Here is a 140,654-nt window from a genome sequence, read left to right as displayed (position 1 = left end):
GGATGTACTTTATAGTACCTTCTTCCCCCAACATTGTGTGCTTAAACTGTGTGTGCTTAGGAGCAGCTGCATTTTTTGTGAGGAAAGGATTCATAGCTTTCATTATATCCTTAAAGGAACCTATGGTCAAAAAGTTTACTTTCATTTTATCTTATGTATCTATTTTTTAACTTCTATTTTTAAAACTGTTTTTAGATGAGTAGAAGGAAGAAAAATGACAGGAGGGGTGGGAAAGAATTGTAGAGATAAAATATAACAGATGCCAATTGTTTCCCGTTGCTATTCATTCATTCAACAAATTTGTGTAGAGCACCTGTTACTTGCCAGGTACGATTCCAGAGTCTGGGGATGCTGCAGTGGCAAAATCTTTTGACTCCCCTGATAGAACATAAACTCTGTGATGCCGACAAAATATTGTAATGATGATGATGACAATTATTATGCCCTGGTGCCATGAAAAAAATAGCGTAGAGTCAAAGGATAGGGAGGAGGGGAAATGGCATTTTAGACAGAGTGGTTTGTCCTCGGAACCTCCTGTTGCTGTGTACGGACTTCAACGAAGGGAGCGACCCCGGATGCCAGGGTGTCCTCCACAAACCTTTCTTTTGCGCTTAACCTCACCAGGGTGCTGACCTTAGGGAGCAGGGAGTGCACGCAGGAGTGCAGAGCGCATGCTCCCTCTAGCTCTGCGGCCCCGAGGTATCAGGCTAGGATTCTGCGCGCCGGGAGGACAGTGCGCAGGCTCCTCGGGTTGAAAGGCGCCGCCCAATAGGAACTTCCTTTTGAGGTTCTGGCCCCGCCCCCACAGCCAACTTTTCTGTTTCCGCTTCCGGCGCTGCGGCCGTTCTAGTCGAAGATGGCGACGGCAGCTGTACCCAGGGTTTCTGGGCTGCTAGGTCGTTCCCGGCTGCTGAGCCGGCCTATGTCGAGTGGCGCCCACGGCGAGGAGGGCTCAGGTACTGAGACTGGGTGCGCAGGGCGGGCCTCGGCCCCACTGGAGAGAAGAGCGGCGGGACTGTGACCTTGGCTTGAGGCCTTGGGGGAGGGAGAGGAGACCCGGGCGTATTACCGCCAGGCCTGAGCGTCGTGCCCCCTCTGCAGCTCGCATGTGGAAGTCCCTCACCTACTTAGTGGCGCTTCCCGGGGTGGGAGTGAGCATGCTGAACGTGTTCCTGAAGTCGCGCCACGGAGAGGAGGAGAGACCCGAGTTCGTCGCCTACCCCCATCTCCGCATCAGGTCCAAGGTACCCCTTGTAGTCTGTTCGAGTGTCTCTTCGCTTTTCATTCCAAATGCCAAGTTCTTCATTCTCTAAAAGCGTGGGTGCCGTGCGTGTAGTTTCTCATTTAATTTTCTCACTTTATTTTCTCCGGTCATATGTCACTTTCTTCTTCAAGGTCGTACAATAAGTGGCCTTCAGTTTTCCTTTCTCTGAGTCATCCCACCTTTTGCCTTCTGATACTGTTCTGAAACAGTTGTCGGTGGTACAAAACCTGGAGATTTGGGAAACTCAGACTGGCGAAGTCGGAAGGCGGTTCACCTTTCTAAAACCTGGGCATCTGGAAGCTACTAGCTGCATAATGAAGTGATTGACAGCTTCTGTTCACCTTTGTGCTAGTTATCATCCCAACTATGTCATCCTTTGGCTATTGATGCAGATATATTATAAAATTATTACCTCACTTAGCCCAGGTAGGACTGGAAAATTAAGCAGGATCCTTAGATCCAGAAAGAATTTTTGAGTCTGAGTGCCACTCCCACCCTTGTACAATAGAATTAGAAGCCGTGCAGTAAGGTTTCTTAACCTCAGTACTATTGACATTGGGGGCTGGATAATTAATTCTCTTTGGGGTGAGGAGGGGCTGTCCTGTGAGTTATAGGATGTTTAGCAGCATCTTTGACCTCTAACCACTAGGTGCTAGTAGTATACGCTTCTCTCCCCAAGATGTCTCCATATACTGGCTTACATCCCCACAGGGGCAGAATCATCCTGGGCTGGAAATCACTGCCCTAGAGCAATGCTTTTCGAAAGTAGCATGCAAAATAACTGAGGGTATGTTGCAGTTTCCAATCCAGAGATTTGTTTCAGGTTCAGAAATCTGCATTTAAGTAAGCATCTCTGCCCCCATACCCACCTCTACCACTTTGATGCACGTGGTGGGAGGATTGCACTTTCAGAAACACAGCACTGATGTACAGTTACCAGCGAGAGGCTTTTGAGTAACGAACTTGAGCTTGCTTTTCATACTGTCTACTTTACGGGCTCCCCTGGAATTTATAAGAGCTCCCTTAAATTATGGGAGGGCTGAAACATGCCAGTAGTTAAAGGACTAATTTCCATTTCGTTTTTATGTATTATCTGTTACTCACCTTACTTTAGGCAGTTCATGGTAGTGTTGTTTCTGAACTATTTTCTGGAATTGCTTAATTGACATCTTCACTCCACAGCCCTTTCCCTGGGGAGATGGTAATCATACCCTATTCCATAACCCTCACGTGAATCCGCTTCCAACTGGCTATGAAGACGAATAAAGAGAACCTGGGCCATTACCCAGTGGGGACCACAGCACTGGATTGGACCATTACTCTGCACACATGGACCAGAAAAGTGTTCGAGACCTTAAGCTCACCTTCTTGTATCCAGTGATGACCATTATACTTGATGACCATTATACTGATCTTCCGTCCCTTTGCTTATGGCAGGAGATGGCTTAAATAAATAATTTAGTCATGAGCTGAGAGTTGCATTCTTTGGTGGTGTTTTTCCCTCATAAATTAACATTGATGTTATTTCTATTTCTGCAGTGAAGGTCTGCGGCTGCTGTTTACGGAGTTTCAGGTCCAATTCAGGCCTCCAAATAACAATGTTTGTAACAGACCTGGCATTGGTTTCTTGTGCCTGGGGTGGGTAAAGCAGATACCACAAGTCAAGCTAATTAAGGGTCAAAACTGGGTCCTGGCAGACTTCAGGTGGCAAAGACACCAGCATTTGCTGAAGAATTCTCCCTATAGTCAGATAATTTTCTCCAAAGATGTCAAGTTCTCATCTTGGGTCATCTCTCAGCTCCCTTAAGGCTGGAAGGGTCAGAAACTTTTGGAGAAATAAAGGCAGTGTGACACATTTCTGCATATAGAACTGGCTTTATTTGTTTCTGGAATTAAAACCTTCCTGTAGCCATAGGAATTAGGAGAGATCACCATTAAAGAGCAATTAAGATTTCCTCTTCAAAATTTAAAACCTTTTAAGTAGTTGAGATAGTGGGAGCCATTTTATGGGCAGGATAAAGTCAAAATAGCATGAGGAACAATCAGGAAAAAATTATTCCCTCAGTAGCAATTATAATAACATTTGTTTTATTCTCAAGGCTCAACCAGACAGTTCTGTGGTAAGATTCAAGAGCCTATAAGGTTTTACTGGCTTGTGGGCAGGCTTATTTCAGGACAGTTATACTTAACTGCAGCTTGCTGCCTGGACTCCCTCAACTGGGTTCCAGATATCTTTTGTATAATGGACCTTAACCTGTCAAAATATAAATGCAGAATGTATTGTAATGACATGAAGGACTGGTCACATTAAATATGAAGTTATTAATTGGTAAAGTGGAGAAGAGATAATAGGATCTAGGACTTCTGTAAATCAAGTTTCATACTATATGGGCACATAAAAAAAATTGAACCACATTACTCAAGATATGCAATTGTGGAGACTATATGACATTCTGAAGTGTGTAAGTGCTCACCTGATCCTTTTTTGGGGTGCCATTATATAAACATTTTAAGATATCCGTGTAGCTTACTGTGGAAATTTTAGAAATCAGTGGTTTCCATTTGCTATACGATACTACCTAGCTTAGATAAATCTTCATTTTAAAATGATAAAAAACTCCCCCCCCAGTGTATATATGGGATGTGTGGGGTTACAGGGTGGTAGTTCCATAAAGTGCACTGAGTTCCAGGGGCAAATAATGATAGAAACTAAATGTTACAATTTGTTCCATCTTCATGATTACAGGCATTACAGGGCAGGGTGGGTAAAGCAGGCAAATAAAGTGAACTCTTTCTCCCCCCATTTAACCAGATGCAGCATTTTGGCACTTTTATGATACACAGGTTGACTTAATTCATTTACTTAAGTTGAAAGCTGGCAACAGCAAATCTTTGCAATTTAGGATCCTCCTGCATAGCCACTCCAAGGATCTTAATTGCTGAACTACACCATGAACTCTGAAATGGTGTTCACAGTGTTCTTGAAGCTTTCACCTCTTAACATGAGATCTGACACCTCTTCTTAAGGTAGGGAACTCTTAAAAGCTGTCTCCCAAGCATTGATCGAAACTGTTGTGCTGGGAACCCTTTCCAAAGCATTATCTCCGTGAGAGAAAAGAGAGATCCTAACCAGTTGCTTCCATGAACAGTAACCCCAGTACAGTGTACAAGTAATGCCCTTCGAAGCATAACTCAGGCAACCTTGATCATCCTGACAAGCTTATCAGCATTTACATACTAGATACATTTAAAACCGATCCCAGACCAAGTATTGCAACCATAATCCCATTATTTAGCACATTGAGTTCCTGCTGATGCCAAAGCCTGAAATTTCAAAGCAAAGAGTGATTTTTTCATCATCTTTTACAAATGAGAGAAAAATATCAAGGAGGACAGGAAACTCCTCTCTCCTAAATTCATCAAATCGATGCTATCTTCACAGCTTTAACTGACACGATCCAGAGTCCTCAATTTCCTGATCTGAGGAGTCCATTTTTCAAGGTGACTGTCAAGGTCAAGAAGAGCTTTCAGGCTTTTCTTTGCCGTGGCCCATGAACTCCAGTCCTTCAATAGGAATCTCCTTCTCCTTTATTGCTTTCTGATGGAAGAAAACACATGATAAAGGTCCACATGGAGCCTGAGGACCAAACTTTATAAATATGATGGTACAAAAGTAAATCCGACTGGACCATAAGGACTACCAAACATGATTCAAACCCCATGCTTTTTAACATAAGATTACAAAGAAATTAACTGTAAAACCAGAGAGATTGGAAAGAGTTAACATCAAAATTCAGAAGTGGAATTTAAACAGTATCACCACTCTTGTGACAGACACAAGTTCAAATCAGTCCCAGGACTTACTGGTTATATAACTTTGATCAAGCCTAACTTCCCTATCTATATTGGGTAAAGACAGCAGCTCCACCTGGAATTACTGAGGATGTTTTTTAAGTTAACTAATTGGGAGTGCCTTGCCCAGGGCTGTTATTACGATTCAGATCAGTTTCACATTCACTGGGCTGGACTGAAGATGTTCTGGCTAGTCAAGAGAGAATAAAATAGGCCAATGAAGGGAATATAACAAAAGGAGATCCTCCATAATGTCTAACAGGCCAGAGAGGCTAACACCCCTCCTTGTCCCTCAGCAATATTGGAAAAGTGCACCACCGCAAAATCCAAGGAAACTTGATTCTAGTGAACTTCGACTAATCACTTCCTATTTCTGGGCGTGAGTGTTCCATGCATAAAATACGAATAACTATACCCACTTTGCAAGTTCAGGTTGAGCACCAAATGAACCAAAGAATGTTACTGGGCTCCGTAAAAAGTAAAGTGCTGCAAAAATATTTAACTTTGTCATTCGGAGAGATACCAGGCAGCCTTGGTGACGGTAGGGGAGAGAACTACTCTCACTGGTCTCATCGAGGCTTTTCTTCACCCTGCCAGTCCCAACGCCCTCAAGATACGATGCGTGAGGCCAGGAACACCGTAGAGAGAAGCCGGTGCCTGGGGTAGAGGCGAGAGGACCCGGGCCTCAGCTCACCTGAACACACTGCTGGTAGCGCTTGAAGAGGTCGGTGCACGGGTCCCCGGAGCAGTCCCCCTTGAGGAATTTCTCGGCAAACCAGCGATTGAAGCACTGGTCGTACTCACGCTTCATGTCGGTGCAAGCCTCCCCCACACTGTTCATGGCGTCGGCGGTGGCGGCGCTCTCGGATGTCATCACTTTTAAGCGCGTCGCTAGGCTTTACGAGAGGACGCACTACGGAGGCCGAGAAGGAGAGAAATGTGGACGCGGAGAGTGTGGCTGTGCCTTCGAGCGTCGGCGGGCGGGCGCCGGGGCTTCCCCTCCAAGGCCGATCCTCAGGTAGAGGCCGGGGCGTCTAGGCGGGTGCCGAAGCGGGGCGGGAGGCGGAGCAGGCCCCACCTGTGACCCAAGCCCTCCGCCTCATCCTCCCCCAGGGAAGCCGCCGGGTCACGGCCGAGCTGATCGAGCACCTGGAGCGGCTAGCGCTTGTGGACTTCGGCAGCCAAGAGGCCGTGGCACGGCTGGAGAAAGCCATCGCCTTCGCCGACCGGCTTCGCGCCGTGGACACGGACGGGGTGGAGCCCATGGAGTCAGTTCTGGAGGACAGGTAAGCTCGCGACTACGGCCTCGAAGCCTTGCCTGCGGCGCCTTCGCTCCCAGTTAAGATGAAGATTAGTGTCTCATTTCGCAGAAGCGAGATGCGAGAACTTGCCCACGGTCACCCCGCGGGTGCTTACACTCTTTCCCTTGTTCATTATGGATCCTGCCCCTCCCTTGTAGAATCCTCGATGGCTCCCAGTGTAACTAGGAACAAAATCCGAACTGCTAAGCTTCACTTTCGAGGCCCAAATTCCTAGAGTCCCTCCCTACCGCACCGAAGTACTGCTTTTATCATTCCAACCACATTGGCTTCTTTACCGTTTTTCCAACACGCCAGATTCGTTGCTCCTCTAGGATCTTTGCATTAACTCCTTAATCCTGTCTGGTTTTCTTTTTTTGGCCGTGCGGCATGCGGGATTGTAGTTCCCGGACGAGGGATCGAACCCTCGATCCCTTCAGTGGAAGCGCGGAGTCTTAACCACTGGACCACCAGGGGAGTCCCAGGGTTTTCTTCTAATATTTTTATTGATAATCTTATTTTTGTTGATTTGTAATGTTTCTTGTTAATAGAATGTGAGCTCATGTCTGATTTCCTAGCTGCTGAATTCCTGTCTCAAAAATTTTAAATGTACGTATTTTCTGACCTAGTGGTTCCCTATGGAAATATCTGTGAAAGTGCATCAAGATGTGTTCACAAGCGCCCAGGGTATGCAAATCTGTTTATAATACAAAACAACAGAAAAGAAACAAACCCCAGAAACATTCTAAGTGTCCTTCATGGCTAAATACATCATCATAGTACACTGGAATATTTGGCAGTTAAAAATAATGAAATAACTATATGCTGATATGGAAAGGTCTCCAAGATATACTTAATAAAAAAGGCAAAGTTCATGACATCGTGTATGGTATTATCGATACTTTATGTGTAATCTATTTTATATACTCTGGTGTATGCATTAAGTTTTGTTTTGTTCCCTGAAAGGGCATGCAAGAAACTATTAACGATGGTTAGTGTTAAAGAAGATGGGAATGCAGAGGGAAGTTTTTTTGTTTGTTTGTTTTTTGGCTGTGTTGGGTCTTCGTTGCTGAGTGCCGGCTTTCTCTAGTTGTGGCAAGCGGGGTCTACTCTTCGTTGCACTGCGTGGCTTATTGTCGTGGCTTCTCTTGTTGCGGAGCACGGGCTGTAGGCGCGTGGGCTTCAGTAGTTGTGGCACGCGGGCTCAGTAGTTGTGGCACATGGGCTTAGTTGCTCCGTGGCATGTGGGACCTTCCTGGGCCAGGGCTCAAACCTGTGTCCCCTGCATTGGCAGGCGGATTCTTAACCACTGCGCCACCAGGGAAGCCTAGAGGGAAGTTTTAACTTTTCATTTTATACCTAGGGCCCAAAACACAAATGCCTAAGGGGGCAGAGTAATAACCCAAGTAGTGAAGTAGTGTAATGAAACAGGGAGGGGTGGGTCTTTGACAAAGCAGCTTATGAATACTAAAAGGGTGCAGCCTCTACCCACCTCTACCAATTTTTGCCAAATCTTAATACATTTTTTTTTTTGCCAAATCTTAATACATTTTAAAAGAAAATGATCTTTTTTGAAAAGCAGACTTGTTTGCTGTTTGGGACTGCAGCTTCTTAGAAAGGATGGGTATGTAGCCTATAAAGATATGGGTAGTCTACAACTCTGTCCTAGCCTTTTTCTGATGGAATTTTTAAAAATAAACTCCTGGTACAGGTGGGAGAAAGAAAGCTGCCATTAGTCAATGCCGGTAGGGAGAGCCACACTTATCTGCAACCATAACCTTCATGTAAAGTGCTTGCTAGCCTCATGGTCTCACTCCAGTCTTTTTTTTTTTTTTTTTTGTGATACACGGGCCTCTCACCGTTGTGGCCTCTCCCGTTGCAGAGCACAGGCTCCTGACACACAGGCTCAGCAGCCATGGCTCACGGGCCCAGCCGCACCACAGCATGTGGGATCTTCCCAGACTGGGGCACGAACCCCTGTCCCCTGCATCGGCAGGCGGACTCTCAACCACTGTGCCACCAGGGAAGCCCTCACTCCAGTCTTTGATTCCTTCAAATCCTCTATTTTGTAATCTTGATGCTTAGGTCTAGGGAGGTTAACCAATTTGCCCAAAGTTACAGTGTTTCAAAACAGAAATCTGATGTCATTCTCCTACCCAAGCCCTTCAGGTGGCTTCCTAGTGCTCTTTAGGATAAAAAGGAAAGCTTCACCATAGCCTGTGGGGCATCATTTAACCAAGCTTCTGCCCACTTCTTCAAGACATTGCTTTCCCAGAGCTCTCCATTCTTTCCCCTTGTTAGAATTCTGGGCTCTTGCCTTTACCCCCATCTCAGCCCATGCATTCCTTTTTTTTTTGGCCTCACTGTGTGGCATGCAGGATCTTAGTTTCCTGACTAGGGATCAAACTCGTATTCCCTGCAGTGGACTGCCAGGGAAGTCCCCACATTGCTTTTTTTTTTGCCTACTTAATTTCCTTTCTTCAGATTTCAACTGCCACTTCCTCAAGGAAGTTTTCATTCTTCTGTATTGAGTCAGATTCTCTTTCAGAACCTGTGGCTCTCATGGTATTCAAAAGAGCTGTAATTTTACATGTATTCATACATGTATTTAATTGATATTTGATTCTCTGCCCCTCTCCTACTGCTCGTCCACCTCACAGGAAGCATGTCTGTTATTGCTCATCTTCATCTAGCACTGAGCAGACACTCAGTAAATGTTTGTTGAATGTTCTTTATTATCTATGGGAAAGGTGGGAATAGAGTGCAAAGAGCAGTCAGAATTTCCCAAGGCATCTAGAGGGTAACTATAAAGAAATGCAACTATTACTCAGGGAAGAGTTTGTGGAAAAGATGAAGAGGGATTTGGTTCTGGTAACTGGAATAGTGACTTAGTATTCAGTGATTTGCAATCTTGCCATAAATTAGGAAACCAGTTTGGGGTAATGATTCCATTTTAGATGTGACATTTGTAGGATTTTCATGTTTTGAATGTACTGCCTTCACTGACATTTGAAATGGAACCCAGTTAAGTGAAGACAAGTGTTAAATGGTTTTAGGTGATAGCCACACTAGCTGTAAGGGTCCTGACTGGCTAACAGAAATCTCTTGGCCCATTAATAACCTATCATTTGTTTTGAGCTAAAAAGCATTAGCATGCTTATGTACCAGGCACTAAGATTTTATATGCGTTATATCTCAGTAATCACATATAATCCCGAAAGGCAAATATTAGTATCTCTTTCATAGATGAAGAAACCAAGGCTCAGAAAGATTATGTAACCTGTGCCAAAGTTTCACAGGTATTACGAGGAGAATCCAGGACTTGGAACTCAGAGCTTCTCTCAAATACTGCTCTAGATATGCCCTCTAAAGTCAGCCCCAGGAATTCCCCGGCAGTCCAGTGGTTAGGACTCGGTGCTTTCACTGCTGGGGCCCGGGTTCAATCCCTGGTCGGGGAACTAAGATCCCACCAGCCTCGTGGCGCAGCCAAAAAAATCAATCAATCAATCAATAATAAAATCAGCCCCTGGAAACTTTATCCTTTTTCATCTCAGATCCAGAGACTGACTCAGGTGACATCTCTGACTGTAGCCAAATAACTTCAATGCTTAGGATGTCCCTCAGAGCCTTATTTGCCAAATCGATTAGCTCTCATTTCAGTCCGCGTGAAACTAGAAATAAATTAAAAGGCTTGTAGATGGAAGTAGAATGGTGCCCAGAGAAACAACTCCTGGCAGCCTGATAGCAGGGAAGAGGCAGAAAGAAACTAATACAACAGCAGAACTGTTCCATTGGTCAGCCCAAGGGCCAACAGAGGCACTTCTTCTGCCATGCTGCCATAGTGTTTTCCATGAAATTAAATGCATTTCCCTCAGTTACTGGTTTAAGTGCCTTGTCTGTGAGCTTTAGAGGGCAGGGATTTCTAATTCACAGTCAAAAGTTTTCGCAACCGGGGTCTTTCATCTGATTGAGGACACAGAAAGATCAATGGACTCTTTTTTCAAGTCTCCCAAGGATGGTACATAACTAACACTGTAGCCCAGATGCATAGAAGTTGTCCTACGTATCTGGACTAAATGCTCTTATAATAGAACCCAGACTGAGAAAGATGAGGTGAGGTAGACATTCAGTCAGTCATAATTGATAGGCACTTAAAGAGCTCATCTGGTCTTGTTTGGTGTTTTATGCATGATTCCAAGGTCAAGAAAAGTTAAGCGACTTGCCAAGTGAGGGGTCTGCTTGGTGTGCCACCCTCAGAGACCCTGTGTTCAGTAGCCTATGTTTAAGAAAATAGGGAGGTGTGGATTTATTCTACAAACAGCTCCACCTTAAATAGTAATTAGGTGGAAATGTGTGATATTTAAAGAGGTGAGTTTTGTCTTTCTGGAAATGTCACTTAAGAGGAAACCCAATTACCAAATGAGTGAACAAATTAATTGCTACCTACTGTTGGGAAGCAGTAGCTTTTAACCACCTCTTGGCAGTAGTATAGTCTTTTTTGTCAAAATCTCCAAGCGCCCAGGAACAATTAGCAGCCTCCAGTCCCTATGGACTGGGAGGGTTGTGAGTGATTATAGCAGGTTAAGTGCATAGGTATTCTCTGAATGAGTAGTGGGGACTGAGGTGTACCCGGGGTGTACAAACTCTTTTTGAAAAAAGAGCAGGTGCTATTCAGCGCCCACCTCCTGTTGCCCTAAGAATGCAAGCCCAGCATTACCAGACCTTCTTTTTAAACATCATTTCATTTAATTGTCCCAGCAATTCTCTGAAGCATTTTACAAACAAGGAAACTGATACATGGAAAGGATAAGTAACTTGCATACAGGCCACGTGCAGCTCTGGGGTTTGAATTCTGCAGTGATTCAGGAGCCCAGTCTCTTAGCCGTTTTGGTATATTGCTCAACAGAAATATAAACCCCAGAAAGTCCAATGGTCACCTTTGCAGATTACTTTTATTTTTGTTCTCCAAGTTTCCTTGAATGAGTATGAGTGCATAATCCTTGTATGGTAAAAAAAAAAAAATTCTAGTGCAACCTTCACTTTTTTTGGCAAGAAGCTTAAGGTCTTAGAAAGATCATACTTGTTCAAGGTGACGCATTAAGACAGTGCCAGTCCTGGAATAGAGTCCAGCTTTCCACTCTTTGTACCATGAATAAGTGTTTATCGTGTCTTGCCCAGGGCTGGGTGCCCCAAAGAAATAGAAGAACCAATCCTTTCCTAAAAGAATCTTATCATTACAACTTGGCCTTCTATGCAGCCTTTACCCAGATGTTCATGTCACACCCTTGTGCCATTGTCCCATTAGGTTTAGCCTGCAGTCTGTGTCTGGCTCAGAGCAGAAAGAGCTTGGCTGCTACCCTCTTAGTGATTGAGCAGACTGCTTATTTTTCAGCCCAGGTATCTGGAAGCCAACTCAAACCTCTTGTCATGCACTTTTAAACCTTAAAACAGTAGTGAAGGGCTTCCCTGGTGGCGCAGTGTCCACCTGCCGATGCAGGGGACATGGGTTCGTGCCCCAGTCCGGGAAGATCCCACATGCCGCGGAGCGGCTGGGCCCGTGAGCCATGGCCCCTGAGCTGTGCGTCCGGAGCCTGTGCTCTGCAACGGGAGAGGCCACAACAGTGAGAGGCCCACATACCAAAAAAAAAAAAAAAACAGTAGTGAAGCCCCACAGATGTGTTCAACTCCTGTTTGGTTTCACTAGTTTGCCATCTGGATAGTTTAATGAAACCACTAAGCCTCAAAAACAGTGTGAGATTCTTGAGCTATGTTCGTGGTACATCTTGGAGGGCAGGTACTTTTACATCCACAAAGGTGGTTGCGATGAAAAAAGCACTCATCTTAGGGGTACCAGAACCGGGCTCGGATCCCAGTCCTGTCACTTAGCAGCTTAAGTTATTTATAACCAACCTTGAGCAAGTTTCTGCACCTTGCTCATTTCCCATCACCCCCCCAATCCAGCTGTTTCTTTTTTTTTAAGTGTATACATATTTTTAAAATATTTTTTAAAAAATTATTATTTATTTATTTTTGGCTGTGTTGGGTCTTCGTTTCTGTGCGAGGGCTTTCTCTAGTTGCGGCAAGCGGGGGCCACTCTTCATCGCGGTGCACGGGCCTCTCACTATCGCGGCCTCTCTTGTTGCAGAGCACAGGCTCCAGACGCACAGGCTCAGTAGTTGTGGCTCACGGGCCTAGTTGCTCTGCGGCATGTGGGATCTTCCCAGACCGGGGCTCGAACCTGTGTCCCCTGCATTCGCAGGCAGATTCCCAACCACTGTGCCAGCAGGGAAGCCCTAAAGTGTATACATATTTTTAAAATATTTATTTATTTGGCTATGCCGGGTCTTACATGGGATCTTCATTGCTGTGTGCAGGATCTTTAGTTGTGGCATGGGGGCTCTTTTTTTTTTTTTAATTAACTTATTTATTTTTTCTGCGTTGGTCTTTGTTGCTGCGCGTGGGCTTCCTCTAGTTGCACTGAGGAGCTACTCTTCCTTGTGGTGCGTGAGCTTCTCATTGCAGTGGCTTGTCTTGTTGCGGAGCACAGGCTCAGTATTATGGTACACAGCTTAGTTGCTATGCAGCACGTGGGATCTTCCCCGACCAGGGCTCGAACCCGTGTCCCCTGCATTGGCAGGCAGATTTTTAACCACTGTGCCACCAGGGAAGCCCGGCATGGGAGCTCTTAGTTGCAGCATGTGGGAGCTAGTTCCCTGACCAGGAATTGAACCTGGGCCCCCTGCATTGGCAGCACGGAGCCTTAACCACTGGACCAGCGGGGAAGTCCCAACCCAGCTGTTCCTTGACCATGGTTAAGGAGTGACATCACCTGTTCTGAGGACCTGTCCCTCACCCAGGCTGGGTTAGGTCCCCCTATCTAGTCCCTTGGCAAGCATTGCTCACCTCTGTTAGATTTAATATATTATACTGTAATTGCCTTCTTACCTATCTCCGCCAAAAGCAACTTACCCATAGTAATCATAAAATATATTAAACATATCAATCCTGAGGAATAATTACCACTTACCTCACAGGGTTCTTGGGAGAATCTATAAATGGTAGGCTGTTATTTGGTCTACTGTTGACTACAACTCCTCCATCTTTGAGCACTGACTATAACTCAAGAATATGCTGCTCCCTTGTTCTCCCGTACTTGACCCTCTCTACCCATGCCCTAGAAGCCATGTTCTGAGAAGGTAACCTTAAACTTCTGGTTTTGTAGATGTCTGTACTTGAGATCCGACAATGTGGTAGAAGGCAACTGTGCTGAAGAACTACTACAAAACTCCCATCACGTTGTGGAGGAGTATTTTGTGGCTCCCCCAGGTATGTGTTGCCCAAAATGGCTTAACAGACTGTCCCACAGTAAACTAAGAATGCAGTAGGAACTGTGAGGCCCAGATTTGCTATGTGAAAGCACTTTGACAAGTATAAAGTGGCAAAAGGGTGAAGGAAGTCAAAAGGTAAAAACTTCCAGTTATAAGTTAAATAAGTCCTGGGGATATAATGTACAGCATGGTGACTCTAGGATGTTAACTAATCTTATCATGGTAATCATTTTGCAATATATACATGTATCAAATCATTGTGTTACACACCTTAAACTTATACAATGTATGTCAATTATCTCAGTAAAACTGGAAATAAGAAAAACACATGGAGATTACTCCTTTCTGCTTGTGGACGCCGCCGAGTAAGCATCATTGACGTCTCCCCCCCGACTCTCCACTGCCGTCACGTCTAAGTCAGAGTCACCCAAAGAGCCCGAACAGCTGCGGAAGCTCTTCATCGGAGGTTTGAGCTTTGAAACAACCGATGGAGTCTGAGGAGCCATTTTGAGCAGTGGGGAACGCTCACAGATTGTGTGGTAATGAGGGATCCAAACACCAAACGCTCCAGAGGCTTCAGGTTTGTCACATACGCCACTGTGGAGGAGGTGGATGTGGCCATGAATGCAAGGCCACACAAGGTGGATGGAAGAGTTGTGGAACCAAAGAGGGCCGTCTCAAGAGAAGATTCTCAAAGACCTGGTGCCCACTTAACTGTGAAAAAGATTTTTGTTGGTGGCATTAAAGAAGACAGTGAAGAACATCATCTAAGAGATTATTTTGAACAGTATGGGAAAATTGAAGTGATTGAAATCATGACTGATTGAGGCAGTGGCAAAAGAGCAGCTTTGCTTTCGTAACCTTTGATGACCATGACTCCGTAGACAAGACTGTCATTCAGAAATACCACACTGAATGGCCACAACTGTGAAGTAAGGAAAGCCCTATCTCAGCAAGAGATGGCTAGTGCCTCATCCAGCCAAAGAGGTCGAAGTGGTTCTGGAAGCTTTGGTGGTGGTCATGGAGGTGGTTTTGGTGGGAATGACAACTTTGGTCGTGGAGGAAACTTCAGTGGTCAAGGTGGCTTTGGTGGCAGCCACGGTGTTGGTGGATATGGTGGCAGTGGGGATGGCTATGATGGATTTGGTAATGATGGAAGCAATTTTGGAGGTGGTGGAAGCTACAATGATTTTGGCAGTTACAACAATTAGTCTTCAAATTTTGGACCCATGAAAGGAGGAAACTTTGGAGGCAGAAGTTCTGGCCCCTATGGTGGTGGAGGCCAATACTTTGCCAAACCCCGAAACCAAGGTGGCTATGGTGGTTCCAGCAGCAGCAGTAGCTATGGCAGTGGCAGAAGGTTTTGATTACTGCCAGGAAACAAAGCTTAGCAGGATAGGAGAGCCAGAGAAGTGACAGGGAAGCTACAGGTTACAACAGATTTGTGAACTCAGCCAAGCACAGTGGTGGCAGGGCCTAGCTGCTACAAAGAAGACATGTTTTAGACAATACTCATGTGTATGGGCGAAAAACCCTCAAGGACTGTATTTGTGACTAATTGTATAACAGGTTATTTTAGTTTCTGCTCTGTGGAAAGTGTAAACCATTCCAACAAAGGGTTTTAATGTAGATTTTTTTTTTTTTTGCACCCATGCTGTTGATTGCTAAATGTAATAGTCTGATCATGACGCTGAATAAACGTGTCTTTTTTTAAAATGTGCTGTATAAAGTTAGTCTACCCTGAAGCCATTTTGGTAAACTACCCCAACAGTGTGAAGTTAGTATTCCTTCAGGGTGATGCCAGGTTCCATTCAAAATTTATTTACAACCTGCTTTGGTGGAGAAGCTACTGTCTTCTGAAACCTTGGTGTAGTTGAACTGACAGTTACTGTGTTGTGACCTGGAGTTCACCATGAAAAGGGTCACCCAAGCCAAGTCATGGAGTTTTTTGATTATTAATATGATTGTTGGCACATCCTATGCAATGTATCTAAATTGGACTATGGTACCAGATATAGATGGGAATGAAGCTTGTGTGTCATCCATTATCATGTGTAATAAATAAACAATTTAATACCCTCTTGAAAAAAAATAATACATGTATTAATAACAACAAAAAACAAAGTATATACAGGTGGTGACACTAAGGTGGCAGTAGATTCCAGGGGTCACATTCACCTCTAGGGGCCAGGTGTTAACAGGAATGAGCAAAACAAAAACAGGACCGAGGCAGGGAGAGATGTGTAGAGTGGCAAATCTGGAGCTCAAGCTATGCCTAAAGGGGCAGCTGGCATGCGCTGCTTCTCATTTAGCGCCAGGCAGGAATGGGAGCCCATTTTCCCAGAGAACCTGGACATCTGGCATTTTGTGTGCTATTTCCCAAATTTTAAGTGTTAATTCAAGATTTTAAAAAATACCATGAAAATAAAACATACCTGCTGCAAGCCAGGTGCATCCTGTGACCAATCTGCAACCCCTAGTGTGGAGATTTGCATCTTTAAACCTCACTGTAACTATTTTAAAACTCTGGGCCAATAATAAAACCCAGAACCTTGGGTAGCTGAACTGCAGATAGGTGAGCCCTCAGAGCTGCTGCACCCCTCTGGACATTGGGGAATGGGACTAGCCTAAGCACTCCAGGTAGATGGCTTTCCAAGTGCCAGCTTCAAGTTCAGGAGATGTCCCTCAGTGGAGAACCATCGTGAGCAGCCTCCAGAGACAAACATCAGTCCTCTGGCTCAGGGAATACCTCTTTGATCGAGACCAACCAATTAAAGAAAAGCTCTGGTTGAAGGAAGGATGGGAAGGAAAGCTAAAAAAATTTTGAGCTCGGGCTTCCCTGGTGGCGCAGTGGTTGAGAGTCCACCTGCTGATGCAGGGGACACGGGTTCGTGCCCTAGTCCGGGAAGATCCCACATGCCGCGGAGCGGCTGGGCCCGTGAGCCATGGCCGCTGAGCCTGCGCGTCCGGAGCCTGTGCTCCGCAACGGGAGAGGCCGCAACAGTGAGAGACCCGCGTACCGCAAAAAAAAAAAAAATTTTTTTGAGCTCATGCCTCTGATTAACTGAACCACCTCAGTTAACTGTGGAGAGAAGTAAGATTTTATAATCTCTCAATCTCAGCATCTGATAGTTGTTGCTGTTTCAGCAGACACATCCATTGATCACATATGCTGTTTCTCAAATAGAACCTTGTGTCAGACTTTGCTTCTTGGGAAAAACTGAGTTCACAGTCATAGTCTCTCCTTCCTCTCCCATATGCATATAAATGTCTAATTAACCTGTCTCTGCTACTTACTTAAAAGTGTGCATTGATTAGGCTTCACTTATAACTGGTTCTTTCAGATACTCATAGTTAGAAAAACTGTAATAGCTACACTTATTTCCACTGCTTATTTTTCATGACAAACCAGTTAGCTCAGTGTAGAGCCAGTTGGAAAGCAGGCTCAACTATAACATTCCTTTTTGTTATTGTTTTCAAACAGGTAATATCTCTTGGCCAAAGCTGGATGAAAAAGAGCCCTTCTCACACTGCTGAGTAGCTATTCTGGGAAGGGGTGCCCTCTAAAAACGTGGAAGTGCAACGACTATTTTGTTACGAACACTAATGTTCCCACTTCCTTCAGTCACCTGAAAAAAGTGATGGTTAAGTATCTCTTAGTAACTAACTCTTTTGAAGACAGAACTGGGAAAGATCTAGCCAAAATAAGGCAAATAGTCCCTGATGCCAACGGAAGTAGAAGGTATGGCCAGTTTCCAAGGAAATGGATCAAGTGTACTCACAGGCTGTTCTGTATGGATGATTTTATCCCCTCCCCAAAAGACTGTCTACCAAACTGCATTTAAGTGAATTTTTCTATTTATGTAACTGTTAGACATTGCATCTGATCACTATGTGACAACCTGAGTTGTCCTTTTCAGTTGCTGCTTCCATTGACTTGAGCAGCCTTTTATCTTTACTGAGCACACTTAAATTTGTTCTTGGGTACCCACTTTGTTCCAAGCAGAGGGCTGACTTTCTGCTAAGGTTAGGAGGCAGCTTTGGGAGGTGATGGATATGTTTATGGCCTTCATGGTTGTGATTTCATGTGTGTGTACTTAACCCCAAACTCACTGAGTTGTATACATTAAATGTACAGCTTTTTACAGGTCAACTGTATTTCAATAAAGTGGTCTAAAAAAAAAAAAAATAGTCCTGGGCCTGTGACAAAGTAGGCCCCCTGCCCCGTGATTACTGAACTGAACAGAATCCCAAGACAGTGGGGTTTTTTGTTTGGGGGTTTGTTTTGTTTTTTAAAGCTCAGATACCAGGGACAAATGAGACAAATTTAGGAGTGAAAGTGATAGAACCAAAACTTTTTTGGTTTTTTTTTTTTCCCTAACCAACTGCCAAAGTTGGTTTTGGCTAAGAATTTCCCAATGATCTTTATGCTGGTGCCCACTTTTAAAAGTCTGTTTTTAGCCTTCCCATTCCCTTCCCCTATCTGCAATGTGCCCTCTTTTCTTTAAAGCAGCTTAATTTATACAGTTGGCCTTGAATTATAAGAGAACCCTGAACCTGCCCTTGGGATTGAAGTTCTCAGACCACCATCAGAGCAACATCTTTATCCCCAAATAAAGTAAATCCACTCCTGCTCCTTACCAACTGGGTACAAGCTGCCACTACAAGTCAATGATATATTTTTTTTTTTTTTTACTATTATCAGTGTGCCTGTTTGGTAAAATCTATGAACGTAATTAAGGACAATCACACATGTCAATTACTAAACGTTTAAAATATATTTCTAAACAGAATGGGCCGACTTAAGTCACAGTAACAGCTGATCTCCGTAGAAGAGCAACCCACAAAGATACAGCACTGTTTTTTTTCCCATCATCAGGGGTGAAAAATATACAACTTGTTTCTGAACCAAAACCATAATTTCCGCAGTTAAAAATGTTTCACTGCTAATATGGCCCTGGTAGAAATTATGTAGTTTTATTTCCTTAAAAAAAAAAAAAAATTAAAAAAATGTCCTAAGACACTAAATCATCAATCTGGAATGTAGATTCTGAGCACAAAGCAGCTCAGTTCACCTAAAAAATAAAGAAAAAATTCCCATCACCTGTCTCAGTAGGGTCTGAAAGGAGAGAAGTAGTGTGGGGAACCCCTGCTTTGGTATGGAGAGTCACGGCCCCTTGACCCAGACCGAGACCGTGAGTAGCCATAGCTGGTGCTTCTCTCTGGATAAACGCGTATGTAGGAAGTTTCACCCTGAAATTCAAACAAAAGGTAAAGGAAAAAATAAGACCCAGAATAATAAAGCACAGCAACACCTAACATGGCTGCCTAACAATAATAGTTAAGTACTGAGCATTTACTGTTTGCTTGGCACAATGCTATCTCATTAAACCCTCGCAATAGTGCAGGAGGTAGGTATTCTTGTCCAAGGTGACACAACTAAATGGCAACTCGATTATGTGGTAAATAACTCAGCTACTAGCTACTACTGTTAACATATCTGAATTCCTGCCACTACCCCCAGAATCTGACCTGGGCTAGATGCTTAGTTATCTTCATAAGTTAGCTTCCTGGCAAGTCTTTTTTTTTTTGCGGTACGCGGGCCTCTCACTGTTGTGGCCTCTCCCGTAGCGGAGCACAGGCTCCGGACGCACAGGCTCAGCGGCCATGGCTCACGGGCCCAGCCGCTCCGCGGCATGTGGGATCTTCCCAGACCGGGGCACGAACCCGCGTCCCCTGCATCGGCAGGCAGACTCTCAACCACTGTGCCACGAGGGAAGCCCCCAGCAAGTCTTTTAAGATAATGCTATTATTGTGACTATTTTGCATATAAAGGAACCAGGGTTCGGAGTAGGTCAGCTAAGATTTTAATAAGCAGCAGAGAAGTCATGTCCAGGCAGGCCTACCTCCAGGCCCTTTGCCCTCAGCCAGCATTCTCAGATCTGAAGACCCTAAGATGAAAGAAGCCAGATGCTTTTTCCCTCAGTGAAGTCAGTAATTTGATTACCCTTACTGAGACCCTGCTTTGTAGTATAACTGACAACCAGGTGCTGTTTTGTTTCTGCTGCAAATTCAAGTCTTAGAGGACAGTCTGAGCAAAAGCACTGTTAACCCAGGCAGTCTCCAAGCCATAAAGTTAGGGAATTATATGAATCCTTAGAAAAAGAAATGGGCCCAGAAATTCATGTCCCCAGACATCCCTAAACCCCACAGCAAGTCAGGACAGGATAACCAGAAAAAAATGTCCAATTGGTGGTCTGGTATCTGGTCTCAATGGTATCAAAGGAATAGTCACCATTTGAATCAGACTGAGATCCAAAGCAGCAGCCACCTACTTGAAAGGAAGGACATCAAGAACTAAGTCCCCAGGGTGAGATGATGAACAACAAGAAAATGCCAAGGGCTCAGGTTTCAAAGAGGCTCCTGCATCACTTTGGGAAAGGCACAGTGAAGTGACAACTCAGCCCCAGTAGCAGTACCTAGAAGCGCTGAGATGATGAGGTTGGCTTGCATAGCCCAGACTAGACCCTAAGGAGGGAGAGCCATAATAATTAGGTTCATGGAGGGACACTGCAGATTAAGCCAGTTGTGAAAGGGTGTTATCATGGAATAGCTCACCACATTATGACAGACTGCACCAGTATTCTTTCCAGGTTAAAAATACTATGACTGCAGACTTCTCTCTGTTATGACCCTGCAGGGCTTAGGCATGATGAATTCCTTGGCTTTGTCCACGTAAGATAGATCTTTAATGGTATTGTGAGGTCCTCAAATGGCAAACGCATGGCCTGTTGCTACTTCTGCTAGGTCAGCTTCAGGTGGAGTGGTCTAGGTACAAGCTCCTCAACAGAAGGTGGGGACCCACCTCATGAGAGCGGAATTTGGTGTCATCCAGTTTACGCAGGGCATATTCCATGTCTTCTTTTCTGAGATATTCAACCATCCCCATTCCATCTTTCTGCACATCTGCGTAACAGACATCCCCAGCTTCTCGCATATGATCTTTCAGGTCCTGCCAGCTGCCTGATGGAGGAAGTCCTAGGCACAGAGAACATAAGAAAAGAGGCCATATCCTTCATCTATGTTAAGAGCCATCAAGACCTAGGGTCCCTTCTCCATCAATCACTACTTTTAAATCCTGAGGGTCCCCAAATCACAAATTTTAATAAGGGACACAAAACCAGAGAAGAACACTAAAGTATGTGTGGTAAACCACCATAAGAAGCTGGTCCTAGGATAATCTTCCAGAGACCAAGCCTTTCCGACAGACCAAGAAGTTCATCCCGTTATAGGTTTAGTACCTCTAAGAATTCAGAGCCTCTCTTTCTTTGTCCTTCATAATTAATAACAAACTCCCAAGACTTTGAGTTCTAATTTTTTCCATTATGAAATTTATCGGTACCAATTATTTCTTGCCTGACTGGGTTCCCAGGACATGGGAATTTTGAAACCATCCAATAAAATAACCAAAGTGTAGCTGAAGTAACACAACAAAAATCTAAAGTTTGTTTTCTTGTAGGTGTGAATGACTGACAAACTAGACAAAGTACCTCTTAAGAGATCACCAACACTCTTCAATACAGTAGGGGAAAAGGTAAGACTCAGACGCTAAAACTAGTCGGGAGTCATACAACCCTACCTGATGTCATGAAAGGGAAATGTGCTCCTGCTCTCAAAGGCTGTGTTTACCGCTCACAGCTCAGGACTGCAGCCATTTCCTAATAGTTTTCTAAGCAGGATTTCAGAGCAGCATGGAGAGAAAAAAAGATATGTATGACATCCTGAAGGAGGGAATAGAGTTCTGGGGTTAAAAAATTACAAAGGGACACAGATAGGCAGATACCGACAGTATCACTCTCAAGCACCATGGGAGTCTGATGTGACTGTGTGACATTCACATCTAAGACAGTGCCAGGCTCCTCAATACACTTCACTCCACCAGGGCCCTAAAACACCCCTGCAATGTGCAAAAGGCCCCAGGTTGTTACCAGTGTGTTAATATTTCAAAAAGATGCATAAACCTCTGAGCTTAGCATTTCATCACTTGTCAACACTAGACGTTTCGTTCTATACTTTGCAATACAATCACTAAGATTCCCAAGTTGTAGTTTTGGTTTCTTTTTTACATAATTCCAAAACCACCACAAAATATGGCCTATTTTAGGATCCAAGGCTAGGTAATTTGTTCACATCTGGCTTCTGCAATGTCTTTCTAGCAAGTCCGACACCAGGGTACATTCCAAAAGAAAATGTCTTTAGAATTCCAGCTCAAGGGGTTTTGCCATCAGAAAACTCCATTATAAGAAGAAAGTTTATGTTCTATCAAGGCTGCACGATCAGTGCAATTTCATTGGCAAGGTACCTGCCTCACTGGCAGGGCTTCAGACTGTCACTGTGCATGGGCTGTTGAAAAGAAAACCCCACACATCCCACGCACTGAAGAATAACAGCTAACATTTCTTGGAGGCCAGACTCTGTGCTAAGTATTTTACATGCATCATCTTACTTAGTTTGAAAGGAACATACCTGAAACAAGAACTCGGAAATCAGATCTTCTTGTAGGAGGCCCATTCCTCCCACCACGGGGCCACCCACCCCGACCTCCGTAAGTCCTGGGGAACTCCACACGAAGCCGGCACTGGCCATAATCATAACCGTTCCTTCCATAAATTGCATCCTCAGCATCTCTGCAAAGAAAAGTTTGGAGTTAGTGCTACTCAGGAGGGCCGACTGACTTCCCAGTGAGGAACATGAGTAACAAGAATAAAAAGAAAACCTCAAGTGAGAAAACAAACAAAAGAACGAAAACCTGGAACTTGATGCACTACTGCTTTGGTTTGAAGACCTTTCATGATATTGGAATTAAACTTTACAGCTGTCACACACAGGGTTCTCTAGGTATGAATTGATAATGAATAGATAAACAGATAAGAGAACTAATTCAGAAAAAAATAAACTGTTGACAGATGACTGATTTTGCCAATAAAAGTGTTTCTCTAACCTTGGTGAGCTGTTTCTCAAAACGCACACCACACACTAGTCCTTTAATATTCTTCCTCAAGGCCTAGTACATTCAAGTCTATAGAAGGAGAAACCCATTTAAAAAGAGGTAAGGCTCAAAAGACAAATGCAAATTAGTGTTTTGTGAGGAATATGGAATTCCTTCAAGTGTACCTTTTCAGCATGGTTTGGAGGACTAAGTTGTCAAAACCACTCTGGGTACAGTTTCATCAAAAGAGGTAAATATCCAATAAAGTAATACTTTAAAGTCTTTCCTAGGGCTCTAGGAGAGTTAGGAACACCAAGCTGGTTCTCCAATATTGATAGGAGAGAGAATATCCTCAGAGGGTGAGAGGACAAACAGCTGAAGACATACTAATGAAGGCAGCATTCAGTTGTCACAGGCACATAAACGCTAATCAAGATTCCAGTCCCAGGATTAAGAGCAAGGAGGACCACATCCAGTACAACCCTAGCTATACTCATAATACAGTGAGAGAGAGGCAGAACTGCCAGGGTTTAAGACTGAATAAAAACTGTCCTCAGTTCAAATCATCCTCCTGCTACTTACTAGTAGTTGTCTCTGGGTAAGTATGTGATCAAGATTTTACATGTGAATGTAATACGCCTGTCTCACAGCGTTTTTGTAAGGATTAAATAAGATACTATGTGTGCAGTGCTTTGCTTGAAACTTGGCATCTAGTGATAGCAAAAGATAGCTTTTCAATATGAAAGGAATGAGGGAAAAGATGACATACCATACAGTAAGTTTGTATTCGACAGGGCAGTAGATTCAAATCCTACCTTCCCTAGTACCCTTCCCTTTCATCAACTCTAAATCCTGTTACCTCATCTGAAAATGTGATTAGTAGCACCTAGTTTATAGGCTGTTGAAAATGCTAAATAATACATAGTATGGCACATGACACATAGCAACTTAAGAAACACGGGAACTGTTACTAATTTATAGAACAACCTTTTCCAGTTTAGGTGTGTGTGAAAATGCCTAGTTCCATTTTTTGAGGCAAATGGCAAGACACTAGAAATGAGCTCCGTCAGAGTCTTCAGCCATCAAAGCCTCAGGGTACGTCCAGCCTCCTCATCCTCAGACGCTGCCCCTTGCCTCGTATCACCCCCCAAGATGGGCAGGACACCCCACGGGCAGTCCTCCTAGTGAAGCCCGCAGGGCGCAGACTAGGCAAAGCGCTCCCTCTGCCAGTGCTGGAAACCAGCGAGCGGGCTCCGATTTACCCCGAGTGTAGTAACCAACACAGTGCGAACCAACAAGCGCAGTGTTGAAAGTTACCAGGCCTTTTCTGGGGCAAGGGCCGACACTCTTTGCAAAGTCACAAAGACCCCCTTCGAGCCGGTTTCGGGATCTAGAGCTTCCACATCCTCGGGGCCCTTAGCATCTAGCGGTGCCTCCCTTATTAGAGAAGGAATAGTGAAATCAGAGACCCCCATCAGACTGTTTTACAAGTTTTCCCAAATCCCTGACGCTTTTATCAGAACGAGGCCCTGGCCGTGTGGGGCGGGGCGCGCGTGGATGGAGATCCGTTCCATCAAGGAGCCCCCTATACGCCCTCCAAAGGCATCCACACCCCGGCACTGTGCGCCCCACAACGGCGAGTCCCAGCTGGGGGGAGGAGTGGGCAGGGAGGGCGACCCTTCCCTCCTCACCCAGTCCTCTCCGGGCCGGCTCAGGGGCCAAGCTCCCCAAGCCCTGGGCCGCTTTCTCCGAAGGGTGCCTGTCCTGCCGCGAGGGGGAGAACGGGCATCTGTACTATCCCTGAGGTCGGTCTGGGTGGGCTTGGGCCCTCCCAAGACCCGGCTTTTGTGTTTCTAAGTAAAAAAAAAATAATAATAATAGAGGAAGTGACGGAGCAAAGAGCAAAGGACTGCCCAGAGCCCCGCGGCGAGAGGAGGCCTCAGCCTCCACCCGGGGGCGCCGTGAGGGGTCTGCGGCGAGGGGGGAGGGGAAGCCCTGGAAAGGAGCGGGGAAAGGAGAGAAGGCGGGGGCCCGGGGCGTCGGGCCGGCCGGCGGGCGGCGCGGGGCCCTCACCGCGGGTCCTCGAAGCGCACGAAGGCGAAGGGCACGAGGCCGTGCCGGTTCTTTAGCTCGATGTCGCGGATGCGGCCGTACTTGTAGAAGAGGTCCTCCAAGTCCTTCTCGCGCACGTCGGTCGGAAGGTTCCCCACGTAGATTCGTCCGTCGCCCTCGCCGCCGCGCTCGTCCGCCCAGCCCGACATCCGCACCGCGCGACGCCGCGGGCCTGCCGCAGCCCACGTCCCCGCCGCAGCCTCAGCCGGGGTACCCCCCGCAGCGTCCCCGCGGGCTCGGAGGCGCTCAGCCGCACAGCATTGTGGGAACAGGAACGGAAGCGAAAGGGTCGGAGGAAGCAAAAGGAATCCTCTTAAAGGGGACGCGGCTGCGACGACTGCGCGTGCGCTTGCGCCCCCTGTAGGTGCACAGGGGGTCGGGGGGCGACAACCGGGAGAGAGCTTGGAGTCAGGCGATTTGGAGTCAGTTCCCCAAGGCAAGTCACTCGCCAGCTGCGTCGACTTGGGCAAGTGACTCAGGCTCCCTGGGCCTCAGTTTTCTCCCTCTGTAGCGCTGCCTACCTCACAGGTTTTTGTGAACATTTGCTGAGGTGAAACGGGTGTAGCGCTCAGGGTGGGCCCCGCGGGCCGTCACTCCGCGTGCAGGGCGCCGCAGGGAGTCGGCCAGGGCCTCAGGCTGACGCCGCAGCGGACTGAAGGAGTCCTCGACTGCCTCAGGTCTGTAGCCCTCTGGGCCACCCTGTCCCTGTTTTGCAGTTGCTTAGAACTGAGGGTGTTAGGTGGATTAAAATGGGTGTAAGAGACCTGAGATGGGCTCCATAGCTGGACTTGAAATTTATCGGAGACAAGGAGGGAGTAAAAGAATCATTACTGGGAATTCCCTGGCGCGCGCTTCCACTGTAGGGGCACGGGTTCAATCCCTGGTCGGGGAACTAAGATCCTGCAAGCCGCGCGGCGTGGGCAAAAAAAAAAAAAAAAAAAAAAGGATCATAACTGTGGCGACTGTCACTATAGAGTGCTTCCCGCGAACTGTGCTTTTAATCCTCACGCAGTATGGAGAGATTCCAATATTACAGGTGAGAAAACGGAGGTATCATAATTGGGTCAGAATTAGAACCCAGAGCCATTATTCCAGCCTATGCGCTGGGTCCTTCAGAAGCTCGGGAGCTCAGGTAGACTCCCACCTTGGAACGTTTCCACATTTACATTCCATTGGATGCATTTACATTCAGGGCAGAGCATTGAACCTGGGGACGTTACAAGAATGAGATCTTGCATCTAGAGTCTTGATCTAAAAAGATTTTTCATGTTAAACATGAAACCCCTGGGGCTTCCCTGGTGGCGCAGTGGTTAAGAATCCGCCTGCCAGTTCAGGGGACATGGGTTCGAGCCCTGGTCCGGGAAGATCCCACATGCCATGGAGCAACTAAGCCCGTGCGCCTGCGCTCTAGAGCCCGCAAGCACATCTACTGAAGCCCACGTGCACCTCAACGAAGAGTAGCCCCCGCTCTCCGCAACTAGAGAAAGCCCACACGCGCAGCAATGAAGACCCAACGCAGCCAAAAATAAATAAATAAAATTAATAAATTTATTTAAAAAAAAAGAAACCTCTCTGGATTGATGGATGGGTAGATGCATGAGAAAGCAAATACAGTAGAACATTAACTAGATGGTGGGTTAACTAGTAGAATCTAGATGGTGGGTGTATTCAGTGTGTTCACTGTACCATTCTTTCAACCTTCCTGTATATTTGAAAACTTTCATAATAAAATGTTGGGGGGAGTTATGAAACAAAAACAAACTCTGTTAGTGCTAGCAATAGCAAGAGAATAAAACCAAATATTTAATTTGTAAATTTATTTATTTATTTATTGGCTGTGTTAGGTCTTCGTTGCTGCTTGCTGGCTTTTCTAGTGGCGAGCAGGGGCAACTCTTCATTGCAGTGCGCCGGCTTCACATCGTGGTGACTCCTCTTGTTTCAGAGTGCGGGCTTCACTAGTTATGGCACACAAGGCTCAGTATTTGTGGCTCAGGTGCTCTGGAGTGCAGTCTCAGTAGTTGTGCACGGGCTTAGTTGCTCCGCGGCATGTGGGATCTTCCCAGACCAGGGATCCAACCTGTGTCCCCTGCATTGGCAGGCAGATTCCTAAACACTGTGCCACCAGGGAAGTTCCCTGATTTCTGTATTTTTATTTGTGCTTTTCTGTGTTTATGAAATTATCTGTAATTAGCATGTACTACTTTCATAATTGGAATAAAAAATAAATTATTTCTAAAATAAAGCAATCAGAACCATCTGTTGTATTCTGGATTATGTAAAACTTCTAGTTGTTCTTTCCTAGCCTTCAGAAAGCAAGCAGGAAAGAGCCCTGGCCAGAGTATATAGGAGCTTATGTATCCTAGAGGCATCCTAAAGTCCAGATGCCTCCTCATTTGGGGGGGTGCTTAGGTGTACTAACACCACCCTCTGAGTCCTACCACTCCTACGTGATTGTTGCCTGGAATGTGCTGATGGAGGCAGTTGGGTAGTCTCCTAGGGAGAGAGAGGTGGAGTCAGCTAAGTGACCTAACAGAACTCTAGGTGTAAATAGTAATGATTCAACTCGTCTGGTGCAAACTCTTGCAGCTTGTGATCACCAAAGAAGTTCATATGTAGCCTAGAAAATGGGCCCAGATCTGGGGATGTGACAAGTACAGCCTTTCTGGATTAGGAGGAAGACAGCTAAATTGCTAGGAGGCATCATCCAGGGAACCCCAAAGGTGGATTTTGTTTCTGTGAGCCCAGGTACTAACCTTTGCAAGTTAGAACCCAGATGAAGCCCAAATTATGACGTAATGCTAAAGAGGCCCATGGACTCCATTCTCTACTAAGGCCACAGATGCTAAGGAGGGACACCCTTTTGAGCTTTTGCCCATCTGGTTATTCAACATCATCAAGTGCATGCTATAATTTAGGCCCTGGTTGCATGCAGTTATACCATTCTGTCCTCAAGGTGTTATATTCAAGTTGTTATTCAAACAGTCAATTTAGAGCACATTTGTGATAAGGGTAAACTGCTGTGAGGCCACCTAATACAGTTTTAGAGATTATAAGGGAGGCTTCCAGGAGGAGATATTTAGGTTGAGCCCTGAGGGACCAGTAGGAGTTAACCGTAGGGAAGGAGAAGTCTTTTCAGACAAAAAGGACAGCATGAGCAATTGCTCAGATCATGAGATTATGGCAGACCAGGGGCGAACCCCACCTCCCTACAATATGGCTGGGGCAAAGAGTTCAAGTAGGAAAATGGAGGGCAAAGGAGCTAGGGCCGGGGCCTCCAAGGCCTAGTAGACTGTATTATGGAGTTTGGACTCTACTGAGGGCAGTGAGTAGCCATTTAAGGGTTTTAGGGAGTTATGTTGGGATGAGACCTTCTCAGAAGGAAGTGGCAGCTGACTGGACGGGAGATAACGAGCAGGGGAGGAGACTGAGAGCTAATTTGAATGGAGGGTAGCTGCAGGATAGTAGGGAAAGGAAAGGGAGTCAGGGAGAATTGTGGCAGCAGCTGCCATTATAGGGAAACTTGGGGAAAGAGGAGAGATAATTAAAGGGTCAGTGTAGGAAGTATTGCTGTGTAATCGCAGTGTAAGCCCCCTCCTGTGACTTCATTAAAAAATCTGCATTATCGGGCTTCCCTGGTGGAGCAGTAGTTGAGAGTCTGCCTGCCGATGCAGGGGATGCGGGTTCGTGCCCCGGTCTGGGAAGACCCCACATGCCGCGGAGCGGCTGGGCCCGTGAGCCATGGCCGCTGAGCCTGCGTGTCCGGAGCCTGTGCTCCGCAACGGGAGAGGCCACAGCAGTGAGAGGCCCGCGTACCGCAAAAAAAAAAAAACCTGCATTATACATTCATGATTTTAGAGTTGGATTCATATTGTTCCGGGAAGATACGACAGTGTGCTCAGATTAGCCCAAAGGTGAGTATAGGTAAGAACAGGGATAGCCTTGGGTGGCCTATTGACTAGCAGGTTACATGGGGAAGTAACATGGGATTGGGTGCAGGGAGACACCAATGGGGAGACCACTGCCGTCATCCAAGCAAGAGATGCCAGTGGTCTGATGTAAGGTGATAGAGATAGATGCTAAGGAAATGAGATATTCCAAGGACAAAAATCATAGGACTTGGAGATAGATTGGTGGTGGGAGCTGAGGAAGGAGGAGGAGTCCAGGTTGATTGCCAGGTTTCTGGCTTGGGGTACTAGCTAGGCAGTGGTATCGTTCTGAGACAGGGAATAAAGCAGAAGGAACTGATCTGCAAGAGGATGAACAACGATGAGTTCAGATACGTGTGGAGGAGGTAAGAAGGAAGGATAAGAAGTGTGATGGCTCTAGGCTCTGTGTGCCCTCTCTGAGAACAGAATTCCAGGTGCATGACCAGGTGATGGTGGATGGGCATTGGAGTCCTCTGATACATGGGATAGGCCTGCCCTTCCCACAGGGTGGGGCTTTCACTTAAGCTGTATGGGAGCTCAATAAAGTTCATCATTCCTAATATGATGATAAGAATGGCACCAGTGGGATTGTCTTCAGATTGAAAAGAAGCCTTTGGCCTTGGCAGACTGTGAAGAGTTAATGCATTTCCCACAGCAAGCCAGCCGTTTACTCCCTACTAGGGAGTAGGGTAGTGCCCAGTAAAAAATAATAATAAAGCAACACTGGGGATGAAACATTCTACGAACCTGCCCATCTGGTTTCCTCCCTTTCCCTATGACATCAGTCCCCTCTGGCATCCAAGCAAAATGTTTTCTTCTCTGCCAGCCTCAGTCATGAGCTTCTCCCAGACCTTGGCCCTTGGGAGCAGTGGGCAGAAGAGGAAGTGATGGGGGAGTAAACCATCGGTGGGAAAATGAGTCATCTCAGAGAAACTGGTCCAGGCTAGCAGAGAAGGCTTGGGCTGGGTCGCTGTGGAATGTGTTTCTGGCCACTGTACCCTAGGAGCTTTCTGTCATTTTTTGCCACTTTATTTGTGCTATGGGGTAAAATGAAACATTCTGGAGAGCTACATAATTAAGAACTGAGCTGTGCAGGAGAGGAAGGGGACAAAGCAGCAGCAGAACTAGGAGATCTGGAGAGAGTATGGAAGGGGGTGCAGAGAGCTTTAGGGAAGCAAGTGCCATGTGTAGGTGGATGAGAAGAGGAGAAAGATGGGAAAGATAATTCAAGAAGAGTTGCAGTACATTGTGACTATTTGGTGTTTTCTTAAGAGACTGCAGAAAATCGGTAACATTTTCAATTATTTTGGGGTAATGAACTGATGTTTCTTTGGGTTTTTTTTTTTTTTTTTTTTTTGCGGTACGTGGGCCTCTCACTGCTATGGCCTCTCCCGTTGCGGAGCACAGGCTCCGGACGCGCAGGCTCAGTGGCCATGGCTCACGGGCCCAGCCGCTCCGCGGCATGTGGGATCTTCCCGGACCGGGGCACGAACCTGTGTCCCCTGCATCGGCAGGCGGACTCTCAACCACTGCGCCACCAGGGAAGCCCTGATGTTTCTTTGAATGTGGCCAGACAAGTAGGAACACGAGGGTCTGGTTTCATATGAGGTACATCTAAAGCAGTAAGCGTGCTGAATCTGTAGCAGCCTCATTGCTTCAGTTTTGCCAACTTGCTGTATTCTGAGATGGAGGCCTCAAATAGCTTGTCATGTCAGGGCTGCTTTTTCTCGGATCCATGGGCTGCAGGGGTCAGTGAAGCACACTGCCTCCCCTCCCAACCCCCCCACGACCCCGCCGAGTTGTGAAAGTTGTAAAGTTGGATGCAAAATATTGCACGTGAGAAGGATAGTCTTGATTCTGGAAGAATATTCATGCAGTGCTATCCAAGAGAATTTGCATGATGATAGAAATGTTCTCTATCTGAGTGCAATATGGTAACCCCATGTGGCTACATGTAGCTCTTAAGCACTTGAAACGTGGCTGCTACAGCTGAGAAACCGAACTTTTAATTGTATTTAACTGTAATTAATTTTGATTTTAATAGCCAAATGTGGCTAGTGGCTACCATACAGGACAGTGCAGTTTATCATTTTCAAAGGTCTGTAAACCTATACCCCCCAAACTCCCCCCCAGAAAAGTTAAGAACCACTAGGGCCAATCCCTTTATAGCTCTGTTGTGTTGGCACATAGTAAGTGTTTAATAAACACCTGTTAGTTTTTTAACTAGTACTTAAAGAAGAGTTGCTCTAGCTCCAGAAAAAGGGAGCTGAAGTACAAAATGACAAATGGTCTTCTCAGTTTCACCAAGTTTTATTTTCTAAGCCCTAAGTTCCTTACCCTCTACCCAAAACTTTTCCCTAAACATCTTCTACTCTGTCACATACTTTGGAAACTTATTTTATGGCACAGCGAACCAGAAGCACAAGCAAAGGGTGGAAGGGGTGTGAAAAGATTAACAACAGTGCTGATAATGTTTCTTGATGCAGCAAGGTGATGCACTGATTTAATGGAATCCTAAAGCTTTGTACTCAATCTTGTACTAAGCAGATTTTTAATGAACTGCATCGATATAATTAGGTAACAGCACCTCAAAAGTAAACACATTCATTAAAGGTAAAAACAAATATGGGAAGTACATGCAGATTTTATAAAAGTAAAAAACAAAACAAAAACAAAAAAAAACCCCCAACCTTCCAAGCTGTACCTCCCCCTGTGCTAACATGTGCACAGTAGCTAAATTTCCTTCTGTCTGGCTGAGGCTGGCTCTCCCCCTCAGCCAGCACATGTGCAGGGCTTCTGTGAATGTCACATTGACAAACGTTCCCTGGAGCTAGGCAGCTGGGGACCAGTTTCTTTTGTTATTCCCTCCTTCTCGTGGGCTGCCAGTTTTTCTTGTCATGGCACACTCCTTGACAGTGCCTGCAGGAGACTAGGGTTTTTTCCCTCATGGAACACTCTGACCCCAGCTCTAAAAGCCCAGGCTTGTGTATGTGGCATCTGGGACTTTGGTGGTTTTCCCCACTCCTTGCCCACTTGACATTTGTTCATTCATTCCACCGGGTATTTACTGAGCTGCAGAATAGCCTGGCTCTGTGCTGGGCGCCAGGGACACAAGAGTTATCAAGACCCCCACTGTTAAAAAAAAAAAAAAGACCCCCACTGTTCACGGACAAAGGGACAATGGCAATGGGTGCTCCTGCAGCTCTTAACCCAGAGCTGAATGGGGTGTTCAGGGAAGACTTCCTGGAGGGAGTGGCTTCTGAGCTGAGTGAGACCTGATGTACCAGTTGGTGTTAACCAGGTACATGAGGAGAGAAGAAAAGCATTCCAGGCAGAAGGAAAAGCGTGTGCAAAGAAAGCTGGGACGACTTCTGTCGTTTTGGGGAAGCTACCCAGCTCAGCACAGTTAGGTGGGGCTGAGGAGTGTTCTTTCTTTCTCACTCTACAGCCGCCAGTGATTTAGGGTGAGAAGCCCTAATGTAAATCAGAGCCTGGCTGGGTTAGATTATACATGTAAATCCTAAGTATTTCAGCTGCTCATACAAATGTTTATTGTATATCCCTGACTAGGATGATTGTAAAGGGGATGAGATAGGCTGGAGGGAGGGGAGAGCCTGAGGGGAATATAGTCTCACAGTCTCCTAGGGGAGCTGTGCAAAGCGAAAGGGTACTTGTTTGGAAGCCAGAGGGAAAGCAGAAGAGAACCAAGCAGAAATCCAGCGATCCCTCCTGGGCCTGAGGAAGAAGGGCCGCAGGGGGTGCTGTATTCAAAATGCTAGGATGTTTATTAATAACTATAATTCCCTAAGGAACTGGAAGCACCCTCAAGGTCCACCCAGAGGGGACTTGCTACATGGGAAACGTGCAGTTCTGAATAGCATGCAGATGTGAAAAAGAGCAAGTCCCTATACGTAGTTATGAAAAGATGTGTGAGTTATTTATGGAATACCTACTGTTGGCACTGTGCTAGATGCTAGGGTGCCAGAGGTGGAGGGAACAGTGTCTGCCTCCCAGAGAGAACCCCATCTGCATCCCTTTATCTTGGCCTTTGTGATTTGCCTCCACCAGTCTCTCCCTCATTTCCCATTACTCCCAGATTGCCAACTTCTCCAGGATCTGCTGTGTCTGAAAGCCTGTACCAAGTGTTGCAGGGGCTAGTTCTTCTCCTTGGAACACTGATTTCTCCACCGCTGCCTCCCGAGTCTTTAGCCTGACCAAACCCTCCTTGGCCTTCTTACTTGACTTAGTAAGTTGGTGTTCAGTGATGCCAAGACCTGTGTGACCCCAGCCTAGAGCTTTCCTCCCACTTTGTACCTTGGAAAGGCCTAGGTGTCCCCTACTGCTCCTTTCATTCCCTCAGTATTTTTGCCAGTTGATTTGTCTAAGCACATTCTAGAATCTTTTTATCAAGTTCTATATGGCATCTTCTAGTTGTTTTCATTGGAATGGTGTTATATCTATAAATTTACATGGGGAAAATTTTTCCATTCTTGCTGTATTTGGCCCTCCCACCCAGAAGTTTGGTATCACTTTCTATTTATTCACATCTTTTTTCTTCTTTTCTCCTATTTGTGGCTTATAATTTTTATATTTCTTGAAATCTAAATCTGTAGCACTGTGCTGATACCCAGGGAATACCTGCAGTATCTTTTTTTGACACCACCTCTGACACCAAATGTGTCATTTTTCCACACCAGTTCTCCAATTTTCCAACGCCAACTCTGTGTCCAACAATTCACAACTACCCAGAGTTAGTGCAGACCCCCACAGGTTAAGGGCTTAGTCCCATAAGACTTACCCTCAGTTCAGATGCCAGCTGAAAATGGGGTTACCAGTCTACCCACACTTCTTCCAGGCTGACTATAAATTTGGGGTTCCTATAGACTGTTTATCCCCCAAAATTCATATGTTGGAACCTAACCACCAATGTGATCGTATTAAGAGGTGAGGCTTTGGGGAGATAATTAGGTCATGAATAGGATTAGGGTCCTTATAGAAGAGGCCTCAGAGAGCTCCCTCACCCCCTCTACCATGTGAGGACACAGAGAGAAGGTGGCCATCTATGAACCAGGAAGTGGGCCCTCACCTGAACCTGTCCATGCTGGCACTCTGATCTTGGACTTCCAGTCTCCAGAACTGTGAGAACTAAATGTCTATTGTTTATAAGCCACCCAGTCTATATAATATTCTGTAACAGCATCCTGAACAGACTAAGACAGGAGTCATGAGCATGGAGGTGTTATTCAAAGCCTTGAAAATGGAAACTATGAGAAGTGGTCCAAAGACTGAGGCCCGGAACACTTCTTCCTTTAGAGGCCAGGGAGAAGAGGTGGAGCAAGTAGATGAAGCTGAGGAGGAGCAGCCAGTGAGCCGGGAGAAGAGGGAGAGCCCTGGGGATACTGGAAGCCAAGCGAAGAATGAGCTTCAGAGAGGAGGAGAGCAACTGTGACAAGTACATCAATGAAGGATGCTGAGAACTGGCCACTGGATTTAGCAGCGTGGTGGTCACTGGTAACCTTGATAAGCTATTTTGGTGGAATGGACTGGAGAGTGAATGGGAAGTGTCTTAGTCTGTTCAGGCTCCTACAACAAAATACCATGTGCATCTCATTCAGTGTCCACTTCCTCTACACACAAAATGTAAACTCAATGAGGACAGGAGCCAGGTCTGAGTTTCTCCCTTTCATGTCCCTAATGCCTAGATGGGGGCCTTGTACCAAGTAGGTGCTCAATAAGTATCTCTTGAAATAATGAACAAGTGACTAAGACACAGGGCAGGAACTCTCAGTGTTTATCCTCTAATTGACCAAAGCATTTAGGCAAGAAAAAATTAAATAAGTAATGGAGCTTCTTTTGGCAGGTGCTGAGGGAGGTACATCTCTGTACCCAGCACCTAGCTCGGGGCCTGGCGCACAGTGAAAGCTCAGAGAATGTTGCTAGCTGAATAAGCATTACCTCTTATATCTGCACGTACTCCTCACATTGGTGGTGATCTCATCAAGTCCCATGGCTTTAAGTGTCATCTGTAATCTGATGACTCCCCAAATTATAGGTCTAACCTGGACCTCTTCCCAGAACTCATATATCCAACTGCATATTTGACATTTCCACTTGGAATGTCTAATAGGCATCTCAAACTAACATAGCCAAAACAACTTTTTGTTTCTCTTTTGGCCAGCCTTCCCTATCTCAATCCATTCTTCTCATTGTTCAGGCCACAAGTCTTGGAGTCATACTTAACTCCTCTCTTTCCCCCACACCCTGCATTCAATTAATCAGCAAATCTGTCAGCTCCACCTCCAGAATATATCCAGAATCCAACCGCCTCTCATCCTACCTTTGCTGTTACTGTCCTGGTCCAAGCCACCATCACCTCTCACCTGGACTGTTGCAGTAGCCTCTTCCTGGCCTCTCTGCTCCCACTGGCTTCCCCACACTCTATCCTCCACCCAATAGCCAGGTCATCAAGTCTTGGCTCAAATGGCACCTTCTCAGAGAGACCTGCCTGGAAACCTCTATTTAAGACAAGATCTCTCACTCTGTCCCCTTTGGTTCCCTTAGTCTATTTTTATCCATTGAACTTAGCAGGGTCAGACATATTTTTGCTTACCTATTATCTTTATTCTCTTGTTAGAATGTAAGTCCCATGAAGAAGGGATTTTGCCAGTTTTGTTCTCTTGTGGATCCTTAATAGGGTTCTGATCACCAATTACAATGGAGTTTCCCTCACACCAACAAGCAATTCTCTGGACACCAGCTGGGTGTCCTACAATTCAACTCAGTTCTGATACCATCTACCTGGAGATGACATCAGATTCCACTGTCAAGGGTTCAGTCCTACAAGACTGCCCCCTCCCCCAACTTCAGAAGCCAGTTGCAAGCCCAGGTTGTTACCTGTACTTTTGACCAACTGACTATAAGTCAGAGGTGCCCACGACCCCCTCCTTAAGTTCAATTAATTTGCTAGAGCAGCTCACAGAACTCAGAGAAATATTTTACTTACTAAATCACTGTTTGTTTGTTTGCTTGTTTGTTTTAAACATCTTTATTGGAGTATAATTGCTTTAAATCACTGGTTTATTATGAAAGGCTGTAACTCAGGAACAGCCAGATGGTAGAGACACAAGGTATGGGGAAAGAGTGGGGGGCTTTCATGTCTTCTGCAGCGCACCGCCCTTCCTGAACCTCCATGTGTTTACCAACCTGGAAGCTCTCTGAACACCGTCCTTTTGGGTTTTTATGGAGGCTTTATTACATAGGCATGATTGATTAAATCATTGGTCATTGGTAATTGAACTCACTCTCCAGCCCCTCTTCCCACCTCAGGGGCCAGAGGTGGGACTGAAAGTTCTAAGCCTTTAATCTCATGGTTGGCTCCACTGACAACCAGCCCCACCTTAGGTGCTTTCCAAAAGTCAGCTCATCAGCAGAAACCCAGTTGTGGTGGGAAGGGGCTTGTTATGAATAACAAAACACTCATTTCACCTTTATAGCTCTGAAGTGATTTCAGGAACTGAGGACAAGAGACCAAATGTTATAACAAAAGATGATCCCATTGCTCCTGTTACATTTATATATAACAAGATATATAAAATATGTTTATAATAATATATATTTCTTATCATAAATTGTAATGTCACAATCCCCAGCACGCAGAACAGTGACTGACATCTGGTTCTCTCTCAGCAATCATGAATGAAGGTCTGAATGAACTCTTGAGTTCTGGAGAGTCAGGTTTTCTTCTAGTCAGTGCCTAAGAATGGAGATGCTGGAAATTAGATACCAACTGCTTGTTCCTTTGTCTGGGGCCCTAGAATAATTGAGATTTAACTTGGGGCCACTTTGCATATAATTAAAGAGTGACAGCAAGGTCACCTAGTGAGTCAGAGGGGGCTCCTAGAGCAGACTCCAGTCCTGCCTCCTAGTCTATGCAGGAGGGAACTTGTTCTGTAATTGTTGGACATCCCATCCCTTTGTCTGTAAGTAAGCCCGCCTGCCCTGTGGTCCTTACACAGGGCTGTGAATCTGGGATCTGTGGCATTCAGACTCATCCTAGATTATTTATTTATTTATTTTTTGGCCACACCGCTTGGTTTGTAGGATCTTAATCCCTCGACTAGGGATTGAACCTGCGTCCTCAGCAGTGAGACCTCTGAGTCCTAACCACTGGACTGCCAGGGAAGTCCCATCCTAGATTTATTTAGGGCACTGGTTCTCAACTAGGGGGCAATTTCACCCTCCAGCAGACATTTGACACTGTCTGCAGACTTATTTATTTATTTATCTTTGGCTGTGGGCTCTAAGTTCCCTGACCAGTGATTGAGCCCAGGCCCTCCGCAGTGAAAGTACAGAGTCCTAACCACTCGACTGCTAGGGAATTCCCTGTCTGGAGACATTTTTGGTTAATAACTGGGTGTGCGGTGCAATTGGCATCCAGTGGGTAGAGGCTAGGGATGCTGTTAAACATCGTTCAATGCACAGAACAGTCCCCCAGCAGAAAACTTTCTGGTCCAAAACGTTGGTTCTGAGGTTGAAGAATCCTGGTTTAGGGTACCATTAATGATAATTGGTAGCCAGCATCATTGACCTTTGCCATGTGCCAAGTCCTATACCACCTACTTTATATGCACCACCTCAATCTCCAAATTGTCCTTGAGAAACAAGGACTATTACAATCCCCATTCTACAGGTGAGGAAACTGAGGTTCAGAGAGGTAGAGTCACTTACCTAAGGTCAGATACCTTAGTAGGGGCAGGGTAAGGCTGCACACCCAGGTCCGCCTGGCTTCAAAGTCTGTGCTTTTAGGCTCTTCTCTGGATTTTCTGCTTACTGATTGGGAGCTGAGGGGGCCCACTAGGCCTCTCTGGACGTGCCTGAATTTATCTGCTGCACCCCCGGACAGGGGGCTGAGCAATCAGGCTTCGGAGGTATCTGTCCATTCAGGCGAAGCTTGGCTATGGACCAGAGGGAAGCTTTTTCTTCCCTGAGTTGTCCCAGTCTGTCTGGCCTCACTCTCCCTGCACTGCAGTACAGTACTTGGCTCCACAACTCAGTTCCCCTGCCAGCCCCAGGCTAGTGCCAGCCCTTCTCCATGGGAAGAAAGCTTCTAGATTCAGACCTAGGCCTTGCACACTCTCCCACTGAGCCTCTCCTTTCTGTACAGGAGTTCTTGAATCAACCCTGGGGACTGCAAGGTCACATTCCTCACACTTCCTTTCAGGTAAGGGAGGGCTGGAGCTGCTAGGTTGGTGACAGAACTCATGGTCCAAGAAAGTGCTTGAGGTCCCAGAAAATCTTGGAAAGTGATTGCTGGACAGGGCTGGGAACAGTGCAGTCCTGGGCCAGTGGCAGGGTGCAGGCTGTGGCTTTTTCTATCTTGTTTTGGGACCTCCAGTTCCTGCAAGAAATCCCTCAGTGTGCTTGTGAACAAACCCAAAGGGCTTTCTGAGGGCCCTGGGAAAGTATGATGGCTAAAGTACAAAGAATTTGTTCAGGGAAGATCAAGACAGTCAAGGACAAATCTGGGGTCAAATTTGAGAGGAAACAACCTGAATTAGTTTGAAAAATCCATTCTTTCTTCAGTCCATCTATCCATCCATTCATCTATCCATCCATTCATCCATCCATCCAACATATATTTAGGGAGCTCCCACCAGGAGCCACGGTTGCTGAGAGTCTCCGGGGACACACATCATCTCCCTTTGTCTGGGGAGGTGAGGCAGCTCAGAGGTTTCATCGACCACGTAAGTCTGTACAGTCAGACAGAGCAGGGTTCAAATTCCAGCCTTGTCATTCCTAGCAATGTGACTTTAGGCAAGGGACCTCACCTCTCCGCACCTCATTTTTCCTCATCTATGTAATGGAGAGATCAACAGCTCTTAACATCCACCTTATAGAGTTGTGAGAAGTCAAGGAGATAATGTGTCCCACATGCTTAGTACATAGTAAGTTCTCAGTACATAACAGCAGTAGCTACCTTCTTTTGGACCTTGGCTAGGTCTTTTTTTTTTGGGCTGCACCACGCAGCATGCAGGATCTTAGTTCCCCGACCAGGGATCGAACCCGTACCCCCTGCAGTGGAAGCATGGAGTCTTAACCACTGGACCACCAGGGAAGTCCCTGGCTAGGTCTTTAGATGCATTAATTAATATAAACCTTGCCACCACCCTACAATGAAGGTATTATCTCCATTTAAAAATCGGGAACCTATACCTCTGAGAGGCTAACTCGTAGGAGGGCACACAACTTAGGTTTTTCCCAAGTCTGTCTCATTCCAAAGCCTATGATTTCAGAAGCTTTGCCTCCCTCTCATGATGATTTCCAGTAATAAGAATAGAAAATATATGTTTTCAGGCTCAGAAGGGTTCTCAAGAAAACTTAGCAGCTAGGAGTGGAATATAGTGAGTTGCCCAGACATGTGATGCTACAGAACCCAATTGATGGGCCAATTCAGTGGGACCTGGTGAGGGAATCTTGCATTCATTCCAAGAGTATAGGTTATTCTAGAGCAATTGTTCTTTATCCTCCTTGGGTTCTGAATCCCTCTGTGCCTCTGATGAAAGGTATAGATCCTCTCCCTGGAAAAATGCCTGTGAGCACAGCACACATCTTGTGCATAACTCCTGGGGACTTGTAAAACCTTCGCAATCCATCCACCGGACCCCCTTTAAGAGCCCTCCGCTAGGGCAGCGTTTCCCAAGTGTGGGACACATATCACTGGCGGGGTCCCAGATCAGTTTAGCAATATGAGGGCAAAACGTTTTATATTATAATATTTGTTTATATTTTATGGTTACCTTCTATTTATGATAAATGAGACTAGTTTTCTGTTTATGGTAATAATATAAATTTGCCTTTTAAAAATGCTTATTAAAAATAGGGAGTTTAATTAAAGAAAAATATTGGAGAAATAATAGTAGAGGTAGGGTGCAGGTATGGCAAAAACCATGAGGACGATTTGGGAAATGTCTCTGGGGTTTCTCCTTGGTGGAGTCATGGTGGGTTTACTTTAGCGTCATCTGAATTTCCAGAGGACCCTGGAAATTACTTATTTTGGGCTCTCTACGTTGATTGCATGGTTCCGATCCACCAAAAATGCTGTTGAGTCTCCACTTTCTTACCTTCCCATGGAATTCCCCTAGTGCCTATGATGAGCTGAACCCTCCCTGCTGCCAATCAAAACTACACCAGATACTGTCCTCATGCAGATCTAAGTGCAAGCATTTTGGTGCCATACCCATTCATTTATTCAGCAAACACCATGTGCCAAGTAGCAAGCATAGGCCATGATCCATTCACGCCCAGAAAGTGTGAAATCCCCAGCACCCAAGGGTAAAGCCAACTTGTCTGAGGTGATGGAAAGAGCACTAGATTTGGAGTCAAACAGACCAGGATCTTAGAAATCTGGTTCCATAGCCGCACGGCTTGCAGAATCTTAGTTCCCCAACTAGGGATTGAACCCATGCCCTCGGCAGTGAGAGCTCGGAATCCTAACCACTAGACCACCAGGGAATTCCATGACATCACTTCTGATACTGTGTTTGTTTGTTTTTCTAACACCAAATACTTATTTTTCCACATCAATTCTCCAACATCCACTGGGTGTCCAACAATTCAGCTCTGACGCTGACTCCCAGAGTTAGCACAGACCCACAGGCTAAAGGCACAGACCCACAAGACTGCAAATGGGGTGCCCACGTTACCCTCACCATGCCCAGCTGACTATAAATTTGGGTTCCCACAACCACTTCCTCAGGCTTGATAATTCTCTAGAATGACTCACAGAACTTAGAAAAGTACTCTACTTACTATTACAGATTTATTATAAAGGATGCAACTCAGGAACAGCCAAATAGAGGAGATGCATAAGGCAAAAGGTATTGGGGGGTGGGGGGATGCAGAGTTTCAATGTCCTCTCAGGGTGCACCACCTGCACAGCACTTTATAGTTTTGGAGTTGTTATGGAGAATTTGTTACATGGGCATGGCCACTGGGGATTGAACTCAATCTCCAGCCCCTTTCCCCTCCCAGGAGGTCAGGAGATGGGGAAGGTAGGGGAAGGGGACATGGGTAGGAATAGGGGGCTGAAAGTTTCAACCCTCTAATCATATGGTTGTTTCCTCTGATGACCAGCTATCTAGATATCTGAAACTATCTGTATATCTGAAGGCATCTTGCCTCCCTCCTCACAAAGAGTCACCTCGTTACCTAAACTCCAGCGTAGTTGATAGAGACTCATTATGATAACAAAAGATTCTCTTATAACTCAAATAATTTCAAGGGTTTAAGAGCTCTGTGCCTGGATCTTTGGACAAAGACCAAATACATACATATATATATATATATATATATATATATATATATATATGTTCTATTATACTTCTTTGAGTCTGTCTTCTGGTTACAAAAAGAGAGTATTCAGCTGAATAAAAGATTGCCAACTGGAGGCCCATAGGCCATATCTAGACTGCACTGTGTTTTAAGAAATGAATTGGTGACCAACATTAAAATGATGATATTTCCCGTAAAAATAATTCAGATTTCTGGTCTCTCTAGAAAATCAGATGATTTTAGCAACACTGGGTCAACAATCCCAAATGGCAACATCTGCCTGGGCACCTTTTAAAGGGCTTTTCTAGGGACTTCCCTGGTGGTGCAGTGGTTAAGAATCCACCTGCCAATGCACGGGACACGGGTTCAAGCCCTGGTCCGGGAAGATCCCACACGCCATGGAGCAACTAAGCCTGTACGACACAACTACTGAGCCTGCACTCTAGAGCCCGTGAGCCACAACTACTGAGCCCACATGCCACAACTACTGACGCCCGCACCTATAGCCCGTGCTCTGCAACAGAGAAGCCACCGCAAAGGGAAGCCCGCACACCGCAACGAAGAGTAGCCCCCACTCGCCACAACTAGAGGAAGGCTACGTGCAGCAACAAAGACCCAACGCAGCCCAAAATAAATAAATACTTTTTTTAAAAAAAGGGCTTTTCTATTTGTCACAGTCCCCTCCACTCCCTATTGTACCACCTACCTCACCTCACTCATTAATGTTACCTGCTGGGCTCCTGTACTTCTAAAGCCCTTTCAAACCCCCAAACCCATGATATTGGAAAGATTAGGTTACTCTTGACTAGAAACTCCTTGAGGATGGGGCTGTAACTGACTCTGGGTATATATTTCAAGCATCCAAATCCTGAACAGACATTTCATTTACAACTAGCGGATATTTATTACCTGCCTCACTGTGCAATAAGCAGATAGGAAGTGAGAAATGATTCTGCAAAAATAAGTGGTAACAGAATGAAAAAGACCGTTGGTTCCTAGAAATAATATCCCCAAAATGTCTCTTGGGGTTAAACACAGGCCAGAAAATCATAAGTTTCTTTTTTTTTTTTAATATTTATTATTTATTTGGCTGCATCAGGTCTTAGTTGCTGCGTGCAGGATCTTTGTTGGGGCATGCATGATCTTTAGTTGCAGCACACGGGATCTTTTAGTTGCGGCATGTGGGCTCTCGTTCCCCGACCAGGGATCGAACCCAGGCCCCCTGCACTAGGAACACGAAGTCTTTATTATTTTTATTTATTTATTTATTTATTTATGGCTGTGTTAGGTCTTCCTTGCTGCACGCGGGCTTTCTTTAGTTGCGGCGAGCAGGGGCTGCTCTTTGTTGTGGTGCACGGGCTTCTCATTGCAGTGGCTTCTCTTGTCGCGGAGCACGGGCTCTAGGCGTGTGGGCTTCAGTAGTTGTGGCACGTGGGCTCAGTACTTATGGTTCACAGGCTCTAGAGCGCAGGCTCAGTAGTTGTGTCGCACGGGCTTAGTTGCTCTGCGGCATGTGGGATCTTCCTGGACCAGGGCTCGAACCTGTGTTCCCTGCATTGGCAGGTGGATTCTTAACCACTGCGCCACCGGGGAAGCCTGGGAACACAAAGTCTTAACCACTGGACCACTAGGGAAGTCCCAGCATGAGTTTTTGATAGTGCTCTTACTTCACTTTTTAAATATTTATTTATTTACTTATGGCTGCGTTGTGTCTTCGTTGCTGCGCGCAGGCTTTCTCTAGTTGCGACCAGTGGGGGCTACCCTTCGCTGCGGTGTGTGGGCTTCTCACTGTGGTGGCTTCTCTTTGTTGCGGAGCATGGGCTCTAGGCTCGCGGGCTCAGTAGTTGTGGCGCAGGGGCTTAGTTGTTCCATGGCATGTGGGATCTTCCCAGACCAGGGATCGAACCCATGTCCCCTGCATTGATAGATGGATTCTTAACCACTGCGCCACCAGGGAAGTCCCACTTTTTTAAAAAAAAAATTATTTATTTATTTATGCTGTGCCTGGTCTTAGTTTCTGTGTGTGGGATCTTCGTTGTGGCATGTGGACTTCTTGGTTGCCGCATGCATGCGGGACCTAGTTCCCCGATCAGGTATAAAACCTAGGCGCCCTGCATTGGGAGCATGGAGTCTTACCCACTGGACCACCAGGGAGGTCCCTCTTCCTTCACTTTTAAAGAAAATAATTAGGTCAAGAGCTGGTTGAGATGAGCAGCAAACACAGAAGATGCTCGGGAAGGCAGGTGCTACAAATGGAGAAAAACCTACAGGCATTTATCGAGCAAAATCCTCTTATTTGTTAGAAAACCTTAACATCATCCTGTCCCAAACTCCTTTTCTTCAAAGTTATTAATAAGAAAAAGGCACACTGTCTCCTCAGCTAAATGTATTAAAGTAATATTGAAGTTAAGAGAATGGACTTTAGGGTCATCCAGACCTGGAATTTTTTCCTTTATTAACAGCTTGACCTTGTGAAAGTCAATTTCCTAATCTGTAAACTGGGGACATAAGACCTGGAATTCTTAATTCAATGCATATCTAAGTCAGTGCATGCTATGTGGCAGATGCTGGATTCGATGATGAAGATGCAGCAGTGATGAAGACAGGCAGGGACAAGTAGACAATAACTGAGCAAATAAATACATGAGATAATTCATGTGAATTTATTCTGAAAGAGTAAATGAGGCAAGTACAATGGAGGAAATAAAAAAGTTACTTCAGTAGAGAGTAACTGAAGTGTGGTGGTAGGGGGTAAGTAGAGATGATTCTTTAGGGAAGGAGGCATCTGAGCTCAAATCTAAATGAGCAGAAGTTATGCCAGGAGGGAGATGGGAGGAAAGGGGTCCCAGGCACAGCTGTTGTGAGGAGCAACTGAGTAAGTGCCAAGCACTTGGTGATAGGCAACCACTCAATACACAGCTGCTGTTCATATGACCTCATCCCCTTTAACGACTCTCAGCTCCTTCTGTTCAAACAAGGAGAAGCTGGCCAAGCCATAGATCAGAGGGTTTAAAACTATATACACTACCAAATGTAAGGTAGATAGCTAGTGGGAAGCAGCCGCATAGCACAGGGATATCAGCTCGGTGCTTTATGACCGCCTGGAGGGGTGGGATAGGGAGGGTGGGAGAGAGGGAGATGCAAGAGGGAAGAGATATGGGAACATATGTATATGTATAACTAATTTACTTGGTTATAAAGCAGAAACTAACACACCATTGTAAAGCAATTATACCCCAATAAAGATGTTAAAAAAAAACTATATACATGAAAAGTAAAGGCCCCCAAGAGAGATTCAGGTTCTGGCATCATCGTTAGATTCCACAGTTCTGAATCCAAGTCAGCAAGTCAGGTAGAAGCACTAACCCAGACTCACTCCTGTTGCCAATACAACTTCTTCCCCAACAGCAACTCTGTGTAGAACTACTTTAACTCCTCCAACCCATAATCCCACCACTGGAAACCTGAAACTGGGAAAAGTCTCTTAATTTGATTTAATTGATATGCATATGTTGTACCGGAGTTTCTCATTATTCCCAGCTGGTTTCTCTTTGGCATTGTGTGCCTCTGATCAAATTGTAAGGGGCTCTGGATTAATGAGAGTGGGTGGTCAAGTAGAAACAGGCAGAAATGTAAACAGAAAGCTTCTGGTTACATGATTAAACTGATAACTTGTTTATGCAAGTTCAAAAACACATTTTAGGTATTTAAGGGTTGGTTGTTCAAAACCTTGCCATGACTCTTGGGACAGTTCCATAAATTGACAGCCATCGGTAAGATTCTTCCAACCCTTACTATGTGCCACAAGTTGTGCTGAGAACTTCAAATGCACTAGTTTATTTAATACGCCCAGCATGCCTATGAAGTGGTTTCCTTTTATATTTAATCCCTTTACAGATTAGAAAACTGAGGTTCAAACAGCTAGTAAAATGACAGGGCTAGGATTTAAATATTTAAATCCACATCTGATCCTGCTCCCCAACCCCACCCCAAGTCCTTGCTTTTTTATCCACTTAGTGGTTAGTCTCCCTAAACCAGAGGAAATACCTCTAAGGGATGCCATTCTATTCATTAGGGCACCTCCGCCCTAGAGGTAAATCCCCACCAAGAAACTCCCACACAGGAAAGACTGCCTCATCTGAGCAAGAAGCCCCACCCTGGACACACACTACCGGATCAGCACTCCCAAATCCACCCGGAGGGCTCCCCACCCCCTTAAATGAGGTCTGCATTGCCCAGCAGGGAGACCTCACTCTTGGGGATAATCTCTTAATTCATAAGGAAACCCTCTCCCATTTCTGAGGACCTCTGACACCCGCACTCCCATATTTCAGAGGAGGTCCGGCTGCATAATTTGCATGGCCCAATGCAATATGAAAATGTGGCGTCCCTTGTATTAAAAAAAAATACGAATTTCAACAATGAGACAGCAGAGCATTAAACCAAATCCTGGGTCTCCTCTTCTGCGACTGCACGGATCACTTGCCCACGAAGCCAGCCCTGCTTAAGAGATACCCTTCTAGTGAAGCGATTGGCTACCTCAGTCAGAAAGGGTAAATCCTTCCGACCTGGGATGGGAGGAAGGGACGTGGGATACCCAACTTCCAAAGACAATACTTATTCGAGAACACACTCTGGGACAATCTCCGTAAATTTGGAATCACTTCTCTTGACCTGGGCGGAAGCTTCCTTCGCACCTCTCTAGCCGCTGGGCGGTCCTCGCGACCCCACCCCAGCACCGCCTTCGGGGTGTTTGGGCTCATCTCGTGCGGCCCATTGCCGGGGCAACCGACGCCGAGAGCGGTGCATTGTGGTCTGCAACAAAATGCAGGAGAAAGATCCTGAGGGAACCATTGAGTCCATGGGCCAATGGGAGAGTTCTGGGAGCTGTGTCAAGCCAATAGGGACGTTCGGTGGGGGGCGGGGCCGGCGGGAGCAGGGCGGGGCTTAGGTACTAGGCGGCGGCGGGTGGCGTGGGGCTCCATAGATGCGCCACGGCTTTAGTAGGGACCGTTCGTCTCGACCGGTCTGAGCCTCGCCAGCCCCTCCCCCAGGAGACCATTGCAGTCGGCCAGCCCTTGCTCTTTGGTGAGAGACTCGGGGGGGTTCCACTATCTGGCTTCGTCCCCTGCCGGACTTATCCCGCCGTTCGGTCCGCGCGGCCCGCGCTTCCTGATAAGTGGGGTGGGGGGTCGTCCCGGGGTGGCGTGGGGCGGGCGGAGCGGGCCGGGGAAGCTGGCGCCTCGCAGGCGCAGCCCATACCCCAACTCCTCACCATTTGCCCGGGCCTCGCCCCCCCAGGTAACCATGTGTGACCGAAAGGCCGTGATCAAAAATGCCGATATGTCGGAGGAGATGCAACAGGACTCGGTGGAGTGTGCTACTCAGGCATTGGAGAAGTATAATATAGAGAAGGACATTGCGGCCCATATCAAGAAGGTGAGGACAGGGCGCGGGCGTGGGGTTTCGGGCAGTTTGCGCTCAGCTGGGGCGAGTCACAACTTAGTTCCTTCTCGATCCTGCGTCCCCCGAGCAATGGCAGAGATACTTGGGGGGCACGCAAAGTAGCGCGGGTGTAGAGGTTTCCAGAAAAGGACGCAAATGAATTTTGCGCTTCTCTTGAAGATCGGCCCCTCAGCGTTCGAAGTTTTTTTTTTTTTTTAATTACCCAGCTCCACGGGGAAAGCGCCACCTAGTAACGGTTTCTAGGATCAGGCAGCAGCGGTTCCCCCCCTTCTGCATGATTGCTGCGCCCAGGATCCATCTGGGTGCTCGAGAGGGGGTAGCTGCGTGGGTGTTTCCAGCAGGGCCGAAGGGAGATCTTGCCAGCCTTCAGTGGGGAGTCAGTCGGCAGTTGAGGGAAAGTGGGTGGTAGTGAGGGCTGGGTACTAGGTTGGGGGATTGGTAAATGGCAGTCTGTAGAAAGCTGGCAGGCCTGCCAACTTTTCGAGCTATGTTTTCTAGAAGGGAAGGAAGCTGGCAGCCTAAGCCGTGGGAGGGTTCTAGTCGAGAATGAGAAGATGAAAGACTTCGGATGGAGCAGAAATAAATACCTTTTTGACAGAGGCAGCAGCAGTGCGTTGGTCTAGTTTGTAAGAATTTTATTCCCCTTAATCTAAAAGACGTTCTTGCTGTGTACAATACAATAGTAGCCAAATTTTGCCAAACTCACCAGAGACTTGTAGTACTTTCATAGAGAAGGACTAGCTTTGGCCCCTGCCTAGAGCTACCCAGTGAAACCTAGAGCCTCTGGGGGTGGGGAAAATAGGGAAAAGTTGTTACTGCAGTTTGCTCTCCTTGAGGACCAGGTGGTAGATTAGCACTGTTAGGATAGATGTGGGAAGAAGGGCTATTGACAGAAAGATAAAATTTGCCCAGGTAGCTGTCAGGTTCTGCTTCCAGCATTCTTTTTATAGGGACAGTGGAGTGCCAAGTGTCTTGTCCGTTTAAATTTTGATCCACAGCGGTTTAGAAGCTCATTGAGGCTTTGTTCTTTTGGAAGTCTTTTGTTTCAATAATACTGAAATGAGTTATAGTGGGGGTATTTTGGGCTAAATATTTACTATTTTCTTGGCTTTTGTAGGTGCATGTCGTACAATAGGAGGATAGTTTAGTTCTGTTTAAAAACTAGAGGATAAACTAGAACTGATGTCACCTGCTGTTAATGAATAAGAATATTCTAGAAGTTATGAAGGTGTAATTGCCATGATAACAAAGCGCTCTGTCTCTGAGGTTGCCCTTTCTGACTTTTACCTCCCCAGCCCCCATTCCCAGCTTAGCTCAGATTGCAAGTATGTTTGCATTAATGCACCATGTAGGCGATTTGGAGCTGAGGAACATTCTTTCATTCTAAGAATTTGCAGATGCTGACGTTCCTTCTTTCTGCTCTGCTTATCTAGGAGGCAAACTCTGACCTCTGGTTTAGCACTAAAATTCTGTGTTCTTTTTCTCCTCCCCTTCCCCCAGGAGTTTGACAAGAAATACAACCCCACCTGGCACTGCATCGTGGGGAGGAACTTCGGTAGTTATGTGACACATGAAACCAAACACTTCATCTACTTCTACCTGGGCCAAGTGGCCATTCTCCTGTTCAAATCTGGTTAAAAGCATGGACTGTGCCACACCCAGTGATCCATCCAAAAACAAGGACTGCAGCCTAAATTCCAAACACCAGAGACTGAAATCTTCAGCCTTGCCTAAGGGAACACCTCGATCTTTATTGTGTTGTTTTGTACAGGGCATTCTCTGTACTAGGTTGTTGTGGTTATAAAGCAATTAGCAAAACAGCTTACATTTGTATTTATTTTCTATTCCATACCTCTCTGTCCCATGTTTTTTCTCTTCAAAATCCATTCCTTTAAAGAAATAAATGTGTTGGAGAAGTGTGCGTTAATAACGATTTGTTCAAATAATCTAGGGTTGAAGATGGCCTATTGTTTGATCTTGGGTAGTTTGGTGGGGGTGATTCCTTCAAGTTTCTGTGGGATATAATAGACTAGCCTATTCAACGCTCTTGAGTTTCATTCTTGCCCATCCTGCTACTGTTATGCATGGAAGAATACTACTCAGAAGTGCATGTTAAGAAATGCATGGCAGAGAAACTACTGAATTAACTCTTATTCCTAATCTGATGCTTTCCTTAAGTGCTCATTTTGTTAAAAGATACTGCTATAGAGTGTTCTGGGCCTTAGGCCTCAAGTGGTGATGAATGTATAGTAGTTCCATGGTTGTAAAATGGAAATAAGCTAATAAGAAAGTTGGGCTCTAGACTAATTTCCCCTCCCCTGCCTTGGCCAAAGTATATTCTGAAGATTAAAGGTGGTCTTAAAAGGGAAATCTTTTGAGGCAGCCCTCCATGTGATTCTAATAAAGTCTGCAGGAATTTAAACTTATAAGCCTGCTGTGCTGTGCTTTAACTAGCTGTGTTCACATGTGAATTGAAGCTTTCACTAAAAGACCCAATTAAAACTGGATAAGTAAACTTCATTAAAGGTTTCCTGCTATCAGTTTTAGGAAGACAAATCTTTTCTATGAATAAAAGCGAATACGGCAGACTTGGCTTTTGTAGATAGGAAATATTACAGAGGCTGAGACAACCCACGCCCATCCTGGGAAGCTGCAAGGAAGGTCCTGGCTTTTAAGTTCCCCTTTGTTTTCAGTGTTCACATGAGGTAAGCCTTTTTGTTTTAGACCTTGGATCTATTAGATACAATTAGGGTGTCTGAGCAGCCAGGCTAATGCTACACAGAGCGGGTGATAGATCTGAATTGACTGATGATTCCATCTTGAGAGCAATATTAGGTCTGTAACATCTTTGGGAGGTTGTTTTTCTTTACCAGAACTTGGGGTCTTAAAAGTTCTAGTGAAGTTGATCAATGTTAGGACTGAGAAAGTTTCAGCGTAGAGGGGCAAACAATTGTTTTACTATTACGGCAATTCAAGTGGGAGAAGTTTTTCCCCTGCTTTCTGCAGGAAAGGAGGAGGAGGTACTGTGGAACGGGACTGCAATTGTTTAGGTTTGTATTTATATGAACAGACTGAGAATGTTCCTGTAATACATCTTTTTTCTACCTCCTTTTCCTCTTTTGTGACCTGGCTATATTTGAAGCCCAACAGGTGTTTGGCTTTCAAAGCTGCATCAATCTTGTCGATTTTAGCTCTACTTCCAGTCTCCAGCTGCCTTCAGGCCACAAACAGCTGGACAATGGGAGTTCTAATTTCATCAGGCCCATATCTATTGCCAGGAAGTGACAGCTTTTAACTTTTCTTTCTTGATTCAGATATGAGAATCACATTGCCACTGAGAGAGGACTGGGTTGATGACCTATGAAGGTTTTTTTAGTGCCTGCTCCTTGTTAATTTCAGAGGCGCCAGCTGGCTGAAAACAAAACTTAAAAGTTTTTCTAAGGTTTAGCATTTTATCAATCGTTCTTAGGTGCTGTTCTTTGAGACAGGTGTATATAGAGTGCTGTATCTGGAAGCTTTTCAGGGACAAGGGCACAATCTTGTGAGTGAAGGTCGTGACTCACGTGAAGGGGTAAATGACCCCTTCCGTGCTGGGGCGAGAGGCAGCATATCTGAAGACTTTTCAAATAGCCTTGAACTAAGGTCTCTGCAATTCAACTGCCAGCCAACTCACAGGTTGATTTCTGCAATTTCTTATCAACCCTCCCCCACCCCCCAAAAAAACCCTTAAGTTTCATCTGCACTGAAAATATTTATGGTCTCATTTTTTTTTTTTATGGTCTCATTTTAACATCAAAGAGTGGACTGTATTAAGGAGACAAGAGCTCTGTCCAGCTCTTCTGAGTACTGGAGGGGGTTTGGCTAGACAAATAGTTATCAAACTTTTTTTTTTGGCTATAAGATCCTGACTTCAAACGTATCCTGACAAAGCAGCTCTCTTTGTAAGACGTGAAATCAGGTACATTTATTCTTCAACAAGGATTTGTCAAGTTTCCTTCATGACAGGCACTGAGGACACAATAGTGGCTTTTGGTAGAAGAGGACTGAATGAATAACGATGAAAGTGTATTTCTTTCACCTCCCTCAAGAAAAAAATGACAAAACCCATGAAAATTGTAAACTCTTTTAGTGTTTCAGGGCACAATTCTAGTTGTGATCCTTAGCCCTCTAATTTGGGCCTTGGCTTTTGGCCCCAGACTTAGTCCTAGGCTGAAAGATGGACTTGGGTACAGCTAGGAGGTTTTCTGGTTCAAATCATCATTGGGCTCTAATGATTCATTATCCCTCTGGAAGGCAGCACTGGCAGAGAAGCCACAGATACACTTCAAAACTGAGTTTCAGTGCTGGTTTTCCTTAACCACATACTACAGAGCCAAGAAAAATTAGTAGGAGTTAAGCAAAAAGTACAGACCAAATACCTCTGGGAGAAGGCCTGAAGCAGCCCCAAAGGAAAGCTGCAATAAAGTGACAGAAGCTTGTTTCTTTCACTCTGAGACTGGTCACATCGTAACATGAGTCCAAGGCGCACAGCCTTAAGAGGAGATGTTGTGCTGGTCTCACTAACCACATTATCCTTCGGCTCCAGCCTTTTGACAGGATGTGACTGGTTCATACTCCAGGATCTTAAAGGAGTTACAGTTTGAAGCCAGAATGAATGGCTACAATGCCTGATGTTAGATTTTCATAAGTCACCTTCTGAAAACCTGCATCTTCTATCATCTCCTTGAACTCCTCCTAAAACACAAAGAAGGATACAGCAAAAATCGCCTGGATTTCAACTGTAGGGCCTTTGTTGTAAGCTATAGAAGTTTTTTACCTGAGATGGGAACTGTCGGATACTTTCTACAAGGTATTGATAGGACTTCCAATCTCCTGCAATGACCTCTCCCAGGACAGGAATGACCTGGAAGCTATATACATCATAGAGCCTTAACAAAAAGGCAAAAGATTAAGATTAGAACATGACCATTAATAAGCAAGAAGGTCTAAGCCTGGGATTATAAACTCAAATGCCTATAAGGGTCAAGCAAGTACCTGAAATAAGTAAAGTGGGCCAGGTGTAGAAGCCTAGGGAGTAGTGAGGGTGTGGTGACAGGCACAGTTAAGAAGTACCAGAAAAGTGGAGAAAGGGCAGTTACTACTCAGCTCTGACTATTGCTATGTGGGAATATGGGCTTAACCAGGGTTGCCATATATCTGATTTCTCAAGTGAAGCTGGAAATCTAGATTTTTATGTAAAATTTCCTGATTTTAAAATATGGACATCTAAGTCAATTTTTAAAATACCATGAGTCAAACAAAATACATACGTGGGCCCACTTGAGTCTCTGGTTACTGGTTTGAGACCCTTCTGGCCTAGGTGTTGTCATTCAGACCTCAGAGGTGGCACTGTCCCTCAGGGACTCTGGGACACTGAACTATGAGGTTCATGCTTGTAGCTTACTGGCTATTTTCTTTCCACTTTGGGATGGGAAACCCTTGGCTAGATGATGAAAATCAAGCCCTGTTAACAATACCAACCTGGATACTAGCGGATTGTTTACTTGGCTGAACTCCAGACAGAGAAACCGTCCTCCTGGCTTCAGGACCCGATGGGCTTCCTGGAGCGCCTGAGCAAGACAGGACCAACAGAACACACTCTTCAGCAGCCCTCATTCAGCTCTGGGAGGCTGAGCCGGCGTCAGCTTCTAAGGGCATCATAAAAGTGATTTCCCACAGATCCCGTGTTCACTCTCAGCTGGGAAGCTGTAACAGCAGAAATAGGCATTCTGCTGCCCGTGACTAGAGAAGGTTACTTGGAGTAATCTAAACGGACTCAGATTGGTACAACCCCCCACAGGCGGCAATTTTTGAATTACTTCTCAAAATCACAATGGATATTCCTTTTTGATCCAGCAATTTTACTTCAAATAATCTATCTTACAGAAATGTTTCTATTGTGGAAACGACATGGGTTATTCATTATGGCACAATTTGAACAGCACCAAGATTAGAAGCATCTTAAGCATTAATGAGAGACTGGCTAAATTATGGAATATATACACAAAGGGAATCTATGCAGCTATTAAAAAAAGGAAGAGCCAGTGTTCTTTATGTGCTGACATGCAAAAGTCTGCAGGTATATATATATATATATATATATATATATATGTCTCTCTCTATATATACACATATATATATATGTCTCTATATATATGTATATATATATATATTTTTTGCAGTACATGGACCTCTCACTGCTGTGGCCTCTTCCGCCGCGGAGCACAGGCTCCGGACGCGCAGGCTCAGCGGCCATGGCTCACGGGCCCAGCCGCTCCGCGGCATGTGGGATCCTCCCAGACCGGGGCACGACCCCATGTCCCCTGCACTGGCAGGCGGACTCTCAACCACTGCGCCACCAGGGAAGCCCTGCAGGTATATTTTTAAGGGAAAAAAAAGCAATGGGCAAAATGTTTCATATGCTAATATTTGTATAAAAAAAGAAAGAAAATAAATATACTTAATATGCACAAGACATCATTGCAAAGCTACATTAAGAAATTGGTGACTGCAGGGGGAGGAGGCACTGAATGGCTGGGACACAAGGTGAAGACTTTTACTGATATATCCGTTTGTGCCTTTTGAACTTTGAATCTACTAAAATTTATTATTATTTTTTTAATTTAAAAGGAATAATAAACTGGCTACAGACATAGGACAGGTCATAAAAATGAAGCTAAAGTACACCATAAAGGATGTCCCACCCAAAGCAGGCAACTAGGCAACTGGAGTCCACATTACAGAAATGAAATGGGGTGCCTTGCTTACCATCTTCAAATGTTTGGACAGAATGTTCAAGCAGAAATAAAGAAGAGCTGCATCAGATTAAGAGTGAACATTCCCTTCTTCCTACAGAGGAACCATGAATCTAGCTACCTTCTGCCAAAATAGGGTTTGAGTGCCTTTTTCTCTGTCAGCCTTGGAAATCCCTCTGATCTGCAGTGTCAGAGTCAGGTGGCTTCACAAGCAAGAGGAAGCAGATGAAATGAGAGAGCAAGACTGACAGTCTCAAAAATGTAAATACCGGGATTTCTCTGGTGGTCCAGTGGTTAAGAATCTGCCTTCCAATGCAGGGGACGCGGGTTTGATCCCTGGTTGGGGAACTAAGATCCCATATGCCACAGGGCAACTAAGACCACGCACTCTAGAGCCCGCGTGCCACAACTAGAGAGAAGCCCGTCGCCGCAACTAAGACCTGATGCGGCCAAATAAATAAATTTTATTTTAAAAGATGTAAATACCAACCCAAGCAATAAAGCCTTCTGTGGGGATCTGCTCTGTGTTTTTTTTTTCAATTTTGTGGGCAGGAAAATTGGCAATTTAAAGGATTAAGATCTCTAAGCCTGAAACATTCAACTCAGGAGCTGAGCCCAGAGAAGAATCTCTCCCTTTCCTCATTCACCGTGGAGCCACTCCAGGAGAACTAATATCCTGAGTCATACAAGCGGATGCAGCCATTCATTACCCGATCAATGTGTGTGACATTCCGGATCCCAAAGGCAATGGTGTAAACATCAAATTTGTCATCATCAAAGGGCAGTTCTTCAGCGTCTCCCAATACCCAAGCAAGTCCTGAAAGAGAAAAGCAGTTGTGGCCTCAGTCTGGACAACTGTCTGCTCTGCACCCAGTGAACTGTCAAACCTGAGGAGGGGGTCGTGGGAAACCCTGAATTTTCAGTAGGCCGGACAGAACTGTGGGTACCGTGGATACCCTGTTTGTGGCTGGCTTGTGAAGTGGGGGCAGTCTTGTGGCAATTAGCCCTTAAACCTGTGGAATCTGACGCTAACTCTGGGTAATTAGTGTCAGAACTGAACTGAATTGTTGGACATATGGTTGACATTGGAGAACTGGAGAGCTGTTTGGTGCTGGGCAAACATCACACGTGTGGTATCTGAAGTGGTGTCAGAAAATACACACCTGCCTTCTCCAGTGGATTCCTGGCCACCGTCTTCACGGTGTCCTCCAGTCCTGAGAATGTGAAGCCGGCGCCCTTGAAGTTTAGCAGGAAGTCCCCCCAAGGTTCTCAGAGTAGACATTGGTTACTTAGTTATTCCTTACCCTTAAGCAATTTTTATCCAACTAGGTGTTTTGTGTAAAGCACTGTGGTTGAGAGCCCAGGTCCTGGGGTTGCCTGTGTTCTAATTTCAGCTTCCCCATTTACTAGCCATATAATCTTTAATAAACTACTTTGTTTCCTCATCTGTAAAATGGAGTCAATAATAGTACCTACTTCAGACAGTCATTGGAAGTATTCTAAGTACGTAATTTAGTATAATTATATTGGTTCTACTGGAGTCATAGAGAAGCAAAGTGTCTTGACTGCAAGTCTGGTCATGAATTCAGAAAACACCCAAGGGAGCTCCCCATCAGGGTAGCTATGTCCTCTGAGGATCCTGATTTGGCTTTAATATTAATCAACTTGCAGTGAATCAGACATAAAGTATGATATAGGGACTTCCCTGGTGGTGTAGTGGTTAAGAATCTGCCTGCCAATGCAGGGGACAAGGTTCGAGCCCTGGTCTGGGAAGATCCCACATGCCACGGAGCCACTAAGCCTGTGCACCACAACTACTGAGCCTGTGCTCTAAAGCCCGTGAACCACAACTACTGAAGCCTGCGTGCCACAACTACTGAAGCCCGTGCGCCTAGAGCCCGTGTTCCACAACAAGAGAAACAACCGCAATGAGAAGCCCGTGCACTGCAATGAAGAGTAGCTGACGGTCGCCGCAAATAGAGAAAGCCCGCGCACAGCAACAAAGACCCAATGCAGCCATAAATAAATAAATAAATAAATACACTTAAAATAAAACAAAACACTTGGCTTCCTTAAGTAAATAAAATAAAAGCACTGTCACATTCGGTGTCTCAATGGAACTTAAAAAAAAAAAGTATGATATAGAAGGAAGGTACTATAGGGGAAGGTAAATGGAAATAACCCTCCTGGAAAACATGCGAGCAGTATTTAACAAGAGCCTTAGTGATAAGTATATCCTTTGACCCAGCTATTTGAATTTTAGGAGAAGGACATTAATGACATCATCATCAGAGCTACTGCTTGCTAAGCCCATGATGGCAGGGTCTGTGTTATCACTTTACATACATTATCTTCTCACATCCTCATACCGACTCTGAGACAGCCGTGCTATCATCTTCATGTTTCAGGTGAACAAAATTGAGTATCAGAAAGATTGAAGTAGCTTGCCTAAGGTCACACAGACAGATTAGAACTCAGTAAGTTTTATTCCAGAGCCTGTGTTTTTAACCGTTATGGGATAGTATCTCCTACTGTGAGAAGGGTTATTATTTTCTACATTTTATAGATAAGGTAATTGAGATCTAGAGAGCCTAAACACTTGTCCAAATATATAGTCAGTAAAAAGAAAATAATGATGCATGCAAAAATTTACAAATAAGGATGTCACAACACTGTGCTACGTGTAAAAACATCAGAAAAAAATGAAAGATCAACTAGTTACGTAAATTGGTTATGCAAATCATAAAACATCCATATGATGGAATATCATAAAAAATGATTTTAAGGAAATTTTTTTTGGGGCTGCACCATGTGGCTTGTGGGATATTAGTTCCTTGACCATGGATCGAACCTGAGCCCTCAGCAGTTAGAGTGTGGAGTCCTAATCACTGGACCGCCAGGGAATTCCCAGGAGTTTTTAATAACATGGGAAAATCTCATGATACAATGCTGAATTAAATAAAGCAGGATACTAAATTATATACATAAGATGTTCTCAATTTTATACAAAGAAAATGATTAGGAAAAAGCTAGGAAGGAAATATATTGAGGGTCATCTCTGGATGCTGAAACTCTGGTTAATATTTACTTCTTAATACCTTTTCAAATTTTTGATTTCTAATATCCAAAATTTTCCCAAATATATCACTTTTATAAACCATCAAATAATCTTTTTAAGGTTCCTGCCCTCCAAGCTTCCATTTTGGGAGGAAGTGCTACATGTAAGTAAAACACATAATAGTACTACACACAAAAATGCCTTTACACATTAATTTTTTAAACTATTAAATCATTTCTAGGATCTTCCTACTTAGTTTCAAATTTTTTTGCATGATATTTTTTGCAAAGGCATTATTATTGGAGATTGATAAAGCAAGGAGGAAAGATAAAACCATGCTACGCAGCATGTAATGATTCCTACGCAGGTGGATTTCTTGGCTGTTAGGAGAGCCTGAAGGGCACGCTGTGCTGTGGAAGGGATGATTCAAGAGGTGGAACGTTACCCATCATTTCCATCTTTGTTCTCCAGTTTTCGTGGCTAAGCACCAGAGAGAAGGGAAACACGTTTCTCAGTAGGAGTAAGAACACGGTGCCTTTGTCTAGAAACACTAGTGACTGTTAGCCTTCTGATCAGTGTTGATGGTTAACAAAAGAGCCCTTCATTTGGGGGGCCAAGTGGGCTGCAGTTCGTCTAGGCAGCTCATTCTGCGGGTGGGAGAAGGAGGAGGAAGCAGAATTGAGCTAAAATAACCATAGACACTCATGGTGGGGGTGGGGGAGGGGAGAAGTGCTGACAGGGACCCAAGGGACTTGGCTTCCTTTGCTGTGCACCGCTGCCTCTCACGGGGGCTGCCTGCAGTGCTCGGCCAGCGTGGAAGAGGGCAGTGCAGCGGCTCTGAAGAGCTGGGTAAACATGCTGCAGCTGCCAGATCAGTACTTCTACTGGGGCATAAAACTGGGGGCAAAAGTATTTCAAAATATGAAAACAAACAGAAAGCCAAATGCAAAATGTATATCTTTAAGCTAGAGCAGAAACTGTCTATTTGGAGGCTGCAACAGGTTCCTGGAGATACCCAGGCATTCTCCCATTGGCCGTTGAGAGTACCGTGCTGGGGAAATTTGAGGAGTACCATTTACGGGTGATTCTTCAACTGCATCAGTTGGGCCCTCTGAGAAACCCACGATGAAATAGAGGTAGGAGGGTAAAAGGGTTTTTTTCTTTTTTGGGGGCAGGGGGTGAGAGGAGACACCTGGGAAAAATAAAAAGGAGAGGAAGCAAGGCTGTGTGGGAAAAGCCGTTAGACCTACAATGGAATATTACTCAGCCATAAAAAGAAACGAAATTGAGTTATTTGCAGTGAGGTGGATGGACCTAGAGTCTGTCACACAGAGTGAAGTAAGTCAGAAAGAGAAAAACAAATGCCGTATGCTAACGCATGTATTTGGAATCAAAAAAAAAAAAAAAAGGTACTGATGAACCTAGTGGCAGGGCAGGAATAAAGACACAAGACGTAGAGAATGGACTTGAGGACACAGGGGGTGAGGGGCGAAGTGAGAGTAGCATTGACATACATATACACAACCAAATGTAAGAGAGATAGCTAGTGGGAAGCAGCAGCATAGCACAGGGAGGTCAGCTCGGTGCCTTGCGATGACCTAGAGGGGTGGGATAAGGAGGGTGGGAGGGAGCCTCAAGAGGGAATATGTGGATGTATATGTGTATATGGCTGATTCACTTTGTTGTAGAATAGAAATTAACATAATATTGTGAAGCAATTATATTCCAATAAAGATGTATTAAAAAAATAAATAAATCAATCACAACCCCGCCCGCCCCCACCCCCGCTCCCCCAAAAAACAAAGCCATTAGACCTGGATGAAGATCTGAGAAAGTCTCAGCCCACCCAGTGGCAGGGGTGGGGTGGAGGTGCTCTGGAGCAAAGACTGCCTGTAAAAAGAGCCCCACGTGGGAAATGTCCAGGCCCCAGGAGCCCTGGTTTGAAAGCTGAAGCAGAGCTTAGTTTTGGGAGGGGGATGAAATGGCTCAAGAACAGGGCATGGGGGTCACTGGGGAGCTGCTGGGAATTAAAAGCCAAACTTGTCTCAGTGTCCAAGAGCTGAGATCCAAAGAGTCAGCCCCCATTCCGGATCTGCCATTTAAATTGTGTTAGCTGAAGCAGATACTTAACCTCTTTGGGTTTGGGTTATCTCCCCTGTCACATGTGGCTGATAATCTAACTCCCTGCGTTGCTGAAATAATGTACATAACAGCACACATGCTGGACGCAGCCACACAAATTATCTTCCACTCCTACCTATCGGTAAGTTTTGTGAAACCTGGAAAGAAAGCACTTCAGCACTGTACATATTCCATCTTATTTTATAAACATATAAACATCTCCTCTGGGTCCACTTTCTGCAGGACTTACCAGCTTTGTATCCTTGAGCACGGGCTTTCTGTTTTCCAATCTTTAGCATCTCCTTGTTGATATCGCAGACCATGACATGAGAACCGCCCAAAGAATCCTCTTCATTCTGGTACTTTTTGGCAATTTCTTCCCAGGATAAATTTTGTTGGGCCCTTAATTGCCTCTTCTCCTTTCTCTGATGCTGTGCCTGAACATAATTAAGGAACCGGAATGCAATGTCACCTGTGGGAAGCCAACAGGAGGAAAGATCAAGCAAAGACAAACACCCAGCATTTCTTAAACCCAAAAGGAGCAACAAAGGTACAGGGATTGAGGAGTGTATGAAAATTGAAGTTTGTACTCATCTCAACAGTAACTATTTTTAAAATTTTATTTATTTTATGTATTTATTTTTGGCTGCGTTGGGCCTTCCTGGCTGTGCGCCGGCTTTCTCTAGTTGTGGCGAACGGGAGCTACTCTTCACTGTGGTGCACAGGCTTCTCATTGTGGTGGCTTCTCTTGTTGCGGAGCACGGGCTCTAGGTGTGCGGGCTTCAGTAGTTGTGGCTCGTGGGCTCTAGAACGCAGGCTCAGTAGCTGTGGCGCACGGGCTTAGTTGTTCCATGGCACGTGGGATCTTCGGGGACCAGGGCTTGAACCCGTGTCCCCTGCATTGGCAGGCGGATTCTTAACCACTGCGCCACCAGGGAAGCCCAGTAACTTTTCTTTTAACAGTAAATTTCTAATGTCTAAGATTCTTTAAAAAACCTGGACTTCCCTGGTGGCTCAGTGGTTAAGAATCCGCCTGCCAATGCAGGGGACACGGGTTCAAGCCCTGGTCCCCGAAGATCCCACGTGCCATGGAACAACTAAGCCCGTGCGCCACAGCTACTGAGGCCATGTGCCACAACTACTGAAGCCCGTGCGCCATGGCTGCTGAGCCTGCGCGTCCGGAGCCTGTGCTCCGCAACGGGAGAGGCCACAGCAGTGAGAGGGCTGCGTACCACAAAAAAAAAAAACCTTTAAAAAATTGCATATGTAATGCATGGACACATTTTTACTATAAGACTCAATACCTAAACATGTAGAATAAAACATGAAAGTTGCATTCTCTGTCCACACTCTCCAGACATAACAAGTGTTAAGAGCTTAGTGTGCAGCCTTCTAGTCTTTTTCTAATAATTTTTATGACAGTAACATAAAGGTACAGTCACAAGCAACAGTTCCCTGCCACACCACTTCCTACTGTGGGTTCAGTTCCCCACAGACCATCCTTCCCAACTCCTTTAACTGTTTATTCTGTTGGTTACAGCTACTTCTTTACTTACCAGCTACTTCTTTACTCACCCCCATCTCTGCTTGCTTTTATCCTCCCAATATATTTTATCACTTTTCATAATTCCTCACAGATACCTTTGTAGCCTAGAGTAATAAACTAATCAATATTTTATTTTTTTAATTTAATTTTTTCATTGAAGTATAGTTGATTTACAATGTTTCAGGTGTACAGCAAAGTGGTTCAGTTTTACATATATATACATTTTTTTTTCTTTTTCAGATTCTTTTCCATTATAGGTTATTACAAGATATTGAATACAGTTCCCTGTGCTATACAGTAGGTCCTTGTTGTTTATTTTATATATAGTAGTATACATCTGTTAATCCCAATTCCAAATTTATCCCTCCACCCCAGTATTTTATTTCTTATTCCACCAACTACAGACAGTATCTCTTGACTCTCTTCAGTGTTCCATCATATATATATATATTTTTTTATTCTGTCAAGCCTGATAACATTTTATTTGTTCTATAGCTATGTCTTCTGTGCTTTGTTGATCGTTTGAGTCTAAAAGCTGAAAATCAAGTGTGTACATTATTGTGACCAGGTAAATATTGTTCGGGCAAAGCCAGTGCTTTCCGGGATCACATTTCCCTTTTTATAATGCGGTTTCCTTGTCTTTGTTTTTTTCTTACACTGTAAGAAATATATCCTTAAGTTTTTCCATTTTCTCCATCCAATTCGGTATTCTCTAGTCACTTTCCTATATATTTAAATATAATTATATGTACTCATATAAAACAACTTAAAAACATAAATGGGGATCATATTATATGCATTGTATACAACTTTTCTTTTTCTTCCCACTTAATATGTCCTTGAGGCCATTCCATTGGTATTTATAGGCTTTCCTCGTTCTTTTAAATAGCTACCTAATATTTTATAGTATTGATATATCTTAATTTAAAGCCATTTCTTTTTTTTTTTTCTATACACGGGCCTCTCACTGTTGTGGCCTCTCCCGTTGCGGAGCACAGGCTCTGGACGCCCAGGCTCAGTGGCCATGGCTCACGGGCCCAGCCGCTCTGTGGCATGTGGGATCTTCCCGGACCGGGGCATGAACCCGTGTCCCCTGCATCGGCAGGCGGACTCTCAACCACTGCGCCACCAGGGAAGCCCAAAGCCATTTCTTTTAAAAAAAAACATATTTATTTATTTATTTTTTGACTGTGTTGGGTCTTCGTTGCTGTGTGTGGGCTTTTCTCTTTAGTTGTGGCGAACGGGGTCTACTCTTCATTGCGGTGCACAGGCTTCTCATTGTGGTGGCTTCTCTTGTTGCGGAGCATGGGCTCTAGGCTTGCGGGCTTCACTAGTTGTGGCACATGGGCTCAGTAGTTGTGGCACGCAGGCTCAGTAGTTGTGGCTTGCGGGTTCTAGAGCGCAGGCTTAGTAGTTGTGGCGCACAGGCTTAGTTGCTCCACGGCATGTGGGATCTTCCCAGACCAGGGATCGAACCTGTGCCCCCTGCATTGGCAGGCAGATTCTTAATCACTGCGCCACCAGGGAAGTCCCTAAAGCCATTTCTTTATTGAGGTAGAAATAGGTTATTTCCAATTTTTCACTATGATTAAAAATTATGCAGTGAGCATATTTGTAGCTCTACTTTTTCAATGTCTATTAAATATATGGGATTACTTTTCAATTGCATTTTCTAAATGGGCAGTTGCCAGCATGTGGTAATGTTACTGGCTGGGGTACAATGGAGATGGAAGCAGCTCTGACTGACTCCCTTCTGTAGCTATCTCTCTGTGCAAGTTTTTGGTTTTGTTTTTGTTTTCAGACTAGATGTCTAGAATTGGAACTGTGGGATCCTAGACTGTAAGCATTTTAGATTTTGATAGATTCTGCTAAATTGTCCTCCACCTTACTGCCCTCTGTGCTTCCTTTTGGGTAGAGGGCCACACCAACAAAGCCACATATAAACATGTTTCAAACACGGACATTATTCTACTGTAATTTATTATTATACATTATCCTATTAGTATAGATTATGACATTATTACATTATATTACACATTATGACATTTTTCTCTCCAAATGCCTAGTGTGCACCAAATAACAAAGGGCCATGCACAAATAAATGAGCTTTTGGTATCTGGTATCATAGTAGATTAGGCAGAAAAGTCTGCCTAGAAAGCTTACATAACATGATAAAAGCTCTCCCCCTTCCCCACACCAAAGAAAGAGGGAAAGTGGGATAAAGGTTAAATAGAAGGTAAAACGGTTGTTTAGATGGGGAAATGCCACTGGAGTTAAAAATTGGTCGTTTTACTTTGTAATCCTCTGAATTTTAGAAAAGTGACAGGCACAAAGCTGATATTCTGTGCTTTTGACTGACATTCAGTTAAAAAGGAAAGAATAAATCTTTCTGAGAAGTGTACTGATTTTCAATTACTATTTTCAGGCTAATGGTAGGTGAGCTAGCTCATTCCAACAAGAGACACTAATTTTTTTAAACTATTTTATTTTTATTTTTTACTTATTTATTTATTTTGGCCACACTGCAAGGCTGCGGGGTCTCAGTTCCCCGACCAGGGATCTAACCTGTGCCCCCTGCAGCGGAAGTGCAGAGTCTTAACCACTGGACCGCCAGGGAAGTCCCAAGAGACACTAATTTTTATAAAAGGAGCTTAGTGGTACCCCAGGATACAGAACTGTATGTTACCTGTGCCTCCAGCAACATCCAGCAGCTGGGTCCCCGGAAACGGGCGCATCTTCCAGAGCAGCAAATCCTTCCAAATACGGTGGATACCAAGACTCATCATATCATTCATCATATCATACTTCTTGGCCACACTTTCAAACACCTGATAGACTTGAGAGAAATACAACATGATTGGACTATTCATAAGATTAATCTGGAAAAGTCCTAAATGAAAGAGGAGAAAGCTTTCCCCCCCATGAAATTAACTGTCTGCAAGGTGGAGCCAAGTCATAATGCTTGATGCCCAAATCTTCACCTTAACATTACCACTTCTAAAAAAGGCTTAAATTACATCATGTAAGAAAGAAGTCAACCTCTTTTCTGTTATCTTAGTTTTACCTAGGGCCATTACCTTGTAATAATGTCATGCACATACTTAAGTACTAAATAGGATTCTGTTTTTCTTTTTTTTTTTGCCACGCGTCTTGGCTTGCAGGATCTTAGTTCCCTGACCAGGGATAGAACCTGCGCCCTCAGCAGTGAAAGCGCTGTGTCCTAACCACTGGACCGTCAAGGAATTCCCCAGTTTCTGTTTCTTAGAGGAAGGGGCAGGGAGGGGGTTGGAATGTTTCTAATATTATTATAATAAAAGACAACAAAATCCATTAGAAAGACACGACAAATGGATGGGAAGACCTCAGCTCATCTCTGCCAGCATCACTGAGAAAAACCTCATGTACAATTTGGTGAGCAGATGGATGGCAGGATGTGAATCAGGGCCAAGTCACACTGTAGAGGGTCCTCATGACCCAACATAGGATTAAGGCAGAATGTGGAATCTGGGCTAGCTGAAGAGTTAAGGAATTTATTATCCAATACACTTTAAAGTACAGGCTACATTTAACTTCTTTGCACCTCAATTTCTGCCCATGAGATGAGAGTATCCGCGCCAGCCCCCTACCTGCCTGCCGTAAGTCTGAATTAGGTAATGAAGGGGAGACACGTTAAGTTCCTCAGATAAAATGTGCTGCTTAGACCCAAAACATTACTGTCCTCTGCTGAATCAGCAGACTATAGAGCCCCTCCTTTAACTCAATCTTGAATGTCTATTCTCAACCTTGGGCTCCTATAAGCTTGCTCTTTGCTTTTGAACATCTTTTGGGGTGCTTAGAGGGACACTAAGGCTCAACCCACTAAGTATAAGCCCTTCTTGCTTTATATGGTTCTAATACACAAGAATTTCAGTTACTGTGGTTTAGTTCAATAATGCCAGTCCTCTAGCAACATCATTCAAATCCAGTGGTATATTACCTGTGACTAATTCCATAAAGTACACATTTTGCTAGTAGTTCTTCAGTCCACAAATCATACATAAATAACAGATATGCATCATGACCAGAAGCCAATAATGTCACTTCTCTCACAGTTTGTAGCTGGTTGGTCACTATACATCAGTTATTCAGTTCACATGCAGACAGCAAAGCATGTAGTTGTGTTATCTTCTTATCTCAGCTGTAAATCTCTGGGGCATTTTACAGAACTAGATAACTGAAAGAGGAAACTGGCCAATGGAAATGAAAGTGCAACAAAATAATGAAAAGTGATAACCCTGGAAGTGAAATTTGAATACATCAGTGGAATTACAGGAGAAACTTGACCATGGGAATGTTGATACTGCTGCCCCTCGAGAGGTTTTAGATATGCAGCCAGAGGAACTTTGGGAAAATGAACTTATGGATGTAAATGAGAATGTGGTTGTGATGAAAAGGTTGAAGATGTCCCAGAGGAAATGATGCCAGCAAAAAATTTCACATTAAAGGAATTCTTGGAGATATTTCATGACATTGAAAGTGAAAGGATAAAATGTTAGAAGCTGACTGAACCTTCGAAACAAGTTTGGCCGTTTGCTGAGGCATGGAGAAGGTGCTCACTCCCTACTGTAAATTATATGACAAAAAGGATGCAAACACTGTTTAAACTACTCGTGGTAAATTTTTTACAAAGGACTAAAACAACTTAATTCTCAATCTTTCTAATTTTTTATTAGATTTTAATTTAATTTAAAATTTTAAATTTAAACAATTAAAAATTCTAATTGTATTAATTAAATCTAATTTTAAATGACAGTGTGCTAAATAAATATCAACTTTACCATTTTTTCATTTCCTTATACATTTATAACTGACATTGAGAGAGCTTTTGATGTTTGATAATTTTTAAAGGTTCTGGAACAATCGCAATTTTCCCCATTGATCTTTAAGATCATTGTCATGATTTCAGCTTGCATGGACATTTTTACTGTCCTGCATCATTGTGCAAAGATTGCCTGTACTTCAATCTTGGGTCCCAATCTGGAAGTCGTATTTAGCTTAGTGGGTAACTCTTCCCCCCGTCATTGTGTGAAATGTTGTTTGTACATTGTAAAGCACAATACAGAGGTTAAGCATTATTATTATTTTGGAAGCAACCCATGTGTATTCAAATTCCAGCTATGCCACTTATTAGCAGTTTATTCATCTATACAAACAGGATAAGAGTTCCTACCTCATACGCTTGTATTTATAAGAATTAATGTAAAAAAAAAAAGAATTAATGTAAAATATTTTTAAAAGGTTTCAGGGCCTCAATAAAAGTTTGCTATCGTTTTACTTGGCTCCATTTATTTCACTCCACAATCAGTTATCAAGCTCCCAATGTGCATCAGGTGCTGAGGATACAGACGTGAATGAGCCACCATCCTAGCTTTCTGGGGATTCACAGTGAAATAAATGTTAATTTAAATTCAGTATTCAAAGAGTTACAAGGGCTTCCCTGGTGGCGCAGTGGTTGAGAGCCCGCCTGCCGAAGAAGGGGACACGGGTTCATGTCCCGGTCCGGGAAGGTCCCACATGCCGCGGAGCGGCTGGGCCCGTGAGCCATGGCCGCTGAGCCTGCGCGTCCAGAGCCTGTGCTCTGCAACGGGAGAGGCCACAACAGTGAGAGGCCCGCGTAGCGCAAAAAAACAAAACAAAACAATCAAAGAATTACAGTAGAGCTATGTATATTATTTAGTTAAGATTCAGGTGAGAGGTAATACAACGTGCTAGTCTATAAGAGGATGGAAATTCAGTTGTAGGCTCTTTCTCTTATTTCCTGGGTGAACATAGGCCAAGTTAAGGAACCTCTCAGAGTCTCACCTTATCCATCTGTAATATGGGCATAATACCTTCCCCATTACAAATGGTACAGTTGGAGTTTTAAAAAAGTTCTTTCCCTTTCCCATGCTTATGGTGAACACAAAAAACTGCTCAACAATATCTAACATTTACTGAACAATTATGAAGTGCCTGGCATTACTCAAAATTCTTCAGTGTATGAAGTAATCTAATGTTCACAAGAACTCTATGAAAAACGTTACTATTATTCCTATCGGGCAAATTTGGAAGCTGAGGCACACAGAAAATAGTTTCCTTCTTTCTTTGTATAAAAGATGGCCTATCCCTTTAGCAAGAGATTAAGAACGTGGGCTCTGTAGTCGGACCAAACTGGGGTGGAATACTAGTTCCACCACTCACTAGCTATGTTAAACTGGGCACGTTTTTGCTTAACCTTTAAGCCTCAATTTCCTCTCACGTAACATGGGATAGCAATATTCATCATCGGGAAGTTGAAATGAGAATGTAAACACGGTCTGCACACCGCCTGGCACATCATAAACGCTCAACTGATGGGGTTTTGTGATAATTACTTAAAAAGAGGTAGCGTCTCAGTTTGGCAGGGTCAGGCTGGGGCTACTCCTTGGAGATCAGGACTGCAGAAGATAAAGAAGATAATGCATCAGAGCCGACAGGACGTTAAATCAACCCTTAATATGGGCGGAAGAAACTAGATCGCAGACGGTCAGATTCCGCCCCCTCCACCCTCTCACCCTTTTCACCTTTGCCCCCCTTCTCCTCTTCCGACACAGTCTCAAACCCGAAGTGCGTTTCGGTTGCCCGCTTCTCTTGGGACAAGGGCCGCGCACCCAGCGGGCCCCTGGGCCAGGAGCTACGAAGCCCGGGAAGCCTGCAGCCCGGCAACACCCGCGACCACCCACGGCAGCAGAAGCTCCATAAACCCCAGCTGCTGGGGGCCGCCATCTTGACAGTCGCGTGACCGCCGCCAGACAGGATGTCGCGTTGCCTCACTAGATGGCTGACGGCGGCCGGCCAGAGACATTATTAGCTGAAGGCGTCCTGAAACCTGATGTTAAGGAGTTCTGCAGGATCCCTGGGATTCTGAGGCTATTTAGTCTTTGAGTACCCGAAATCCCTTTCTCTTTCTCTCTCCAAATTGAATATAGAATTCACCAGGAATGAGCGGACCCTAGGGAGAACCCCCAATCACCTCTCAGAGGCCACATCTCTGCATCTTGCCAGCCTGTAGTACTAACTTCCAAGATATTGAGTAACTCTTGTTTTCTGGTGCAGAAGAGGGCAAACGGAGGTACAGTGTGGTAAAAGGCTAATATTACGGGTTCAATTCTCGCAATCCTTGGCGTGCATAAATAATCACTTGGCATGATCTTAAAGTGCACATTTCCGGGCCCCAAATACCAGAGATTTGGGATCAGTAAATCTGATATCTATTTGACCAAACTTCTCTGGTGATTTCTATGAGAGGGATTGGCAGACCAGTCTTGAGAAACATATGCTAGACTACTCTGAATAATAAACATAGGAAAGATTGTTCGTTGGTCTTTCCATTTTATGGACCTAGGAAGTTCATAGATGGGAAGGAAAGCTCTGGCATCCATTTAGTAAGTCGCCAGAAAACACCACTCAGCCTCCCTCTCCTGCTATCACAAAACTACATTTCTAGCTCCAACTGGTATAGAATGAGTGCTTTCCTTCAACCCCAGATTTTCCCATTCTTTTCTATGGTAAGGGTAACGTAGAGCATCTTGCGCAAAAGAGGATGGAGGTGGTGAGTTTTATTTGGATTTCTGTATGTTTCTGCTTTAATTTTCTTTAAAGTATGTTTCCTGTAAATGTTTCACAAGGAGAAAGTGCCAAGGACCCTAAGAAACTACTTTGAAAAGGAAAAATCTCTTCTTGGCTTAATGTAGCCTGACAGATGGACACCTACTGCTTTATTTTGGAAGAACTACACTGGGATTTCTCTTTCCCTCTCTTTTAAGAGAGATAGAAGAAAAGAATGATTCACCCATGTAATCAGAGTTCTCACATCTTTGTTAAAGGAAATAAAAAATCATCCAGGAATCTTAGTGTATCTTCCACGTCTATTCATACATAAGAATGGACTTTAGGATTTTCTAGACTTAATTTGATGCATGATGTAGCCATTCTCTCATTTCAATATGATTTGTGGGGGGGAAAAAGCTGGAAAAGGGAAAGCAAGATAAGGACTGGTGGAGGGCATTTAAGGAAATTAAAAAAATGAGATTAGGGCTTCCCTGTGGCGCAGTGGTTGAGTCCGCCTGCCAATGCAGGGGACGTGGGTTTGAGCCCTGATCCGGGAAGATCCCACATGCCACGGAGCAACTCAGCCCGCGTGCCACAACTACTGAGCCTGCGCTCTAGAGCCCACGAGCCACAACTACTGAAGCCTGCATGCCTAGAGCCCATGCTCCGCAACGAGAAGCCACCACAATGAGAAGCCTGCGCACTGCAATGAAGAGTAGCCCCCCACTCGCCGCAACTAGAGAAAGCCTGCGTGCAGCAACGAAGACCCAACACAGCCAATAAATAAATAAATAATAAATTAATTAATTAAAAAATGAGATTAGTATCTAATTTCCTTTATCCCAGTTAAAACTGTTAACTGCAAGATGGATTGACTTGTATATACTTATTAATGTTTTGTATAACATGTGATGATTAATAAGGAACCCAAAAGGGCCTAATTAGGGGAAGTCTAGGATTTTGTCTATTTGTTTATTTGTTCATCTATGACTGCTGATATTCTGCTCATCCTTCTATGCTCAGCTCAAGTAACACCACCTCTGGGGAAGCCCTCCTCTACCCCTCCTAAATTTTTGTATGTCTCTCCTTGAGGCCTCTGCTCTGGTCAGCATTTTGTGTTAACTTTATTATAGTCCTTATCATATTCTTGCATTAATGTATTTTGGAATTCTTTGGGCTGAGCACAGTGCCTGGCATATAATAGGTTTCTAACTAGATACGGTTAGCCTTATTTATTGTTATATTTATAGGAATTATTTATCTTTTTCACAGTGTTTTTCTGTGATCCTTTGAATCTTGAACTGCTACGGTTGGAACGAATCATTTATAATTTTCCAAAGTACAGATGGGTGTCATTTATAATTTTCCAAAGTACGATTTCTAAAATACATATGTGATTTTCTAAGTCTCAGTGTCCATATCTGTAAAATGGAGAGCTGCATATTTTACAGGTAGTTGAGAATGTCACTTATTAGCTGTGTGATCATGGCAAATGATCTAAGCTTTTTGAGCCCGTTTCCTTGTCTTTAAATTTAAATTATTGTGAGGATAGATGTGATACTCCATAAAAACTGCACAGAGCAGTGTCTGCTAATGATAAGCACTCAATGATAACTATTATTATTAACACTGAAATGAAATATTAACAATGATTTATATTAATAAATGACAATGAAATGAAGTAATTGCATGAGGAAGTGCTGTAGAGTGATACTAAATGTAAAGTATTGTCATTATTATCATTATTAGGAGATTGAATAAGAGCCATAAATAAATTGATATTAATACTAGAATAAGAACTATAACTTACAATGAGTCAATAAAGGAATTCCACAGGTATTCCAACGTTTGGATGCATTATGAGTGGTATATATTATTATTAGTGTACTAAGACCAAAACCTGTACTGCAAGTCCCATCATCCTGTAAGATCTGTCACACATTGAGGAGGAAAACAAAGGAAAAAAACCAAAAAACAAACAAAAACCTATTGGACCCGGATGTAGGCAGAAAACTACATTTCCCAGCGTGCTTCACACTCACATCTCCTCTATATATAGTTCATCCGGGATCTTTGAGATGCTGTTTGGCGACTCGTCGCCATTCCCGGAGCAGCTCGGCCTCGGCCCAGAGGCGAGTGTCGGTCTCTGTGTCGGAGACACTTGTCCCCGACACCAAGACAGCAAGCCCTCTCCCTTGCCCCGCGGCGGGAGAGCGTGTCCGGCCGGCCGGCGGGGCTCGCGCACCCTCCCTCGCCTGCCCTTTCCCCGCAGCCTCGGCCCCGCCAGGCCCGGCCCGGACCTCCGAGCCCCGGCCTCCTCCTCCTTCTCGGTCACCGCCGCCGCTGGGCTCAAGAGCCCCGCCCGCCGCTTCTCCTTCCAGTTTGAGAAGCCGAGGAAGGAAACAGGGAAAAATGTCGCCATGAAGGCCGAGAACCGCTGCCGCCGCCGACCCCCGCCGGCCCCGAACGCCATGAGCCTGGGTCTCCGCCGCGCCCGCTCCGCTCCGACTGCCGCCGCCGCCGCCAAGGCCCCCTTTGATGCTGCAGAGCTCCCCCAGCGCCGCCGCCACCGCTTCCGACATGGACAAGAACAGCGGCTCCAGCAGCTCCTCCGCCTCTTCGGGCAGCAGCAAAGGGCAACAGCCCACCCGCTCCGCCTCTGCAGGGCCGGCCGGCGAGTCTAAACCCAAGAGCGGTAAGAGCGGGCTCCTGTGGCGGGGGGCGACTGCTCCTAATGCTGGGGAGGATCCTCTCTCGTGTGCTAGCTGGGTCACCCAGGGACAAGCTCCGCTTTCTACTATTCATATCTTTCTCTTTTCCATGGCTTCCATTACTTCTAGTTAACACTTAATGAGAACTGTACTGCGTGGTTTTAGTACATCTTTGCATTAAAGCTCGAAATTGCTCGGTGAAGTAGATGCTATTCTTATCCCCATTTTGCGGATGAGGAAATTGAGACTCAGAAAAGGTGAGGTCACCAGCTAGTATATGTAGTAGGCCTGAAGACCTGGTTTGTCTGATGCACCAGCGTATGCTCCTAAAACCACTAAGTTCATTTACTCTTAATGTTGAATTAGAATTGGGTAGTGTTCAAGTTTAAACGGGAGGGTGGGGCCCAGAGATTTGTTAAACTCAAATCTCATGTTGAATAACCTGGTTCCAGAAGTCCCCAGATGAAGAGGACTCATCTTTGAATGGCTTTGTTTAGTGTGGAGTAGTGGTTAAGAGAACAGTCTCTGGATTCAGTCTTTTTAGGTTTGCCAGACCTTGAGCGAGTGTTTCAGTTTCCTTATCTGTAAAGGTGGAGAAAATAAATTAACTTAGGAAACAAATGAACTAATGCTTAGGAGAGTACCTGACACCTGTAATGCACCAAATGCACAACATGTCTGTTTCCTTGTTAGACTAGGATGGTGTCATCTTATGGGGAAGATTTTGTCATTTCTGTAGTCATGCCTCTCAATATTAAATATGACCATCATGATGATAATAGCTACCATTTATTGAGGCCTTACTATGTGCCAGGTACTGGGCTAGGCTTTTACCTCTTTTTTCAATACTCCAGTCACCTGTCCAGCAGGGTGGAATTGTTCACATCTAAAGAAGGAAAAAGGTGAGAAGCCCGGAGGTCTGGAGTTGAATGTCTTCATCTTACTTCAAAGCTCTGCTCTTTTGTATTTTGATTAAATTAGCAGTAAGAGGAAATGTTTTCAGTGGGAATAGTGGGGATGTGTGGCAGAGAGGGGAACATTTGGAGTCCCCAGATGTGGAGTTCCAGTTGTTTAAAACTTTCAAGATTAAGAAAACTGCAAGGCTGACTTAAAAACCAGAAAAACAACTGTAAGGCTGAGTTGAGTTCAGAGTTTTTCTGCTCGATATAGCAAACTTGTTTACCTGGTACGTCAGGGTCTTCTAGAGCTTGCTTTTCGAACTCAGGTGGAGACCAGTTGTCTTGATAAGAATGAATGCTTTAAATATCTAAGCAGGGATAAGTGTAGACTCTCAGGCCACGTCAGGCAGTATTATGTAGACTAATTTTGGGGTTTTGCACATGTGTAGGTTTATCGGAGATCTCCCCTAGAGATAGAGGTTTGTCAGTCCTCTTGGCCAGTGTTGGAACTAGTTTAGAACAGTCTGCATATTTTTCAGTACAGCTGATAAATAACTTCTGCAGTCTATTCCTAGATGTTAAAGATTCTGGTCCTCCAGCTATCTTAATTCTCAACTAATTTTTCTGGGGCTCCTGTTTAAGCCTCTAACTTAGAGTCATGAATCAGTTGCAGTAAATGCCTTAAGTTGATTTATTATTTAGTGAAGCAGTAGGTGAAAGTTTGCCCCAACTCAAACAAAATAATACAGCAACAAAACTGAGGTATGTAAGGCATTTTACTTGTATTGTCCTGACTTTGAATATGTTGATTAGTGGAACTAACTCTCATTACCCAACAGGATGATACAGAATTCTATTGTGGTTTGACCAAAGCAAATATTTGTCAGTGTTAACATTTCAGTCAGACTTGTATAGAGTAAGTATTAATTGCTGGGTTCATTCTGACCGAAGTGAATTTTTTTTTTTTTTTAAGCAGCTACATAAAGGGACTTCCCTGATGGTCCAGTGGTTAAGACTCCACGCTTCCACTGCAGGGGGCACGGGTTCCATCCCTGGTTGGGGAACTAAGATCCTGCATGCCATGCGGCATGGCAGAAAAAAGAAAGAAAAAAAGAAACCCATAAAATACTCTTTTTTTTTTGGCCGCTGCTGCCATGGGGCGTGTGGGTTCCTTAGTTCCCCAACCAGGGATGGAACCCGTGCCCTCTGCAGTGGAAGCATGGAGTCTTAACCACTGGACTGCCAGGGAAGTTCCCCTCCCCCCCAAAAAAAAACCCCATAAAATACTTCTAAAACACTATTCACCTTATCAATTGCAAGCTTCTGAGGAAGGAAGTAAAAACTCATGGAAAGGACTTTTTTGCTGGGCTTTATGAAATACACAGGTGTGCCCTCTGGTAGCATTAGTTTTTGTTTAATGTGTAAGAGAGCTTGAATATATTTGCCATTGCTATTGCCTACTTTTCTGGCTACTGCTATGTATATTCCCTTAGCAAAAAGGAAGGATAGCCCTGTAGCTAAAGAGTTCGTCATCAACCATAATCACCTGTTTGCATTTAGGAACAAATTCAGAGACAGTAAATAGAGATTAAAAATGGCTTAGGAAACTAGATATTGGCTAAGGTTGAGCTGAAAGGTAGCATATACTGCCTTAAGAACATTACAACTAAGACTAATGCTACCATAGCAGATATTGTTCAGGACCTCTTACACAGTGACCTCTACTTCTAGATGGCTGCTCTAACAAAAGAGTAGATTGAAATTTTGCATAATTCCGTAAAAAGATTTCAGTAGGATTTCAGAAGCTGACTCAACACTTGATGTACTTGATTCACCTGGAAATTGTTGAAGGGACCTCTTGAGTTTCATGGTACTGAGTTGAAGGAAGAACAGGAAAGGTGAGGTGAAAAGACATGACTTACAACTTGTCTTTCTTTTGTTAAAGTAACAAGAACAAGAGTTTTTCAGTTTTTAAATATTTAATTCCCTTTTCCACTCTCCTTTTCCTACCTCACATGAGAAAAAAACCTTTGGTTTCTAATTCTGTAAACCATGTGTGTAATAAATGGTCATTTGCTTCCTAGTTACATGATAAATATACTTGAGTCTTTGTTCCTGCGACTGGCTTAAGTTTGCCCTTCATGCACACAGGAAATAAGTACATTTGGCTAACAGGATTTACTTGATCTTTCTGGCCAGATTGGCATACCACAGTTTCTTTGCCTTGGCTAATTGCTTCAAACATTTGCATAATATTCCTTTTCTTGGATCTATTCCTACAGTTTTGTTCCAGTAGGGCTAAGATGTAGTTCTAAGAACGTTCAACAGTAAATATCCCAGGAATGTAGCCCAGAGGAGAGAGGTGGTTTAGAGTTTGGGGAAAGTTGTTTAGAAAGAGCAAAGAGGGACTTCCGTGGTGGCACAGTGGTTAAGAATCCTCCTGCCAGTGCAGGGGACATGGGTTCCATCCCTGGTCCGGGAAGATCCCACATGCCGCGGAGCAGCTAAGCCCATGTGCAACAGCTCCTGAGCCTGCGTTCTAGAGCCTGCGAGCTACAACTACTGAGCCCACATGCTGCAACTGCTGAAGCCCACACGCCTAGAGCCCATGCTCCACAACAAGAGAAGCCACTGCAACTAGAGAAAGCCTGCGCACAGCAACAAAGACGCAACACAGCCAATAAATAAATAAAAATAAATATGTAAAAAAACAAACAGTAAACTAATTTTAAAAAAAAAGAGCAAAGAAAGTAAAAAGAGGCAAGAGAGAGACCTGGCTGTTTTGGGGCAAACAATGGACCCTGGCCCAGAACCAGTCTCTTGCCCCATCCTTCTGGGTGGGGGATGGTACTGCCATGGAGGTTAAAGGAAGGTCAGGTATTCTGAAGCAGTTATTTTGAGGTTGGTGGTATGAAGCACTGTCCTGACACTCTTCCTCTTATATTCCGGTACCAGAAGCCAGGTTACTAGGGGTAATCTGCTCTGAAGAAAGCCTCTGAGCTGTAAATGGACCTGGAGGTTTTGATGGCTTTGAAAATTAAGGTGACTTAAAGCCTTCAATAAACACCATTTAGGGAAGTTAAAAGAATTTCCAGGCTGGTTGGCTTGAGTCCTTGGTTTCTATGGCTTTTTGAAAGTCTAATAGGTGCTCTTGATAGGAATTTTAGATTTATTAATAATAGGCTTTCAAATAACAGCAACTATGTGCCAGCCACCAGGGTAGGCATTTCTCTTAGTCCTCATGACTCTATGAGGAGGGAGGGGAGAGGATTAGCCCTATTTTACAGACAAGAAAACCAGGAGTTAGAGTAATTGTCCGAGTAAATTCCTAAGAAGTCCCAGGCAATATTACTAAGTACACTTTATATAAATTCACTTAACAAGCAAGTAACTTATTGGCACATGTGTCATTCCTGATACCCCCTCTCTCTTCCTTTCATTCAGAATTAATAATTTCAGCTGGACTCAGTTATCAGTTGATTCTGTAGTAAGGCCATATGTTGCCCCTCCAGAGGTGCTTGTCAACCGCTTTGGACGATGGGTAAGCAACTTGCTTGTGACATGGCATGAATCAGCAGCAGAAACTTCCTGGCTGGTATTCTGATCTCTAGACTGTCCCACCTGTTACAACTACAGCTAGAAATGTTGATGATGCCAAATTTTTTAACTGAAAAATTTATGGCCTGTTATTTGGTAATTGGGAGAAGAGACTGAAATATGTTTACTGTTACTTGGTGGAGACCTTTCTCTTAGGGAAATGTGGGACAGCTGAGACACAGTGGATTAAGTTTTCAAGTCTCCTGTGTTCTGGATTTGAGCCATTTAACTAATGGTCCATTTTGGAATGTGTCTTGATAGTTTTTGGCAGTTCTCAGCTCTGGGTGTGCATTAGAATCTCCTAAGGACCTTTTTTTTTTTTTTTTTTTAAATAAGGATGTGTGGGGCTCTTCCCTAGCAATTCTTTCTGATTCTTCAGGTCTGGTTTGGGCCCTGACATACATAGTTTTAAAAGTCTCTGCAAATGATTCTCTTGTGCAGCCAGGATTGTGAACAACCACTTTGAAATTTAAAACTTTCAACAGAGAATATGTGTGTCCTAGGAACTTAGTTTGACTTTTTTGTCTGTTTTCCAAAATCTAAAGCAGATCACCTCATTGCTATTTCCTATTAGAGAAAGGAGGACAGATTCATCCCCCAACTTATTCACATGTATATTCTGGCAAGTTGCCTCAGAAATAGCACTCCTGAGTTTTATCTCTGGGTCCCAGGCCTAACTACCTTCAATCTTTAGCTGCCTGGGTCTAGAGATAAGAGCCAGCCTCTCACTTTAGATGTCTGACTTCATGCCTGTAGGTAAGTGAAAGACAAGATGAGGGAGTGGATTTTAGCAACTAAAATCTTGAATCCTTATGTGGTCAGTTGTAATGTTTTAGAAGTGAGCAGTTCACTGTCAGCAGTTCTGTAAGCCTTATGAAACCGTTTCCTTGCCAGTGTGGTAATAAGTGAAGAAATGAAAACAGCCCTCCTCCTGAGTGCCAGGTTACCTTTTTTTTTGAGCCCTTGAAGTGTAGAATCTGGCTTTACCTAAATCTGTGCAGTCTAAATCTATTAGGTCTTGAAAACAACAGGATCAAATGCAGGATCATCTGAAATAGTCTTGGATAATAAGGTTTGGGGAACATATGTTTTCTGCATATGCCTATCCTCTTAAAACCTCATTTCTTTTCATGGTAAAGTTAGCTGGGGTTCTGTATCCCTCTGAATTTTCTGTTAATTTGAAATCTTACTATAAACTAATTCCATGGGTTGAGAGCAAGGCAGAATTTGAGATCTGAAGCTTCATTTTCTAATTGTTACCACTGATGCCATGTTTGACAGTAACTGTTGCGAACTGAAGTAGTAGGTAAAAGTCTAGTTCTTAAATTCTAACTTTTAAGCTCTGGTCACTTTCCCTAACTGGGATTGAAAGGTGACTGGTAGGAGTGAACCCTAGCCTGGCAGTGTTTCTTTGACCATCTGTTCTGTTGACAGTGCTGCCATCTCACATGACTGGTCAGGTTTGGAGAGGATGGCATACCTCTCATTTATCCCATGTTGCTGGCAAACTGAGTGTGAAGTGGTTGCTTCGAAAATTTGGACTCTGGTTCATCAGCTGATGTTTCCTTTTCCCTGAGGATATGCTTCACCTTGAATTTATTTTTGTCTGCTGTAAAAGAAGCTGGTCACCTTGTCTAGAAATAATTTCTTGTAGGTACTTACAGTTTTTTAATTATCCAGATTATTAGTATACAGAACAGTAATTCTGTTTACTTAGGTCAGAATTTTAGAGGGTGAGGCCTGAGCACAAGAATCCCTTAAAAGCTCATCTGGGTGATTCCTACAAACTGTAGGATTGAGAACCACTGTTTTAGGCCAATGTGAATAGCTTCATTTCCCAAAGGTCAATGTCATTAACAGCCTGCTCTGTTGCCTTTCCAGACATGTTTTTATTAATTATATATTTTTAACATAAATAGGATTAAGCTATATTTTGGCAGGTGTGGGGGGGGTTGTAGTTTCTGAGGCTCATGCTGGAGTCTTCTTTTTTTGCGGTACGCGGGCCTCTCACGGTTGGGGCCTCTCCCATTGCAGAGCACAGGCTCCGGACGCGCAGGGTCAGAGGCCATGGCTCATGGGCCCAGCCGCTCTGCAGCATGTGGGATCTTCCCGGACTGGGGCACGAACCCATGCCCCCTGCATCGGCAGGCGGACTCCCAACCACTGCGCCACCAGGGAAGCCCTGGAGTCTTCTTGACTTTATAAACTACCACCCCTTTAAAGTTTGAGGGTAAGCCTAATGGATTTCATTAAAAGTCCCCCAACTTCTGTTTTCTCTGTTTTTGCTTTTAAAGCCATTAAAGTAGGGTACAGACTTGATTTGGTCAGATTTCTGTGTTGAAATAAGGCAAGGTGGAGTGAGTGAAGGGACAAGAAAGATTAGTCTTTTTTGTCTGAAGACTAATTTGGGGACCTTTCACCGTTATTTACTTGGTATGGGTCTCAGGTTCTCAGATAGGTTTTATTTTGCCTCCTCTCCCCTGCTTTTTTCTAAAGCTGGTAAACTTTGGCACATATTAAATGTGTCTGGGGGCTTCCCTGGTGGCACAGTGGTTGAGAGTCTGCCTGCTGATGCAGGGGACACGGGCTTGTGCCCCGGTCCGGGAAGATCCCACATGCCATGGAGCGGCTGGGCCCGTGAGCCATGGACGCTGAGCCTGCGCGTCTGGAGCCTGTGCTCCGCAATGGGAGAGGCCACAGCAGTGAGAGGCCCACATACCGCAAAAAAAAAAATGTGTCTGGTCAGGGTTCTTCGTTCAATTTGGACAAAATAATCTATGCAGTTCAGCTCTGCAGTAGAAAAAGTGGGGCAAAGAATACAAACGAGCTCTTTACACAAAATACAAATGGTTAACAGACTGAAAAAATGTTTGTTGCTAGTCATCAGAGAAATTCAAATTTGAAACAAATTATTTTGACCCTTCAATTTAACAAAGTTTATTCGACTCAGTATTATAAAGAATGTAGTAAACTAGATGTTCTGTCTTATACTGTTGTTAGAATATAAATAAATTGGTATGGTTCTGGAAAGCAACTTGAGGATGTGTAAAAGACTTTATGATCATACTTAATCTGCTAATTCTACTTTGAGAACTTGACATAATTATACACACAGGCCTCTGTATAAAGAGGCTCCCAATACTATTATATTAAATAAACAAAAAGTCAGAAGCCACCTAAATGTACAACAAATTGGTTATGTTACACCGTAAGCATATGGTAGACAACAGTGTGGCCATTAATCATGTTTTTGAAGACTAGGGGTGCATGCAAATGCTCATGGAGTAATAGGTGGAAGACAGTATATCTTATATGCCTGTCATTCTGTGGAAGATGTGTGATGAGTGTATAAAATGGAGAATAAAAGGAAATTAAACACTTCATAGGTTGGGCACTGGCGAATTTATTCTTCTGGTTTCCAAAATTGAACTTATGTTCTTGTAATTGGAGAAAAAAAGCAAGAAACAGTTTTTAAAAGGGTATAACTTCACGCTGATATACTCTTAGAGTCCAACTTCTTTTGTTTTGTCAATTTAATAGCTTCTCAGTTTGACCTCTAAAACGAATGTAAATATTGTTTTGCTTTTGTGCCTTCTGTATATCTGCTAAGACCTAGGCCACACCATTGCGGTATAGGGTCTAGCTGTGTTGTAGTAATTTAAGAAGAATGCCTTCTGTCCTGCCTCCAGATAAAGTACTTTTCCTTAATATAGATAGACTGTTCTTTTTCTGTCACTCTGTCTGAATGGACTTGTATCAATACAAGAGCAGTGATTAAGCTCTGTTATAAAGAAAGACATTGTGAACTGAGAGTCTGTGTGGTTTGATCTATATTGTGTCTCTCCTGAGGGAGGGACCCTTTAGGCTTCATTCCAAAAAAAAATTTTTTTTTTCACCTTACTGTGTAATGTCTTGTCGAAAGCACTGATGCTCTGGCCCAACCCAGATTTCTTGGAGGTCATGGAAGGGCCCACTTACTTTTGTTTAAACACAATTTTGTTGGGAGGTGGAGAGCAATTCATCAAGTATATGTATCATTTCTTAACTAATTTTTTCACATTTCTTGCTTTCAGATGGAAAGAACTCAAGTGGATCCAAGCGTTATAATCGCAAACGTGAACCTTCCTACCCCAAAAATGAAAATTTTATCAACCAGTCCCGTCGCTCCAATTCACAGAAAAGCAAAACTTTTAATAAGATGCCTCCTCAAAGGGGCGGCGGCAGCAGCAACAAACTCTTTAGCTCTTCTTTCAATGGTGGAAGACGAGATGAGGTATGGAATTTTAGAAAGTCCTTTCCAGAACATAAGCATGAGGTCTGATCCCCCCATCCCCAGTTTATTAGTGGTTGGGAAGGGGTGGGAGCAAGAGGTCCCCCCCTTTCTGAATTACTTGAGTAGTTGAGGATTAACTAGGTTTGGAACTTCTCCTTTCTTCCCTTGAAGGTTATGAACATTTTCTTGGAAGACATTGTAATTATGGATTGTGAGAAATTATAGCAAATTTTGGGTACCGTAATTTGTATCATCCTTTAAAAAAATTTTGTGTCATCCTTTTATTATCACTCTTGATTTATAGGTACACTTTGGAATATTTAGGTAATAAAATGGCATTAATTAATGACATTAATTTGCCCAATAGTATCTAGAAAAATGTAAAATGCTATATATTCTTAGTCCCAGGTACTCTGATTTTAGGAGTTTCTTAGTAAGTGCATAAAGACTCATGTACAAGGCAGGTCATTGCAACATTGTTTGTAGTTGCACAATTTAGGAAACAAACTAAATGCTATCAGAGTTAAATACATTATTGGTTAAATATATTATCCTGCTGTTTGAATGTTGCCTACTATGTAACTAGTATACAACAAGATTTAATGGATGCACTAATGGAAGAATGCATTCACTCACCAGAAATTTATTCCTCACCTACTATGCACTAAATATCATTTAGAGTTTGGAACACAACATTGGGTAGAGCTTATAATCTAGTTTGGGGAGACAATAAATCGTTATGTAATAAATACAGTTATTAAATTTAAAAAAAAGTAGACTTAAAGCGGTAAAGGGATAGAGAGTAACAAAGAGTAGTTTTAGGAGGTGGCTAAGGAAAACTTCTCTGAGGACTCTCTGAGTCCTGAATGAAGCAAGGGAGCACACAGTAGAATTTGAGGAAGGGTGTGTTAGCAAGAGTGAATTTACAAGTACAAGGGACCAGAGATGGTAATGTTTTTCGTGTGTTTGAGGTAAAGCAAATAGGCTACCATGCGTGGAGAAGCAGGAAATGAAGCCAAAGAGTAAGACAGAGGGATCAGATCACATGGGCCCTTGAAGGACTTTGGCTTTTGTTCAGAGAGATGGGAAGCTCTTGGGGGGCTTAAGAAGAGAAGTAAGGTAATCTGACTTGGAATTGTAAAGGGGAGAGTGGAAGCATGGGGACTAGTTAGGAGCTTATTAAGGTATTCCTGGTGAGAGTGATTGAAACGGGATCATATTTGGGGAGATAGTTGCAGGAAGAGCCAGCAGGATTTTTAAATAGATTAGATGTGGGGTTTGAGCAGAGAAATAAATGACTAGTGTTTTTGGTAGGGGCCCAATTCAGGTACTGTTTGCTGAAATGGGGGCAAGTTCAAGAGGAGTACAGGGTTTTGGGATGGGGAGGGAAGGGGGATGTTTAGATTAGATAAAGAATGTCATTTGGAAGTGTTATATTTGCGTTGAGATGCCTGTTGGATCTCTGAGTATAGATAGGCTGTTAACTGAGTCGAGTTCAAGGAGGAGACCCTGGCTAGAGAGCTGTCCATGTACACTTGGTGTTTGCAACTATGGAAGTAAGTGGGATCATTAAGGAGTGAGTGTTGCGAAAAGGGAATAGATTCAAGGACTGAGCCTGGAGTCAGGATGATAAGGAACCAGCAAAAAGGGAGGAAGAGAACTGAAAGCCATTTGGAGAAATGGCTTGTTTTGTCCTGTGCTCCTGCTAGGCTGGGTAAGAAGATTCGGATGGAAAGTTGACCATTAGATTTGGAAATGGGAAGGTAGTTTAGGTTTTTGGCCTTGTGCTGCTTTGGTGGAGTGGTGAGGACAAAAACCTGATTGGCATAGCTTTAGAGAGGATATGAAGAAGAAACAGCAAGTTTAGATAGTTATTTTCTAGTGGTTTTGCTCTTACAGGGGACCAGAGAGGTGAGGCAGTAGCTTGAGGGGAATGTGAGGTCAAGAGAGATTTTAAGCTTAGAGAAATGCAGCATATTTCTGCTAATGGGATTGTTCTGGTAAGAGGGAAAATGTGATGCAGAGGAGAGAGAGAATTACTAGAAGTGTCCTTGAGTTCCTGAGGAGTTGGGGTCTAGCGCACAGGTGGAGGAGTTGGCTTAGGAGCTTTGCCAGTTCATCCACAGTAACAAGAGGAAGGCAGACTAGGAGCACGTTGGAGTTCTTTTCTGATTGTTCTTACTGTCTCAGTGAAGTGTAAAAGGTGAGCCAAGAGAGGAGGTTTGGAAACCAGAGGACTGGAGGATTTGTCTGGGTGTCTGGGGGAATCTGTGGAGCACAGAAGCGTAATAGGATTGCAGTATGACCGCTGGGCCGCAGAAAGGTCTACTTTAGTGAGGCTGATTGGTATGGTGTGGTTGTGTTCTTTAGCCATGTTTACTTGCTCTGATGCTGTGGATTAATTGGGAAAGTTTTGCCCGGTGAGTACAGCTGATAAAGAGAAGAGGGCAATGGAATAGGATCAGAGCCAAATAAGGAAAGAAAATTTGGGGGGAGGGTGTTGGATCACTGGAGATCCCAGTGGAGGTGAAAAGTTGTTAGAATCAGAACTAACGGAAACAAGCTGAGAAAGGAGTGAGTTGCTGGTAGGGTGCTCAAAATTAAGATGGTGGAAGAGGTGCAGTTATTCCCACTGTGGTCTAGACTGTAGAGCAGTGCCATCCAGTAGAAATGCTAAGATAGAAATGGCAAGCCAAATATGTAACTTAAAGTTTTCTAGTTGCCACAGTAAACAAGTAAAAACGACGAAATTAATGTTAATATATTTAATCCAATATAGCTAAAATGCTATTTCATGATGTGGTACTGGCCACATTTCAAGTGCTCAGTAGCCATCATATCTGGATAGTAGTGGCTGCTTTGTTTTGACAGCACAGCTCTAGATGGTATGCCCATGGCAGTGGGTGGCAGAGGTAGAGTGGAGGGCAAGCTGATTGGAGGAGAGGAAGTCAAGGAACTGAGAGGTGAACGTGTTGGAAGTGTAATCAGGAATTATGATAGGCAGTATTAGAGACAGTGGGCCGTTAGTGGTAAAAAGATGAAGGTAGAAGGTTGAGAATGTGGGAGATTTTGTTGAGTGAACATGAGCTCTTATCTGAGTTTGGGGCATTAGAGTGGAAGACTGATTAGGGGAGGCAGAGCCGTATGGAGATGAGAGTCTAGCGGGTGAGAGATAAGGGATGACCTGGAAGTCTTGGGCTTCCTCTGGTGAGTTACATAAACAGTGAGGGGGAGGTGTCTCCCAAGATCTGTTAAGATAAAAGGAGATTGCCTAACTCTGTGATATGCCACTGTATTTAATCATAAAGATCATATACTCTGATTCCGTATTCATAGAATATCTCAGAGGGTATATTGGTTGCCTCTGGAATAGAAGGTATCTTTGGCTGTATCCCTTTTTGTACTCTTTTTGCCCTCACCGCGAGGCATGCGGGATCCCAGTTCCCCGATCGACCAGGGATTGAACCCGCCTCCCCTGCAGTGGAAGCGCGGAGCCTCAACCACATGACGTCCAGGGAAGTCCGCTTTTTTGTACTCTTTAGATTTCTTTATCGTGTATATGCAAGTGCTGCTTATTAAACTCTAAATTTGACTTTACTAACAAGCAGCAAAAGCCTTAAATTTGCATTTCCTTTGACTCAGTAATTCCTACTCTACATTCAAAAGAAATAATTGTAGGTGCTCAAATGTTTGTGCACAAAGGTCTGTCAACTGTGTTTATCATAGCATTATTTTGTTAATGATGGAAAAGCCATGAACAATCTGTCCTACACTAAGGCATTATAGTATACCTATCGTAATATAATGGTATATAGCTATTTAAAGTGACTCTTCAGGGACTTCCCTGGTGGTCCAGTGGTTAAAGACTTCGCCTTCCAATGCAGGAGGCGCAGTTCGATCCCTGGTTGGGGAGCTAAGATCCCACATGCCTCACAGCCAAAGAACCAAAACATAAAAAAGAAGGAATATTGTAATAAATTCAATAAAGACTTAAAAAAAAAAAAAGGTCCACATCAAAAAAAATCTTAAAAAAAAAGTAAAAGTAAAACTGGCTTACCAAAAAAAAGTGACTGTTCACTAGTATTTAGTGACAGGGCCAAGTGCCTATGACATTAAATGGGAAAGTGGGATTAGAAAATGGACTAGCTGACTTATAGCAGGTACCTGTATAATTTCAATTTGGGAACGTTAGGAGGACCACAAAAGCTCCACACAGTAAATCTTCCATCTGTGTGCAATGGTATTTCTCATACGTGGTTTCTTATCACTTTCTAAGCTGTTTCTGAATGTGCTGATTGGATTTATTTCTGGACACAGCTAGTCTGCCTACATGTTCTAATTCTGTCAGTTTTAATTAACAATGAATAGCAGTGTGTGTCTTAGACAGGAGGTCTCTGGCAGGATCCTGAAGCCTATGGCAGTTAGTAGCTGCCTGCAGGCCGCCTCCAGAGTATAGTTCCACAGATTCATTTTGACCAGAAACAAACCAGAGAGCAAGTAGCTAACAAGAGTGAAGGTGTAGGAGTCTTATGGGACTGTGGAAAGATTAATCCAGTAAGTAAATCTTTGTGCTTCAAGATAGAGGAGTTCATGCTGGGTTTTGTCATTTAATGGTTAATTGCCACTTAGGGCAGACTAAATAGTTTATAAGTAATTGTATGTTAGAGGCTCTTTTTCTCTTTTTCCACTCCCATCTAGATCTTAGGTAGACTTTTGCATTACCCCGTCCTAGGAAAATTGTTTACTAAATATAAGCCTGTGTTTTATTTAGTTAATATTTTAAGCCGTGTAGAAGGAGGGGTTGTGCAGGTTTCTGCTGTCATTTAGCAAGTGTCATCCTAATCTAAAATCCTCTGATTTATTCTCATTCTCTCTAGGTAGCAGAGGCTCAGCGGGCAGAGTTTAGCCCTGCCCAGTTCTCTGGTCCGAAGAAGATCAACCTGAATCACTTGTTGAATTTCACTTTTGAACCCCGTGGCCAGGCAGGTCATTTTGAAGGCAGTGGACATGGCAGCTGGGGAAAAAGGAACAAATGGGGGCATAAGCCTTTTAACAAGGAATTGTTTTTACAAGCCAAGTGAGTATGGTTACTCTTAAGAGGGAAGTGAAGTTGAGCCTTTGGGCATTTGTGCTGCAAAGAGGCTTCTTTTAAACTACTGTGGGAGAGAGGCGGAAACAGAGTTGATTCTCATTCTCTCATTCTCTCTGTCTCTGTCTCTGTCTCTCTGTCTCTGTCTCTCTCTGTCTCACCTCATTTTGAAAACACAGATGTGTTTCAAGTGGATGTTCTTGGTGCTCAAAAGAAGATAATAAATTTATTTAGCTTATTAAATAAATGCTAAAATTAAATAATGCTTTAGTATCATGATGAGGTAGTAAAAGTGTTTGCTTTGGAATTGAATCCAGATTGGAATCTTATTTTGGCCTTCGACCTTGGGTAACTTACCTAACCACTTTGAGATTCAGCTTTTCCTCTGTAAAGGAGGAGAAATTACTTAAAGGAGAATTGAGTGCCAAGTTGGAGTGCTTGGCATACATTTGCTCAAATACTGATTCTCTTTTGTTTCCTTTTGTGTGGCATTAGTTATAATGTAAGGTTTGACCTTGGATCTAGACTGAAGTAACCATTTAGTACTTTATATAAACTGGTGGGAGTTGCCTGGTGGCCTAGTGGTTAGGATTCCAGGCTTTCACTGCTGTGGTCTGGGTTCGATCCCTGGTCAGGGAACTGAGAATCCCCTAAGCCGTGTGGCGTGGCCAAAATAACCAAAAAGCTAGTACTCAAAAGATTGAGTGGGGACAGTTTTTTCTACTGCCTTGAAGACTAGTGGTTTCTGGGGGTGAGGGAGGAGATCTGGCTTCCCTTCTGGTTGATGGAGCCACAGTCTGGGTTAATTTTAGTTCAGAGGAGGGCCTGCAGGCAGCTTGGCTGGGCCTGGAAGCAGAAGAAACAAGAGTTCATGGTAGACTCCTACCCGCTGAGTCTTTGGATTCCTTCCAGAGCCAGGACTTGGAACTGAGGCTGAAGTCCTAGTTTAGTGCTTCACAAAGCATGGCTACTAATGGCCTGCATTTGATTTCTAAGTAAAGAGATGATGAATTTCTGCTGAAGGCTTGTTGGTAGATTCTGACAGTGCCTTTTACTTGTCTCTCCCTATTTTTAGCTGCCAGTTTGTGGTGTCTGAAGACCAAGACTACACAGTTCATTTTGCTGATCCTGATACCTTAGTCAGCTGGGACTTTGTGGAACAAGTGGTGAGTAGCTCAGCTAAGCTTATAACCTGTTAGTGGGAGAGAGAACTAAAGAAAGGGACCGTGGTGACAGCAGCTTTTGTCTGGGTTTACTGCTGATCCCACTTTGTGCCTGGCCTTAGTGTAGACATTTTCCAGAGATCAGTCCTGATTTCTTCTGGAGTTCATTTTGTGCTAATTGGCTCTGGCCTGCAGGACTGGGTGTTGGAGGGCTCTGATCTGTAGGGCAAAAGCAGTCCTGTCTACTACCTCTTCTCTTCTGGGAAGAAGTAATCAGAGGAATATGAGAACTCTGGTTACCCTCCTGACCCAGGATGGACTCATTACATGGACACTGCTTCATTGGTAGCCATTTGTAGTAATCAGTATCAGATTAGGCCTTGGCCTTGTGATAGGTGAAATGAGCTACACAGCTGTACTTCTGTCCAAGCTACTGCTGTGTTTGTTTTCTCTTCTCTGTTTTGGGCTCTGGGTGTCCCCTTGTCACTCCCAGGTTATATGATGTAGTTTCAAAATGATGGACCCAAAGCCTGGACTCCCATTACTGTGAAAATTCATAAAATCATCTGAAAATGACATAGAAGGTCTATGAAACTTAGGTTTTATATGCATTGGTTTAAAAAAAAAAGTAGAGATGTACAGTATAAAGTGGAAGTCTCATTGACTCCTCTTTTGGAAATTACCGGTACATCACTTCTAGAACCTTTTTGTGCCTTTATGTATGCGTACATATAAATCTTTTTTTGTAAGTGGGATCATTATTGATTTGTCATTTTTTCCCTTTGATGTAGAACCCCCAAAATACCTGTTGTATAGCTGTTTTAGTATATTAAACTATTATTACTGTTTCCTTTATGATTTGCTTGAAGTGCTATTGTACATATACCTGCACTGTTGAACAGTTTTGTGAAGATGTGTTGTTAGAGTTGTATAGGGATGGGGATGGAAGAGGAGAGACTTTAACTTTGATAATCCGTAGTCATTTCTGAAAGTAGTTTAACTTGTGGTGGCATTTTGTTTCAGCGCATTTGTAGCCATGAAGTGCCATCTTGCCCAATATGCCTGTATCCACCTACTGCAGCCAAGATAACCCGTTGTGGACACATCTTCTGCTGGGCATGCATCCTGCACTATCTTTCATTGAGCGAGAAGACCTGGAGTAAATGTCCCATCTGTTACAGTTCTGTGCATAAGAAGGATCTCAAGAGGTAAGATGGAGATATTTACTAGATTAGATCCCGGTCTGCTAACTCCTTGCCCTGCTACATATAAATGTCCATGTTACAGTGTTGTTGCCACAGAATCGCATCAATATGTTGTTGGTGATACCATTACAATGCAGCTGATGAAGAGGGAGAAAGGGGTGTTGGTGGCCTTGCCCAAATCCAAATGGATGAATGTAGAACATCCTATTCATCTTGGAGGTAAGTTCGGTTAATTTGGGGGCAGATAATGGTGGGTGTATACCCTTTAAGGTTCCTTGAATATATCTTTCTACTGTCAGAGATTTAGCCTTTCAGCAAGCCATTTCTAGCATTTCCAAATTAGTCATAGTGTTCCAGTAGGTTGGGGTGGAGTTTGCAGAAAGTGGTTTCATTCTTGGTTTCAATTTGGTTCAGTTGTAAAATGAAAAATTAAAGTACATATAAAGCTTTGTTGAATAGTGTCTGGCTCTGTGCCCAGGTTTTGGGGATTCCACAGTCAGCCAGTCTTGGCACCTGTCATCAAGGAACTCGGTGTCTAATAGAAGAGACAGACTGGTGGCCAGGCAGTTCGGATCTAGAGTGTGGGCAGTGCTTACAGTGGGGGAAGTGCAAGAGGTTGTATTCTCTGTATTCCACATGGAAATGAGCATTGAATTAAAGTGGCATTTCAATTTCTGGGCAAAAGAGATTTTTCAATAAACAGTATTGAAACAGTTGACTCTTATGGAAAAAATGAAATTAGATCTCTATCTCATACTATTCATAAAAATCAATTTCTGATGGATTGAAGAATTAAATGTAACGAAATCCAAAGCTTTTAAAAGAAAATACAGGAAAATATCTTTATAAATCCTCAGGTTTTTTACCTGGATGGAATTTTGAACCAGGCTGAAACCATAGATGCTATAAAAGAAAAAGATTGATGAATTTGATTTTATAAGAATAAAATCCAGCAAGACTCCTCAGAGTCAACAGGTGATAAATAAACTTAGGGGAAGATTTACACATTTAAAATACAGATTAATGTCCAGAACATACAGGTGTTCTATAAATTAGATGAACAGTCTAGTAGAATAGGCTAAGCATCTGGCAAAGCATTTCCAGGAAAAAGATATCTGAATAACTCCAAGTATCCACAGAGGTTTAACTTTGCCTAGAGTTATGCAAATCAAAATGCCTGTCATAGTCACTCTCATGCGCGCACACGATGAGGCAAATACAGGCATACCTCGTTTTGTGCTCCACAGATACAGAGGTTTTTTTTTTTTTTTTTTTTTTTTTAACAGATTGGACGTTTGTGGCAACCCTGCTGTTGTCGGATGATGGTTAGCATTTTTTAGCAATAAAGTATTTTTTAAATTAAGATATCTACATAGTTTAGACATAGTGCTATTGCACACTTAATAGACTACAGAATAGTGTAAACAAAACTTTTATATGCACTGGAAAACCAAAAAATTTGTGATCCACTTGATTGTGATGCTCACTTTATTGCAGTGGAACCAAACAGGCATATCTCTGAGGTATGCCCGTACTGGGTTTTGGCAGGGGTGGGGAATTAGGTACTCTTGTTCTTCGTAGGGGTTTAAATCGATACAGCCTTTTGTGTGTGTGTGGGTGGGGGGGGGTGGATTTGGTAGTATTTAAAATATGCACAACCTTTGATTCAGCATTTATACTTAAATATCATAAAGAAGTCATTTGTACCAAGGAGCATGTATAAGGATATTTTTGTTACAGTGTAATAGAAATTGACAATAACCTAAATGTTCCACAAGAAACTTTCATTAGAGTATATCATGCTGTCGAACACGATACAGAAGGTAAAAATGAGATAGATCTGTGTATTACATTTTAAAGTCCACAAAATCTGGGGGAGGCAAATAAAGGAAATAAATCATCCATGATCCTTTTATCCAGAGGTACCCCCCAAATGCTAATTGTACAGTTTTCTTCTATGCGTGTATGTTTTTGTGAGATTGGGATTGTTTTCTTCTTTGGCATCTTTTCTTTCCCCATGTAATGTGGCTATTTCTCCGTGTCACTAAATTCCTCCTTCTTAGAAAAGCATTTTTAATGTCTGCAGAATTCTCTTTAATGAATATACCATCATATCATTAACTTCCTTTATTGGACTTACTAGTTGGTTACAGCTTTTCTAATACTAAAGATAATGCTATAATTAATGAACATTGTTTTTTCAGTTTTTTGGTTTCTTTTTGGCTGCAACTCACTGCTTGTGGGATCTTAGTTCCCCAATCAGGGATTGAACCCAGACCCTCAGCAGTGAAAGTGTGGAGTCCTAACCACTGGACCGCCAGGGAGTTCTGAGCATTAATTTTTTGACTACATCTTTGGTTTTTAGGATAGCTTTCTTGTGTTATGGGGTCAGAGTTACAAACCTTATATTAAGGTCATTGCTAAAATTTTTTAAGGAAAACATGCTAAATCAGTCCGTTTTCACTTTAGGAAAAAAACTGTGTATGAAAGTTCCTATTTAGTCACACAGCCGTGAGCTTTTTTTTTTTTTTGGCTGCATTGGGTCTTTGTTGCTGTGCGCGGGCTTTCTCTAGTTGCAGCGAGTGGGGGCTACTCTTCGTTGCGGTGCGCGGGCTTCTCATTGCGGTGGCTTCTCATTGCAGAGCACGGCCTCTAGGCTTGCGGGCTTCAGTAGTTGCAGCACTCGAGCTCAGTAGTTGTTGCACAGGGGCCCTAGAGTGTACAGGCTTCAATAGTTGTGGCGCAAGGGCTTAGTTGCTCTGTGGAATGTGGGATCTTCCTGGAGCAGGGATAGAACCCGTGTCCCCTGCATTGGCAGGCGGATTCTTAACCACTGCGCCACCAGGGAAGTCCCGCGTTTCTGTCATCTTGTTGGCTTTCTTGTAGATGAACAGCACAGCCAGTACTCCAAATTGCTGCTGGCCTCGAAGGAGCAGGTGCTGCACCGGGTGGTTCAGGAAGAGAAAGCAGCACTAGAGCAGCAGCTGGCAGAGGAGAAGCACACTCCCGAGTCCTGCTTTATTGAGGCAGCTATCCAGGAGCTCAAGGTGAGATGATGCACTGGAAATGGGATGGGATGGTGGGGATTAGTTACTTCAGCCCCACATTTAAGATTACAAGCGGGGAATGGCTAAAAAAGTAGGTTTGCTCTGGGCTTTGGTGATAGGAGGGGAAGGGGTTGACCTAGGGATTTTTAAACTGCTCTCTGGAGCTGAAAGGAACAAGTCAAGGTGATCTTATAACTGAGACCCTTGAGTTTCTAGATTAGCTGTGTTCTTAATTAAGCAAGGTGGGTTTTTTTGTTCTTTAGGAAAACATTTGGATTTATTTTTGGAGATGTTTTATTTGAGGGACATTGTGGAGAAATTACTATGGCCTCTCCAGCGGGCTCTAGCAATGCGTGCTGAGGATTTTGGAGCAGCAAGAATTATCCAAATATAGAATCCCTTATGTCCTGTTTCGTCTACAATAGAGATTCTTAAACTTGAACAAGCCTCAGAATCACTGGTTGTTGTGTTCCATCCTGAGAGACTGATTCAGTAGGTCTAGGCTCAGTAAGCTTAATAACTTGCATTATCACAAGTTCCAGGGTGGTTCTGATGCTGCTCATCCCCAGATCACATTTTGAGAATCACTGATCTATATTAGAACAATGAAAGCCCCCATGAAAGGGGCTGTGTTACTTTTATCTCACTTAAGCTCCATAACCTGGTGTGATAGAACAAGTATCCCCTTTCATGGATGAGGAGATGGAATCATGAGTTAGATACTTTACTTGAGGTGAACCAATATATATGAGGTGAACTTACATAACCAATAAGAGGTGAAGCTGGTATTTGAATTTCTATCTGTCTGACTCATAAGTCCTCTTTGGGCAGCGTTCTGTGTATTGGGCTGGCCAAAAAGTTCGTTTGGGTTTTTGTCATGTCTTACGAAAAACCCGAACGAACTTTTTGGCCAACCCAGTATTTCTAAGTTTCTTTCTGTAGTGCAGAGCATTTGTTCAAATGCATTTCAGGGAGAAGAAAAGCTGCCTAGAAGTAGAGCTATCCGGGTTGAGGTGGGGGTTGCCCAGACTCTTTGTCTCCTGCACTGGGGCTCTCTCAAAGCTTCGCTCGTAAAAACTACAAGACTAGTTCTGTGTCCTGGGATTTCTGTTCAGGAAGCTTTTTTGTAGTGTTGTCGTTATCTTTGTCAGAGATGCTAAGCAGAGTGCCATCCCATTTGAGTACTAGGTGTTTTTGCTTCCTGCTTCCCTTAAAGATTGAGAATTTTAAGTACTTAGACTCTTCCTTTTTGCCTTTTAACTTTTGCTCCTGTTGAGAAAGGCCATTGTAAGATTTGGCCCTTCAAACTAAGTATGTTTCTGGTTTTCTCTCTGGTGCTCTAGACTCGGGAAGAGGCTCTGTCAGGATTGGCTGAAAGCAGCAGGGAGGTCGCTGGTGTCGTGGCTGCTCTGGAACAACTGGTGCTGATGGCTCCCTTGGCGAAGGAGTCCGTTTTTCAACCCAGGAAGGTTAGTGTCCCAGTTACAGACTAAATGGCTGCCATTCCTCAGGTGCTGCTCTTCAGCTGTTAGGCCCTGTTGTGAGGTCTGAACTTTTTGGGGGTAAGAGGGAACTATGAGTATTTCCTATGTGCTTTTAAATTAATTAATTTATTTATTTAAAAATTTTTCCAATGTGCTTTTTCTATGTGTGTTCTTTCCCCAGTGATGTTAAATCAGTGAACGTGACAGCTAAGGTAAACCTCAAGAGAGCTTGGTTCCTGTGCCTGCCTTTGCCACATGTTCTTTCTGTGACCTACAGTTTGTCCCAACAGGGCATGCTGGAGTATCTGTCTGCTTTTGATGAAGAGACCACAGAAGTTTGTTCTCTTGGCTCTCCTCCTCGTCCTCTTGCTCTCCCTCTGGTAGAGGAAGAGGAAGCAGTTTCTGAACCAGAGCCTGAGGGGTCGTCAGAGGCCTGTGAGGACTTGGAGTTAGCAGAAGACAATCTTGGAGAGGGGACCATTTGTACCGAGTCCAGCCAGCAGGAACCCGTCACCAAGCCAAGCATCACACACCTGAGCAGCTCTCCTTGTTACTACTTTTACCAAGGTGAGTGTCCCTGAGGAGGAGGGCTGGGTTGCTGCTTAATGATTCAGAGACGTGAGCTGGCTCTCTGAGCAGAGGGAGGTATTGCCGCTAGCTCCTGGGCAGATGGGGTCTGTTGTGCCTTTCAGCTTGGGGAGGGAGAGTCGGGCCTGGGATAAGGAGGGCCTGACTTGAGGACTGGCCAAGAGTATTGTGTGATAGACCACTTGTCTTCAGCGGAGGATGGGCAGCACATGTTCCTGCACCCCGTGAATGTGCGCTGCCTCGTGCGGGAGTATGGCAGCTTGGAACAGAGCCCTGAGAAGATCTCAGCCACGGTGGTGGAGATTGCTGGGTATTCCATGTCTGAGGTAAGGGCCTGCGTTGCGAGGTGGAGGGGCAGGAAGCGGCATTAACCTAGTCTCTTTGTGGTGGGCCTCGCTGAACCAAGTTCACAAACTTTCAAGGTCTTTAGTCTTGAAAGGTTTTAAGTCTTTTTGTTAGTGATGGTGCCTGTGAATTTTTAAAAAGTTAAATGACCCTCCCCCACTGTGCCGGGGTTCTGTTAGGTCACTCACTACTGCTCCCTGTATCACAGGTTCATTTATTGTGGTTTGGGAATAGAGATGTCTCCTACTTTCAGAGATGAATTTGTTTTTGTTTCTCCTTATTGCTTGGGAGAAAATGGCAAGAAAACAAAGTCCTTGGAGGCTTTAAGGTAGCTTACACAAGCTCGTTATGAATTTTTGGTTTAGCAGCTACCTATGAATTAGTGTCTGATAATTTACGTATGTGAATATTTGCTTTTTGAGAGTTACAGTTGTATTGATCACAAATTTGTTAAAAGCCTTAAATTTAGAGATTTTTTAAGTACTGTGAACTTTCCATCAAACATGCAGAAAAAGAATTAAAAGAAAATTAAATTAATGACCTTCATTTTTTATTATTTTAGGCCAAGCTTTGCTCAGTAGGGAAACCTGCTTTATCTGCCTTCCCAGTTATCATTAATTCAGTCAGTGGTTCCCCAGTTATCATTAATTCAGTCAGTGGTTCCCAGATTTTTTCCAGTAAATAACTCTTACCTTCCTTATTCTCCCCTGGTTGTTGTGGACCCCCAGAAAAGCTGAAACAGCTGATCAGCTTTAGGTCATTCATTACCAGCCTCGATTCATTCATTGCAGCACAAACCAAAAAACTACTTTTGGTTGCTTATTCTACCTTACGGTAGGTTAATTGACAATTTCTGTTCAGCTTTTCAAAAGCTGATAACTTGAGCACTAACTCTTTGAGCCCCATTGCCATCTGAGAGGGTGTGGTGTACTGCCTGATATCTGGGGTGGGAACCTCTGCTCTTAGAGTTAGGCCTGGTCTTAGTTGAGCATCGGTCCCTTTTCCCTTGTAGGATGTGCGACAGCGTCATAGATACCTCTCTCACTTGCCGCTCACCTGCGAGTTCAGCATCTGTGAACTGGCTCTGCAGCCTCCTCTGGTCTCTAAGGAAACCCTAGAGATATTCTCAGGTGAGAATGCCCCCTACTTTGCTTCCCTTTTTAGTGGAGTTTAGGGATTTTTGTGACTAGAAACCCACAAGAGGAAGTAAGGAGCTTTTGTCATGAGTCTCAGAACCTCCTCATGCGCTCCATCCGTTCATCCAATCCAGCTGGGCCCACTCGTGTGCCCTTAGCTACTAGCCAAGTGGGAGGAGTTAATGGCCAGGTTGTCCTGCATCTGCCTCCTCACAACCTCACCAACCCGCAGATGATATTGAGAAGAGGAAGCGGCAGCGCCAGAAGAAGGCCCGGGAGGAACGTCGCCGAGAGCGCCGGATTGAGATGGAGGAGAACAAGAAGCAGGGCAAGTGTAAGTTCAAGAACTCTAATCTCAATGATGAGCACAACTGTGTATCATTGTACAGAGATCCCGTGCCTGGGCCCAGGGGCCAGACTGTTTAGGTCGTATGTCAGGTCTGCCACTTGCTTTCTTCAGCTCTTAAATGTGAGTTGTGAGAGTACCTCCTTACTTGTAGGCTTACATGAGAATTAACGAGTTGATGGTCAAAGTGCATAGCACATAGTAAGTTCATCCTTGGCATAGTGGGTGAAAAAACCCTGGGTGGGCGTGGGAAGGGAATTGGAGATCTGCTGCATGTTGGGGATAACTGGCCCTGTGCTCTCTGGATACATTGTTGGCCTCACCTTTGACTCTGGAGACATCTATACGTAGCAAGTCTACCAGGAGAGTCTGAAATAGTAGAGACCTATTGACAAACTAGGAAATAGGTGCAGGAAATTAGATTTGAGCTCCTTAATACCAGTAAGTAGAATCTTTTGATCTGGTTCTTAAACATAAGCTTCACTGAACCAAGGATTGTGTGACATAAGGGTCTAGTTAACCTGAAAACAAGGAATTGAGTCCTTGGCTAGGGAAAGGACTTAACTACTTTGACTCCATGTGGTATGGTAAACATAAATTTTACTTCTTCAACTGGGATAAGTGTATAGCTGGCATACCAGTGTTATGTAGCTGTTTAAAGCACAAGTCCTGAATAGTTGAGAAAAGTGATGTTTCAGGAACAAAGGCTTTTTTGTTTTAATTTTTTATTATGGAAATATTCAAACACAAGTATACAGAGTATTATAATTAACCCCCAGGTTTATCACCTAGCTTCAACCAAGAAGAGTTAGAGCAAGGCTTTTATACTAAAACAAAGACATAAAGTGACAGTTACTATAAATTTGGGTTTTAAAGCTCTGTCTCCATCATTCAGACCCCTGGGGGATTCATATTGACTGTCCACAACTGTTGGAAAAGATTTGAGGGATTCTGTATGTGGGCCTACCATTCTCGTCTTTGCTTTGCAGACCCAGAAGTCCACATTCCCTTAGAGAATCTACAGCAGTTTCCTGCCTTCAATTCCTATACCTGCTCCTCTGATTCTGCTTTGGGTCCTACCAGCACCGAGGGCCATGGGGCTCTCTCCCTTTCTTCTCTTAGCAGAAGTCCAGGTTCCCAAGCAGGTAAATAGAGTTGGGATTTAAAGAATCAAGTTGACCACCAGCCACAGACCTTAAGCAAAGCCCTAGTGTCTGAATTTACAACTGTGATCTTGGCATGGTGGGGGTCTTTATGGGACTAACCTTACTTGGGTAGTTAATAGATTCCTGAGATCCATCAAATTGCTACCATTTGATTCACTTTTCCATTGGCTGTACCGACTTAGCTTCTAAAAACCTCAGGCAGCTCATACAGCAGGATGGTTAAACCTAGATTCTTCTCTACAACCCAACTGTTTTATTTCTAGTTTCTACCTTAAAGATACTCCCCCTGTTTGTGTGAACATCTTTATTTATGTCATCTTATTTATGATACGGAGAGAAAACAGCCTAAAGTATACTGGTAGGGAAATGGCTAAATTACAGCATTTTTACTATGAAATTCTTTACACCTACTGAAAAAGGAAATAACTCTCTTCCTGAACTAATAGATAGACCTTTAAGATAAAAGGAAGTTGTAGAACAAGACAAAACATGACACCATTTTTGGGTTAAAAAAGCCACACAAAGCATTTCAATATGGGTTTATATGTCTAAATGTATAGAAAAATACTGGGATGATTGTGTTCCAGACCGGTAACAGTGTTCCACTCTAGGGAGTAAGGTCAGGATTGAGAGGCCTTCAGCCTTTTTTTTTTTTTTTTTTTTTAGCATCTTTATTGGTGTATAATTGCTTTACAATGTTGTGTTAGTCTCTGCTGTATAACAAAGTGAATCAGCTATATGCATACGTATATCCCCATATCCCCTCCCTCTTGCATCTCCCTCCCACCCTCCCTATCTCACCCCTCTAGTTGGTCACAAAGCACCGAGCTGATCTCCCTGTGCTATGCAGCTGCTTCCCACCAGCTGTTTTTTTTTTAATTTATTTATTATTTTTGGCTGTGTTGGGTCTTCGTTTCTGTGCGAGGGCTTTCTCTAGTTGCGGCGAGCAGGGGCCACTCTTTATCGCGGTGCGCGGGCCTCTCACTACTGCGGCCTCTCGTTGTGGAGCACAGGCTCCAGACGCGCAGGCTCAGTAGTTGTGGCTCACGGGCCTAGTTGCTCTGTGGCATGTGGGATCTTCCCAGACCAGGGTTCGAACCCGTGTCCCCTGCATTGGCAGGCAGATTCTCAACCACTGCGCCACCAGGGAAGCCCCCCACTAGCTGTTTTACATTTGGTAGTGTATATGTGTCCATGCCACTCTCTCACTTTGTCCCAGCTTACCCTTCCCCCTCCCCCTGTCCTCAGGTCCATTCTCTACATCTGCGTCTTTATTTCACTCCTGCCCCTAGGTTCATCAGAACCATTTTATTATTTAGATTCCATATGTACGTGTTAGCATGCGGTATTTGTTTTTCTGACTTACTTCACGCTGTATGACAGACTCTAGGTCCATCCACCTCACTACAAATAACTCAATTTCGTTCCATTTTATGTCTGAGTAATACTGCATTGTATATATGTGCCACATCTTTATCATTCACCTGTCGATGGACACTTAGGTTGCTTCCATGTCCTGGCTATTGTAAATAGTGCTGCAGTGAACATTGTGGTACATGACTCTCTTTGAATTATGGTTTTCTCAGGGTATAGGCCTTTAGCCTTTTAAAAATGTTTTTCCTTATATATAGAATGTGTTAATGTGTCATGAAATTAAACAAGGAGTTACTGTAATTTCAGAGAGCTGTCTTTTCTGATCTTCATCTTCCTGGCAGATAGTTTTTGATACTTAAAATTTATTTTTGTCAGGCATTTTCAATGAAAAGTCCAAGATCAGAATATTTAAAACTCTTGGTGACCCCTGTGATCATATGCCCATCACTTGGCAGATTTAGGAGCCTGAGACCAAGGCAGGGACTTGGTTAGTGGCAAGGACTGGGACTAGAATCTGGGTCTTGAGGGCTGCACAACACTTAAGCTCTTCATAATGAGAAGAGAGCTACTAAAGGAACTACTAAAGCTACTAGAGGAACATGGCAAAACGCTGACTACATCATCTGTGATAACAAGATTGCATTTTCACATACTAGCTTTTCTGAAGTTATTTGGGCTTTAATGTATTCAGGCAAGAGCAGTTGGATGGTCCTAGGAATAAAAGTACCACAGAGCCCTGGCTGACCATGGCAGGGCCTGCTGCTGGGAGAGTGAATAGGCCTCTCCCTCCCAGCAGTGATCAGGGCAGTGGGTAGACTGATCTGTGGGAAATGTTGAACCCTAGGTCAGAAAGGATGGAAAAGACTAATTTCCCTAGGGAGTATCAGGGAAAAGCTTGCATCTTGCTGGATTTTGCTGCTGTATGTGTTTTGGATTCTAACAATATTCCCAGGTCATAGACTTCTTTTGGCGGGAACATAAAGGCTGACGTGATTACATTTTATATCTTTTCTTGGAGCTTTCTCATCCATATAAAACCATTCTCTGACAGTCCGATACCTAGGCCTTGAGAACTGGCTGATGTGGAGAGGATTTTTCTTACCGTGGGAATAGATTTTGCTGTGCCTTCTAGTGTTCCTGTAACCATGAAACTTCTCTATGCTGACCACTCATGTGAACAATAGGCCGTGTTCTTGGTTTTATAAGCATATGGCAGAGTTGAAAGAGGACCACAGTTAGCTTTCTGAGGCAGGGTTGGTAATTATCCAGACCCGATTCTGGGTTTGTTTCTTCTCTCTTATTAACAGGACACTAACTCTTTGGAACTTGACTTGTATAATCAGGTCTCTGGTTCCCTTTCAGACTTCCTGCTGACCCCTCTGTCACCCACGGCCAGTCAGGGCAGTTCTTCATTCTGCGTTGGGAGTCTGGAAGAAGACTCTCCTTTCCCTTCCTTTGCCCAGGTAAACCCGTTGCTTTTGAAGCAGCCCAAGGGTATTTAACATGAACTCTGATGCTTGTTCTTTCTGGAAATCCCTCTGTTGGAGATGGGGAGACTTACAGGCTAATGTTGCACTGACTCTAATAACCATGGAAGGCTTTTTAAAGACAGAAGGTCATGGAGTTAGTATCAGATATTACCATAGACTTACCAAGGAAAGTGGCTAAGAGTAGTTGAAGAATCAGGAGTTTTAATTACTTAACACGTCAGTAGATACTTTTATACTGAGCACTGTTCTAGGGGCTGGGGATATGTCAGTCAATTTTAACTGGTCCCTGGTTCTAGGACCTCTGATTCAGTGGTATCTGTTACATATAATAAACCATTCTTCTTCACTTTGGGAAAGGGAAAGTTGTCTTGATTATCCTGTAAGTAGCCAAATCAGCTTTCTTGAGGAGTTGGGTTGGAGGCAACACTAGGCTAGTGAGATTTGATGTCAGATCAGTATTAATCTTTAAAACAAGCAAAACACTCAGCATTCCTGTATTCAGATAACTGAGGAAGATGGACAGACAGCTTGACAAGTAGCCTTGTAGGAGGTTATTGTTCACTTCTTTGGGGCTAGTTTGGAATCGTTAGCTTAACAGTTCTTTAGAGCAGTTAGTTGATCTGGGTATTTCTCACGGACAGATGGCAGTCTGTGCTGAGGAGTAAGCAGGAATTGAACTTTGGTGAGGAGAGTCTTTGAAGTCAAGGAGGATGAAATAATTGAGAGCAATCCTGAGAATGAACTGCTAGGTTTCAGAGGTTATAAGCAAGTGGCTCCTAGGAGTTAGGTCAATGCCTAAGTTGTTTTTTTAGCTAGGTTTTACTGCCATTGCTTTTTTCAACTTTATAGTTTGAAAAACTTCAAACTTAAAGAGTTGAAAGAATAGTATAATGAACATTCATACCCTTCACCCAGATTTACCAGTTGTTACTATTTTGCTTGCTTTTCTCTCTCTCTCTTTTTTTTTTTTTTTTTTTTTGCTATGTTGAAAGTAAGTTACAGACCTCATGAATGACACTTGACAACTAAATACTTGGGACATACATGCCCCCAAAATGACATTCTCCTGTATAACTACAATTACCATTATCACATCAAAGACAGCTGATTTAATACTATCTAAGATGGCACATATCTTTATTTTCCCATTTGTTTCAGTGTCCTGTATTGTTTTCAGTCATATTTAATCAAAGGCTATTCATTGCATTTAGGTTTTCAAGTCTCTTTAGTGTCCTTTGATCCATAACGGTTCCTCTGGCTTCTGTTTTTTTGTTTTTTACCTGTGACAGGGATATTTTTGAAGCATCAAGACCAGTTGTTCTATAGATTATCCTATAGTTGAGATTTTTCTGATTGTTTCTTCATGAGTGGACTCAGGTTAAACATTTAAACATTTTTGTCAAGATTAAAATATAGGTGATATATTTTAATGACCTTGGAAGAGTAAGATGATTCAGCTGTCGTACTCTTGGACCCCAGACTCCCAGGGACCAAGGGAGCAGATCATCAAAGTGTGGTACATGATGAAGTTTATCAGTGAAATCAGCATCTGCCAGTTGAACTCATCTTGCACAGCATGCAAGCCCCACTTTGGTAAACATTTAGGACAGGCATTCCTACTTGTATCTTCTTGGGGTTGTCTTTTGGTAAAATTCACCCTGCTTTGAGTGGCATGGTATGTGTGGCAGCTGGGATGCATAGTGGCCCTCAGCACTTACAAAGCTGGTCTTGGCCAAGTGGGATGAAAAATTTCCTCACTCGGGCAAGAGGAATTGTTCTGATTTTACTGTACTTGCAGGAATATGGTTTATGGCTGGATCTAAAAGTTAATAGTTAAGGAACTATTGGAAAAGCAAAGACCACAAGGTAACGAGGGCTGTGGGAGCAGTTTCGAGATAAAGTTAAATTGATTGTTGTGGCCTTAAGTAACTGAGGTTTGATAGCCAGGTGGTTTGTTTTAAAATTGGAAGGTCCTGTACACTCCTTATTCTAAGAGGTTGATGTTTTTAGGAGTCTCCAGAAGAGTAGGAAAATTTGTCAGAAGCAGGCAATGACACAGAGTCAGGATTCCCAACTTCAGAATCTGAGTATGAATCTCTTGTGCCTTCTTTGCAATATGCTTTACCTGTTTCCTAAGGAACAACTGGTTTCCCACCTTGTGAGTTTCATTGCCAGTTCCATTGGTCAGGATATAGAGGACATGACCAAAACAGTGTTAAGGAGAGAAGTATCTAGAAAATCTTTTTCCCAGAGGGGTAGTTGGTTCTTTGTCTCCCGTACCAGTCGGTGTCAAGGTAGGAGTCTGGAGAAGAAATGGCGTCAGTTACTTAAATTCTTTCCTCCCCTTTCCCACTTTGGCAGATGCTGAGAATTGGAAAAGCAAAAGCAGATGTGTGGCCCAAAACTGCTCCAAAGAAAGGTGAGAACAGCCCTCTGGTAAAGGGGAAATTTGGCCCCTTTCAGAAGGTAGAAGGCTCTAGTGTTGTTTCTACAATTTTAACACTGGTGTTTTTTAGGTGAAAACAGCTTAGGTCCTCCTGCCCCTGTGGACAGCGATGGGGAGAGTGATAACTCAGACCGTGTTCCTGTGCCCAGTTTCCAGAATTCCTTCAGCCAAGCTATTGAAGCAGCCTTCATGAAACTGGACACGCCAGCTACTTCAGATCCCCTCTCTGGTAAAGGCACAGAAGTGGGGTGCTCAGCTCAGGGCTGTCATTCCCTCCTGGATCTAGTGGCAGACATCACTAATCAGTTGCATTTTTCCCTCTGAGCCTCAGGGCTCACATTCTAGTGTCAACTAACATTCCATTTGGTACGTTAGCACCTTTTTGCACCCCAGATTAGTTCTTTTGAGGCCTTGGTGTGAAATTCTGAGGACCTTTTTTTTTTTTAACCTTCTAATACACAGTGGTGGAGGGTGGCTAATAGATGGAGGAGGTCAGGCTTGAAGCACACCCCCGCTCTGTGGTGTTCATGAACTAGATAAGAACAACACTGGCATTTATGCGCGCTTCCTGTGTGCCTGGCGTTGTGCTAATTTTATTCTCCCAATACCATATTAAATGGGTATAACTCACATTACAGACGAGGAGCTGGGCTGGGGACCGTAAGTGATGTACCTGAAGACAAACACCAGAGTGTGCAAGGACTGGTATTTGAATCCAGGTCTAATTCCAGAGCCTGCACTCCTAGCTGCCTGTGACTATCATTAATGAAAACTGGCCAGGGGCAAGGCGATGGCATTCTAAGCTAAGCTGTTTCTGTTTTCTGTTTAGAAGAGAAAGGAGGAAAGAAAAGAAAAAAACAGAAACAGAAGCTCCTGTTCAGCACCTCAGTCGTCCACACCAAGTGACACTACTGGCCCGGCTACCTTCTCCATCTGGTTTTCTTTTTTCTGCGCTTTTGTTTTGCTGCTGTAATTTTTAAGTATTTCAGTTTGAACAGATTAGCTCTGGGGGGAGGGGGTTTCCACAATGTGAGGGGGAACCAAGAAAATTTTAAATACAGTGTATTTTCCAGCTTCCTGTCTTCACACCAAAATAAAGTATTGACACTCACAAGAGATCTCTTCCTGCCATGGTTTTTAGTTTGTTGCCAGGTTAGTCTTTTTGACCCATGTGTAGTTAGTTTTTCTCAACCCGAACTAAGTTTGAGTCCCTTGGAGCAGCCCAAACCAGTGTTAGTGTTACAGCATTGCTCTGCTGTGACATCTTGTGTCTGGGCACCATGCTTTCAGCACACCTAATAGTTGAATCTTTTCTGTCTGTTCAGTTCTCCTCTTGTTATCTTTAAGAAACAGAGGGATGGGAATAATATGGATTTAGGACACCCAGCTTAAATTGCAGTTTTTCTTCTGACAAATAACCATGCTGTGGTGTCAGACCCAGGTTGCACTGGCATGTGTGATGGAGGGTTTTGCCTCTTGAACGTGGCTTCTGTTTGGCAAGGAAAGCTGTAACTGTCATTGACGAAGGAGGCCTGGGGACTTGGCAACCTTTGGATCAAGCTTGTTTCAAGTGACAGTGGCCTGAGTTATAGGAACAGAGGAGCCTGGCACACCCGGAGGAAGAGCAGGACAGGTTTAAAAGCGGTGGGCTTGCCCACTGCCTCCGTTGCCTGGAGCAGTCTTATGCCTTGGTTTCAGCTGAAGTTGACTGATGTGAACTATTTTGCTGCTTAGTAAAGTACCTCTAGGTGTAATAGACGATGAAGGCCAATAGTTGGAATAAATCACCTGCATAAGCGTTGTGAGCATTCTGGTTTCTTTAAGATGATTTCAGGTCAGCTTTTTAAATTTTTTTTAGTATTTATCTATTTGGTTGCACTGGGTCTTAGTTGTGGCTGGCGGGCTCCTTAGTTGTGGCATGTGAACTCTTAGTTGCAGCATGCATGTGGGATCTAGTTCCCTGACCAGGGATCGAACCTGGGCCCTCTGCATTGGGAGCACTGAGGCTTACCCCTTGCACCACCAGGGAAGTCGCTAGACATATACTTTTTTTTTTTTTTTCTTTTTTTTTTTATGGTACATGGGACTCTCACTGTTGTGGCCCCTCCAGTTGTGGAGCACAGGCTCCGGATGCACAGGCTCAGCGGCCATGGCTCACGGGCCCAGCCCCTCCACGGCATGTGGGATCTTCCCGGACCAGGGCACAAACCCGTGTCCCCTGCATCGGCAGGCGGACTCTCAACCACTGCGCCACCAGGGAAGACCTATACTTCTTAATAGATTAATGGCTACTATGAGCTTGAGCAATTCGAGTAATGTCTTTCCTAGTGTCAGGCCTAAAGGGTTCTTGAGCTGCGTTTAACTCTAACCTCCCATTCTTAAAAGGAAGAGATCCTGGGTCAGGAACTCTTCTGGGTGGATAAGGGGCATGTGAAGCAAAAAATCACAAATCTTTGTTAAATATTTAAGGGACTTTGAGTGATGTCCATTTCATTAAGGAGAAAATAGGTCCTAGAAATGTCTTTCATAGGTAGCAGATCAAAACTGATCATAGTCTCTTGTCCCTCCTAATTCCTGTGAGTGCACTGTCTCACCTGCCTTCAGGTACCAGGCAGGTAAAAGGCAATGGGGAAGGGTGGAACTGTGGAAAACTACCAGAAGTTGGCAGCTGCTATTTGACTTTGTAATAATGAGGTCAGGTGAGACCAGGTTTTTTCCCCACTCAAAACTGCAAGAACTGTATTTTTTGTCAGGTTACCTGGTTAAGTATTGGCAAGGAATCTGGAATTCTTAAGGTCCTGTGGGTCAGTACTGAGACCAGCTATAGATCTGTGCCAGTTTAGTTGCTGTGTCTCACTAAAACTGCTACTCTGAATAACCTGGATTACTTAGGGCCCATCCTAGGGGCAGGGGTACAAGGTTTCAAGTGGGAGGCTGTGCATCTAGTACCACATGGGGAGCCAGTTTTCCGGCCGAGGGTGGAGGGGTGAAAGAGACTAGGCCAAGCATGAACTTCACATGTGCACTAAATACTACAGAAGCCAAATACATTTATTAAATCTGCTCTCAGCCAGGCAGTTAGATACAAAGATGTCTATAACTCCAGGGGCTTCACAACCTCCAGAACCACTTAACCAGGCAATGCTGGGTAAAGGTGACTTCGATTAGTTTTAAGCAAATAAGTCCATTTTGAGCTGGTCACTTGGCCTCTGGTCAGCAGTCATCCTGTTTGAGAAGTACAGAAGATGCTGCTGCCTCCCAGAATGTCCTGTCCCAACAAGTGGGCCCTGAGGCTGGGGCACAGGGCAGTCTGTAGAGGTTCACTCCATTGCCTCAGCAGCCTCCTCACCACCACTGTCTGAAAGCTCCTCCCCGGCCGACGACTCCTCTAGTAAACAGCTTCTTGTGACAGACTTCTGGATAGCCTCTCGTTCTCCTGAAGAAAGTACAGTACGGGTGATTAAAGATGTCTTTGGGAGTGGCCTTTCATTCAGCTAGAGGAGGAGGCCAGTGACTTGCTCAGTGGGCACAGGGCTAGTGTGCCTTACCTTCATCAGTGCAGTTTTGCAACAGGATCAACAGCTGTCTCCTGTTGTACTGAATCAGGAACTTCTGACATGTTCTGATTGTACCTGGCACATGAAAGAGCTTTGTGGTCAACAGCTTGTGAAAAGTGTTTGCCTCAAGAGTCTTGCAGAGCTAGGAAAAAGTATCTTGCTCTTGGCAGGAGAGCAGGAAGACCCACCCACCACTGAAGACTGTACACTGAACTTGTTACCTATTGGAAATGAGACATATCACATGCACCCATACCTCCCACGTGTAAGGTGTTGAGAAAACACGGGTAATGGTGTCCTCTGTTCTCCAAGTATGTGATAAAGGGAAGAGCTGACCACACAAGCCGGTAGAATTCCTTCCTGCATCGAAGTAGCACTATCCCAGTATAGACATTGAGGTATCGCACTACAGCAGGAAAAAAAAAAAATCATTTGGGGAAACTCTGGATTCTCGGGAATGGGTTAAACATCTTGGGGTAATTGAGAGCCTATGCGCTAGAGATCCTTCAAGGCAGTGGCACCTGGGATGCATCAGTAAGCAAGAACTGATTTGTGAAGGAAAAAAAAATTAGGACAGACCTTCATTTACAGAAGGGAGAGAAACAACATCCAGTGCCTCGCACACCACTCAGAATTGGTGAATTCAGAATTTAAAACGGTCTTCTAATCGACTGACTAGTTACTGAGTGGGTGGGGAGCGTATAGATCCATCTTCCTCAGAAAACCTTTGCCTGAAAAGCAAGTTGCTCTGCAACTGGGCTATGCAGGTTCTTGTAGCAGCCAACTGGGTCTCACCTGATGTAGGAGAGTTGTGCCTACGTGCATTCCTTATACTGGATTCAATTTTTTGTAGATGGTAAGAGAATGAGTTTACATAGTGTGCCTGTTGAAAGGGCCTTCTACATTTACCTACACACATTCTGTACTTCACAGGCCCTTTTCAGGGTTAATTTTGACAATGTTTTTTCCATGTGATGTCAACATAACCAGTCAAATAACTTAGAACCATACACGGCTTCCCTCATTTAATTTTCACCATCCTGTTAAACTCAATACATATGTCAAATAGGTACAGGGGGTTCTTGCCCAAAGTCTCACTGCTTACTGCTCTTAGCTCTCCGCCTAACTCTGGACTCACGCAGACCTTGGGCTCGGATCCGATATTCCTAAAAAGGACGATATTTTTTTTAAATTTCTTTTGCCCCACCCCCACCCCCCTCATGTGGGATCTTAGTTCCTCCTCCTGGGATCGAACTCGCGCCCCCTGCACTGGAAGCGAGGAGGCTTAACCACTAGACCTCCAGCAAAGTCCCAGAGGATTATATCTTACATAGGACTGTGCACAGGGCTTGGCAGTTGCTGGGGTCGCTTGTGCCCCTTCTTTCTCCCTCCTCTGGCCTCTGCTCCCTCCACGTCCCGCCAGCCCCCGGTTCCCCAGCACCCTCGCACCCGCGAAGCCGATGGAGCAGGCGGCCGCGCCGAAAGTCCCGTGCACGCGGGCAATCGTGTCCCGTACCAGGCCGCCCAGCACTCGGTCCTCCAGACTCAGGCGGCAGCGGGGGTCGTCAGACACCACTTCACAGAGCAGGTACCTAAGGCGGGCGAGAGGGCGGTGAGCGCGGGGCCAGGCCGCCGGGGACTGGGCAAGGGTCTGCTTACCTGTGCTTGAACCGCACCATTGCGGCCTCCGCCTCCAGCAGCCGGATCTGCAAACCGGATGTCTGCTTTCTGGTCGGCGGCCAATGGGAAGTTGTCCTGGCAGCCACTCAGAGGGAGAGGCGGAGCTACAATGTAGGCGGAGCCCCGTGTCGGTCTCCTTCGAGCGCCGCCTCCCTCTGAGGAGCGCAGGCGGCCTGCTCAGCTCTTCGCTGATTGAGTTGTTTGGGAGCTGGATTCCAAGATTGAACACCTTGTGCTGTGATGGGTGGTTACGCCCCACGCTGGAGTTTCCACCGCTGTGTAGGACGCAGCCGCGGCATTTGGAACCTCCAGGACGTTTACCTTCTGTTAGCTTGCAACACAGTCGTGTGTGCACTTATATTTTCTCCCCAAGGTGGACGGTGGAACTTTTGAAGGCAAGACTTTGCACTCACAGGCCAGGGATTGACAAAGGGGAAATCAGACCCTTATTTTCAGATTAGAGCTCGGTTTAATTTCCCCATACAGCCAAATATGTTATTACTGCTTAGGCCTTTCAACAACCTTATGGAGTCGGGTGTATTGTCTTGTTTTTTGTTTGCAAAAACCATCCGTGGTCTTTATATTTTCTGTGTGGAACAGAAATGCACAAAGAAGCAAATAAAAATAAATTATAATCCCAGCACCGAGAGAGAATAATTTATAATGTAGTGGGTTTTCTTCCTTCATTTTCCCCCTGTGCCAGCAGTTCTCCAGTGAGGTCCAGGAAGCACTGGGTTTTTTCTGAGACTCTTTCAGGGAGTCCCCAAGATCAAATTACTTTCATAATAATACTAAGATGTTACTTGTTTCACTGTCTCAGAGTGGACAGTGAAGTTTTCCAGAGGCCATATAACAGTGCTGACATTATTGCTCTGATGGCTAAGAGAATTGTGTATTGTGTTTTAAACATTTCTCAGTTTTAACAGACATGGTAAGTATCAATATATCCCACAAAACAAAAGCTCTTTGGGATCCTCAATAATTTAATGAGTGAAAAGGGGTCCTGAAACAAAAAAAAAGTATGAGATGAGAACTTCTGCCGTATATTAAATTATATTTTTCCTTTTATTTTCTTTTTAAGAATAGGATCATACTGGACTTCCCTGGTGGCGTAGTGTTTAAGAATCCGCCTGCCAATGTAGGGTACACGGGTTCGAGCCCTGGTCCGGGAAGATCCCACATGCCGTGGAGCAACTAAGCCCGTGTGCCACAACTACTGAGACTGTGTGCCACAACTACTGAGTCTGCATGCCACAACTACTGAAGCCCGCGTGCCTAGAATCTGTGCTCCACAACAAGAGAAGCCACCACAATGAGAAGCCTGTGCACCGCAAGGAAAAGGAGCCCCCCGCTCGCCGCAACTAGAGAAAGCCCACGCGCAGCAACAAGACCCAAAGCAGACAAAAAATATATATATATAGGATCATACTGTTTAGTACTCTTCTTTTTTTCCCCTTGAATATCTTTTTTAAAAATTGTCTTAGTGTGGCATAACATACATAAAGCGCATATTAAATGTACAACTCATTGAATTTTTACATACGTATAGACTTTTGCAACCATTGCCCACATTAAGAGAGCATTTCCAGCACCCAGGAAGGTTCCTGTGCCCTCTCCCAGCCATAAACCTTCCCAGAAATGGCTTCTGTTCTGACTTCTATCATGATAGATTAGCTTTGCCTGTCCTTGAACTTCATATAAATATAAATCTCCAACAGCATGTTTGTGTGTGCGCGTCTGGCTCCTTTCTCTCAACATATTGTCTGTACGATTCATTCTTGTCATTTGACTATATTTTAATGTCAACTGTTCTTCAAGGTTATTTTTCAGCTGCTAAACTGGTCAATATTCCCACGATGGACGTTTAAATTAGTTCCAGATTTTCTTGTTATACCCAGCACTTTGATGCCCAGCCTTGTAACAAGCTCTTTATATCCATCCCTGATTATTTGTAGACCTGTCATGGACTTGGTGGGCTCTGTGAGGTCCCTGAAGGGAGTCGGGTTTCACAACCGATTGTTTGCAAGATCTGGAATGAGTTCTCAATTTTTCCATCTCTCAGTCTAAGTCACCTTAAAAGAGGGATGCTAAGGAGGTAAGGGGAAGAGGGAGAGCAGTGGTCCTGCTGAGGGACCAGGGCTCTTTGCCCCTCACCCGAGAACCACCTCTTTATCCAAAAACTGTTCCCGCCAGCGTCCTCCTTTGGTCAGCAGGGGGCGTCAGAGGCTCGTAGTGCGTGGAGAAAGTCTCAGCCTCTGAGCTTCCCCCCTCCCCTCCCGTCCCTAAAGTAACTCCCCTAACACTTCCCAGCCTTCAACTCACTTAATCCAAACACCGCGCCAATTTCATAGATGCCGTTGGGGCTTTCAGCAAAGTCACACATCCAATAAGGAGCAGGATCAGAATTCGAACTCCAGGCCATCCGACTCCGTGGTCCTTGCTCCGGTCCACACCGCTGATGTCCTCCGGTGCACGGTTTCGATGTCCACTTCGTATACACTGGAGAGACTACAGACGTAAATTAGAATCTCCTCTCCGTCGTTTACCAGCCACGTGCTGTGAGGCGGTTAATTCGCGTCTCCAAGATCTCAGTTTCCTCATCTGTGCAACAGGATAATAATGGTTCCTCCCTCATGGGTGCATGTGAAATTTAAACCAGATATCGTGGGCAAACGCCTGGCACAGTGAGTGCACAGTAAACGCAGATTTGAGCGAATGATTTACCGCTACCCGCAGGCATAGCCCCAGGGGAAGCACAGCGGGGCGGTCCTGGGCCTCCGCTCCTCCGACCAGGCCGGTCGGCCTGCCTGGAGGCCCCACGAGGGTCCCGGGCGGCCGGGAGGGGCGGCGCCGGCGGCTCAGCCCGCTCCCCGTGGTAATTAGCCGGTGTCTAATCCGGCTGCGCCAGCCGCTAATTACACGTCTCCTAATGAGGCCGGTGGCTGTTTGCAATCACCCGGGTCCCCGGCGCGCGGCGCGGGAGGCCGCGGGGGAATCTGCCCGCTGGGGTGTGGACAGCGGCTGCCTCCCCGGCCAGGAGATCCGCTTGGCGGCGGCGAGTGTGCGCCCCGGCAGTGCCTGACCCCAGAATGCGCGTCCGTCAGCCTTTGGAACCATTATCATCCCGCTTTTACAGGTGAGGAAGGGGCCTGTGAAGTGAACTCACAGGCGCGAAAACTCACGCTGGAATAGTCTAATCCTTACCTCCCTGCCGACGAGCCTGTGCTCTTAACCGGCTACTGCCTGGATCAATGGGGTACTTACTTGCTGTTGTGACTCGTGGGACTACTCAGAAGAGTGGGTCTCAGATCAAAGGAGGAATGGGTGTGTGTGTGGGGGGGAACTTCCTTTGAGCTCTTCCCCTCCTTCCCATCTGAAGGTTCTCACTGTCAATTTGCCCTTTTGGATCAGACACAAAGCCGAGTATCAGCTCCAGTAAGTCCTTTAAACTTACTTGGAAATGTAAATCACACAACCCATTTCTCGGACTGGGAAACCTGGCGCATTCCCTAGGAGGTAGTTGAGGCAACTGCTAAAATGCTCGCATAACATGAAGGTGGGAAGCTGTAACTATGTACCTTGTTCTCAGGGCCTTCTGTGGTGGGATCCAGAGTAGCCGGCTTTATTCTTCATCCTTACGTTCTGGGCTACCAATTTTTTTAAAACAAATTTTATTGGAATATAGTTGATTTAAAATGTGGTGTTTAGTTTCTGCTGTACAGCAAAGTGAAGCAGTTATACATACACATATATCCACTCTTTTAAAAATTCTTTCCCCATATAGGTTATCACAGAGTATTGAGAATTGTTCCTTGTGCTATATTAGTTATCTATTTTATATGTAGTAGTGTGTATGTGTCAATCCCAATCTCCCAATTTATCCCTCCCCCTCACCCCATCGCCAGCTACCATTTATTAGGCTCTCTGTTCCAGACACTGTACTGAGCACTACATGCGCTTGACTTCCTTTAGTCCTCATGACAACCCCATGAATGTAGGCCCCATTATTCTCTGAGGCTCAGGGAGGGCAGTGACTTGTCCAAGGTCTCACAGTAATTTCAGCAGACAGAGACCTTTTGTCTTACCCCCAAACCTGTGCTCTTGACCCCTTGCTCTCTACCTCTTCTGGGATGTCTGGGACCTAGAGGAATGTTCAAAGAAGGCATATACATTCTGAAGTGTCTTTGGCAGCCAGGGGGTCCCGATCAGAGCCTGGATGCTGCCGTGGTGGATGGTGGCAAAGGAAAATTGTTCAGCTTCAGCATTTTGTTAATCAGCCGCTGCTCATTAGGGGCTCCTGCTCCTCTAATCCAATCAGCCAATTCCCTATAAAACCTTTATGGGGACAATCTGGATAAAATTAAACCCTCCATCTGCCTGGCCAGGGGCCTGGGGAGCTGCTGTATCCACTGGGTTGCAGGGGCAGGCACGGCCCTCCCTGGACCTCAGAGACAGAAACATCCTGCTTCTTCCCTCATCCTCCCTGCTTTGTGGACCTCTTTTCCTCTGCCCTGCCTGCTGTGAGGATTGACTCATCCCCAACTTAGTTGAAATTACAAGGGCACTACTGTTTGACCCAGCAATTTCTCCACCAGGAATTTATCCCACAGAGATTCTTGCACTTGTGCCCAATGACAGGTAGACTAGGACATGTCTTGCAGCATTGTTTGTGATAGCAAAAGGCTACTTCAATGTCCGCCAGAAAGGATCCACTGTATGTGTATATTTATTAGATGACCATGTGCCAGAGAATTTGTTAAATGCTTTACATAGATTGACTCATTTAATCCTCACAACTACCCTATAAAACAGGGACTTAGTTTTATTAACCCCATATGACATGTAACTTGCCGAAGCTTCACATAGCTGGTAAGCAGCAGGGCCAGGGTTTGGACCAGGCAGTTCTTGTCCTTAACCACTGTCCTATTCAGCTTCTCTTTCTTTATGTGCATGGAAAATTTCCAGAAGGTGACACAAAAGCTTTGATGGTGGTTAACTGTGGGGAGAAGAATTACAGGTGTGACGTAGGAGGGGGACCTCACTTTTTACTGTGTCCCCTTTTATACCATATTATTTTACCATGTGCATATGTTAGTTTCATAATTTAGAGGCGTTACTGAGCCCCAGTCACTACAGTATGTTATTACTAATCCTTACCTCAACCCTGGCCGTGCGTTCTATCATGACCCCCATTTTGCAGGTAAGGAAGCTGAGCTCACCGAGGTGGTCTTGCTGGGTGACATGCCTGGGAATGGCAAAGGGGTACTGACCCTCAACCCAGTGCTCACTCCCTTAATTTATATTAGCCTCCTGGGCTTGGAAGGCCCAGAGGGGAGAAAAGCAGTTAAAAGCATGGACTCCAGAGCCAGCTTACCTGGGTTCAAGTCCTGACTCAGCCACTCACCAGCTGTGTGACTTTGGGCCAGTCACTTCCCCTCTCTGAACCTCAGTTTCCTCTTTGTGAGAATTAAATGATTTACCTCCATGTCAAGTGCTTAGAACATTACCTCCATGTCAAGTGCTTAGAACAGGGCCTGTCTCATTGTGAATGCTCAAGAAATGTTGAGTATTTTTATACACTGTCCTGAATGCTGTCTTCCCCAATTTCAAGCTCAGAGCAGTTCCATCTCCCAGCTGGTGGGTTCAGCTGTGGCTGCTCCCGTCCCCTCCCTGAAGGGAAAGGCCCAGCCTGCCCTGTGCCCCGGCCTCCAGCAGAAGTCCTTTGGGATCTGTTCTCCTGGGTTATCCCACTGTGGTTGCTGTGATCAGAATTGATCACATCACCAGAGCTGGAAAAAGGGGCAGAGCCGCAGGGCTGGTGTGGCCCAGATCCAGGGTGAGGCTGCGACGGGCGGCCTCCCAGTTCGGGATGTTCCCAGCGCCTTCCCACCGCTCATGTTTGGAGGGAGAAGGGTCTCAAAATAGCTGTTGCTTCCCCAGCACGGCACTAGGCCAGGGACAGGAATAGACATCTGGGGGTGGCCGCCTCAGCTTCCCTCAGGAGCCCTGGGGGACCGGGAATAGGCAGAGGCCAGACTCCCCCCAGTGTGGGGCGGGTGGATCGTGCAGCTGTCGGTATGCAGTGACCCACCTGTGACAATCCAGCCCATGCCAAGTGTTGCCCCACCTGGGCTGGGTGGTCAGCAGGTCACCAGCACTGGCTAGATCCTGGCCAGGACCTGGACTCTTAGACCAATAGGAAGTGCCCTTCAACACTGGCCCCCACAATCCTCTCTTGGCAGGTGGGGAAACTGAGGCCCGGGGAGAGGTTCACATGATCGAGATCACAAAGCTGGTTAGAAGCCAAGCTGGTGGGAGAGGCAGGCCCTGGGGCTTTGAGAGGCTTTATAGGGTGGTGGTTAAAGGGTTAAAGGACTCAGAATATAGGGGTTCAAATCCAGCCACTACTACTTACATGATCTGTATACATGCTCGCGGGCCTCAATTCTATTACCTATAAAATGGGCACAATAATAGTTCCCAGCTTCTTTAGTGGTTGTGAAGATTGAGTGAGTTAATACTTGTGGCTATTATGATTGTTAGTGTTTTCTTATCAGATTCCTCACTCGTTCATCCTTAAGGCATTGGCTGAATACCTCCCGTGTGCCAGGCACAGTGCTAGGCCTAGATTGGTGCAGCTCATGCAGTGGCAAGAAGAGATTAGTTGATATTTCAGGGAATCTGCCATGTGCCAGCTACTATGCAAAGCATTTTTACCTACAGCATCCCATTTATTCCTCATGACAACCTATGAGGAGACATAATCTTGCCCTGTTTTAGGCCTGAAGGGAGTGAGGCTCAGAGAGGTGAAGTCACTCCTCCAAGGTCACACCGCCAGGAGGTTGCAGAGCCAGAATTTGAAACCTAGGCTGCCTGCCTGTAGAGCTCATGCAAACCACTGCATGACACTGTCTCTTTACCTGGGAGACGGACAAAGTCGTTCAGTTGGTGCAGTCCAGAGGCTGGGTAGGAGGTTTTTTTTTTTTTTTTTTGGCCGTTCCTCATGGCATGCACTGGACCGCCAGGGAAGTCCCAGGTAGGAGGTGTTGAGTGCATGTAGGAGGGCTGTACTCTACCTCCCTGATTTCTTTCTTCTCCAGGCCCCTCCTAGTAGCCAGGACCTTTTCAGTGCAGGGGCAGGGGAAGTCCACAGCTGAGTCTCACTCACACAGCAGTCCCATGTCAGATGTGAGCTGGTCCTCAGCCCCCACTACCGAATTCCCACCTCTGTTCCCCTGGGTTTCTCTGAGTACCCGGTATATGCCAGGCCTGTGCTAGGCTCTGAAAACACAAGGAAGACTTTGTCTCTTCCCTGAAATTGCTCAGGGTGTGGTGAGAGAAAGAGGTTGCCCAAATAACAGGAGCAATACAGGGCAGCTGCTGTGATGAGGGTGTAAGAACAGGAGCAAGTGGCTGCCAGGAGGAGGTACCTAACTTAGCCTGGAAGTCAGGGAAGGCTTCCTGGAGGCGGTGATGTCTGAACTGAGGCCCAAAAGGAGAAAAATGGTTAGCCAGGAGAAGAAAGAGATGTAGGAAAGAGTGTTCTAGATAGAGGGACGGCTTGTGCTAGGAGAGGAAGTGCTGAATTCTGGGAACTCTGAGGAGCAGGGGCTAGAGGTATGGGTGAGGGGCACTGGGGCTGTAGAGGTGGATGGGGACAGTCATTCAGGGACTTGCTGTCCACACTAAGGGGCTTGGATACCATCTGGAGGGCTGAGAGAATGAGATCGGAGGCTAGAAGTTTCCCTCTGGTTTCAAGGGAGGATGGACCTCAGGAGGTTGGACTGAAGGTGGGAAGTTTGATGAAGAGGGTGCCGCCTGGGGGGGAAAAGAGAGCCTTGGACTAGGGTGCTGGAGGTGGGGGGGGGATGGAGAGAAATGAATGGCTTTGTGAAGGTTTTAGAGGTAGAATTGGTTTCCTATTGCTGCGTAATAAATCACCCCCAAACTTTTCGGCTTAAAACAACAACTTATTAGTTTTCATGATTCTGTCAGGTGACAGGGCAGTTCTGCTTCATGTGGCTTGGGGTACTGGGATGGCTGGAAGGTTCTGAAGTGGCCTCACCCACAGAAGGCTGGTAGGAGGTGTTGGCTGCCGTCAATTGGGGCTATCGTCTAGGGGGCCTCCGTTCACTTCCATGTAGCCTCTCCATGGGGCTTGGGCTTCTTACAGCATAGCAGCTGGCTTCCAAGAAGTGGAAGCTGCCACGTTCCTTAAGGCCTGGCTCAGAAGTCCCAGAACGTCACTTCGGCTGCATCATAATGACCAAAGCCAGTCCTAAGACCAGCCTCGTTCAAGGCGAGGGGAAATACGCACTACCTCTTTTATTAAATTTGTACAATTTAGCGGCATTTAGTGCATTCACAATGTTGTTCAACCAACACTTTTCCCTGATTTCGACTTCTTTTTATCAGCTCATAAGAACACCCTGATCCCATTATGCCATTGCTCTCCATTCCCCCTCTCCCCAGACCCTGGCAATCACTGGTCTGCTTTCTGTCTCTATGGATTTGCCAATTCTAGATATTTCATATAAAAGGAATCAGAAAAGATGTGAACTTTTGTGTCTGGTTTCTTTAGCATAATGTTTTTGAAGTTCATCTATGTTGTAGCATGTATCAGTGCTTCGTTCCATTTTGTGGCTGAATTATTGATATATTCTACTGTATGGATATACCACAATTTGCTAATCCATTCATCTGATGGACATTTGGGTTGTTTCCATCTTTTGGTGATTGTGAATAGTGCTGCTATGATCATTTGTGTATAAGTTTTTGTTTGAACACCTGTTTTCAGTTCTTTGGGGTATATACTTAGGAGCTGGGTCATGTGGTATGGTTTAACTTTTTGAGGACCCACCCAACTCTTTTCCACAGCAGCTGTACCATTTTACACTCCCATCAGCAATGTATGAGGGTTCCTGTTCCTCCATATCCTTGCCAACTTTTTTTTTTTAAATTAAAGCAATCCTAGGGGGTGTGAGGTGATATGTCACTGTGGTCTTGATTTGCATTTACTTAATGACCAATGATGTTGAACATCTCTTCATGTGCTTTTTTTACCATTTGTATATCTTCTTTGGAGGAATGTACTTTGCTCAGTTTTCAGTTGGGTTGTTTGGTCTTTTTGTTGTTGAGTTGTAAGTGTTCTTTGCATATTCTAGATACTAGATCCTTATCAGATATATGATTTACAAATATTTCCTCCCATCCTATAGGTTGTCTTTTCACTTTCTTGATAATGTCCTTTGATGCACAAAAGTTTTTACTTTTCATGAAGTCTCATTTATCTATTTTTTCTCTTGTTGCTCATGCTTTTGGTGTCAAATCTAAGAATTCATTGCCAAATTAGAGGTCATGAAGATTCACCCCTATATTTTCTTCTAATTGTTTTATAGTTTTAGCTTTTTAGGTCATTGATCCAGTTTGTGTTAATTTTGAGGAAACAGGCACAGAGAGGTAAAGTAACTTACCCAATGCCACACAGATAATAAGCAGCAGAGCTGAGATTCAAACCCAGGCCATCTGGCTTCATTGTGCTGACTGGTGGGGAGAGCATTAAATAGGGCAATTTGTTCAGGGAAGAAACACTCTAAAGACATGACATTTGAGTGGAGACACATAAGATGCCAGCCATGGGAAGTCCAGGAGGCTGTGTGTATGGAGTGAGGTAGGGGTCTGACTTCATTCTTTTGCATGTGGTTTAGCTCTACCTCTTGACGGGACGTCAGCATGCCCTTACAGGGAGGGGAGGGATGGTTGGAGGCCATCTTTGGAGACAGTTCAACACAGCAGGTCTTGGTGATGAGTTGTCCATGAGGGGCTGGGGAGGGAAGGGGGTGGAGAAGGCAGGCAGGGCGACATCCACCTTTCTGGATTGAGTCAGTGTCACTGAGCAGATGGGGAAGCCTGGGGGAGGAGCAAGACTTAGGTGAAGGGAATAAGAACTCAGTCCTGGACATGCTGAGTTTGAGCTTTCTCAGGCATCCAGGCACCAAAGAAATGATCAAGGAAACATGGAAGGATGCTAAGATTCCATTCATTGAATAAATAGCTATAGGACTCCTAATACTAATACCGGGTAACATTTATGTGGTGCCAGCCATGGGCCAGTCACTTTGCCCTTTTTTTTTTTTTTAACATTTACTGTGTGCTCATTACTTGGTGTTTTACAAACGTTAATCTAAAATTCTTACAAAAATTCAGAGTGATGGGTATTTCTAGTTCCATTTTTCATATTCGATAACTGAAGCTTAGTTTCGTTCCTCAACCTGTCTGAAGTTGCACAGCAGGTTAGCAGCAGAGCCAGAATTTAACTGCAGACCCTCTGTCTTCAAGATCTGGGCTTTTTCACTTTTCAAAAAATTGAGCTACAATGTACATACAGTAAGCCAAACAAATCTCAAATTTGTTCATTAAATTTTATGTATACCACCTCCTAGGTACAGATGTAGAACATTTCCAGCCCCCTGAAAACTCCCTCTCAGGGATATTTAATTCTCACACTGACCCTAAGGGGTAGGTATTATTATCGTCCCCATTCTTCAGATGCGGAAACTGAGGCTTAGAGAGGTGAAGCCACTTGCCCAAGACCACACGGCGGTGGAATCTGGATTCTAACTCAGGCCTATAGGACTAGGAGCTTGGAGTCCTTTCCGCCTCTCCTCACCCCAAGATTTCTCCCAGAGGCCAGACTCCAGACTCTCAGGCCCTCTGAGACCAGGCTGAGGATCACCTTACCCCCCACCACTGGGCTGGGACTGGACTCAGGCCTGGAGAGTCCCTGAAGGCAGGAACTGGCCTCTGCTGAAGGATGGGAGTCCCTCATTTGTGGTTTTGTGGGGAGTGCAGGGCCAGGGAGGATGCAGATTTAGGATAAGGAGAGAGGAATGAAACGAGCTCTTCCTTGTGCCGGTCCCCATCAGTCACGGAGGATGAACAGTGGGCAGGAGCCCAGCTGGGGTCCTTTCCCAGCAATAGGCCCTGGGGGAAAAGCTCAACTTTGCCTGGACCTGATTGGCCTGAAGTGAGGAGAGGAGGGGGCTTTGGACCACTTCCTCAGCATCCCGGGGGCAGCTGGGAGGACCCCAGGAGTGTCCTCTGCACCTCTTCCCACCTCTGTGTGTCTACCCTGCACCCCTCTGACCTCTTCTCCTGTCCCTCTGCTCCAGCTAAAGCTGGCCTCCTTGCTTTCTTTCCAACCTGTCAAGCTCCTACGTGCCTCAGGGCCTTTGTACTCAATGTTCCCTCCATCTGGATCCTCCTTCCTCCTGGACTTCCTAGGGCTGGTGTCTTATCATGCGTCTCCACTCAAATGTCACGTCTTCAGAGTGCTCTTCCCTGCACAAATTGCCCTATTTAATGCCCTTCCCACCAGCGGGCACAAAGGAGCCAGATGGCCTGGGTTTGAATCTCAGCTCTGCTGCTTATTAGCTGGGTGGCATTGGGCAAGTTACTTAACCTTTCTGTGCCAGTTTCCTCAGCTGTAAAGTGGGGCCAATGATAATAGTGCCTACCTCATAGAGCTGTAGTAAGGATGAAACTATTTAACATCTGTTAACAATGTTTGGCCCATTGTAGATGCTCATCCCATTTTGAAATTATCTTGGTTACTGGTTTGTTTACTTGTTACCCCAGTTAGAATGTGAGCCCCATGAAGATGCTGGGTCCGTCTATGTTGTTCACTGCTCTGTGCCCTGTACAGTGCCTGGATTGCAGTAATAAACTTGGGTCGAATAAATCGAATGGACAGATAAGCCAGGCTGCTAGATGATTCTGCTTGCAGCTCCCCAAACATGCCACGTTCCCTCTCATTTCCTGACCTTTGTGCTTGCCGTTTCCTCTGCCTGGAGCCATTCATTCCCCAGAGGAAGGGAGGGGAGCAATGAAGAAAGACTGCCTTAGGACTTCCCTGGCGGTCCAGTGGTTAAGACTCTGTGCTTCTAATGCAGGGGGTGCGAGTTCAATACCTGGTCGGGGAACTAAGATCCCACATGCTGCAGGGCCAAAAAAAAAGACTGCCTTGCAGCTGCCCAGGTATCTCTTTTGCCCCCTCCTCACTGCCCCGTACCTGAGGCATCCACAAGAGAGCAGTGAGTAAGAATCTAGACACTCTGGGACTAGAATCACCTGTCACTACCCCCGTGTTCTGAAACTGAGGAAACAGGCCCAGAGAGGAGAAAGGACTGGGCCAAGGTCTCACAGCCAGCTGAGGGCAACATTCTCTCCACTGGACCCCATATATGTCACCTGGAGGCTGTTTTCAGTGTCCATGCTGGTCCTGCCTCCCTGCATGGGGCCTGGAGACAGGTGGTAAGTGAGGGGCTTTGGGTTACTGCCCTCCCCCCCAGGGAGGAGGGGCCAGGGCAGCTGGGCCTAGTGAAGGGACACAATTCTGACACTTCTACTTAGTAACCATGTGACCTTGGGCTCTCTGAGCCTCAGTGTACTCCCCTGGACGACGAGGAGATGAAAACCCACCCTCTGGGGTCACTAGAAAGATTTGTATTAAAAGTCCTCAGGGAATTCCCTGGCGGTCCAGTGGTTAGGACTCAGCGCTTTCACTGCAGGGGCCTGGGTTCAATCCCTGGTCGGGGAACTAAGATCCCGCAAGCTGTGTGGCATGGCCAAAAAAAAAAAAAATCCTCACATATCGAGCATTTATTCTCAACTACCCCACGGGGCAGGTATGAATTTTATGCCCATGTTTCAGATAAGGAAACTGAGGCTCAGAATGGGGGCACAGTGACTTGTCCAAGATCACAGGGCCAGCAAAAAATAGAACAGGGATTCGAATCCAGCAGGCTGATGACAGAGCTCACATTCTCAGCTGATGCACTGGCCCTGGGCACACAGCAGGCACCCACCAGGCACCCAACAGAGGGTAGCTACGGGTACCCTCTGAGGCCCTAGGAAAGCCTCACACCATCTTTGAGGACAAGAGCCCCTCCCTGAAAACCACACCTTTTGTTCATTTCCCTCCCCTCCAATCCCCGCTTGGAGACAGGAGGGCTCTCGCAACCTCTCTCTGATGGATTTTCGGATTATCCCCACCTTGATTAGTTCCAGAGTCTCCTGGCAGAAGCAGGAGTTATTCCAGGGCCTTGATGGCTCCCTCTGGCCTCACTCCCCGCCCCCCACCACCACCCGGTAGCAAACACCTCTGCTTCCAACTGCACACGTTAGGGTTCATTAGCTGCCTCCCCACCGCTCACTTTCTGCCCCTGCAGCTCTGACTCGAGCTGACACCTGCTCTCCGCTCCCCGCTCCACAGCCGCTTCTGCCTCCCCACGATCCGGTAGGGTGGGGATATCAACTCTTTCCTAATCCTTGGTCCCCAGACTTTGCCTCAGTTGGAGTGGTGACCCTCCCTCCAACTGCAGGATTTTTCCAGCAAAACCTCACACACCATTTGGATGCAAGTATTTTCTCCCTGTTCCTTTTGGTATCCAGTCCTCAATGTCTTTCAGCCTGGGGTGGGAGTGGCTCAGAAATTTCCAAGGCTAAATTTTATGGTATGTAAATTTTACCACAGTTAAAAAAGAATTCCCAAGGGGACTCAGGATGGGGGCCGGCGCGGGGGGGAATGGGCAATGTTATGTCACAGAGAGCGGGGCTGACGTCACAGGGACGTGGCATGGGTTCTGCTGTCACTGTCTGTTCTCTCTGTGCCTGGCTCTCCCTTCCAGTTCTGAGCACTGCCAGGGCCGCCCGCAGGCCTTGCTTGCTTTTCAAAAATAAATCTGGAGTCTCTCACAGAGGTGGGGAGCTGCTTCCTTGGTGTCCCAGTCTGTGTATTATTCCTTTCAAGGCAAGACTCCCTGAAGCCGACTCAGGCTGGGCCAGGGGCAGGTCATTGGTTGTCTGTCTGAAGTAGTTCAGATGCTAACATCTGGGTCTAGCATCCATTACCTTCAAGGTAGCAGGGTCCTCCCCGGTGCTCATCAAGTCATTCATTCATTCATTCAGACATTCAACAAGCATCATTAATGCCTGCTACCTGCAGAGCACACCTCTGGATGGCCTCTATTCTTTTCTCATTCGTTTCTGAGATATCTCCCTGCTTCTCTTTGAATTTCCACTTCCTTCCCTAAAGTAGGGGATCTTAATTAGGGTGGCCAGTCAGTCCCACAAGGAAACAGATGGCATGTTCAAATTGGGCAGTTTCAGGAAGGCTGAATAAAGGGACAGTTTAGGTGTGAGCAGGGGGTAAGGAAAGTGCTGTCAGGCCTGGCAGGCTGGGCCCAGGGAGCAGTTCTACTACCCAGAAGGAGATGTGTGGAGAGAACCACCTTCAGAGAAGCTGTGCCCTTCTGCTGAGGGAGCAGCCAGCCTGAGGTGCCCTGCAGGGAGGGAGCAGAGGAATAAACATCCTGACCTATGAATGGATAAAAAAGATGTGGCACATATATACAATGGAATATTACTCAGCCATAAAAAGAAACGAAATTGAGTTATTTGTGGTGAGGTGGATGGACCTAGAGTCTGTCACACAGAGTGAAGTAAGTCAGAAAGAGAAAAACAAATACTGTATGTTAACACATATATGTGGAATCTAAAAAAAAAGGTTCTGATGAACCTAGGGGCAGGACAGGAATAAAGACACAGACTTAGAGACTGGACTTGAGGACACGGGGAGGGGGAAGGGTAAGCTGCGACGAAGAAAGAGAGTGGCATGGACATATATACACTACCAAATGTAAAATAGATAGTTAGTGGGAAGCAGCCGCATAGCACAGGGAGATCAGCTCGGTGCTTTGTGACCACCTAGAGGGGCGAGATAGGGAGCGTGGGAGGAGATGCAAGAGGGAGGGGATATGGGGATATATGTATACATATAGCTGATTCACTTTGTTATACAGCAGAGACTAACACACCATTGTAAAGCAATTATACTCCAATAAAGATGTTAAAAAAAAAACCCCAAAACATCCTGACCTGCCTCTTCCTTCCCCTTTCCACCTCCTCCTGGGGCTCCCCATTGGCCAAACCTGATTAGAAGTCTGGGGATGTTGAGTCTGAAGAGGTCAGTCTCCCTGGGCACACAGCAGGGTGGGAAAAGGTGCAGAGTGTTCCTAGATGGACAGATGAAGGATTATTGACTTATCACTATCTGGTTAGTAATAGTAGAAGTAGTAGTAGGTCCCATGAGACATGCTCAATAAATGTTAGCTACTATTATTAGTGCTTGTATTAGTTATTTACTGCTGTGTAACAAGTTACCCCAGGGACGTCCCTGGTGGTCCATTGGTTAGGACTCTGTGCTTCCACTGCAGTGGGCGCAGGTTCAATACCTGGTTGGGGAACTAAGATCCCACAAGCCGCGCTGCCAAAAAAAAAAAGTTACCCCAAAACTTAGTGGCTTAAAACAATAAACATGTATTACCTCACACAGTTCCTGTGGGTCAAGAATTGGAAGCAGCTCAGCTGGATTGTCCTGGCTCCGTCTCTCCTGAGGTTACAGCCTAGCTGTTGGCCGCTCATCTCAAGTAGTTCACTCCTGAGGCTGGCAAGCCTGGAGCTGGCTGTTGGCAGGAGGCCTCAAGTTCTTTGCCATCCAGATTTCTCCACAGGGCTGCTTGAGAGTCCTCATGGTGTGGTGGGTGGCTGGCTTCCCTCAGAAAGAATGATCCAAGAGCAGAATCCTCAAGATGTTTTCTGACCTCGTCTCAAAAACCACAGACCATCATTTCGACAATACCCTGTAGGTTTCACAGGTCAGCCTATTCAATGTGGGGGGTAGGGGCAGATGGGGGCAGGAATGCCAGGAGGCAGGGATCCTTGGAGGCCTTCTTGGAGGTTGGCTACCCCAGTTCCCAGTACATCCACTCATTTAATCCTTTCCAAATCCCTAGGAGGTTATCTAAACAAAACAAAACAAAACAAAAATCCCTATGAGTATTAGTATTATTATTGTCACTTTTCTGTTTAGGAAACAGAGGCACAGAAAAGTGAAATAACTTGCCCAAGATTAAACACCTAAGTGGCAAACCCAGGAAGTGAATGCAGATGGAGTATTTTTTTCAATCAATTTTATTGGGCTATAATTTACATACAGTAAAAACACTACAGTAGAGATATAGACCATTTTCATCCCCCCCACCCCCCAAAACTTTCCTTCATGCCCTTTGCAGTCAATCCTCCTGGGCCCTGCTCTAGGCAAGCTCTGATCTGCTTTCTGTGACTATAGATGGCTTTGTCTGTTCTAGAACTTCATGTAAATGAAACCATTCAGTATGTTCTCTTTTGTGACTGGCTCCTTTTGTTGAACAAAAATGCTTATGAGGTCCATCTACATTGTTACATGTATTGGTAATTCTTTTTTTTTATCACTGAGTAGTATTCCACTGTATAGATATAGCATAAGTCTTTTTAAAAATTTTTTTAAAAATAAATTTATTTATTTAATTTATGTATTTTTGACTGCATTGGGTCTTCGTTGCTGCGCGCAGGCTTTCTCTAGTTGTGGTGAGCGGAGGCTTCTCTTTATTGAGGTGTGCAGCCATTGCGGTGGCTTCTATTGTTGCGGAGCACAGCCTCTAGGAGCGCGGGCTGCAGCAGTCGCGGCGTGGTGCGTGGGCTCAGTAGTTGTGGTGTGTGGGCTCTAGGGCACGTGGGCTTCAGTAGTTGTGGCTCACGGGCTGTAGAGCGCAGGCTCAGTAGTTGTGGCGCATGGGCTTAGTTGCTCCGCGGCATGTGGGATCTTCCCGGACCAGGGATCAAACCCATGTTCCCCGCACTGGCAGGCAGACTCTCAAACACTGTGCCACCACGGAAGTCCCCAGTGAATTGTTTTTAATGTTTGTGCTTTTGTGTGTCCTAAGAAATCTTTGCCTACCCCTAGGCCACAAAGGTTTTCTCCTAAAAATTTTATAGTTTGGGTCTTTCCATTTAGGTCTCTGATCCATTTTGAGTTAGTTTTTATGTATGATGTGAAGTAGGGGTCATAGTTCATTTTCTCTTCTGTGTTGATATGTTTCAGTACTAACATCCTTTCTCCACTGAATCATCGTGGAACTTCAGTAAAATAATCAATTGATTGTATTTATGTGGATCTATTTTTTGGACTTTATCCTGTTTCATTGATCTATATGTCTATCCTTATGCTAATATTACATTGTCTTGATTACTACAGATTCATAGTAATTCTCAAAATCAAGTAGCATTAAGTGCTGCAGTTTTGTTCCTGTTTTTCAAAATTGTTTTGGCTACTCTAGTTTGTTGCATTTCCATATGCATTTTAGAGCCTACTTGATAATTTCTACAAAAAAAAAAAACCCTGCTGGAATTTTGATCAGGACTGTATTGAATCTAAGATCAATTTGGGGAGAGTGGCATTTTATACGTGAACATGGTATATCTCTCCATTTATTTAGGTCTTCAATTTCTCTCAGTAAGGTTTTGTAGTTTTCAGACTGCAAATCATGCACATGTTTTGTTAAATGTATCCCTAAATATTTTATGTTTTTTGATGCTATTGGAAATATTTTTATACATTTAACTTCTCGATTGTTCATTGCTGGTACAGTCCACCCTCCTGTATCCAGGGGTTCTGCAACTGCAGATATGGAAGGCTGACTGTATCATCCCATTTCATATAAGGGACTTGAACATCTGTGGATTTTGGTATCCATGGGCAGGGTGGTGGATCCTGGAACCAATCCCCTGTGGATACCAAGGAACAACTATATATAGAAACACATTATATATTCACTTTGTATCCTTTGATCTTGTTAAATAAAATGATTAGTTCTAGTTTTATTTTGTAAATTCCTTAGGCTTTTCTACATGCATAATCATGTCATCTGAAAATAAAGACCATTTAACTTTGTCCTTTTTCCATTTTTTTTTTTTTCTCACCTTATTGTCCTGGCTAGGACCTCCCAATGTTGTATGAAGTGGTGAGAGCAGATATTCTTGCCTTGTTCCCAGTTTCAGGGGGGAAAGTGTGTAGATTTTCAGCATTATATATGAGGTATTTTGAAGCCTTGCCTTTTAATGGGTTAAGGAAATTCTCTTCTATTCTGACTTGTTTGTTTTTGTTTTCAAATCATGATTAGGTGTTAATTTTATCAAATGTTTTTTCATATCAATTAACATGACCATGAAGTCAACCCAGATATGTATATATATTTAAATGGAGGTGAACATAAAATTAACATACAATTAACCATTTTAAAGCAAACAGTTCAGTGGCATTACACAACCACCATCTCTATCCAGTTCCAAAATATCTTTAGTCACTGCAAAAGGAAGCCCTGCACCCATTAAGCAGTTACTACTTCCCATTCCCTCTCCCCAAGATCCTGGCAACCGTCAATTTGCATTCCTTCTCTATGGGTTTGCCTACTCTGGACACTTCATATAAATGGAACATTCGACCTTTCACGTCTGGCTTCTTTGACATTGCATAACATTTTTGAGGCCTATCCACATTATAGCATGTGTCAGTTCTTCATTCCTCTTTTTGGCTAAATAATATTCCATTGTATGGACACACCACAATTTCTTTACCTAGTTTTTTTTATTTTATTGAGGTATAGTTGATATACAATGTTGTGTTAATTTCTGCTGTACAGCAAAGTGACTCAGTTATACATATATGTACATTCTTTTTTTTAATATTCTTTTCCATTATGGTTTATCATAGGATATATATTTTTAAATATATTTATTTATTTATTTATATTTTTGGCTGCGTTGGGTCTTCTTTGCTTTCTCTAGTTGCAGCGAGTGGGGGCTACTCTTTGTTGTGGTGTGCGGGCTTCTCATTATGATGGCTTCTCTCATTGCAGAGCATGGGCTCTAGGTGTGCAGGCTTCAGTAGTTGTGGCTCGCGGGCTCTAAAGCGCAGGCTCAGTAGTTGTGGCACACGGGCTTAGTTGCTCTGCAGCATGTGGGATCTTCCCAGACCAGGGCTCAAACCCGTGTACCCTGCATTGGCAGGTGGATTCTTAACCACAGCACCACCAGGGAAGTCCTATGATATTGAATATAGTTCTCTGTGCTATACAGTAAGACCTTGTTGTTTATCCATTCTCTATATAAAGGCTTACATCTGCTAACCCCAACCTCCCACTTCATCCCTCCCTCAACCCCCTCCCCCTTGGCAACCACCATTCTGTTCTCTATGCCCATGACTCTGTTTCTGTTTCATAGATCGGTTCATTTGTGTCATATTTTAGATTCCACGTATAAGCGATATCATATGATACTTATCTTTCTCTCTCTGACTTATTTCACTTAGCGTGATTATCTCTAGTTGCATCCATGTTGCTGCAAATGGCATTATTTTGTTCTTTTTATGGCTGAGTAGTATTCCATTGTATATATGTACCATATCTATTTTTTTTAATAAACTTTTATTTATTTATTTATTTATTTTTGGCTGCGTTGGGTCTTCGTTGCTGTGCACAGGCTTTCTCTAGTTGTGGCGAGTGGGGGCTACTCTTTGTTGTGGTGCGCGGGCTTCTCATTGCGGTGATTTCTCTGTTGCGTAGCATGGGCTCTAGGTGCACGGGATTCAGTAGTTGTGGCACACAGGCTCAGTAGTTGTGGCTCGCGGGCTCTAGAGCGCAGGCTCAGTAGTTGTGGCGCATGGGCTTAGTTGCTCCACGGCATGTGGGATCTTCCCGGACCAGGGCTCGAACCCGTGTCCCCTGCATTGGCAGGCGGATTCTTAACTACTGTGCCACCAGGGAAGCCACTGAAGAGATGAGTTTTAATCTGGGAAGGCTTCATGGAGGAAGCAGCTTTTTTTTTTTTTTTGAGGAAGCAGCTTTTGAGGAGAGCCTTGAAGTTTGAGGAGTGAGAGCTTTCCTTCAGCCCACAGTGATTAATAATGATGGCCACTGTTCATGTGCCAGGCACTGTAACGAGCACATCAACTTCTCTGGCGGCAGCCAGCTCGTGAGGGGCAGAGGAGAGTTTGCATGTGAACCCAGACCCACATCCTTAATGACTGCCTTACACTGCCTTTCCAAGCCTGGTTCCAGATTAGGGTTGGGGGTCTTTCTTCTCCATATTGTATCCCCCCGTCTCTTGTTCTGGGGATACCTGAATGGGACTAGAGAGTGACAGGATGATGGGCAAAGCCTGGACTTGGATCATCCCAAGTCTTGGGAAGGACTGTTCAGCTCCTACCCTTCCAGGTCCTTCGGATTTAGCGGAGACCTGGGCCCCTGGGGGACAGCACCTCCCGTTCTTCCCATGGCCCTTTCCTCCCTCAGCCCCCTTCTCCCCCTCTCCTTCCTTAGCCCCTCTAGCTCATTGGGCTGTGCTGGAATCTGTGGGGAAAGGAGCAGGATTTCAGCTAAATATAAACCAGGCTGTTCCAGTTTCCAAATAGAACAAAGGAGCAGGGTGTTAAGTTGATTTTTATAAATAAAGAGAGAGGGAGTGAGAGAATATTTTTTCGAGATGTTTAATAAAATCGCCTTGTGAGAGGCAGGAAAATCACTGGGCTACGGTGGGAGGGTTTGGGGCGGGGGAGAGAATGGGGAATGCTTCCTCCTTCCTGCCGTGATACTTGCTGACTCCTTGTCCTTTTCCCGGGATCAGGGAGAGACCGTGGGGCAGAGGGGGTTAAGAGGCAGGAGACGGACACGAGGGTCCCTGGGAGGAGGAGGAGGACAAGGAAAACTCATCATCATGATAGTTACTGCGTATTGAGCGCCCACAGTATGCCAGGTCCTGTGCTAGATCTATGCATCATCCCACCAAACGCGCACAAGCGTGAGAAGTTGGGATTCTCGTCACTGGGCACTCTGTGATCTAGCCCCTGCCTGCCTCTCTGACCTTATCTCCCTCTCTCCCCCTGGCTCGCTCTGTTCCCAGCACACCAGCTCCACACACCAAAGTTATTCCCTTCTCGAGGCTTCTGTGCCTCTAGGTCTTCTCACCATTCATGTCTCAGAATAAATGTCACTTTCTTCCTGACCACATTGCTAAATATGCATTAGCTAAATGAATGAGGCTCAGAGAGGTGAAGTGACATGCCCGAGGTCACACAGCTAGGAAATGACAGAGACAAGAGGGAGCCCAGATTTATCTCACTCCCAAATGCATGCCTTTTCTACTACTTTATAAGGCTTCCAGCATGGTGAGGGCAGGGGACGGGGACTTAAGGAGATTTCTCTGGAACCTGGGGGTTTTGGAGAATGACCAGAAACAACTCTGGAGGATCAAAGTGGGGGGGTGATCAATGAAGCCAGAATGTCACCATCATCTTCATCCTTAAACAATGTGTGTAACATCTAAAAATTATTAAACAGACAGACCATCTTTTGGGAGCCATTAGGCAGAGAATTTTATTCAATATCACCCAAGGAGAGCTAGTCTAGGCTTTGGGGAGGTGGCAGAGAGAGGGCTTCTTATCTCAGGAGGTGGGAGGGATGGTCAGAGGAAGCAGAGATATCTTGCACCCCCGCCCACCTGCCCTCTTCTTTCCCTTGACCCCCTACCTCCACTCAGTGGCACATCACGTGTGGGGTGGGCTAGGAGCAAGTGTCTGCCCATGTCCCCACGGTCAGACGGGGGCTGGTTAAGCCTTTCTGCTGATGTCAGATTCTGCCTCACCGGGTACCGTATGGCTTGGACAAGACATATGGCTCTCTCTGAGTCTGTTTCTTCCTGTGTAAGATGGAGATGGTGAAATTGGCTTGGTTATGAAGATTAGACATACGGCATTAGATGTCAGGAGCCCATACCTCAAACACATGGTAGATATTCCATAGATTAGATGAAAGCTGTCATTTTCTTATTTATTATTACCCTTCTCCAGATTATAATCTAATTGAGCACAGGGACGGTCACTCCATTAATTGAGCAGCTACTATAAGCCAGGCTCTGGGCTAAGCACTCTATGTGGAGTATCTTGTTGAATAGTACCTACTTCAGTTCCATGAAGTAGGTACTATTATTATCATCATCATAACATCACAATAGTATTGATATTATTACTATAATACTATTTTTTTTTTTTTTTTTTTTTTTTTTGCGGTACGCGGGCCTCTCACTGTTGTGGCCTCTCCCGTTGCGGAGCACAGACTCTGGATGCACAGGCTCAGCGGCCATGGCTCACGGGCCCAGCCACTCCGCGGCATGTGGGATCTTACCGGACCGGGGCACGAACCCGTGTCCCCTGCATCAGCAGGCGGACTCTCAACCACTGCACCACCAGGGAAGCCCCTATTCTTTAAAAAATTTTTTTTATGTTTTTGGTTGCATTGGGTCTTCGTTACTGCACACGGGCTTTCTCTAGCTGCAGCAAGCAGAGGCAACTCTTCGTTGCGGTGCCTGGGCTTCTCATTGTGGTGGCTTCTCTTGTTGCGGAGCACGGGCTCTAGGTGCATGGGCTTCAGTAGTTGCAGCATGTGGGCTCAGTAGTTGCAGCACGTGGGCTCAGTAGTTGCAACCCGTGGGCTCTAGGGAGCGCGGGCTTCAGTAGTTGTGGCGCAGGCTCAGTAGTTGTGGTGCAGGCTCAGTAGTTGTGGCTTGCAGGCTTAGTTGCTCTGCGGCGTGTGGGATCTTCCCAGACCAGTGCTCAAACCCATGCCCCCTGCATTGGAAGGCAGATTCTTAACCATTGTGCCACCAGGGAAGTCCCACTATAATACTATTCTTATTATGAATTAGGAATATGGGGCTCCCAGGGTGAAGTGACTTGCCTAAGGTCACACAGCCAGGAAGCAGCAGAACTGGGCCTGAAATCCAGGTAGGCCCAAGTGCAGATCTTTTTTTTTTTTTTTAATTTATTTTTGGCTGCGTTGGGTCTTCAATGCTGCATGCAGGCTTTCTCTTGTTGCGGTGAGCAGGGGCTACTCTTCGTTATGGTGCGCGGGCTTCTCATTGTAGTGGCTTTTCTGTTGTGGAGCGTGGGCTTTAGGTGCGCAGGCTCAGTAGTTGTGACTCACGGGCTCTAGAGCACAGGCTCAGTAGCTGTGGCACACGGGCTTAGTTGCTCCACAGCATGTGGGATCTTGCCGGACCAGGGCTCGAACCCGTGTCTTCTGCATTGGCAGGCGGATTCTTAACCACTGTGCCACCAGGGAAGTCCCCAAGTACAGATCTTGAGCTTTTAAATGTTATACAATCCTGCCTCCCAGAGCTAATGAAGCAGTGGGTCTCCTGGTGCTCCAGGATGTAGAGCCTGGAATCAGAGGAGAATGACAGGGCCAGAGAGGGTCCTGGTGAGAAGCAGAGGCCCGGCTTTGATTAGGGGGTCAGCAAGGGAGCCCAGGATGGGGTGGTGGGGTTGGGAAGTGATGTTACAGTTCAGGGGGCTGTGGCTCTGAGCCTCTGAGTCATTCAGACTGAGCAGCTTGACTCCCAGCCACAGGAGATGCTATTTATAACCTGCAGGTTCTAGCAGCCTCCAGATCACGGAGCCCTGAAGCTACCTGGGGCCCTTCGCCCTGGGCCTCAGGGCAAGGAGGGAAGGCAAGTGGTCAGGGAAGGCCATGGCCCAGCCTCCCTTCTCCTTGCTCTGGACTCTCCAATCAGCATGAAATACACACTCAGGTACCCTGTGGCTCGCTCTGGGGGAGTCTGGCTTATCATCAGCATAGTGCCTGGCCCCTAAGAGGCTTGAATAAATGATTGAATGAATGAACGAATGAACAGCCATAGCTTCAGACTTTTTGTTGGGTCAGATGATGTCATTTCTCTGCCCCAAACTCTCCAGTGGTTTTCCATTTCAACTGGAGTAAAAGCCACAGCCCTCACAGCAGCCTACAAAGTTCATACATGATGTGTCTCCTTTGCTGCTCCTGGGAACACTACTGGAATGTTCCTGCCTTGGGGGCCTTGGCTCTGCTTCCTCCTCCTGGGACACTCTTCCCCAGATACTGGCCTGTCTTCCTCCCTCACCTCCTTCAGGTCTCTGCTTAAATGACAACTTCTTAGTGATGCCTTCCCTGACTCTTCTACTTAAAATTGCACCGACACAGCATACTCCCAATCCCCTTTCCCTGCCTCATTTCTCTCTGTGTCTGTTGCCATCATTCAACGCACTACATATATTACTAATTTTATTTTCTGTCTCCTTCAATTAGAATGTCAGCTCCAGGAGGACAGGAATTTTTGTCTCTTTTGATTACTGCTGTAACCCTAGTGCCTAGAACGGTGCCTGGCACATATATGGCACTCAGAAAGTATTTGTTGGTGGCATGAATTCACTGGGATTTTTCACAAACTTGCTGTGTGACCTTGGACAGCTAACCTCCCCTCTCTGGGCCTCAGTCTGTTGGATTCAGTGGCCTCCCAGTTTGGATAGTCATAGGGCTCTATCCCTTCATCCTGCTTCCTGTGATATACATTTTTTTTTTTTTAACATTTGCTGAAAGGAGAGCTGGCCAAGACCTGGCTTGATATTTTTCTCCCAGACTAGGCTTCTCTGTGCAGAGCTTTCGGGTCTGTAATCAGGCATATGCCAGCACCCTTATATCTATGTTAGGGGCTTTGAGCAGATGCATCTGTGTAAATGAGTCTCTGCATGTGTTTGGGATGGGACATTCCAGCAAAATGTCAGTACAGGTCCTAATTCTGTCTTCCTGCTTCTTTTTGTTTTCAATGGAGCAAAAAGTAGACATTTCCAAGGGCATGGCTGACCCTTCTCCAATTAACTGATGGAAACACCAACTCCTCTGGAGATGCAAGGGAAGAGCTTGGCTGTGAATCCTCATACCTGTAACAGGCTGTTTTCACTTCCTCTGGAGCCAGCTGTGAGAAACCCACAGCAGCACTGCCCACTGTTGGATGAGGGAGGCCCACAGGAACACTGCAGCCTTCATTGGGGGTGCCAGGCCCATTTTAGATCTTATCTGTTCTTAAGGGGAAATGGGTCCAAACTTGCCCAGATTTCTAGAACAATCCCTGGCACATTTTCTTCCCTCATCTCCTCGGGTCTTTCCTCAAATGCCAACATCTCAGGGAGGCCTTGCCCTGACACTTTTACTTAAAATTGCACCCATGCAATACGCTCCTTATTCCCTTTCCTTGCTTCATTTTTGCTTCATTTTTATCCATAGCACTTGCTACCATCTAACACACTACATATATTATTAAAGGGCTTTGGAGATTATTAGCATGTTCATACTCTATCTCATTTAATTACACGATCTCTTCTGTTTTTGCACACCCCGAACTTACATAGTACAGTACCTGGCATCTGGTAGGCGTCACTACGTTTTTGTTAGAAGAATTAATTTTCCTGAGTAGCGGAAGGCAGGCAATACCGTCATTTTACAGATGATGATGAGGCTCAGTGGTGACATGACTTGTCTGAAATCATACAGCCAGGACATGAACCCAGGCAGGCAGCTGGCTCAGAGTTACTAGGGATGGAGAGAGGGAACCACTTCCCAGTGGTGACCACACTTCGGGAAAACAAACTTTACTTTTGAAAGACGAGGGAGGGCCTAAGAGAGCTTGGGCGTTTGGGAGCCAGAGAAACTTGGTTCAAATCCCAGGACAGTCATTACCTATGCCTGTGGACAAGTCCCCCAAACCACAGGAGCCTCAGTTTCTCTATCTGTAAATAGACACAGCAATCCCTACTACATAAAGCCCTTGGGGTAATTTAGTCCAATGCCTGCCACTGGACGATGCTCAATACATCCCAAGCCCACCCTGACCGCCCCCACTGACCTCCTGAATCTCTTTCCCATTCCTACACTGCCTCCCGCTTTTAAGCGGACCAGGTTGAAATGTGCAGCTGCAACATCTGGGCGAGGGTGGAGAGATGACGAGAGAACTAATCCTCCGAAAGTCACGTGGCTGGATGCCAGACAAGCCCAAGGTGCAAGGCTGAAGGAACGTTATGTTCCCACTGGGACTCGGTACCTCATGTTCTCATCTCAGCTGGAGCTCCAGGTCTTGGAGCGCCTAGGTATACACTTGAGGGGGAGAGAGAAAGCAAAGACCTTCCAGAACCTCAAAGAGGTTCTTTTGACCTTTTCATTTTTGAGAGATATCTTGCTGGGCCTCTGGGACCAAAGAATTGGTAGAAATGGCCACCATCAGGCAGGGCAGCCCTCCTGGGTTCAGTAAGGCAACAATTGAGCCTTCAGCTCTTCACTGGTGTTCGGATATAGGGACACAGTGACACAGGCCCAGCTGGGGAGACAGACATTCCCTGGAAAGTGTGAACTGAGTGGAAACTGGAGGGGTGAGTCTGAGTTAGTCTGGAGAAGGGAGAGGAAGAGGTTGCAGACAGATCTGGGGACAGAGTGCAAAGGCCTTCAAGTGGGAAGAAGCCTGGATGGTTGAGAGAACTGAGGCAGAACGGTGGCCCTGTGAACAATTTTGGACTTCATCCTAAGAGCAGTGGAAAGCCATTGAGGTTGGGGAATAATGTGGTGTTTATGATCCTTCACTGAATAATATTTTTGCCTTGCTTTCTCATTAAAAAAAAAAAAGCAGTTTGAATTCCACACCTGTCAAAGTAATTTTTTGGGTTTTTTTAATTTTTCAGAAGGAGAAAATAAGGGAATGGTAGAATATGCATTTACCTCCAGGATTAAATGTGCTAACAGATGCAAATTGCCTAGCATTCTGTGTGTGGTCTATAAATGGTAGTTCCCTTATCTTTCCTCTGAATTCCATTTCACAATTTCTGCTATTCCAAGAGCACGGAAGGAGACCAATCCTCCCTACAGACTAAAGATAAATTTCATTTGAAGTACTTTAGATGGATGAAAAAACAGAATTGGTTCAAAAGATCAAAGGGTGATTATTTTACCAAATTATTATTCAAATAGTGAGGTCCCCCTGATCATACAACATATTCTCTGATTTATGGAAATACAATCTCTATTCAACTTTTTAGGAACACATTTACAGCATAAAACAAGACCGCATTTCACCATGTCAGAGCCCGTGGCGATGTTATTCCTCACTGTAAGATATCCATCTTTCTGGCCACGTAGTAGGCATTTGAACATTTGCGTGGTTGATTTAAATATTGGAATAAATCTTCTGCTAAATCTCAAGTCGGGGGCATCAGTTCTGCAATTCTCTCTTCATAGTTGTTCACATGAATTTTGATGGCATGAAAAAGCTTGTTCTCGAATTATATTTAGCTCATACAAACACTACTGCACAATTATGTTGTAAGGAAGAATTAGGTGTTATCTTTAAGTTGTTATTATAGCCTTGTGAAAAGGTGAACATTGAGAACAACTATAAAGTAGTAGCATATTGTATTATTAATTTTGCTACTCTTTTTTTTTTTAAACTGTGGTGCAGGGCCTGGAACAGACTGACATGTGTGGTAGGTGTATCAGTCAGGTTCTGTATAAGAAGCAGATGGTACATTCAAATTAGATAATTTGAGGAGGTTTTAATAAAGGGACTATTTACAAAGGTTTGGGTAGAGTGTAGGGAAGCCACAGGGGTAGTGCAGTACCCAGGGGGCTAGGGATAGCTGGGGTCTTTACCATTCCTAGATCTAAAAGTTGAAGGGAGGGAGAAATTCCAGAACCCAGAAAGAGAGCTGTGTGGAAAGGGCTGCCTTGAGAGGGAGCAGTGACCTTTTATCAAAAGACATAACCAACCTGAGGCGATCTGGCAGGGAGAGAACCAGGGAAATAAATACTTCACCCTCACTGCCCTTCTGCCCTCCAGTCTGCTGCTGCTGTCGCCTCCCACTGGCTGTACCCAAATGGAAGCTAGAGGCTCAAGTTGATGGAGTCTGTACAGGGGAGTATCCCAGGCTAGATGGTGGATCAAAAAGGGCAAATAGAAAATATCTGGTACAGCGGGCTTCATTTCCAAGTGGAATAAATACCCAACATTTAAATCTTGGTGTCTTAGACAATGTGTCTTTAGGAATGGCCCTTTGGCAGTAGGTTCAAGGTTATCATTTGTTCATTCTTTGGATCTACTGAACATTCTATAAAAAGTATTATGCTGGGCATTTTGAGAGAAGCCCGGCAATGACAAAATTATCCCAGAAATGCAGTGAATTCTCCTTCCTGATGCATGTACTTTAAGAACACATTCCCACTCTATCAAAGAAGCACTTGTTTAGAGGTCTGAATATACCTGTGACCCCACTGGACTCAAAATTAGATGCTGCTTCCTTCCCCAGAAGCAAGAGAGTTCAGTTCAGGCAAGGCGCACAGGTTCTGAATCTGGTGGCTGGCAACAGGCAGTTATGTTTCTTGCCGTGTTGGTACCTTTTAGGTAGTGGCTGAATAGTCATTTTTTCAGGCTAGGGGACCAGAAGAGGATTTATCAGTGCAATTCTGGAAATAGGACTTGCTCTTGTGAATGGACTCGACTGTGGTCTCATACTTTCTCAATCTGTAAAATCATCCCCCTCTTTAATGAGGTCCTCTTGGAAGAGGAGGGAAGGCGTCTCCTTTAGTGACATGACTCTGACAAGCAAATCAATTCGTTCCATTTGTTTCCTCTTTGAAAACAGCAATCCTCGAGCGTTACATAATCTAATCTCCACGCCTCACTGATTTGTTCTGTCCTCCTGAGGAACTGGCAGATGGCGCCAACGCGGAGACCCGCACACACGCCTCGCGAGCCTCATGGTAACAGGAGAGCTGCTCACGGTGCCCGTCTCTGTGCTGTGGGGTCCCTCACTGGCATTTGTTTCCCTGGCTCAGTCTGCTCTTTAGCATTCCTCAGGCACCGCTGGCTTCTTGCCTTGGGCTCTCATTCCAAGATTAATTGGAAATACAGAAAGCAGATAAAAAGAGAACAGAAAGTGAAGTTGCCAGGGCAGAGAATTTGCCAGATCTCTTCTAAAAGGCCTCCTCCATTAAAGGCTGAGCATCTTTGGAGAGTTTAGCTCCAGACCTTCCTCATCCAGCTGGTCCCCGGGTCCATCCTTGTTGCTGGGTTACACATAGCCCAGGGACGGGGTTGGCTGTGACAGAGCTGGGAGACCAGAGATCTGCTTGATAAGGTCTCTGAATTCTCATTCTCTCTCTCTCTCTCTCTCTCTCTCTCTCTCTCTCTCTCTCTCTTTCTCTCGCTCTCTCGCTCTCTCTCGCTCTCTCTCGCTCTCCCGCTCTCTCTCGCTCTCTCGCTCTCTCGCTCTCTGTGAGTCACATACCTGCAGGAATGATTGTTCCCCAGATAGGGCAGTTGCCTGGATCCGCCTTCAGGCCAGTGATGTCATCCTTGCTTCGGGAAAATTATCTCGGTACTCTGTAAGGGAAGGAGCCTCCCAGCAAGGCCCTGTCAGTGAGAACCACAATGTTTAGATGTCCAGGCAAAGATATTGCCTATGTAGCTAATCTAAAAACGTGGAAACGGCAGCTTCCAAGGAAGTAAAGGCTTCTTGAGCATCCTGTGGTGGGTATAGTTCTACTGATACTTTGGACCAGAAATCAGCTGACATGCTCTGGTTGTGAAAATATTGAAATACGTCCATATCAGTTGTTAAGTAGTTATATCTTTATGCTCCCAAGTGCCTCCCATCCTTCTGCTAATATGTAAGTCTATTGAGAGGCTCTTATTTTAGGTGATCTCTTTTTTTTTTTGATGTGAATAATTTTTAAAGTCTTTATTGAATTTTTTTACAATATTGCTTCTGTTTTATGCTTTTATGTTTGGGATTTTTGGGGTGAGGCATGTGGGATCTTAGCTCCCTGACCAGGGATCAAACCCGTACCCCCTGCATTCAAAGTCTTAACCACTGGACCGCCAGGGAAGTCCCTAGGTGATTTCATGAGCAGCTCTACCTTTCCATGCAGCACTGTGAGCCTCCTTTGCTACTTTGTTTCCAACCGCACGGTACCAGGATGTCTGCTTGGTGTTGGGCCAGGATCAACTCCAAGTGCTGCAGATGTAACAGCCCTGCTCACAGACTGGACTGTTGGCTGACTCGGATTTTGGATGGAACTTCCAGGCAATTAAAGCATAGAGCCCTCCTGCCTGTGGCACAAACATGGCTGGTCCTTGAAGGTCACATGTACCTTTATGCTGGCTGGTCACTCACAATCCAGGTTGTATATACAGATGACAGAAACGATCTGTCTGAAGGAGGAAAACAAACCTAATCATGTAGAATCTTCTTTCAGTTCCATCCCCTCCCCCTCACTGAGTCCAAGCATAGGGGACTAATTTCTATAAAAACAATGAATGCTTTGCTTCTTTCAATTTGTGACTCATTCACTCAATGTCAGGTGAGTACCTACTATGCTATTATGTGTCGGTCACCTTGCTAGGTGCGGGATATCTACTAGTGAATAAAACAGACCCTGTCTCTGCTTTCGTGGAACATACAGCCTAGTGGGGGAGACAGATAATAAAGGAGGCCACCATGGTTGGAGTGTCCTTCGGTCATCTGGACATGGGTTGCATTTCAACTGATGGAAACTGTATGGATGTAATGGTGACTTCCGGTGAATTGTATATGGAGTGCATGTGCCTACAATGCTAGAGTACAGGGGGGTGTGGCATTAGTATTAAAGGAATAATGGTGGGGCGAGGGTCGGGGGGTGAGCTCACTTCCTGTATCCAGTCAAGATCTCAGAGAGGCTGAGAACTGCCTTGGACTAGGGAAAGAAAATAAGGAATATTCTTAATGAGAATGATGATGATGATATATTTAATATTTGGAGATCAGGTATGCTGTTCTTAAAAGAAGATGGTAACTTCTGACCCATCAGTCATCGGTAGGGGACAGAATTTCTCTCATCTATGCTTTTTTCTCCTTTGCCCTTGAAACCAGGGAACAAATAAATACAGAACTTGCTAGCTAGGAGGAGGGGTACAAACTGCACCCCCAAAACCATGGATGGTTAATGGCCTACGCAGGAATCAGCTCGTGACAACCTTGGCCTCACTGTCAGAGCCTCTTCCCAATGGAATTCAGTCACCACTATTTTGAAAATCATAATTCATGTCCCTAAAACAGTTTGGTAGTTGGTTCTACTTGTCAGTATTAATTATTTTTGCTCTGTCTGTCCCGCTTGTTTGATTTTTCTTTGTATTGAGTTATAATTTATACACAGCAGGATTAGGTGTCTCAAATGTACTGTTCAGTTTTGACATATGCATATATATTCTTATAACCCACATCCCTTTTCATTTTATTTTAAAAATCCTGGAATCCTCTTAAGTGATGAACATTTGGGTCCAAAGGCAGATTTCTGAAAAGGAATCCCCTATTCAGTCCACTGACTGTCCCCTCCCCCCACCCCCTGGAAAAAAATTCTCATCCAATCCTTTCCCGAGTTCCCCAATCACCACAGAGGCCTTAAAGCCATAAGAACATTTTGTAATCCCAGCTTTCTGAAACCTAACAGAGAGATTTTCGTCATCTGAAAACAAGGAAGAGATTAAGTATGGAATTTGATTCTGACAATGGCAGAAAGGAACCAGCTAGACAAGAAACGTCCTGGAGAAGTAATCCAAGCACCGCTGTCCAAATCCTCCCCACCTTTTTCACGACTCTGAACATGACATACGGTTCTGTTCAGGACAGAACACTTTTTAAAGGAGTCTGCTACAGGGACATGACAACATCAGACGGAGGTATTTTAAATGAGAGATCCGTGTACATTTTAAGAATTTTGCCCTCAACCCTGCCTTACTCATCTGAATGGATGCTCTTACAAATGAGACACAGGGGCTTCCTTCGTGGCGCAGTTGTTAAGAATCCGCCTGCCAATGAAGGGGACACGGGTTCGAGCCCTGGTCCGGGAAGATCCCACATGCCGTGGAGCAACTAAGCCTGTGTGCCACCAACTACTGAAGCCTGTGCGCCTAGAGCCCGTGCTCCGCAACAAGAGAAGCCACCGCAATGAGAAGCCCGTGCACTGCAATGAAGAGTAGCCCCCGTTCGCCGCAACTAGAGAAAGCCCGCATGCAGCAACGAAGACCCAACGCAGTCAAAAATAAATAATAAATAAATAAATTTATTAAAAAAAAAGAAAGAAAGAAAGAAATGAGACGCAAAGATAGCTAAACATGCTGTTCTCTCTAGACTAATGTCGTGGTCCCAGACCCATCTTCTCTATTTCACTGCCCTTGTGTCTTTCCAGCACTCCAAAACAGCTCTTCTTTTGCACAACTTTCACCAAGGGTTTTGCAGTCAAATAATATAACAACATGTAATTATTTAATAATTATAATTTGTATAACATTTAAAGGAAAGTGAGAGGCTTTATGTGAAAGTGCTTTTAAAGCTATAAAAATATGTATAATCCAAAAGGATTATTTAAAAAATTATTTCTATGTGGCAGGTTACTTTGCAGTAACTATACTGCTATTATAGCAATAATCAGAGAGGCAAGCCATTCTCATTTTCCACATGCAGAACTTCCCATGTCTTAACGGTGACATTTCTGAAATAGTTCCTGAATACCCAGCCTCTACATTTAGGCCTTATTACCTCCCCAACAGGCTTACAATCCATAAAGAAAGGCATGATGTTCCCTTACTTACTGCTCTGTTCCCAATGCCTAGCACATGGTGGGCACTCAAGCATTTTGTTACATAAGTGAGCCTAATTTCCTGGTTGGTCCTGCCTTCAGTGTCCTTTTAGTTTACTCCATGACACATCAGCATGACCTTCAAAAACACAGTTCTGCTTATGTCCTATATACACTCATAAAACCTTAGAGGACTCTGTTGTCTGTAGAATAAAGGACAGACTCCTGAATATCACATTCCAGAGACTTCATGGTCTGGTTCCAACCACCTTTCCAGGCCTGTCTTCCAGCCCTTATCCCCCTGCCCCGCCAAACCACTAGATAGTTTCCAAACACCCTCTGCAGGTTCACACTCCCAAGCCTTCACCGAAGCTGTCCCCCTGCCTGGAATGACCTTCCTTTTACCTTCCTTATTCACCTGGTGGAATTTCACTTCTTCAAAACGCAGCTCAAATGTCACCCTCTCCGATGCTTCTCCAACTCCCCTAAGGATTCCACTTTGGTGCTCCCATATAAGCCTGCTTGTCCTTCCCTTATTGCATGCTACCCATTATATTATAGCGGGGTTTATCCTCTCTTTTTTGTTTTTGCAAATTCCCAGAGAGCAGGAACTGAATTGTACTGTGATTCTGTACACATCTCCTGAATCTGACCACTCCTTCCCGCCTCCCCCACTATCAAGCTAGTCCAAACTACCACCCTCTCTCGCCTGTGCCACACGACAGCACCCGACCGTCTCCCCCTTGCCACACTGCCATCCAGCAATGGATTTGCTGCAAAGCTGCCAATGCTCCTCAAACAATGTAAACAACCAGATGCCTCGCCTCTACTACAGACCTGCTAGTGGCTTCCCTTGACACTTAAAAACAAAACAAATTGGACTTCCAGAGGACTTCCCTGGTGGTCCAGTGGTTAAGACTCCGTGCTTCCAATGCAGGGGGAATGGGTTCGATGCCTGGCCGGGGAAGTTCCGCATGCCACATGACCAAAAAACAATCAAACAACAACAACAAAACCCCAAAGCCCCCAAAGGCCTGGACTCTCTGGCCTCTGCCTTCCTCTCCAGTTTCATCTCTATCACTCTCCCCCTTGCTCATGCCAGCCCCACTGGTCTCTGCTTCTCTGTGACTGTGCTCATCCCCTCCTCGGGACTTTTGAACTGTCTCCCCTCTGCCAGAAAAGTGCTTCCCCTGAATGTATGCCTGCCTTGCTCTCTTCCTTCATTATGACCTCTGCTCAAACATCCCCTCCTTAGAAAGGCCCTCCCTAATCACCAGCTAAGATAGCACCCTCCATTAAGCCCTCCTCTCCTACCTGCTTTTAATCTCTTCATGGCACTAAACCACCAGCTGGTCACTATTAATTATCTGTGCATCTCTAGTTGTTCATTTGTTGCTAGGGATACAGACTTTGTTTTGTTCACCACCATGTCCCTGGTACCTAACGCAGTGCCTGGCAAACAACAGGCACTCAGGTGTTTGTGGAATGAATGGATGAATCTGTGTCTCCCAGGTGCCTAACACAGTGCCTGGTTCTAGACGGATTTGTTAAGTAAATGACCAAAGTAACGAATTTTACAAATGAAATGGCATCTTGGCCTATATCCACGATAATCCAGGATCTGGAGGCAAGTGTTTCATCCATTTGCTCCACGAACATAATCTTGATTTGTTTTATTTACTCCAAGATCATAGGTGATGTAAGCAAGTTCTTCACTTTTTCAGAAACTCGTCTCAGACTGAGGTCTTGCCCAAGAATATTTAGGGAATTTCAGAAAGCTCTCCAAGAGGGGCACAGCGGGGATTTAGAATACCCTTCAGCCCACTGCTTTCAAAAGCTCCTGGGGAAAAAAAAAAAAGCTCCTGGGGGATTCGTTTAAGGTACTTTATCTCCTGTGATTTATCCAGAATGTACATTTGTTGTTAATCCTGCCCAACACTGATTATTCTCAGGGCCGGAACAGGTAAAACACTGATTGACCTCAGACTCCGAGAGAATGGACATGGCAATGAGGCGTCAGGGTTACTGCACCCCAGCCGGCCTCAGTATTTGTGCTTTAGGAACCTGGGAGTTCCTAAACTCCCAGGCTTTGATGTGGCAATTCAGCCCCTGAGAGTAGGTGAGGGGAGAACAGCTGCTGGAGAACAAGAGGAACTTCCCTTGTTCGCTTTGGCCTCTGGGCAGTTGTTTTTCCCACCCATCCTGTTTTCCTTAGGGCCTCCCTGGTGGTGCCAGACTTGCCCTATTCTCCTGCATGGATGGCATCAGGGCCAGAGACCAGAACAGGGAGAGCCTGGGAGGTTCACACCCCACTCCTTCAAATCTCCAGTATCCGATTACTAAACAAGAGTAGGGGATGGGGCCTCATAGGCGCAGAGGGAAGGGAACAAGCTTAACTGCACGTGCGGCCCTGTTACGAACACTAGACTAGGACTTTTATGTGATAGTGTCATCGGATGTCACCGAGAAGTTAGTTATGATTATTATCTGCATTTTACAGAAGAGGAAAACAAGGTTCAGAGAGGCTGATGACACTTGCCCAAGTTACCCAGATGGTAAGTGGCAGAGCAGGGGTTTGAGATTCAAACCAGGCCTGTGTGACTTCCTGGCTGCCTACCAAGAGCAGGAATTTCTTTAACATCTAGAAGGGCAAGAGGGTGAGAGGGGAGACAAGAGCTGGAGGGGCAGCAAATGGGTCCTACCTGAGACTTGAGAATCACCAGACCCTGCAAAGCCCAGGTTAAGCGGATACCACCTGGCTTCTGTTCTGAGAACTGAACATCCTGTGGCTGCTTCACCAGGGTGATCCCGGTTCCACTCTAGGGTACTGGGAGTGGGTGAAGCCCCCATAGAGTGGAGCCTTTCCTTCCAGCAGTGTCCTTCCACGCCGTTCTGGCTCTGGGCTTTGTAGTGGTGGTGTCACGCATAGCGTGCTTTCATCCTCCTTGGGTCTTGAGTTTACTTCCT

The 140,654-nt window shown here is 44.9% G+C and overlaps 8 protein-coding genes and 1 pseudogene across 9 annotated transcripts; 5 read left to right on the top strand and 4 right to left on the bottom strand.

Moving 5' to 3' along the window:
* Window positions 1-855: 855 nt before the first annotated feature.
* Window positions 856-2,732, top strand: COX6A1 (cytochrome c oxidase subunit 6A1). The gene is made up of 3 exons (XM_065890121.1): window positions 856-956; window positions 1,102-1,244; window positions 2,447-2,732. The coding sequence occupies exons 1-3, from the start codon at window positions 857-859 to the stop codon at window positions 2,528-2,530; spliced, it is 327 nt and encodes a 108-aa protein (XP_065746193.1). The 5' UTR covers window position 856; the 3' UTR covers window positions 2,531-2,732.
* A 2,046-nt stretch (window positions 2,733-4,778) lies between these two features.
* TRIAP1 (TP53 regulated inhibitor of apoptosis 1) lies at window positions 4,779-5,957 on the bottom strand. Its single transcript, XM_065890228.1, has 2 exons — window positions 5,811-5,957; window positions 4,779-4,862 (listed from the first exon to the last, which is right to left on the bottom strand). The coding sequence occupies exons 1-2, from the start codon at window positions 5,955-5,957 to the stop codon at window positions 4,779-4,781; spliced, it is 231 nt and encodes a 76-aa protein (XP_065746300.1).
* Window positions 5,958-5,962: 5 nt separating this feature from the next.
* On the top strand, window positions 5,963-17,615 carry GATC (glutamyl-tRNA amidotransferase subunit C). Its single transcript, XM_065890227.1, has 4 exons — window positions 5,963-6,134; window positions 6,230-6,402; window positions 13,637-13,740; window positions 17,227-17,615. The coding sequence occupies exons 1-4, from the start codon at window positions 6,054-6,056 to the stop codon at window positions 17,277-17,279; spliced, it is 411 nt and encodes a 136-aa protein (XP_065746299.1). The 5' UTR covers window positions 5,963-6,053; the 3' UTR covers window positions 17,280-17,615.
* LOC136132877 (heterogeneous nuclear ribonucleoprotein A1-like) lies at window positions 14,160-15,109 on the top strand (annotated as a pseudogene).
* Window positions 17,616-18,499: 884 nt separating the features above from the next.
* Window positions 18,500-25,099, bottom strand: SRSF9 (serine and arginine rich splicing factor 9). The gene is made up of 4 exons (XM_065889864.1): window positions 24,805-25,099; window positions 22,269-22,429; window positions 20,608-20,780; window positions 18,500-18,995 (listed from the first exon to the last, which is right to left on the bottom strand). Exons 1-4 carry the CDS (start codon window positions 24,990-24,992, stop codon window positions 18,852-18,854), a joined length of 666 nt encoding a protein of 221 aa, XP_065745936.1. The 5' UTR covers window positions 24,993-25,099; the 3' UTR covers window positions 18,500-18,851.
* Window positions 25,100-46,039: 20,940 nt separating this feature from the next.
* On the top strand, window positions 46,040-48,492 carry DYNLL1 (dynein light chain LC8-type 1). Its single transcript, XM_065889713.1, has 3 exons — window positions 46,040-46,187; window positions 46,401-46,538; window positions 48,066-48,492. Exons 2-3 carry the CDS (start codon window positions 46,407-46,409, stop codon window positions 48,201-48,203), a joined length of 270 nt encoding a protein of 89 aa, XP_065745785.1. The 5' UTR covers window positions 46,040-46,187; window positions 46,401-46,406; the 3' UTR covers window positions 48,204-48,492.
* Window positions 48,493-50,621: 2,129 nt separating this feature from the next.
* COQ5 (coenzyme Q5, methyltransferase) lies at window positions 50,622-66,880 on the bottom strand. Its single transcript, XM_065890170.1, has 7 exons — window positions 66,666-66,880; window positions 62,771-62,920; window positions 58,789-59,010; window positions 54,070-54,176; window positions 52,086-52,174; window positions 51,382-51,493; window positions 50,622-51,299 (listed from the first exon to the last, which is right to left on the bottom strand). Exons 1-7 carry the CDS (start codon window positions 66,865-66,867, stop codon window positions 51,198-51,200), a joined length of 984 nt encoding a protein of 327 aa, XP_065746242.1. The 5' UTR covers window positions 66,868-66,880; the 3' UTR covers window positions 50,622-51,197.
* Window positions 66,881-70,218: 3,338 nt separating this feature from the next.
* Window positions 70,219-101,167, top strand: RNF10 (ring finger protein 10). Of its 2 annotated transcripts, none has more exons than XM_065889569.1 (17): window positions 70,219-70,387; window positions 78,973-79,172; window positions 84,050-84,249; window positions 85,337-85,427; window positions 86,448-86,632; window positions 86,712-86,848; window positions 89,516-89,676; window positions 91,020-91,145; window positions 91,451-91,727; window positions 91,941-92,074; window positions 93,106-93,223; window positions 93,462-93,563; window positions 94,565-94,720; window positions 97,478-97,578; window positions 99,967-100,024; window positions 100,122-100,280; window positions 100,881-101,167. In XM_065889569.1, the coding sequence occupies exons 1-17, from the start codon at window positions 70,231-70,233 to the stop codon at window positions 100,955-100,957; spliced, it is 2,439 nt and encodes an 812-aa protein (XP_065745641.1). In that variant the 5' UTR covers window positions 70,219-70,230; the 3' UTR covers window positions 100,958-101,167. The 2 variants fall into 2 exon arrangements, with proteins under 2 accessions (XP_065745641.1, XP_065745640.1); XM_065889568.1 differs by having other exon boundaries at window positions 70,231-70,387; window positions 91,436-91,727; window positions 100,881-100,957.
* Window positions 101,168-103,085: 1,918 nt separating this feature from the next.
* Window positions 103,086-105,318, bottom strand: POP5 (POP5 homolog, ribonuclease P/MRP subunit). The gene is made up of 5 exons (XM_065890440.1): window positions 105,268-105,318; window positions 105,058-105,200; window positions 103,865-104,014; window positions 103,600-103,683; window positions 103,086-103,487 (listed from the first exon to the last, which is right to left on the bottom strand). The coding sequence occupies exons 1-5, from the start codon at window positions 105,285-105,287 to the stop codon at window positions 103,372-103,374; spliced, it is 513 nt and encodes a 170-aa protein (XP_065746512.1). The 5' UTR covers window positions 105,288-105,318; the 3' UTR covers window positions 103,086-103,371.
* Between the last annotated feature and the right edge of the window lie 35,336 nt (window positions 105,319-140,654).

This window comes from Phocoena phocoena, chromosome 13 (genome assembly GCF_963924675.1).
Source record: "Phocoena phocoena chromosome 13, mPhoPho1.1, whole genome shotgun sequence".
Lineage (NCBI taxonomy): Eukaryota > Metazoa > Chordata > Mammalia > Artiodactyla > Phocoenidae > Phocoena > Phocoena phocoena.
The sequence above is the reverse complement of the archived record's forward strand: the minus strand, read 5'-3'. Positions and strand labels throughout refer to the sequence as shown.

Bases quoted from the DNA above. Each gene is read 5' to 3' on its own strand.
- RNF10 (XM_065889568.1), top strand. From the start codon at position 70,231: ATGCTGCAGAGCTCCCCCAGCGCCGCCGCCACCGCTTCCGACATGGAC. The intron at 85,428-86,447 runs GTGAGTAGCTCA...ATTTTGTTTCAG, and splicing joins GGGACTTTGTGGAACAAGTG to CGCATTTGTAGCCATGAAGT. The intron at 93,564-94,564 runs GTAAGTTCAAGA...TTTGCTTTGCAG, and splicing joins GAACAAGAAGCAGGGCAAGT to ACCCAGAAGTCCACATTCCC.
- COQ5 (XM_065890170.1), bottom strand. From the start codon at position 66,867: ATGGCGGCCCCCAGCAGCTGGGGTTTATGGAGCTTCTGCTGCCGTGGG. The intron at 54,177-58,788 runs GTAAGTCCTGCA...TTTCTCTTTCAG, and splicing joins TGCTCAAGGATACAAAGCTG to GACTTGCTTGGGTATTGGGA. The intron at 52,175-54,069 runs GTAATGAATGGC...TGTCTTGCTCAG, and splicing joins ATGTCACACACATTGATCGG to GCGCTCCAGGAAGCCCATCG.
- TRIAP1 (XM_065890228.1), bottom strand. From the start codon at position 5,957: ATGAACAGTGTGGGGGAGGCTTGCACCGACATGAAGCGTGAGTACGAC. The intron at 4,863-5,810 runs GTGAGCTGAGGC...TTCTTCCATCAG, and splicing joins GCTACCAGCAGTGTGTTCAG to AAAGCAATAAAGGAGAAGGA.
- COX6A1 (XM_065890121.1), top strand. From the start codon at position 857: ATGGCGACGGCAGCTGTACCCAGGGTTTCTGGGCTGCTAGGTCGTTCC. The intron at 957-1,101 runs GTACTGAGACTG...CCCCCTCTGCAG, and splicing joins CCACGGCGAGGAGGGCTCAG to CTCGCATGTGGAAGTCCCTC. The intron at 1,245-2,446 runs GTACCCCTTGTA...TTCACTCCACAG, and splicing joins ATCTCCGCATCAGGTCCAAG to CCCTTTCCCTGGGGAGATGG.
- POP5 (XM_065890440.1), bottom strand. From the start codon at position 105,287: ATGGTGCGGTTCAAGCACAG. The intron at 103,684-103,864 runs GTATGGGTGCAT...TTCATGTGCCAG, and splicing joins CAACACCTTACACGTGGGAG to GTACAATCAGAACATGTCAG. The intron at 103,488-103,599 runs GTAAGGCACACT...TACTTTCTTCAG, and splicing joins GCAAAACTGCACTGATGAAG to GAGAACGAGAGGCTATCCAG.
- SRSF9 (XM_065889864.1), bottom strand. From the start codon at position 24,992: ATGTCGGGCTGGGCGGACGAGCGCGGCGGCGAGGGCGACGGACGAATC. The intron at 22,430-24,804 runs GTGAGGGCCCCG...TTTTCTTTGCAG, and splicing joins GTGCGCTTCGAGGACCCGCG to AGATGCTGAGGATGCAATTT. The intron at 20,781-22,268 runs GTATGTTCCTTT...CTCTGTGCCTAG, and splicing joins TTTCCGAGTTCTTGTTTCAG to GACTTCCTCCATCAGGCAGC.
- DYNLL1 (XM_065889713.1), top strand. From the start codon at position 46,407: ATGTGTGACCGAAAGGCCGTGATCAAAAATGCCGATATGTCGGAGGAG. The intron at 46,539-48,065 runs GTGAGGACAGGG...CCCTTCCCCCAG, and splicing joins TTGCGGCCCATATCAAGAAG to GAGTTTGACAAGAAATACAA.
- GATC (XM_065890227.1), top strand. From the start codon at position 6,054: ATGTGGACGCGGAGAGTGTGGCTGTGCCTTCGAGCGTCGGCGGGCGGG. The intron at 6,135-6,229 runs GTAGAGGCCGGG...ATCCTCCCCCAG, and splicing joins CCTCCAAGGCCGATCCTCAG to GGAAGCCGCCGGGTCACGGC. The intron at 13,741-17,226 runs GTATGTGTTGCC...GTTTTCAAACAG, and splicing joins GTATTTTGTGGCTCCCCCAG to GTAATATCTCTTGGCCAAAG.